This window comes from Moschus berezovskii, chromosome 8 (genome assembly GCF_049115385.1).
Source record: "Moschus berezovskii isolate FMDL1 chromosome 8, NW_MosBer_1.0, whole genome shotgun sequence".
Lineage (NCBI taxonomy): Eukaryota > Metazoa > Chordata > Mammalia > Artiodactyla > Moschidae > Moschus > Moschus berezovskii.
The window spans coordinates 77,746,683-77,868,578 of NC_142467.1; the positions used below are offsets into that span (position 1 = coordinate 77,746,683).

The 121,896-nt window shown below is 38.1% G+C and overlaps 2 protein-coding genes across 5 annotated transcripts; one reads left to right on the forward strand and one right to left on the reverse strand.

The window, feature by feature from the left end:
* Positions 1 to 22,685: 22,685 nt before the first annotated feature.
* DTWD2 (DTW motif tRNA-uridine aminocarboxypropyltransferase 2) lies at positions 22,686 to 110,177 on the reverse strand. Of its 2 annotated transcripts, XM_055429955.2 has the most exons (6): positions 109,960 to 110,177; positions 73,180 to 73,270; positions 67,236 to 67,330; positions 63,338 to 63,530; positions 33,554 to 33,682; positions 22,687 to 25,970 (listed from the first exon to the last, which is right to left on the reverse strand). In XM_055429955.2, the coding sequence occupies exons 1-6, from the start codon at positions 110,175 to 110,177 to the stop codon at positions 25,800 to 25,802; spliced, it is 897 nt and encodes a 298-aa protein (XP_055285930.2). In that variant the 3' UTR covers positions 22,687 to 25,799. The 2 variants fall into 2 exon arrangements, with proteins under 2 accessions (XP_088694911.1, XP_055285930.2); XM_088838785.1 differs by lacking the exon at positions 33,554 to 33,682 and having other exon boundaries at positions 22,686 to 25,970.
* Positions 110,176 to 119,269, forward strand: LOC148777101 (uncharacterized). Of its 3 annotated transcripts, XM_088838787.1 has the most exons (4): positions 110,176 to 110,581; positions 111,311 to 112,099; positions 112,429 to 112,649; positions 117,871 to 119,269. In XM_088838787.1, the coding sequence occupies exons 1-2, from the start codon at positions 110,176 to 110,178 to the stop codon at positions 111,337 to 111,339; spliced, it is 435 nt and encodes a 144-aa protein (XP_088694913.1). In that variant the 3' UTR covers positions 111,340 to 112,099; positions 112,429 to 112,649; positions 117,871 to 119,269. The 3 variants fall into 3 exon arrangements, 2 of the variants coding, with proteins under 2 accessions (XP_088694913.1, XP_088694912.1); XM_088838786.1 differs by lacking the exon at positions 112,429 to 112,649 and having other exon boundaries at positions 117,871 to 119,268; XR_016038057.1 differs by lacking the exon at positions 112,429 to 112,649 and having other exon boundaries at positions 110,237 to 110,703; positions 117,871 to 119,267.
* The last annotated feature ends 2,627 nt before the right edge of the window (positions 119,270 to 121,896 follow it).

Here is a 121,896-nt window from a genome sequence, read left to right on the forward strand (position 1 = left end):
AGGAGCTGTGCAGAAGCCCTATTGAGGAACACCTTCTGTAAGTCATACCATTCAGATAAAACTTTAGCCACAAATATTAATAGCAAAGATGAAGTTATAACTACAAAACACCCTACACATGTTAAGTAGTACTCTGCATTCTGTTTTGCTTATTTAAACTGACCCTAATATAGTGTTTTACAACTTTAGATCTGATTTTCATAAATAATAGTTCAGACCTAGGAGGAACTTTAAAACTTTTCTAGCCTAGTAAATCACCAAAAAGCAAAACCTCTTGTACAATAGCTCTGGAAACTTGGCATAAATGTGCATGATGAAAGAAAAGAGGGGGAAAACACAGATTATTAAGGTAAAAATAAAATCTTAAAGTAGCAAATTTCATTTTTGAATAGTTCTAATTATAAGAAAATTCTCTCATAAACTGGGGCTAAATATGATTCTTAAAATTTCCACCCAATGATATCTTCTAGAAAGTTATGTAATTAATCTAGCATACTTGCTTTTATGTGTATACAAAGCAATACAACCAAACTTTATTATGTTTTTCTCTTGTAAATTTAGTATTTCTGATTTAAGAAATCCTCAGTTTGACTTGTATCTTAATATTCAAATATTTTTCAAAAATTTAACTATATATCTTTAAAATTAGTAGTTTCTAATGTGTTTCTTATCTAATACATTCTATTGGTTAATATTTCGAGCACACCTTCAAATATGTGTGTATAAATTACATGCATGTGTTTCTTTACTACTAAATTATTAAAATACATACATCAATATGAATTTTTAATTAGATAATTTAGAAAAATAAAGAATTCTGCATGACCCATTAAACACAGTATATTACATACACACATTTATAACTACTTTGTCCCAACCCCACAAAAGTGACAGTAAAAGATTAGAGATAACAGAAAATTGCAATCTTGCAAATAATGGGGACAGGGGCAGGGGTCTAAGAGAAGCAAAGTGACTAGAAAGCTCAACTCACAATACAGATTTCTCCCAGAAGGACTTAGAAACTAGAGGCACTGTCTAGAAGTTCTGAGGATTGGCTGGAAGATCCCATCTCTGTTCTATGCAGCTGAATGAATCCTCTTACCCCTCACTCCAACCTACACATTCTGGCAAAAGACAGTAAGTTTACTTTCTAGAAAGCTTTTCATGGTTGAGTGAGGCACTGTACTGAGAATGATCAAGTTAAATTCTGCATACAGAAAGATGAGACCTCCAGCTGCCCTTGTGTTGCTCAGCTACCAGCATGCTAGAAGTCACGTTTATTCCATCCATGCATGAAACTAAAGATTCCTCTGAAGAAATGGAACTGCTAAGTGAATAGTTACATTATTTGGCTATACCAAAGTGAAAAAACCTGCTCATTGCCTTTCTATCCTATTATGAAGCTCCCCAATAGATAAACCTCAATTGTACATACAGAATTTTTTTTAATTTCATCATTAAGCTTTTTATGTCTCATTTGTTAATATGAAAAAAGGGCCAAAGATCATCAGAAACTTGAGGAAGGTCTCTGACATGAAAAACAGAGATCAAAACTAACAGAGGAGAAAAAAAAAAAACTCAGAAGAAATAGAGCACAGATTAAAACAACAATGGCAAACTAACTAGAGCTCTACTAGAAGATACTCTAACTGTGAAACAAGAATAATGTGTTATTAATATAATCAAAGAATAACACAGAGAAAGACCGCTTGGAAACAAAAATGTTAGCCAAAAAAATAGTTTAATATATGGATTGGGAGATAAGGGTGATAAAATATACCAGAAAGTAGGACTAAAAAGCAGCAATTCTTCAGCACTCAGCCTTCACAGCAATACGTGATTACTAGAGAAACCATAGCTTTGATTACAGGGATTTTTGTCAGCATAGCAAAGTCTCTGCTTTTTAATACACTGTCTAGGTTTGTCATAGCTTTTCTTCTAAGTAACAAGCGTCTTTTAATTTTGTGGCTGCAGTCACCATCTTCAGTGATTTGGGAGTCCAACAAAATAAAATCTGTCACTGTTTCTACTTTTTCCCCATCTATTTGCCATAAAGTGATGAGATGGGATGTCATCATCTTAGTTTTTTTAATGTTGAATTGATGCTTTTGAACTGTGGTGTTGCAGAAGACCCTTGAGAGTCCTTTGGACAGAAAGGAAATCAGACTAAAGGAAATTAACCCTGACTATTCATTGCAAGGACTGATGCTTGAGCTGAAGCTCCAATACTTTGGTCATCTGATGCGAAGAGTTGACTCACTGGAAAAGACCCTGATTCTGGGAAAGATTGAGGGCAAGAGGTGAAGGGGACGTCAGAGGATGAGATGTTGGATGGCATCACTGACTCGATGGATATGAGTTCGAGCAAACTGGGAGATAGTGAAGGACAGGGAAGCCTGGCGTGCTGTAGTTCATGAGGTCACAAAGAGTCAGACATGACTGAACAACAGGACTGCAAAATAGATGGAAAACAAGAGAGAAATGAGAAAACTAAAATAAATATGGAAGTTCCCATATCTAATTAATAAGAATTCTAGAAAGAGAGAATAGAGAAAAAAGAGAGAACTAAAACAAAAATAATACAGGAAAAAAGTTTTCAGAACTGAAGGATATAAGTGCCTAGATTGAAAGGAACCAAGAACTCCACACAATAAAAGAACAAAGATCTACAATAAGACATATAATTGTGAAACTTCAGATCACTGGATGAAAAAGAAACCTTTATAAAAGTTCCCAGAAAACAATAAAGCATCAGGAATCAACATGACGTTGAATTTCTTGATGGCAATCTTGGAAACTGGAAGTAGAGGAAATAATGTGTTATGAAGAAAAACAATGTCTAAACTCCAATACTATCTTCATCAAAATTATCAATCAAGGTATTTCAGACAAGCAAATTATTGAAAAGTTTATCTCCCACATACCTTCTATCAGGAAGCCACTGGAGAATGGGATTCACCAAAATGAGGAGAAAAGCAATAAAAAACATGTGAATAAAGTAAGAAATCGACAAAGAAAAGAGACAAAGGAATTCCAAGATGGTGAAGAAAAGTCAAATGACAATAGCTATGCAGTAGATCCAGGAAACAATCGATCCATTACCATAATAATATAACCACTGTTAAACACACTGAGGCAACGGCAGTAAGGCAAGAACATGAATAAGCAGAATATGGAACAAAAGCCTCATCTTTCATAACAGAAAACAACAGGTAATGTCTACAATAGAAAAATCAAAAAATAGTAATATGGCCATACTACTTAGAAATATAAGGGGCAAAGAAAATAGCCTCTGGGGAAAAGGAATGAGGGTAGCAATGAGTGTAACTGGGAAACACCATTTTTCTGTTATAAACTTTCAAATGGTTAAGTTTTATACATTATTTCATTCACAAAGAAAATAAGTTACAAAGGAAAATTAACAATTTTAATATTTTATTCCTGGAAGTGACAGGATTACAGACACTGAGTATACACATTCCACTCTGCAGACTATCACTTTATACAGGAAGACAAATAAGACCTTATTTCAATAACAAGGCTTCCTAGGAGCTCTGCAAATGAGAAGAGGTCACAGAAAAAAGTAGAATTCCGAGAGAACGCTCCAGCCTATCTTAGATAATCTATGAACATGTCATGTAAAACCAGGTAGCCTATATAGCCTGTGTCAGTTCTAGGCATCCAGAAGCTCAGTTCCCTTTACCTATACAATGGAAAGATTCTGGTTCCATACTGGTTGGAAAAACTACCTGAAGGAGCACGAGTTAAAAATGCAAACTCCACAGGCTACTTGGCTCCATGAGTTTCTATTTAGTAGAAGGTGTCATTGGAATCCAGGAATCTGCATTTTTAAAATTGTCACAGGTGATTTTATGTCACTGATGCCCAAATCTTGAGAAGAACATCATGGTGTTCTTCCTGAATTCCATGCTTTAAGGCAGGGATTGGCCAACTTCAGTAAGGAACCAGATAGTTAATATTTTAGGCTTAACCAACCATTCAGTCTCTACAGCAAGTATTCATTCCCACTGATGTGTGATAGCAGCCATAGATAATATGTAAATAAATGAATACAGCTATGTGCCAATAAAAATGCAGTTGTGGACACTGAAATTTACACTTCATACAATTTTGACCTGTTACTAAAAATTATTCTTCGATTTTTTTTTCAACCATTTAAAATATAAAAGCCATTCTTAATTTCAGAGACTTTCAAAAACAAGTGGGAGACCTGATTTGGCCCTCAAAGAGTAGTCACCTGACCCCAGCTCCAGGGCACTCCACCAAATGAGCAGTAACACCAAGATGAGTCCATGGAAAGAAGGAAGCTCCAGAAACCAGTTAGAAAAGATCTGCCATTTTACATAAACCCTCTACAAATCAAACAGTGAAACTGGTGCTTCCTCCCTTCCACACACATCCTCCTAGAGAGAATGATTTATGACTTCCTCTCACTCCATGTAGTCTTATCCCAATCTTCCAGAAGTTTCTTTGATGGTTATATTAATCTGATCTCACACAAATAAAAATACTAGGTGGGAAAAATGAGCACAAAGAGTGATTTCCCCAAAGTCCTTTTTTTCTTCTATGATTAGGAATCCCTCCAGAAATCAGGCTTTCAGAAGGACTTCACACTGTCTTCTTAGTTTAACCATATGAATTTTTAGGTTATCTAATAAACAAGTCAGAGTCATGGGTATCCAATAATATGCTTACATTTTAAACTTTGAATTACAAGCTACCATAACACCGAACCAGAATCTTAGCATCTAAATAAATCATTCATCTTCTTGTCATTAACCTAGTATTTACCATGTGACAACATAAGATGCACAAGTTAGTAAGATTATATCATTACACTAGAAGGTAGCTTACAGAAACTGGCCCCTAAAATTGATTATTGGTTCATAACCCTGATGAATTCTGCATCAGCTTATAGGGTTTTAGAAGCACGTTTTTGACCAGAATGTTAGATAATTCTTCTCTAAGGTTTCAAGCTTCCATTAAGATGATCTGGTACCTATGAGGTTCTCCTTGTCTTTTTTCCTCTCAAGCACCCACATTTAGATTAATAACCATGTCAATTAAAGATTACCTTTCAAACATTTGAATTAAGGTTCTCCCTTTACTACTAAAATATACAAACCACATGGACATATATTGTATTACACCATTTACCATTAATGTGTTGTTATTTTATATTGTTTTAACTAACTGAATAAGCTTACATTATATTTTTATATCTTCAAGTTATAAACTGGAGTGTTTTGCAGAAATATAATCATTTAAATTTTTCATAAAATCTTCACATTAAAATATCAATTTATATATCTTTGATTTGAACGTGAAAGGCAACTGATGATTCCAAATGTACAATTTTTTTGCTTTGTTGTGAGCTGAAAATAAAAAGGAAATGGATACTTCCACACAGTGTTTGCAGACTTGGGTCAATACTGAAATAACTTCATGGCCTTGGAAATGAACCATCTACAATCTGCTAACAGCTCTGCCCCATTTGCCTCTTAGATGTCACTTCACATTTAGATCAACAGTTTCCCAAAGTCAGTGCAATTGTGATTTTGCCTCATCTTTCAAGTAATACTTACAGACCTGATCAGTTACTTCACCTTAAAATTTCTTAAAAGACTCAAAAAGTGCAAATGTCAGTAGCAGCCAGGAGAACAGATGTGTAGAAAAGCAAGCAAAAGAAGGCTTTGGCATTTCAACTCTATAGTCAGTTGCATCTCACAGATGCCCAGAATTGATCCCAATTCAGTGTTAATTCTTCCCTAAAATCCTTCAATACTGCATACTACATGCACACATGGGCATTCTCTCCCCATTTCTCTCTTTCCCTCCCTCCAAGCCATTTTTTCTCTGCCTCATTTACTGCTCCACACGCACCCTACTCTTGATGCTCTCCAGAAAAGCTAGCCACTTCAACAGTTTTACATTCATTTACCAAATTTAGAACACTTCCTCAGATCCTCATTCTATAACATATGCTTTTAGCACCTTGTCTCAACTTAGGAGGAAAAGTAAGCATGAAATAAAGTGTCAAGATTTCGCATAAAAGCTCTTCAGATTTACCAGAAAGCAACAGAAACATAACCACTTTTGCTTTAGTCTCTGGCATGCATCTTCAATATGCCCTACTTCCTCCAGATACAAACATTCTAGGAAGGTGTGAAGAACAGTGGAAGGTGAGCAGTCTCTGAATCTGGGATAAGTTATATTCAGTGCTTTAAGAAGTGAGTAAAATCGCTCAGTCGTGTCCAACTCTTTGCAACCCCATGGACTGTATAACCCACAGGCTGTTCTGTTCATAGAATTTTCCACACAAGAATACTAGAGTGGGTTACATTGCCCTTCTTCACAGGATCTTCCCAATCCAGCAGTCAATCCCAGGCTTCCCGCATTGGAGGCATATTCTTTACCATTTGAGCTACCCAGGAAGCCCAGTGCTTCATAAGGCTCCACTAACCTGCTGTCTCATGCTACTATCAGTTATGTTCAAGACAAACACTATTCCTTTAAAACAATTTGTGCATCATCCCTATACAATAAAATTTTTACTCAAGTGCTCCAGCTGGAATCAAAATTGTGTAAAAGGTTTTAAGTGCAGACAGCAGCAGCAGGAAATGCCCTCCCTAACCTTGCTTCCACCCCAAAGGAACAAAGATTTTGAATGAGCAATTCAGTTCATATAGAAATACAATTGTTCTCTACTAAAAACTTACACTAACACTTTCAGAAAATTGCCAAGTCCAAAGTAAAAACTGAAAACATCTTCGAAACAACATTTTTATGACTGCTAATCTGGTCCATTTTTGTATCTTTAGATTCAGTTCAGTTCAGTCGCTCAGTCGTGTCCAACTCTCCATGACCCCATGAATCACAGCACGCCAGGCCTCCCTGTCCATCACCAAATCCTGGAGTTCACTCAAACTCATGTCCACAGAGTCAGTGATGCCATCCAGCCATCTCATTCTCTGTCGTCCCCTTCTCCTCCCACCCCCAAACTTTCCCAGCATCAGAGTCTTTTCCAGTGAGTCAACTCGTCTCATGAGGTGGCCAAAGTATTGCAGTTTCAGTTTTAGCATCAGTCCTTCCAATGAACACCCAGGATTGACCTCCTTTAGAATGGACTGGTTGGATCTCCTTGCAGTACAAGGGACTCTCAAGAGTCTTCTCCAACACCACAGTTCAAAAGCATCAATTCTTTGGCGATCAGCTTTCTTCACAGTCCAACTCTCACATCCATACATGACCACGGGAAAAACCATAGCCTTGACTAGACGGACCTTGGTTGGCAAAGTAATGTCTCTGCTTTTTAATATACTATCAAGGTTGGTCATAACTTTCCTTCCAAGGAGTAAGCGTCTTTTAATTTCATGGCTGCAATCAGCATCTGCAGTGATTTTGGAGCCCAAAAAAATAATGTCTGACACTGTCTCCACTGTTTTTCCATCTATTTCCCATGAAGTGATGGGACCAGATGCCATGATCTGATTAGACAGACACAATAGGAGAAATACGTCAGCAGTCACACATTCAGTGAGATTCTAAAACAAAAGGTTCAGACTCAAATGAACACAGGAGCCAGGCAATAATACAAGTGACTGTGCTCTGGGCCAGGGAAAAATGGACACAGAAGAATGCACGTCCAAAGGGGACAGGCAACACTGATCTCCATTTGTCGCCATGAAGGAATATAGGCTCAAGGAGGCAAAATTTTTTCAATTTTTTAAAAGAAAAGAGAAATCTTAAATTTCAAGTGAGATTCCCAATATGAAATGCTAGCAACTGGCATTTTTTAAATTAAACACTGTGCAGGTTGTTAAAGAAAAAAAAAAGTTAGTGCTCAGGCCGCCAATGTCATATCCACCTATCTAAAACAAGTTGTTTCACCACAGCCTCTCTACCATGAGGGAGCAACTCTCTTAAGTGAGCCTGTGACAAAACTGAGGCAAGAAGTAACCCAGATTGATGTCACACTCAACAGCTTCCCTAGGACTAATGACTGGATGCTTTGGTAAGAGGAACACAGGGTCATGATGAGAAGTGGATTAAGGCAATATTTGCTCTCATCTATCAGTGGCCACCTTACTGTGTGGGAGAGAATGGTGAACAAGGTTGAGAATGCAGAGAGGTTCCACAGAAAGGTGGCTAGCCTCTGTAGAGAGATGATTTAGCAAATACCAAGGGGATGGAACAAGTGTAGATGCTACTGTGTTATACAACTGTAACCCTAAGGCTTGGATACCAGCTGATATATCCTCCAATAATTAATCTTCAAAATTCTACATCCCAAGGGCCAGGGCCTTCACTCAGCACTGTTAAAAATATTTCTGTGCTCTGCTTCAGCAGGTGAACGTCAGTGAGAAACCCAATTCTCCTATTGCTTCTCCCCACTCTATGTTTTCTTCAATAGATGCTATTACAGGCCTGAGTGTACTTACTGTCCAATCACTCTTTTGAAGCCTTATTTAAATGGACCTTGATAAGGCTTTGAGATTCCCAGGTGACACAGTGGTAAAGAATCTGCCTGTCAACGTAGGAGATGCAAGAGACATTGGTTCAATCCCTGAGTAGGGAAGATCTCCTGGAGTAGGAAATGGCAACCCACCCCAGTATTCTTGCCTGGAAAACCCCATGGACAGAGGAACCTGGTGGGTTATGGTCCATGGGGTTACAAAGAGTAGGATACAACTGAGCACACATGCACACACGGCAAGATGAGCTTTTAGGGAAAAAGGAAGATCTAGGCTTTAAAGTGAGAAAAGATGAAAAGAGAGTCACTGAGGTTTAAATATGATCAAGCTCAAACCCCCGGGGTTGAAAGTAAAACGGGGGTTTAAGCAGGATGGAAATCTAGCCAAAAATGCATTTACTAGCAACTCCCCTTCATCAGGACTCTCAGTAATCAGTAACAAAACAGGGTACAGTGAAAGCAAGTCAGATGCAATTCACAACCAGAAGCTGTGTTTTTTTTTTTTGTTATAGGAAAAAACTGTAAGCACTGTACTGTGCTCAGTCATAATAAAAAAGAAGACTGACTAAAACAGAAAATACTGCAACATTACAACTTGCAGTTACCCGTTCAAGAACAACCAAAATCAGCTAGTAAAGTCTTGATATCATTCTTGCATATTTTTGGTGCTTCATGTCAGGTGACTGGTTATGATACTGATCAAAAAACTGGTTTTTTGAAAGGTATCCTGACCTGCTAAAAGCTCATACAGTTGAAGTTATATTAAGGTAGAGCAGTTTGGGCTCTTTGGAAGTTTTAATAATTCACAATTATATAAGGAATGGTAAGTTATCTAATTATCTATAAGATCTATGAAAATTTCAACATGTAAATGTTGAAAAGCTAAAACTTAGTTCATTAAGATAGATTTAATTATTAAGGAGTCAAATATAGATGAAAGAAAAGATGACTGTAAAATAATATTAACATGAACAAACTTTAGCAATTATTTTGTCAGAGACTGAGCAAACACATTAAGATGATTTTGGGAGGCCAAAAATTTAATATAATAAATATTAATCAGTAATTAAAACAAATCAGAAGAAATCCATAATACTTAGAAGCCTTAAATGTCTAAATATCTAATGCAAAAGTAATGCAAATACAGACTTTTTCTTTCACATCAACAGATTCCTTCATGAAGAATTTATACTACATGAGAAATCAGGCTTGATGTACAGAAATGGTGAAGTCCCTGGGTTTTCTTTTTAACTCAAAATAAACTATAATTTCTTCACCATATTTTTGCAGTAAAACTAGGTTGATTTCCACTTTCCTATTTTGAGCTAAGGTATTTGAGTAATAAATAAACAATCAAGAGATAACTTTCTTACCTTTAAGAATATGAAAAAATTGACCTGTATTCTGGATGCAAGTCAGGAAGATTCCTAAAACATTGTGGAGAATGTGTGTAACATCTTGACCTGACTATTCTGATGGGGACATTGCTCCTCGGGATATATATAGGCAGGTATATTTTTAAGAAATCACTTTAATGATTTTATAAAAATTCTCTACCATGAGTATTTCATAAAGGAATCTTTGTGATCTGGGGAGGGGCTTAATATTCTCAAGACTGATAGCTGCAGGTGCAGCATTTCGGGGGCTTGAACTCCCTGCTTCTCTGAACCACCTTCATGCCCCTCTTCTCTTTGCTATCTCTAGTTTATGAGGGTCTTTGTAGATCAGCAAACATTTACTTTTTCTTTCTTAATCACATGTGTCTGGCGCTTTTGAGAGAACACATCTGTTTTTCATCAGGAGCTCTAGAGATACAGTAACGAAAACACCACATCTAGAAAGGCAACCCTGAAAGAGATCACAGGATGTTAAGGATCCTGGGCAGCAGCATCTCCACAATCCAGCACTCTTTCTGCACAAGGACGATCAGCATACGTCAACCTGGTCCAGGCTCCACAAGGTTTTCTCTTTATGGCATAACTGCTAATGGAACTGTCAAATGCCCTTAAGGGCTTTTCTTCTGCTGGGCCTGAGAGTTTCACTTTCTTAACAGTTCGCCTCAGGTACAGCTGACTCTCTGCCCTCTAATGCAGTGACCAACCATAGCTGGCCCATCTCCAGCACTCAGCTGGAGATAACCACAATATGAAGCCAAGGGAGAGTTACTGGGGAGTAGATAATAAAGCTTTTAGCCAAAAACCTTTAAACAACAATTTAGCTTTTCCTTCAAAAGGTAACATACACATTTTAAAATTTCACATACTGCAGGGACCAATGTTTCTCTTTGCTCTTCCTGACTTTTGAGCAAGTCAGGCAGTTTGAGAGCAGAACACCTGATATTACAGTACAGATTTTATCATTCATTTTCTACTTAAATGGAGTGGGGAGATTCACCCCAACATTATGTTTGAGATGCTGCTACAGAATTTGTCACAAAATTTCTATCATAATTTTAAAATCTTACAATCAGGAACCTGGCTTACAATAACATCAGGTTAAGTCACTATAAGAATGCAGAGAGGGAGGGAGAGAAAGGGAGAGAATTTTTCTAGACTGTTTTAAATATATGGGCAAATAAGGTGAAAGAGGAACAAAAAGTTGATGCAAAAACTGTATCTATACCCAATCTAAATGCAGGAACTATATCTATATCTAAATTATGCAATTCTGTATGGCTGATTGCTGGATTCTCAGCAATGCAGAATGAGAATTTTATTTGTGAATTAGGAAACATTTCAGACTTTGATCATTTAAAAATATGTTTTGCAAAAGAAAAGACTAGGAATTGATGAGCTATTTATTACCTTACTTCACTTACTCTATGCAGTCCTAAGATAATAAATTAAACGCAGTTCTCTCAGATGTATGATGTCCTTTATGAATAACTATTTTAGGATTCTCCATATATTGCCCTATTTCCTTTTCCATATTATAACAACATATTTGAGGCTCTTTGTTCCATAAGCAAATTTCAGAAATGTTTACCTACATGTTTCTTCATAAATTTTTTTGGCTATGCCTGCTTTTTCATACATATGTCTAAATAATTAAAAGATCTCACAACAGCCTTGAAAAATACACTGCTTCCTTTGATGCATGTTATGGGTAGTGCTGTACTTAGAGCCAGAAAGTAATTTTTAACCTCACCTTTTGTGCAAATCCTGTATTCACATCAAGTAATGTTAGTACAACTTCAGACAACAAGCACTCAATCTCTTTCTGGTTCTATTTTAAAAAGACTGTTTTGACAGCTCTAATTGTGGCATGCAAAAATATCAGTCAGGTAGCTGAACTTGCATTTCAAAGACTATCCTTCAGGGCTGGATTTATTAAATATTAAATAAGAACATTAAGAAAATCATACATTTTACATGAAATATTTTGGTTTGAACATGATTTCCTCACTGAAATCATGGTCAGTGCAGTCCCTTGCTACTATCATACCTAAATTATGCACTAGGCAAGGAATTTTCCTGTAGAAATCAGCAAGTCAACTGAAACAACCTCTCTGCAGGAAAGCCCTGTCAACATATATTAGCAATCCTTTTTCTGATTATATTTTGATAATAAAGTGAAGTAGGTTAAGAAAAGAAAATTCATTTTCTTTATAAGAAACATCTAATGAAGCTTTATTCATTTCTGACAGGGATTCACCACATGTTGAGAACAACATCCTGTACTGAAGAGGAAAAATCAGATTCCATTCCCCATTCAGAAAGGAAGTAAATGTGACATGGTTTCTAAAGTAATACATTAAAGAATTAATGACCAGATCACAAGGATTGAGACAACTATTTTAATCAAACAAATACATATAAAATATTACTGTTGTTATATCCTTCCTTATAAAGATCCAAACAGGATTAAAGGATTTACTAAAGACTACTGATGCCTACCACTGTGACTAAAAGTATTCTTTTTTTCTGGTAGACATTTATAACCACAAAAAAGAATTAACTGGAGAGTCAGGCTGTGCAAATTGGCTTTTTTCCTTTAAGAATAAGACTTTTTTTAGGAACAAACATTTATGTGAAAATCTCCTACCATTCTCAACTTTTCAAATAACTAGATTTTTTTTAAACATACAACATTGTACTTTAGATAGTACCTGACAGCTACTAGGTGTTAAATATATATATGCTGGATGAAGGATAAAATAACATGGATTAGAAAATTTAAAAAGTCAAAATCTGCATGGTGTATCTCTTTCCAACTTTTTACTTTTAACCTTGTCTTGACTTTTAAAGTGTCTGGAGCATCTTATGGAATGTATACAGTTGGGTCTTTTTCCACTATCATTAGAGAAACGAAAATCAAAACCATAATTATGCAGCCACTATGGAGAACAGTGGGCTTCCCTAGTGGCTCAGAGGTTAAAGCGTCTGCCTCTAATGCGGGAGACCCTGGTTCGATCCCTGGGTCGGGAAGATCCCCTGGAGAAGGAAACGGTAACCCACTCCAGTATTCTTGCCTGGAGAATCCCATGGATGGAGAAGCCTGGTAGGCTACAGTCCACGGGGTCGCATAGAGTCGGACACGACTGAGCGACGGAATGGAACGGATGGAGAACAGTATGGAAGTTCCTTAAAAAATTAAAAAGAGAGTTAACATATGATCCTGCAATCCCACCCCTGGGCATATATCCAGAGAAAACTATAATTCAAAAAGATACATGCACCCCAATGTTCACTGCATCACTATTTACAACAGCCAAGACATGGAAGCAATTTAAATGTCCACTGACAGATGAATGGAAATAGAAGAAGTGGGGTGTGTGTGCGCCTGTATAATGGAATTATTACTCAGTCACTAAAAAAAGAACACAATAACACCATCTGTAGCAACATGGATGGACTTAAGAGTTTATCATGCTAAGTGAAGTCAGAGAAAAACAAGTATCCTGACATGGCTTATATGTGGAATAAAAAATACAAATGAACTTATTTACAAAGCAGAAACAGGCTCACAGACACAGGAAACAAACTTACGGTTACCAAAGCGGAAAGAGGAGGAGGGGCAATTTATCCCTTCTAATTTAGGAGGCTGGAATTAACATATGCACACTACTATATATAAAATAGATCACCAACAAAGACCTACTGTATAGCACAGGGAAGTATATTCAATATTCTGTAGTAACCTATAATGGAAAAGATATACACACACAGAAACATATATATACACACAGATACATATATGTAACTGAATCACTGTGTGGTACACCTGAAATTAATATGATAGTGTTAGTCGCTCAGTCATGTCCTACTCTTTGCGACCCCATGTAGCCTGCCAGGCTCCTCTGACCATAGAATTTGCCAGGCAAGAATACTGCAGAATATGATAACTGTAAACCAACTATACTTCAATAAAGAAATAAAAAAGTTTAAAACTACAATGAGTTATCATCTCATACCTGTTAAAAGAGCTAGCATCAAGAACACAAGAGAGAACAAAAATGTTGAGAAAAGGGAACCCCTAAACACTGTAGATAGAAATGTAAAAGTGGTACAGCCACTATGGAAAACAGTAAGACAGTTCCTCAAAAAATAAAAAAAAATAGAACCACCATATAGTCCAGCAATCACACTTCTAGGTATATATATGAAGGAATTAAAATCAGAATCTTTCAGACAAACCTGCACCCTCATGTTACAGCATTTTTCACAACAGCCAAAACATGAACACAATCTAAATGTACTTCAATGGGTCAACAGATTAAGAGAAAATATTACACATGTGTGCGCACACACACACACACACGAACATTCAGTTCAGTTCAGTTCAGTCGCTCAGTCGTGTCCGACTCTCCGCGACCCCATGAATCACAGCACGCCAGGCCTCCTTGTCCATCACCGACTCCCGGAGTTCACTCAAACTCATGTCCACAGAGTCAGTGATACCAAAAAAAGAAGTAAATCCTGCCATGTGCAACAACATGGACGTACAGTGGAGGGCACTATGCTAAGTAAAATAAAGAAAGACAAATACCAAATGGTATCACTTATATGTGAAATCTTAAAAAAAAATGCTAATTTCATTGGAAAAGTAAATAGAACGGTAGTTACCAGGGGCTGAGGTAGGGGGGAATAGGGTGATACAGGGCAATGGACACAAATTTTCAGTTACAAGAAGAATAAGTTCTGAGGATCTAATATATAGCATGGGGACTATACTTAATAATATTTGTACATTTGAAAGTTGCTATGAAAGTAAATCTTGAAAGTTCTCATAGCAAACAAAAAAAATTGCAATTCTGTATGGTTACGGATATTAACTAGACTTACTGAGATGATCATTTTGCAGTATACACAAGTATCAAGTTACTTTGTGCATTAGATCCTAAGCAGTCTCACCAGATACACAAAAGAGTTGCCAGTGTCAACTATGTGAGGTGATGGATGTGTTAATTATCTTGATCTTGGTAATCATTTTATAATGCATATATATATCATCACATTTATAAATATATGCAATCATATTTTCCAATTATTCCTTTGTAACAACAAAAAAACATTCTTGGGATTTAAAGATTTACTGAGTGTTCTGACCTTAAGATGAGTCCCATCATAATTTACATGTCCAGTCATTTCAAAAAGAAATGCAAATTTCCAAGATTATCTGTCATCTTATAAACTCACCACTAGACTTCTCTAAAAATGCATTTCCTACTCTTTCTATCCTTACAAACTGTGATACTGTGATTTATAACAAGAAATATGTATTTCATCTTCTTTCTCATTTCTGACAGAGCTCCTAAAATCTTTGGAATTTCCTAAGTGATAAAAGCAATAAAGGGGTCCTAATCCTGGATGTTCATTGGAGGGACTGATGCTAAAGCTGAAACTGCAATACTTTGGCCACCTCATGCGACGAGTTGACTCACTGGAAAAGACTCTGATGCTGGGAAAGGCTGGGGGCGGGAGGAGAAGGGGACGACGGAGAATGAGATGGCTGGATGGCATCACCGACTCTGTGGACATGAGTTTGAGTGTACTCCGGGAGTTGGTGATGGACAGGGGGCGCCTGGCGTGCTGTGATTCATGGGGTCGCGGAGAGTCGGACATGACTGAGCGACTGAACTGAACTGAACAAAACCCCTTTCTACCAACCCTGAGTTTATGTTAACAAGGTGACTTTTAAGCACTTAATGATGGGGGCCTGCTGCCAAGAGTACCAGCCACAGGATTGGAGGGTTGAAACTTTCAGTACCCCCATGTTACTACAGGATTATTCACAACAGCCAAAATGTGGAAGTAAACTAAGTATCCTTCAATGGATAAATAAAATGTGGTGGTGTGTGTGTGTTTAATGATTTTTAAAAAGGAAATTCTGCCATTTTCAACAACATGGCTGATTCTGGAGGTTATAACTCTAAGTAAAATAAGCCATAATTAGAAAGACCATGAAGAGGAGAGCGGTTGGAGGCTGAATCAATCTCCAATGGTCATTGATTTAATCACTCATATAACGAAGATTCTGTAAAAATCCAAAAGGGAAAGTGTTCAGAGAGCTTCCAGGTTGGTGAAAATATGGAGATTCAGGAAGACTGATGAGCCTAGAGAGGGCACGGAAGCTCCAAGCCCCATCCCATATACCTTGTCCTATGTAATTCTTCCATCTGGCTCTTCTTGAGTTATATCCTTCAATAATAAACTGCCAATCTTTTAAGTAAAATGTTTCTCCAAGTTCTGTGAGCCACTCCAGCAAACTAATCCAACCCAAGGCAAGGATTGTTGGACCTTTCAGTCTACAGCCAGCTGGTCAGAAGGCATAGGTGACAACCTGGACCTGAGGCAGGGGAGTGACTTGGGAGGTTGAACTTGTAGTCTGTGGAATCCACCACTGTCTCTCAGCAGTATCAGAACTGAGTTAAATTTGTAGAACACTAACTTTGGCCACCTCATGTGACAAGTTGACTCACTGGAAACGAGTCTGATGCTGGGAGGGATTGGGGGTGGAAGGAGACGGGGACAACAGAGAATGAGATGGCTGGATGGCATCACCGACTCAATGGACATGAGTTTGAGTGAACTCCAAGAGTTGGTGATGGACAGGGAGGCCTGGCGTGCTGTGGTTCATGGGGGTCGCAAAGAGTCAGACACGACTGAGCGACTGAACTGAACTGAAGTCAGTGTCCTCAGAAACTGCTTTAATTCCTTGGTAGTATGGGAAAAAATACACACAATGAACAAATCTTTCCACTGCACCTTTTAGAATTCACGGTCAGTTATCAATAGGGTGACTATGTATTACCATTTGAACATTCCTGTATCACTTTACTGTTTGTACGGTGTCACACCCAATAGATAAAATTTCCCTCATTTATATAATAAATTAGATGTTCAACCTAATTACCAGTAAGCTCTCTGAATGTTTCCCTGAATGTTTCCCTCACCGTAAGTGCAACTGGCTGTTCCCTTAGGACGTTGCTTCTCCTGTGGTCCTCTCAAGTGGAAGCTGCTTTTCCTCTCACATCCCTTGTACCTCAAAGCCTGGAGACAGAGTAGTCCTCCTTGATGGCCCTTGTTACTTTCCATCAAACTCACTTGTTCTTTCCTTTTTCTTCATTAAAAACTTATAGCACCTTTGAAAGGCATTACCAGACTATTACCCCTTTCCCTCCTTGTTGACATTACCTATTAATACTTACCCTCACTCATTGATGAATTCAGCACCTACTTTCCACCACTACTCCTGTTATTCTTGGGGACTTCCAGACCCCAAAACTTGACCATCCAATTCCACAGCCTCTTGATTCATTCTTTACTTGGCTTCCCAGGTGGCACTAGTGGTAAAGAACCCACCTGCCAATGCAGGAGACATAAGGGACATGGGTTCGATCCCTGGGTTGGGAAGATCCCCTGGAGAAGGAAATGGCACCCAGTACCCTTGCCTGGAAAATCTCATGGATAGAAGAGCCTAGTGGGCTATAACCCATAGGGTCACAGAGTCAGACATGACCGAAAAGGCTTTGCACACACACGGTCTAGATGTCCTTCTCTCCTCAACCATCCTAGAGTCTGCGGTCTAGTTTATAACACAGCATCCCTGACTCCCTTACCCTCTCCCCTTCTCTTGTGCTCATCTAACAACAACCCAATCCAATCATCTGCTTCCTCTAGGACTAGGCACCACAGCAGAACGTAGAATACACACATACACACTCACATACACAGATCTACTTCAAATATACTCATGTATCTGAAAGGGGTACACAACAATGTCAAACAGTCCAACTCCTTGCCCCAGTAAACCCACTCTCCATATAAATACCTAATTCTCTCTCTTGATAAACACATCTTAATATCCTTCTTCATACTTGGTTAATAACTTTACCACTTTCTTCACTGAAAAAAATATAATCAGATTCAAAAATCTGTCATTTTTTTTCTTCAGCAAGTCTACCAATCTACCAGACAGCTATCCTTAATATCGCATATCTCTAAAAAAAGATTCCTGTCCTTTGATCCCTCTGAATTATTACTTCCCTGAAAAATTTCTTATGATTATTTATATGCTATATCCTTCTCATCATTTAGCAAAAAAACGGAAAAGTCACCTCATCCAACAAGGCCTTTACCAACTGCTCTGGCTGAACTCTCAGACTCTACTACTAGACTCTCTTCTGCAACAGCTATCAATACCTGAAATTATTTTATTACATCTGTTTCCAACCACCAAACTTCAGCTTCTTGGACACAAGGATTCTGTCTTCAACATCACTATATTCTTTAGCACTTAAAATAGTGCCTGATACATACTAAGTGCTACATAAAAATATTTACTAAATAAATGGCTTATTGGACTGATTACTGAGAAACACTAAGTATACTAACTAAGATCTATCTACTAACAGACATAAAAGACAGACCTTAAGACACTTTTACTATATACTGACCTTGAATTTTTATAAATACTAAAGCCTATTTCACTACGAAAGCATCACGTTCAATCATCCAAAATAATGGTAGATGCATGGAGAGATATAGTGCCTAACATTTTGTTCTGTGATGCAAAAAACTAGGAATGATTCATACATTAATATTTCAAATTAATCAGTCAAGATATTTTAATAATAATGCTATTGATAATCACCATAAAAATAAAAAATAATAATTTTAATTTTTAAAATAATTCTAATAACTTATCAACAAAAATTAGTAGAAGCATTAAGTCATTAGTCATTTAATGATTTCTTTTAAAATGGAAACTAATTTTATTCTTTAATCTACTGAATATTAGATATTACAAATGTTTAGTTCTAAATAAAAACTATTATTATACTCTGTAAGAATAAACATTAATAAACATTAAGCAAAAATGAAGACCAATACTCTGAAAAGTAATGAAATCAATTAGCACAAATTAAAAAAATCAAGAAGTAACATCATAATCCATTTTTCCCACTTTAACTTACTGAATGAACCCTTTATAAATTAAATAAATTAAATTTGTTAATATATTTTGCCTGAAAGATACTGTTTCTACTCATTTTTATTTTTACTTTACTCACTAAATGGATATTTTTCTTTTATAAAAGACTACCCATCATGGGTGAAAGTATCTGTCATTGTCTGCCCCACAGAATTTGAATTTGCAAGAGTTCTAAGAGTTACTAAACAATACTATTAAAGTATGTTAAAATACTGGTTTCATTTCTATAATTACAGATAATCCAGAGACATGAAAAGGCAAGCTTACATTTTAGATTCAAAATCACTGTTTTTCATGTATATTTTTAACTGCTTCTTCACTGATTATATTAAGACGCAATTTTAGAAATAAAATTATTAAATAAAGCTTTAAAATTATGCAATTATATTTATAAAATCTGATATTTTTCACATTGTAAGTTATAGCCTTTTTCATATCAATTATGTTTCCCATAAAATTAAATATATGCAAAAAATGTATTAAGAGATTTTTCACCTTGCAAATAGCATATCTGGAGACAGAAATGGATAAATACTTTTAGCATACAAAATTAATGAAGAATTCATCTGTGATGAAAATAAACCTGAGGCAGATGTACTTTTAAAAATGTCTGAATTCCTCAGTATATTCTTAAGTAACAGTAAATTATAATCTCTTATTCAAAGAATATCTATTTCAGTGTTTTTAATCCCTTCAATTATAAAATTTATTTAAAAAATAATTCTTATGTTGTCAGTTCAAGTGAACAATTATTAAAGACTAATAAACAATTATTTGTTTCTCTAATATGCTTTTTTAATAAACTAAAGGAGTCAAGTCATCAGCATAGAGGAAGTCAGGGAGCACTGATTTCCTGCACAAATTTTAATCTATTATAATCTACTAAAACTGCTACAGGAATTAAGAGGCAATGGTTTATTCTATGCTATAAACAATTAGATTCAAAGTTTCATACATCTAAAACACATTATTACTAAAGAAAAAAAGCACAGTATTACAAATCTATAAAAACATCTAATTATCTATGAAAATTTATCTATTAAAAACTCATATTAAGGAATAACTCTACATAGTAAAAATCCAGTTATATAAAACTTAAGTTTACTAAGTCAAAACTAATGGTTTACTTTCAGAATCAATAATATTTACTTCTACACCAATGAAGTTGTATCCATGATCAACAATTTACCTTCCGAAATTCAACATCATTCAATGGAAAGGATTCTCTATTAACAGGATCACATTTTTAAACAGCCAATTTAGGGCATTAAATGGGGTTATGTGATGAAGAAAGCCATATGGAAGTGCTCTTCTACATAATTCACTAACAACGGTGGTGGTGAAGAGCTTCCTCCTTCCAAAATTTTAAGAAAAAGACCCTAAGATTGTAACGGTTACAACTAAGGAAAGTTGGTTTTGAGTCTTAAAGTGGGGGGAAATAATTGTTCTTAATAAAACTCTCATGTTCCATATAATAAATTTTATAACCTAAGCTACAGAAAGCTGCTAAGCACTGTGACTTGTTTTGTATACTGTACTCCTCAACACTTTATGTACATAAAATTCTCAAAATACACAGCGATTTTTTAACCCACCACAAAAAGGCTGATGAAACACACACTCACCTTTATATAAACGAATACTCTCTGAGTTAACTACATGGCTTAAATAACAATTCACAAAATAATCTACCCTATATCAAAGTGTAGAGTTTACATGTAAAGTCTTCTATCAGCTACAAATACACAAAATCTGGAACTAGTCCAGGCAACTCAACCAAATACAAAGCATCTGAAGTTAAAAGTCAACTAATATAACAAAAAAAGTAACAAATTTTAAGTCAGATTGTTAAATCCTCACATAATACTACACATTTTGAAAAATTTTAGTAACTAAAAATATTAATAATGATAGTTTTTAAAATGTATTTAAAACTGCTTAATGATAACAAGTGACTTAAAAAAGCTCTGTATGCTAGAAAAATTAAATATGTGTGTGTGCGCATATAAAACTTACTCTTAAATCTAATGTTTAGTTTTTCTTTACAACTCCAAACTATATACAGGAAACTCTAAAAGTAGTAAAGAAAAAAACCAGAGTTTCCTCTTCTTGCCTAAATGTGTACATAACTGGAGTAAAAGTGAGTTAGAAATACATATACACTACATATACATCTCTTATTCTATACAAAAATCCCCATATTTTCCCAAGCGGACAGGAAAATTTATTTTCTCAAATTGAAAGCTTTTGCCCACTAAAAATATTTAAATTTGTTCTCAAAATTATAGTAGTCTTATATTCTACACTTCAATATCAGTAGGGTATCACAGTCAACAAATATGTTCAGTGAATACTGAGAAATCTAAAATTTTCCAGATTGCATAAAAATGAAAATGTTTGCTATTTCAAAATTACACACACCTGGTTAAAAATTAGGGCTCTGTCCAAGACAATCTACATATTCCGAGCTTCATCTATCAAACTTCCAGTGGCATTTTTACGGAAATAGAACAAATAATCCTAAAATGTGTATGAAACCAAAAAAGACTCTAAATAGTCAAAGCAATCTTGAGAAAGAAAACAAAGCTACTCCATTGTGTATATGTACCAAAGCTTTCTTATCCATTCATCTGCAGATGGACATCCACGTTGCTTATATGTCCTGGCTATTATAAACAGTGCTGCAATGAACATTGGAGTACATGTGTCTCTTTCAATTCTGGTTTCCTCGGTGTGTATGCCCAGGAGTGCGATTGCTTGATCATATGGCAGTTCTATTTCCAGTTTTTTGAGGAATCTCCACACTGTTCTCCATAGTGGCTGTACTAGTTTGCCACCAACAGTGTAAGAGGGTTCCCTTCTCTCCACATCCTCTCCAGCATTTATCGCATGTAGACTTTTGGATAGCAGCCATTCTGACTGCTGTGAAATGGTATCTCATTGTGGTTTTGATTTGCATCTCTCTGATTATGAGGGATGTTGAGCATTTTTTCATGTGTTTGTTAGCCATGTTTATGTCTTCTTTGGAGAAATGTCTGTTTAGTTCTTTGGCCCATTTTTTGATTGGGTCATTTATTTTTCTGGAATTGAGCTGCAGGAGCTGCTTGTATATTTTGGAGATTAATCCTTTATCAGTTGCTTCATTTGCTATTATTTTCTCCCATTCTGAAGGCTGTCTTTTCACCTTACTTATAGTTTCCTTTGCTGCGCAGAAGCTTTTGATTTTAATTAGGTCCCATTTGTTTATTTTTGCTTTTATTTCCAGTATTCTGGGAGGTGGGTCATGGAGGATCCTGCTTTGATTTATGTCGGAGAGTGTTTTGCCTACGTTCTCCTCTAGGAGTTTTATAGTTTCTGGTCTTACATTTAGCTCTCTAATCCATTTTGAGTTTACTTTTGTGTATGGTGTTAGGAAGTGTTCTAGTTTCATTCATTTACAAGTGGCTGACCAGTTTTCCCAGCACCACTTGTTAAAGAGACTGTCTTTTCTCCATTTTATATTCTTGCCTCCTTTGTCAAAGATAAGGTGTCCATAGGTGCGTGGATTTATCTCTGGGCTTTCTATTTTGTTCCATTGATCTATATTTCTGTCTTTATGCCAGTACCATACTGTCTTGATGACTGTGGCTTTGTAGTAGAGCCTGAAGTCCGACAGGTTAATTCCCCCAGTTCCATTCTTCTTTCTCAAGACTGCTTTGGCTATTCGAGGTTTTTTGTATTTCCATTCAAATTGTGAGATTATTTGTTCTAGTTCTGTGAAAAATATCGTTGGTAGCTTGATAGGGATTGCATTGAATGTATAAATTACTTTGGGTAGTATACTCATTTTTACAATATTTATTCTTCCAATCCATGAACATGGTATATTTCTCCATCTATTAGTGTCTTCTTTGATTACTTTCACTAGTGTTTTATAGTTTTCTACGTACAAGTCTTTTGTTTCCTTAGGTAGATATATTCATAAGTATTTAATTCTTTTCATTGCAACAGTGAATGGAACAGTTTCCTTAATTTCTCTATTTTCTCATTATTAGTGTATAGGAATGCAAGCAACCTAGATGTCCATCTGCAGACGAATGGATAAGAAAGCTTTGGTACATATACACAATGGAGTATTATTCAGCCATTAAAAAGAATAGATTTGAATCAGTTCTAATGAGGTGGATGAAACTGGAGCCTATTATACAGAGTGAAGTAAGCCAGAAAGAAAAACACCAATACAGTATACTAACGCATATATATGGAATTTAGAAAGATGCAAATGATAACCCTGTATACGAGACAGCAAAAGAGACACAGATGTATAGAACAGTCTTTGGGACTCTGTGGGAGAGGGTGAGGGTGGGATGATTTGGGAGAATGGCACTGAAACACGTATGCTGTCATATGTGAAACAAATCACTAGTTCAGGGTCGATGCATGTTATAGGATGCTCGGAGCTGGCGTGTGGGGATGACCCAGAGGGAGGATAAAGAGAGGAGGGAGGTGGGAGGGGGGTTCAGGAGGGGGAACTTATGTAAACCCGGGGTGAATTCATGTCAATGTATGGCAAAACCAACCAATATAATATTGTAAAATAATTTGCCTCCAATAAAAAATAAATTAATTACCAAAAAAAAAATAAAAGAAAGCTAGAGGTATCATGATCCCTGATTTCAAAATATATTATAAAGCTATAGTAATAAAAAAAAAAGCATGATACAGGCACAAAACAAATGAAACAAAATAGAGAACCCAGAAATAAATCCATACTTATATGGTCAATTCGTCTACCATAAAGGATGGAAATTTTCTTAAATAAATGCTGTTGGGAAAACTAAACAGCCACATACAGTAACATGCAACAGAAAGGAAACTGAACCACTATCTCACACTATACACAAAGATCAAAATGTATTATGACCTAAAATGTAAGACCAGAAATCATAAAACTCCTAGAAGAAAACCAATAAGCTCTATGACATAGGTTTTAGGTTTTTGGCAATGATTTTTTTAAATCTGACACCAAAAGCAAAGGCAGGCAATAAAAGAAAAAAATAAACAAGCAGGACTACATTAAACTGAATAACTTTTACACAGCAAAGGAAATCATCAACAAAATGAAAAAGCATCCTACTTAAACAGGGAAAAATATCTGCTAGTCACATATCTAATAATGGATTAATACCTAAAATATATAAACAATTAATAAAATTAAATATTAAAAAATCCAATTTAAAAATGGGCATATGATCTGAACAGACATTTTTTCAAAGAAGACATATAGATTTACAGGTACATGAGAAGAAGCTCAACATCACTAACAATTAGGGAAATGCGAATAAAAACCACAAAGAGCTACCACCTCACACCTGTGAGAATGGCCATATCAACAAAAAGACAATAAATAATAAATGCTAGTAAGGATGGAGAGAAAAGGGAAACCTTGTGTACTGTTGGTGGGAATATAAATTGATACAGCCACTATGGAAAACAGCATGGAGGCTCCTCAAAAATTGAAAATAGAATTACCATATGACCCAGAGACTCCACTTCTGGGTATTTATCTGAAGAAAACACTAACTTGAAAAGATATATGCACCTCCATGATCATTATAGCATTATTTACAATAGCCGAGATAAGGAAAAAAATCTAAGCATCCATCAGTGGATGAAGAAAATGTGATGCACACACGTGTGTGCATGTGGGTGTGTTTGTATGTGTGTGTATATATACATGTATGTATACATATATATATGTGTATATGTGTAGATCTATAAAGGAATAGTATTTAGCCATAAAAAATTATGAAATCTTGCCATCTCTAACAACATGGATAGACTTCTGGGCATTATGCAAAGTGAAGTTAAGAAAAAGAAATGATATCACTTATATGTGTAATCTGGGGAAGTGGGGACGCTTATATAAAGACAAGCTCTAAGATAAATAGAACATGACTGGTGTTTTCCCGAGGCAGAAGTGGAAGTGAGGGTGGAATGAAATGAATGAAGAAGGTCAAAAAGGTCCATTTTTAAGTCATGGGGATATAATACATAGCATGGTGACTATACTTAGTAATACTATACTGCATAGTTTAAAGTTGCTTAATGGAGTAAATCTTAAAACTTCTCATCACAAGAAAAAAATTTGTTATAACTATGTATGGTGACAGATGTTAACCAGACTTACTGTAGTGATCATTCTGCAATGTATATAAATACCAAATCATTATTGTATATAAATACCAATAATAATATATATTACTATATATATAATAACATAATGTTATATGTCAAATATACTTTTTCTAATTATACTTTAATTTTTAAAATTAGGGCAATTAATAGCACACTTATATCACATTAGCTGAATTCAAGTTTAGTTCCTAAATACTTATTTACGAAATAAAATTTCAACCTAAATTACTTGATTATCATTTTCTTTTGCTACTTATTTCAAGCTATAAAGCTCATGTACAAGACTGTAACTTGATATAGGTATCCTCTATTATAGGTCTCTACGTAATTATCTATAAACACCCACAGAAACAATACTGAACCAATCAGGCAAACAATTTTCCTTTCATTCCATTTTATAAATAAGAACTTCTAACCCAGCTCAACAACTAATAACATTTCAAATTACTGATTTGAAAAAAAAAAAAAATTAGAGGTACATTTTTAAAACAATATAGTATGAAATAAATCTTGCTTTTCATTGAGTAAGTGAAATTTTTTTTTATGGCTTTTTGGATTATTTTCTTCTTCTAGGTAAGTCTAGTATGTAACTCTTATCCTTTAGACAAAAACCCACAGGCTTAAAATGTATAAAAAAGTTAACCTGGTATTGTCAGCTGCAGATATCATAATTAGCACCATAAGAATAATTGTACTAAATTTTAATGCTGTTCATTAATAGTTCCATTTTCCTGAGTTTGCGTTTGTTCTTTGGCATTGGCTTAGGATATAATCCATTTTTCAGAAGATGTTCCTTGCTGAGGCGAATTTGAGCACCATGCTGAAGTTGGAAAGAGCATAAAGCCTGAAGAGGGCGAAGCAAAGTCTGTTAAGACAAAAAAAAAAAAAAAAGGAAACATACGCAAGTGTGACAAGTCATGAATTTTTTCTCTGGAAACAGAAATTATTATATTTTTATTATCAGCTGTTAACTATGAAAAGCAATAGATACTCTAATAAATATATGATAATTTCTAAATGAATAATTCATATAAATTCATACCTTACATACCACTAAGGAATTTCAGTAAGAAGATACAAATACTAATTTTCTAAACAGGTGATAAAGTCTAAACTTAGTTTTATACTTTAATATATTCAAACAGTACAAAAATTGCTGCCATTATAATAACTGATTTGTAACAAGCAGACTAAAAGAGACATTTCAGTACAAACTAGCTAATTCAGTTTCAATCACAGACTAACATAAGCTTCCGGCTACTTGATAACAATCAGATGATGGCAGCAATGGCTAAGTTTACTAATTCTCTCACACCACTCCATGGCCTACGTGCATGCTCAGTTGCTTCAGTCGTGTCCAACTCTTTGCGACCCCATGGACTGCAGCCTTCCAGGCTCCTCTGTCCACGGGATTCTGCAGGGAAGTATACTGGAATGGGTTGCCATATCCTCCTCCAGGGGATCTTCCCGACCCAGGGATCAAACCTGCATTTCTGTGTCTCCTGCATTGCAGGTGGATTCTTTCCCGCTGAGCCACAGGGGAAGCCCACCCAAGGCCCACATACCAGTTAGATATTCAGGTTTGGGTGCATGTGAAATAACTGTAACTGTATACATAGCTGTCTAAACTCAAATACCTATAGAGTCAGACATAAAACACAAACATTGACCTAGATAAACCCATAAGATAACACAAGAATAGTGAAGGTTGTAAAACAACTGGAGCATAATGTCCTTGAAGTTATTCAAATTCAAAAGTTTAAATAAAAAGATTAAGCCAGCATTTTAAACATATTTGAGTCAGATTCTTTCCTTGGGCCTGAGATACCTGATCTAACACTTTGAAATAACAAACCTGACTGTGCAGGTTGTTTTGAAAAAATAAAAAGATAAACAGATCTTTTTAAATCTATCTTTAGATTTAACTACAAAAATTTCACCATGTCTAAGTAAAAATGTATTCCCTCCCATGTACAACATAAGTGGTAGCAAAGGGCTTTTAAGTTTTAATTTACAATGAATTCTTACAAATATGTGGCACTCACTGTTAGTTGCTTTTCCACATCCATTCTTTCCTTATTTCAAAAAAATCCAAAACTTTATTCAAGGTGGCAATGTGTCCAACTAGCAATACTACACTAACTAGTGACAGTTTATCCAACAAGATAAGTGGAAGGCTTTGGATTAGGACAGACTTAGCAGGAATAGCAGGCTTTTGCCTTTTCTTCATATCTGGAACATGATTGTTAGATGTGAGATAACCATTATGTGACTACAGGGCAATAAAAATTAAGATTAAAGCCAAAAACATACAACGATGAACAGAAAACGAAGAAATCTGGGTCTCTGATGTCCTTTTCAGCTGCATCCCCAGCCCTGGACTACTCACTTCAGCATTTCTTATTCACAGGAGAAAAATAAGCCCATATATAGCTCAACCACTGCAGTAAAGGCTCTGTTACATGCAACCAAATGAAACTCCCAACTGATACCAATAAGAAAAAGACAAACATATTGGAAAAAGCTCTGATATTGCTGTAGAAAGTCTCTGGTATGTTCTTATAATTTTAGTATTTTCAATTATTCAAACAAGAGAAGAAATACAGAAATGACTATATATTACTTTCAGGGTCAACATAGGAAGTGACTGAATCCTGAAACATCACATCAGAGACACACATCCAGGACCATATGCAGACTAAGACAACTGAAATTTCTATCGCTATGCTATGACATTTATTAGATTCTTCATAATAGAAGAGTAACGCTCCTATAATATTCCTATAACTCCTGTAACGGCTTCGAACTTTTACTTCCCAAAGATAAGATTCTACCAATTCTCTGAAGCAATTAAGAGAACGAATTTTGGAGATAGACAGATTTGTGATAGTCACTAGGGCTGCTTATAAATATACCAGTCCTCTTTCAGGATACATGATCAGACTGCATTTTTCTAGTTCCCGCTGAAGGTAGGTACGGCCATATAACTTGACATGGTTAACAAAATATGAGCATGAATAGTGTGCATCATCTCTGGATAGAAGCTTTAAAAGTGGTTAATGATTCCCCACATCCTCTCACTCCTTCCTTTATAAAAGTAGAATGATGTGTCTAGATGATGTATCCATCAGCCTGTATCCCTAAGTATTATTAGTAGAGGTCCCACTGGCAACCCCACTGTACAGACAGTGTGTTATGCCATTCTGATTCTGGAGTTTTAAGTACTGATGCAATCACCAGCTATGTGTTTGCAGATAAATTAGGTAATCTCTATTTGCCTCACTTTCCTTAATCTGTAAAGTGAGGAATGTGTAAGATGTAAAGTCCATCTTCAGTTCAGTTCAGTTCAGTTCAGTCGCTCAGTCATGTCCGACTCTCCGCGACCCCATGAATCACAGCACGCCAGGCCTCCCTGTCCATCACCAACTCCCAGAGTCCACTCAAACTCATGTCCATCGAGTCAGTGATGCCATCCAGCCATCTCATTCTGTCATCCCCTTCTCCTCCTCTCCCCAATCCCACCCAGCATCAGGGTCTTTTCAAATGAGTCAGCTCTTCGCATCAGGTGGCCAAAGTACTGGAGTTTCAGCTTCAACATCAGTCCTTCCAGTGAACACCCAGGACTGATCTCCTTTAAAATGGACTGGTTGGATCTCCTTGCAGTCCAAGGGACTCTCAAGAGTCTTCTCCAGCACCACAGTTCAAAAGCATCAATTCTCCAGTGATCAGCTTTCTCCACAGTCCAACTCTCACATCCATACATGACCACTGGAGAAACCATAGCCTTGACTAGACGGCCCTTGGTTGGCAAAGTAATGTCTCTGCTTTTTAATATGCTATCTAGGTTGGTCATAACTTTCCTTCCAAGGAGTAAGCGTCTTTCAATTTCATGGCTGCAATCAGCATCTGTAGTGATTTTGGAGCCGAAAAAAATAGTCTGACACTGTTTCCACTGTTTCCCCATCTATTTCCCATGAAGTGATGGGACCAGATGCCATGATCTTTGTTTTCTGAATGTTGAGCTTCAAGCCAACTTTTTCACTCTCCTCCTTCACTTTCAAGAGGCTTTTGAGTTCCTCTTCACTTTCTGCCATAAGGGTGGTATTATCTGCATATCTGAGGTTATTGATAATTCTCCCGGTAATCTTGGTTCCAGCTTGTGCTTCTTCCAGCCCAGTGTTCCTCATGATGTACTCTGCATATAAGTTAAATAAGCAGGGTGACAATATACAACCTCGACGTACTCCTTTTCCTATTTGGAACCAGTCTGTTTCATGTCCAGTTCTTACTGTTGCTTCCTGACCTGCATATAGGTTTCTCAAAAGTCCATCTTACACGGTTATAATTATGGTGGGCTATAATGATACATTTGAAGTGCTTAGCATACAACTTGATATAAAAGATTATTTTTCTCTATACGTTCATAAGATTATATCTGATGCAATGTGAAGCTATATGAGAGGTTTACTTGTTCAGAAGAACAAAGAAAATCCTCTAGTTACAAAATTAGCTAATTTCTAAAAGTTTATTTGGGGGAAAATCAGGGTTCTGTAAATCCCTTGTCTATAGATGCAAAGTGACAGTTTCAAAAGACCATTATTACCAACTTCTGATGATGGAGTAGAACTAAGGCATTTCAGCTACAGCACAAAGCCTTGCCCCATCTAGTTATAAAAGTTCATAAGGCTTCCAAGGTATGAAAAACCCTGGTACATATTACAATAGCAGAATGAAAGTCACCAACTTTCAGTTCAATTGTTCTATCAGTCTACAGACAAGAACATGAGAGGCAGGGAAAGGCAAAACAATGAAATCTTCTTGAAGAGTCTGGTGTCAGGCATTTAACATAAAGTATCCCTGTGTTATGCTTCTCATAACAATATTATGTTCAGAGAAGGTAATGGCAAGCCACTCCAGTACTCTTGCCTAGAAAATCCCATGGATGGAGCAGCCTGGTAGGCTGCAGTCTGTGGGGTCGCTAAGGGTCGGACACGACTGAGCGACTTCACTTTCACACATTGGAGAAGAAAATGGCAACCCACTCCGGTGTTCTTGCCTGGAGAATCCCAGGGTCGGGGGAGCCAGGTGGGCTTCCGTCTATGGGGTCGCACAGAGTCAGACACGACTGAAGTGACTTAGCAGCAGCAACAATATTATGTAATTATTTCTTGTATATTACATATAAGAAAGCAGCCACAAAGAGATTACATGAATTGCCTTCTGGTAAAAACTGATGATGACAAGTGACAAAGTTCTAATTCAAACTTGCTTCAAAACTCGTATCATGCTATTTCCCAGTGTTTGAAACTGCTCAAGAATAAAGGAAAAGAATGAGTCAACAGACTAAGAAGGCCATTCTATGCCAAGTGCTTTATTTTGAGAAGCCCCACTTCCACAGAATGAAGCCAGCTGAAAAATAGTAATTTTTCTCCCCTCATCATCTTAAGGTTGTATTAGGCTATATCTAATAAAAGATTATTGGGGGGAAAAGGCATGTTATAGCTTTCCTTCCCAGGAAAGAAAGAAAACAACTATTTCCGAGCAGATGTTAGTTGTGTTTCTCAGAAGAATGCACCACTTTTTTTTTTTTTTTTTTTACTGCAGCTAGATTTAAACAGGCTGACTTGGAGTTCTCCCACTAAGAAAGCTATCAGCCAGATGCAATAATAAGCAACTTGGAATGTCTCATTATGCTTTTTTTCTGCTCATGTTCCTGCTATTCATCTTATCAGAACCTCCCAAATAACATAGTTGACTATCAAACATCCTTTTTCTACTCCTGGTCACCACCACTACCCCAAGTGATCAAAGCAAAAAGAATGAGAACTTAATGACCTCACTATTGCTCTAGGACCTTATGTTCAGCTTGACCCATTCTGTGAGGTGGGGCTTCTTAAAGAGATGAGAATACCAGACCACCTTACCTGCCTCCTGAGAAATCTGTATGCAGGTCAAGAAGCAACAGTTAGAACTGGACATGAAACAACAGACTGGTTCCAAATAGGAAAAAGAGTATGTCAAGGCTGTATATTGTCACCCTGCTTATTTAACTTATATGCAGAGTACATCATGAGGAATGCTGGGCTGGAAGAAGCACAAGCTGGAATCAAGATTGCCAGGAAAAATATCAATAACCTCAGATACGCAGATGACACCACCCCTATAGCAGAAAGTGAAGAGGAACTAAAAAGCCTCTTGAGGAGAGTGAAAAGGTTGGCTTGAAGCTCAACATTCAGAAAACAAAGATCATGGCATCTGGTTCCATCACTTCATGGCAAAGAGATGCGGAAACAGTGGAAACAGTGGCTGACTATTTTTCTGGGCTCAAAAATCACTGCAGATGGTGATTGCAGCAATGAAATTAAAAGATACTTACTCCTTGGAAGGAAAGTTATGACCAACCTAGACAGCATGTTAAAAAGCAGAGACATTACCTTGTCAACAAAGGTCCATCTAGTCAAGACTAGACTACTACTAGTCAAGGTTTTTCCAGTAGTCATGTATGGAAATGAGAGTTGGACTGTGAAGAAAGCTGATTGCCGAAGAATTGATGCTTTTGAACTGTGGTGTTGGAGAAGACTCTTGAGAGTCTCTTGGACTGTAGGGAGATCCAACCAGTCCATCCTAAAGGAGATCAGTCCTGGGTGTTCGTTGGAAGTACGGATGTTGAAGCTGAAACTCCAATACTTTGGCCACCTGATTGCAAAGAGCTGACTCATTTGAAATAACCCTGATACTGGGAAAGATAGAGGGCAGGAGGAGAAGGGGACGACAGAGGATGAGATGGTTGGATGGCATCACTGACTCAATGTACATGCGTTTGGGTGAACTCCGGGAGCTGGTGATGGACAGGGAGGCCTGGCGTGCTGTGGGTCATGGGGTCACAAAGAGTAGGACACGACTGAGTGACTGAAGTGATGTCTGATGTTGGCTGATCCTAGGGTTTTACATCAACAAAAAAGAAAATACAGAGACTACAAAAAGCAGGCTTAAACAACAGTCTTGACTTTCATCTCTCCTTTAAGATATCTAAGTATAGTGTTATTTTCTTCTCAAGAATAGATAGAGATGATGGTTAATAAACAAAGCTGACAGATAAGGATAGGGGAATATTAAGTGTTTTTGCTGATGCAAGGTACATTGGTGTAGGTGATAAAGTTAAGGGAGAGGGAAAAAATCTGAGAATACTCCCTGGTCAACCGGAGAGAGGATTTAGGATCCCTCATGAATTTTTTTCCTCAAAGGAGAGGAAGAGAAATTGTCAAGACCCCAAATTAACTCTACTCACACAGATTCACACAAAATAGTCTATTCACGATAGCCTACTTCTTCCAAAAGAAGAAAGTCTCCAATCCTGACACAGGACATGGCTTAGGGTAGGGGAAAGGAAAAGGGCAATTCAATGCTTCTTCTTTAACTCTCCTCGGCCTGCAGATCATTCTTTTTTCTTTTTCAGTAACTAATCCAGTAATTCTGACCTGAGCTTTTATCCATTATTGGAATTTCCTTCATGGCTAAGGCATACTTTTATAATAGAAACCATGATGTATGAGAGAGAGAGGAAAAAGGCAGAAGAGAGTATTTTCTCTGTGTGTGTGTGTGTATGTGTGAGAAGAGGGAGTTACAAAACTTTATTTAGTTATGCTCATTATCCTCTGACTTTTCTTCTTGAGCTGAATTTATGAAAAATTTTCACTAATTAAAAAAAAATCTAACAATTCAGTTTTATTTTGTATTTTTTCAGTATTTTCAGTATATTTTCAGAATATTTCAGTAAAAAATATTCAGTATTTTTTTTCTTGTCTTAAGTGTAAAGTTTCTTACATGTTCTAAAAGAATGAGATAGAGTTTACTAAAATGTTATTATTTACTAATGATTATGAATTATATATGAAATCATCAGGCTTTCATGGAAATTAAATAAAATGTTGATTGCAGGTTACAACCTTTTCATATTCAGTAGGCTTTTTTCTCAAAAAAGATTGTATCTTTTTATACTCTAAGCAACATTAATAAGATAAACATAAAGTTGATATTTCTCCTCAAATAAAAGCACCAATGGAAAAAACGTTGCTGTAAAATGTTCTTTTAATTAAAAAAAAAAAGGAGAGTACAAGAGAACACAAATACTAAGAAATACAGAATGCTGAAATATCTAGCCAAGAAAAAACTGTATTTAATGTTATGCGACTTAAAAACAATTTATCATATTACAAATGCTGTTTGCACAGCCTAGAATGAATATTTAAATAATGCAATCTGGAATGCTAAACAGAAAAACACCAGAGGAGAAAGGAAGGTTTTAAAAGTACACACATTTCTATCACAGATATAGTCTACTTGTCACTGGAGCTACAAACTTAACAAGTTATGCATTTTTAGATTTTCCAGACAAAAATCTAACCAAACACCTACTTTCAAAAATTATGTAACTTTCCAAAGACATACCTCTTGTATGTAGTTATTTTTCTCCAAGATAGAAAGAGCAACAGCTGCACACTCCAGTGTAGAAAGGCACCTATTAGTTGGTTGCGCCCGAATTACATACTGACTAGAAATGCTAGTTTTTAATTGCACCTGAAACCAAAAACAGAATAGAATGCAATTTTCGTTTTAGATTTAAAACATAAGGTCTGTATTTTAAATACTAATTACTCTAATTTCCTTCCAAAATCACCAGTTTATAAATATTAAATCTATCAATATCTTCTGTATATAAATCTGTTCATTATTGTTTTGTTAAAAAGAAGCAAGAAGATAGTTGCTGCTGCTGCTGCTAAATCACTTCAGTCGTGTCCGACTCTGTGCGACCCCATAGACGGCAGCCCACCAGGCTCCCCCGTCCCTGGGATTCTCCAGGCAAGAACACTGGAGTGGGTTGCCATTTCCTTCTCCAATGTGTGAAAGTGAAAAGTGAAAGTGAAGTCGCTTAGTCGCGTCCGACTTTTCGAGGCCCCATGGACTGCAGCCTACCAGGCTCCTCTGTCCATGGGATTTTCTAGGCAACAGTACTGGAGTGGCTTGCCATTGCCTTCTCCAAAGAAGATAGTTACGCATCTAATAAAGAAGATACATTCAAAATATACATGAATTTCTACAAATCAAAAATAATAAGACTAATAACCCCCTCCCAGTGGGCAAAAGAGTAAATAGACACATCACAAGAGAATATATACAAGTACAAATAGGTACATGTAAAGGGGCTCAACATGATTTAATATAAACTAAAATCACAATAAGATAACAGTTCATACTCGTTACTGTTATTGTTGCTTTTAGTCATTAAATTGTGTCCAACTCTTTTGCGACCACATGGACTGTAGCCCGCCAGGATCCTCTGTCCACTGGATTTCCAAGGCAAGAATACTGGGGTGCATTGCCATTTCCTCCTCCAGGGGATCTTCCCAACCCAGGGACTGAACCTGTGTCTCCTGCATTAGCAGGCAGATTCTCTTCCACTGAACCACCAGAGAAGCCCGCTTTCACACACTTTAAAACAGTTAAAATAAAAAAGACTAACACCACCAAATCGGGATGCAGCAAATGAAACTCTCATACATTGAATTAGGAATGAAAATGGTTTAATCACTTCGGAGAACTGACAATTGGGATATTTTATTTTATGGTATATTCTTCCATTATTTTTTTAAATGGCTTTGAAGTCTCCTATTGTATCTTTTCGAAACAATTATTTTTTTAATTTATTTTTTATTGTGCTGGGTCTGTTGTTACCTACAGGTTTTCTCTAGCTGCAGAGAGTGGGGCCTATTCTCTAATTTCACTGCAAAGGCTTCTCATTGTGCTGGCTTCTCTTGTTGCAGAGCACATGCTCTAGGCACACAGGCTTCAGTAGTTGTGACACATGGGCTCAGTAGCTGTGGCTCAAGGCCCGGCTTGGTTGATCCTTCCCAGACAAGGAGCTGAACCCACGTCCTCTGCATTGGCAGGTAAATTCCCAGCCACTATAACACCAGGGAAGTCCCTTCCATTATTTTTTAAACTGGTAAGTGTACGTCTGTGTGGATGTAAATGCATATAAACACACAGACATATACATACATATCCTCTTTTTAGATAAAAGTAGCAGCATACTACAAATACTTTTCTCCATCAAGATAATATTCTAGCTGAGACAGAGTCACACATGACAAAAGCCATCGAAAAATGAATGTCAGAATTTTGGCTCTTTGATTCCTACTTTAATTACATGAAACTCAAGCATTATCCTATACTCATAAAGCTATATCCCAAGCCCATACCCTGACCAAAATCATATTTAAGAAAACGTGATGAGAAATATGGTTCTTTCACTCTTCTTTTTGTAAAGAATTCTCTACAACTTGTTTCCTTTCCTTCCTCAAAAAGAGATAAATGAGAGAGGGGGGAGGGACAGAAGGAGGGAAATAAAGTGGGTAGAGATTCACTACAGAAAGTACATGATTTTGAAATACATATTTGACTAATTATGTTTTAGATATGATCATATTAAAATTACTTCACATTTTAACCAAAGGAAAAGATAAAAAATAGATGCAGGGAGGGAAAGAAATAGAAGAAAATGGTTGAGAAACATCTATAATTATAAAAGAAAGCCTATGATTAAATAGCTGTAAGAAAAATTCATAATGTTGATTAACTGTAATTACTAACAGCTTTGATTATTTCATCAGGTCAATGTAGTAAAACACAGTAAAGCCAACTACTGCGTTCAATACTCATTTCCAAGTCATCAGTGGAGGAGTTTATAACACACAGCTGATTAAAACAAACCCTATGGGACACGTGCAAAATTCACAGTGAATTTTGTTTATTGGAATTAATTTTATCTTTGAAAGAAAATAGGGGGGAGTTTTATTTCTTACTATGGCTATATGAAAACAGAATTTGAAATCTGTCATTTGTTAAAAGATTTCAGAATATCCTTCACAAATCATCTCTCTGCGGATTATCCAGTAACTGGATATATTAAGAGTATACATAACTACTATCTGTTATATTAGTAGCATATATGTTATTAAAATATGTTAATATGATCTCTCAGCTCTTTTTATACTTATGTGCTAGTCACCTAAAACAAACGCTTAATTTAATGAGTAAATGAGCAAAACCAAAAAGAAAACCTGTTGACCCATCTTCTTGAGAAATCACAAGCATCATAATAATTTTTAGAAACTGCCTCATCTGCATGAATAAGAGGTCAAGAAAATCCATGGCAAAATTAGCTATTGTAAGAAAGAAAAAAATTAACATACAATAAAAGTATGTTACGTAGAAAGAGGAACTACTAAAGGGATCAAGATTACTCTATCAAAGTTGACAATAATTAATTTCAGTCATTTAGTTTTTCAGTTCCTGTTCACCTGATAAAAAATCAGATAACCAGACACGATGGTACTAAAACCTATGATTAGTGATGAATCCCAAGATCATATAATATATATACAATTATAATTCTATATTAATTATATGTAATTATGATTAATGTGTATATTATATATCATATATTATGTGTAATTATTATATATAATCTTCATTTTCAATTTTTGGAAGCCATGTTTATGTAAAGTATTGGAGTTTCAGCTTCAACTTCAGTCCTTCCAATGAACACTCAGGACTGATCTCCTTTAGGATGGACTGGTTGGATCTCCTTGCAGTCCAAGGGACTCTCAAGAGTCTTCTCTAACACCACCATTCAAAAGCATCAGTTCTTCAGCACTCAGCTTTCTTTGCCAACAAAGGTTGATCTAGTCAAGGCTATGGTTTTTCCAGCAGTCATGTATGGATGTGAGAGTTGGATGATAAAAAAGCTGAGCACAGAAGAATTGATGCTTTTGAACTGTGGTGCTGGAGAAGACTCTTGAGAGTCTCTTGGACTGAAAGGAGATCCAGCCAGTCCATCCTAAAGGAGATCAGTCCTGGGTGTTCACTGGAAGGACTGATGTTGAAGCTGAAACTCCAATACTTTGGCCACCTGATGCGAAGAACTGACTCATTTGAAAAGACCCTGATGCTGGGAAAGATTGAGGGCAGGAAGAGAAGGGGACGACATAGTATGAGATGGTTGGATGGCATCACCACTCAATGGAGATGAGTTTGGGTGAACTCCTGGAGTTGGTGATGGACAGGGAGGCCTGGCGTGCTGTAGGCCATGGGGTCGCAGAGTCGGACACGACTGAGTGACTGAACTGAACTGAACAGCTTTCTTAAAACCATAGCCTTGACTAGACGGACATTTGTTGGCAAAGTAATGTCTCTGCTTTTTAATATGCTGTCTAGGTTGGTCATAACTTTCCTTCCAAGGAGTAAGCATCTTTTAATTTCATGGCTGCAGTCACCATCTGCAGTGATTTTGGAGCCCAAAACAATAAAGTCTAACACTGTTTCCACTGTTTCCCCAGCTATCTGCAATGAAGTGGTGGGACCAGATGCTATGATCTGTTTTCTGAATGTTGAGCTTTAAGCCAACTTTTTTCACTCTCCTTTTTCACTTTCATCAAGAGGCTTTTGAGTTCCTCTTCACTTTCTGCCATAAGGGTGGTGTCATCTGCATATCTGAGATTATTGATATTTCTCCCAGCAATCTTGATTCCAGCTTGTGCCTCTTCCAGCCCAGCATTCCTCATGATGTACTCTGCACAGAAGTTTTAAATATACAGTGCCTTGACATACTCCTTTTCCTATTTGGAACCAGTCTGTTGTTCCATGTCCAGTTCTAACTGTTGCTTCCTGACCTGCATACAGGTTTCTCAAGAGGCAGGTCAGGTGGTCTGTATTCCCATCTCTTTCAAATTTTCCACAGTTTATTGTGATACACAGTCAAAGGCTTTGGCATAGTCAATAAAGCAGAAATAGATGTTTTTCTGGAACTCTCTTGCTTTTTGGATGATCCAGCGGATGTTGGCAATTTGATCTCTGGTTCCTCTGCCTTTTCTAAAACCAGCTTGAACATCTGGATGTTCATGGTTCACATATTGCTGAAGCCTGACTTGGAGAGTTTTGAGCATGACTTTACTAGCATGTGAGATGAGTGCAATTGTGTCGTAGCTTGAGGATTCTTTGGCATTGCCTTTCTTTGGGATTGGAATGACAACTGACCTTTTCAAGTCCTGTGGCCACTGCTGAGTTTTCCAAATTTGCTGACATACTGAGGGCAGCACTTTCACAGCGGCACTCTAAATCTGCACTTCTAAAGGTTTCTAGAAAAATAAATCTATTTTGTAGGCTTTCTGAAACAACCCTAGTCTAGAACAAGCTGAAATAAACTTTTTAGTGATATTCTGAATTCCTTACAAGTGGAAGACACACATAAAAACCCTCCTTTCTGAAGCAACCTTTCTTTTTTGATCTTTCATAAACAGCATTGATTATCTGAGCTTAGGACCTGCCCTTTGAAGGCAAGGTACTATATGTTTTCTTCTGGTCCCAATCCTTCAATTCACTTCAATCCTTTCATTTCCTCAGTTTGGTTCAACATTGTGATCTAATAGTGATAAGGGTCCAGCTTTGATATCAGAGTTGCCAGTCTGAACACAGACTTAGCCACTTACATGCACAGTGTCATGCACTTGGACAATAACTGGTTTTCTAGAAAATGTACATGTATTGTCTCACTCAATTTTCACAAAGACCTTAAGAAGTACAATCATTATCTCAATTTTACAGATGAGGAAAATAAAGTACACTGAGGTGAAGTAACTTACCCAAGGTTCCAAAATCAATCATGGTAAAACAGATGAATGAATTTATAAAGTCTTATTCAAGACTCTGAGCTCTTTATAACTAGGTTAATAATTAAATGGATGAATTCTTCAGCAAATCCCAACAAACAAAACAAAGCTATTCTGATGGAAAACAAGACTGAGGCACTCCTGAGGAATTTTAGGGTTCTTATGAACAATTAACAATGGTATGGGGGAGGAGTCTTCTCAACAATGAAAGTTTCTCAATAAATATCAATATCTATGGTCTTGCCCCAACCTCATTACACTATGAAGTCTGTACACTTTTTCTAAAACTTAAGATTCCAAGCATATTAAAAAGACATATATAAAAGACAATATTAAAAAGCAGAGACATTACTTTGCCAACAAAGACCCATCTAGTCAAAGCTATGGTTTTTCCAGTAGTGATGTATGGATGTGAGAGCTGAACTATAAAGAAAGCTGAGCACCGAAGAATTGATGCTTTTGAACTGTGGTGTATGAGAAGACTCTTGAGAGTCCCCTGGACTGCAAGGAGATCCAACCAGTTACCCTAAAGGAGATCAGTCCCAAACACTCTTTGGAAGGACTGATGCTGAAGCTGAAACCTCAATACTTTGGCAACCTGATGCAAAGAACTGAACTATCTGAAAAGACCCTGATGCTGGGAAAGATCAAGGGCAGGAGGAGAAGGGAACGACAGAGGATGAGATGGCTGGATGGCATCACCGACTCAATGGACATGAGTTTGCGTAAACTCCAGGAGTTGGTGATGGAAAAGGAGGCCTGGCATGTTGCAGTCCATGGGGTAGGAAAAAAGTAGGACATGACAGAGCGATTGAACTAAACTGAATTGAAAGATTCCAAGGTTAATGATGAAATTCAGAAAACTTGATAAAAATTAATTTAAAGGGAGCATTAGTTATAGATATTAGTGCTACTAATAATATTAGTAATATTAGTGCTACTTCTAAAACACATTATTTAATTTTTTTTCTGAGTTGACCAGAGAAAATTCACTTCTTAAGTTTCCATGGTAAAGCACAATTCCAAAATTACTAAAGAACTTGTAGAACACATTGGGTTTAAAATTTAGTGCTTTCTTTTACATTAAAGTGATAACAAAGTTACACCACGCTTCTTCAACATACAAAAAATTTGATGTTAAAATGCAAGCATACAATTCAGAAGTATAAAATTAAGCACTTAAAAATTTCAAATTTAAGCAAATCCAAATAATGATGCAAATTTAAAATTTTATTCAGTGACATATTTAGCCATATATACGTCATTTACATATTTCATTTATATTATATATAAATATAATATATATATTATATATTTAGTCATTTAGATGTATCTTGACTAGTGCTTTTTCCTAATGATACAAATATTTAATCTACCATTGTTTTTCACATAACTCCAAGTAATGCATATCCGAAGTCACTGAGAACTATAGGTATGAAACATCTATAGAAAAAAAGTAAAAACACATAGATTCATGAGATCACAGAATAGGAAGTTATCGTTATTAGTCAAATAGTCTATCTCCTTATTCTAAGATATAATTATTCTTTTAAAACATTAGACTGACAGAATATAAACTTTAAAATAATACTGAAATATAATTTATCTTAAATAAAGTTTTATCTGAGTTTCAAAGCCTCCTTTAAAAAAAAAAAGAATTAATAGAGACACAAAAACACTTTTCTACAACCTTGAATTAAAATTGATGGTTACAGTCTAGGATATGAAAGCAACCTAGATGTCCATCAAGGTGAATGCATAAGGAATCTGTCGTACACATATACAATGCAACATTCAGTTCAGTTCAGTTCAGTTGCTCAGTCATGTCCGACTCTTTGCAACCCCATGAATCACAGCACGCCAGACCTCCCTGTCCATCACCAACTCCTGGAGTTCACTCAAACTCATGTCCATTGAGTTGGTGATGCAATCCAGCCATCTCATTCTCTGTCGTCCCATTCTCCTCCTGCCCCCAATCCCTCAGCCATAAAAAGGAACAAATGCGAATCAGCTGAACTGAGGCAGATGAACCTAGAGCCTGTCATACAGAGTGAAATAAGTCAGAAAGAGAAAAACAAATTTTGCATATTAATGCATATATATTGAATCTAGAAAAACAGTACTGATTAACTTATTTGCAGGCAAGAATAGAGATGCAGACGTACAGAATGGACTTGTGGACATGGTGGGGGAAGGAGAGGGTGGGGCGAATTGAGAAAGTAGCATTGACATATATACACTACCATGGGTACAACAAATAGCTAGTGGGAAGCAGCTGTATAGCACAGGGAGCCCTGCCTGGTGCTCTGTGACAACCTAAAGGGGTGGGATGGGGAAGGAGAGGAAGAGTCAAGAGGGAGGGGATATACACATAGTTATGACTGATTCATAACTATGTGTATATCCCCTCCCTCTTGACTCTTCACGGAGAAGGCAATGGCAAGCCACTCCAGTACTCTTGCCTAGAAAATCCCATGGACGGAGGAGCCTGGTAGGCTGCAGTCCATGGGGTCGCTAAGGGTCGGATACGACTGAGCGACTTCACTTTCACTTTCACACATTGGAGAAGGAAATGGCAACCCACTGCAGTGTTCTTGCCTGGAGAATCCCAGGGACGGGGGAGCCTGGTGGGCTGCCGTCTATGGGGTCACACAGAGTCGGACACGGCTGAAGTGACTTAGCAGCAGCAGCAGCAGCATGACTGATTCATGCTGTTGTACAGCAGAAACCAACACAACATTGTAAAGAATTATCTACCAATTAAAAATAAACTTTTAAAAACTATAAAAAGAAATGATTAGTTACAATAACTCTTTAGAAGTCTACAGTAAATTAACAAAATATTATACCATTAAAAAGGCCAGAGAGAAGGATATCACTACAGATTACAAGCTTTAGTATTAAATTCTGCTGCCCAAATACATATTTTTTCCAGCAATACTTAATGGAGACAAGTCTCTGTTGAGCAATGCTATAGAAACTAACTTTCGGAACATCTCCTAAACAGGAAATTGTCCAACCTAAGCATATCTACACGTGTGCATTTATTCATACTGGGCTTACATCAATTTATATCATTTATTAGGAAACAGAACAGAAACTGATTTAGGATATTAGAAATTGATTTCCTAATCTCACCAAAGTAATAACCAATTTTATAATGTCTTGCAAGGGAAACATTTTATCACCAAAGATAAATTTCATTTAACAAAGCTGTCATGGCTTCATAAACAGCTACTGGAAAATGAATCATAAATTAGCCTAGGTGTGAAATAAAGCACATATTATGCAATTACCTCATAAGTTCAATCGGTCACATAAAACTTTTATTTTAAAATTTACTGAGTTACTATATATTTTTTCATTTTATTAAAAACACTTTTCTATAATCTTGAATTAAAATAATGTGCATGAATGGAGAGGTAGAAAAACACTGCACTAAAAGCACAAGACAGGAAATTAGACTTATTTAATTTAACTCTACATAATAGTATGACTTCAAACAAGTAAACTCTAAAACTTAACAATCTTAAAGAATAATTGTGCTTTATGGGGAAGGAAATGGCAACCCACTCCAGTGTTCTTGCCTGGAGAATCCCAGGGACCGGGGAGCCTGGTGGGCTGCCGTCTATGGGGTCGCACAGAGTCAGACACGACTGAAGTGACTTAGCAGCAGTAGCAGCAGCATGGCACTAATACATGTGAAGCGTTCAGCAGTGCCTGCCATACAGTAAGCACTTGATTACAGACAAAGATGTTATGAGGCTGGTACTGACGCTACTGATGTTATCAAGGGTAGTGCTAGTGATGATTCACAATGCTTTCCTCACAATTTAATGAGTAAGTGTGAAACAACTCAGCTTTACTGCAATAAAGCCAGATGAGTAGTTTGATCAACAGGGTAGGATAAGATAAAACTGATTAGCAGAATGTCAACTTTTACAAGATGGAAGAAGAAAAGGTAATGAAGAGGCAGAGAAAAAGCAGTCTCAGAAGCAAAAGAAAGAACCAGAAGAGACCTTCACTGAATAACAGAGAAGAACAAGTTATTGACAAAGAATTAATTATCAAGAGATAACCCAATCAAAAAGTGGATAGAAGCACTGAATAGATGGTTTCCTAAACAAGACAAACAGATGGCTAACAGGTACATGAAAAGATGTTCAACACTGTTAATTATTCAGTTCAGTTCAGTTCAGTCGCTCAGTCGTGTCCGACTCTCCACGACCCCATGAATCACAGCACGCCATTAGAGAAATGCAAATAAAAACCACAATGAGATTTCACCTCACACTTGTCAGGATGGCTATCATTAAAAAGTCTACAAATAAATATTGGTCAGGATGGGAAGAAAAGGAAACACTTGTGCACTGTCAGTGAGAATGTAAATTGGTGCAATCACCGTGCAAAACAGTATGGAAAATCCTCAATAAACTAAAAAACAGAACTATCATACGATCCAGAAATTCCATTCCTGAGTATACATATCCAAAGAAAATAAAAACACTAATTTGAAAAAATACTTGCACTGCACCTCAATATTCACAGCAGCATTATTTACAATAGCCAAGATATGTAAACAACCTAAGTAACCAGTATTCAACAACATATGAATGGATAAAGAAGATGCTATAGACAGATAGATAGATGGAGATATATATACACACACACATATGCTCACACACAATAGAATATTACTCAGCCATAAAAAAGAATTCTGCTACTTACAACAATGTGGACCTACAAAGTATTATTCTTTTTAAAAAAAACTTTATATAAATTAATGTATTTATTTTAATTAGAGGCTAATTACTTTACAATATTGTGGTGGTTTTCACCATACATTCACATGAATCAGCCATGGGTGTACATGTGTTCCCCATCCTGAACCCTCCTCCCACCTCCCCCCCATCCCATCCCTCTGGGTTGTCCCAGTGCACTGGCTTTGAATGCCCTGTTTCATGCATAGAACTTAGACTGGTCATCTTTTTCATATATGGCAATATACATGTTTCAATGCTATTCTCTTAAATCATACCACCCTCGCCTTCTCCCACAAAATCCAAAAGTATGTTCTGTATAACTGTATCTCTTTTGCTGTCATGCATATAGAGTTGTCGTTACCATCTTTCTAAATTCCATATATATGCGTTAATATACTGTATTGGTGATTTTCTTTCTGACTTACTTCACTGTGTATAACAGGCTCCAGTTTCACCCACCTCATTAGAACTTATTCAAATGCGTTCTTTCGAATAGCTGAATAATATTCCATTGTGTATATGTACCACAGCTTTCTTATCCATTCATCTGCCGATTGACATCTAGGTTGCTTCCATATCGTAGCAATTGTAAACAGTTATGGGCTTTCCAAATTGAGTGCAGCACTTTCACAGCATCATCTTTCAGGATTTGAAATAGCTCCACTGGAATTCCATCACCTCCACTAGCTTTGTTCATAGTGATGCTTTCTAAGGCCCACTTGACTTTGCATTCCAAGATGTCTGGCTCTAGGTCAGTGATCACACCATCATGATTATCTTGGTCCTGAAGGTCTTTTTTGTACAGTTCTGTGTATTCTTGCCACTTCTTCTTAATATCTTCTGCTTCTATTAGTTCCATACCATTTCTATCCTTTATCGAGCCCATCTTTGCATGAAACGTTCCCTTGGTATCTCTAATTTTCTTGAAAAGATCTCTTATCTTTCCTATTCTGTTGTTTTCTTCTATTTCCTTGCATTGATTGCTCAAGAAGGCTTTCTTATCTCTCCTTGCAGTTCTTTGGAACTCTGCATTCAGATGCTTATCTCTTTCCTTTTCTCCTTTGTTTTTCACTTCTCTTCTTTTCACAGCTATTTGTAAGCCCTCCTCAGACAGCCATTTTGCTTTTTTGCATTTCTTTTCCATGGGGATGGTCTTGGTCCCTGTCTCCTGTACAATGTCACGAACCTCCGTCCATAGTTCATCAGGCACTCTATCTATCAGATCTAGTCCCTTAAATCTATGTCTCACTTCCACTATATAATCATAAGGGATTTGGTTTAGGTTGTACCTGAATGGTCTAGTGGTTTCCCCCACTTTCATTTGCATAAGTATACACAATTTGCATAAATCTACACAATTAGCATAAATATACACAATTATTTTTTATAATTGCATCCATGACACTTCTTAGAGAGACTGCTTTAGAAAACCAAGGTACAAATATTTTCAATGCATATGCTATGATGAAATAAAGCAATAAAAGAAGCAACACTTTTACTCAAAAAATCCAGTAAGTCTGAATTTTTGACCTACCATAGCTGGTGCACTATCTACATGATATAAACTAAATTTTTCATACTTAGATGAAATTCTTGGACAGATTTGAAAGATTCAAACAGCATCTAAGTCTTGAGTTCAATTTTTTTTAATTACAAATTGACAACCTTTCGTCCTACATTTGAGCTTATCCAAAGTATTTTTCAGCCAAAATATTAACTGGACTGTGTCTCTTTTATCACATGACTCATCTAAAGTTAAATAAAAGTACCTTCAAATTTTAAATCAACTGATCTTTGACACTGCAGGAAAGATCCATCTAGGTGGAAACATACATACCCCTGGGTAAAAGCAAGAGAAAAGAAAGCATACATCCATACAAAGACTGGTAATTAATGCTTATAGCACTTTGTTTGTAATAGCCAAGACCTGAAAACAACAAGCAAAGTAATGTCTCTTTTTTTAAAATGCTGTCTAGATTGGTCACAGCTTTTCTTCCCAGGAGCAAGCATCTTTTAATTTCATGGCTGTAGTCACTGTCCACAGTGTCTTTGGAGTCCCAAAAAATAAAGTCTGTCACTGTTTTCCATTGTTTCCCCATCTATTTGCCATGAAGTGATGGGACCAGATGCCATGATCTTAGTTTTCTGAATGTTGAGCTTTAAGCCAACTCTTTCATCAAGAGGCTCTTTAATTCTTCTATGCTTTCTGCCATAAGGGTGGTGCCATCTGCACATTTGAGGTTTATGATATTTTTCCCGGCAATCTTGATTCCAGTTTGGGCTCCATCCAGCCCGGCATTTCACATAATGTACTCTACTTATAAGTTAAATAAGCAGGGTTCAGGTAACCCCCAGCAATGATGTTTTTTAAAACAAAACTATAATCTTCAATTAAACATTTTAAATAAAAAGTTTTCTAAATTAGACATACTTTTAAGGGGTATTTGTTTCTTCTAATGACTTTTTATCCTATATTAAATACCATACCTTATATGTTAAGATATCCAAACTATGAGGTAAATTATCTTCAATGTAACAGTATTTTATACAGAAAGGGAATAACCCTGCTTCCTCTTTCTACCTAATTCCCAAAGCTATAAGCCAAGTTATAAGACAATGCTCCCAGGTAAACTGAGGTTCTGTTTTCACCATGTTTGTTTAAAGAATAGGCCCTGATAGGATGCCCATATCCCAAGCAAAGTTAGCTTTAAAAAAAAATATAGCCCAAAACCAATGCAGTAAACCCGACAGCCAAAAATTTTTAAAAAGAGAGGCTATACAGGTGTAAGGGGCCCAGGAAGACAACTGCCATTAACTGTTTGTGATTTTCTAATAAATTATTATAACTATCTCTGAACTGTAAGTTCCATAAAGACAGAGATCAGGTCTGCTCTAGTTCACTATAAAACAGAGCTGAATCAGATGAGATCATCAAATACAGTAAGCATCTAATAGATTTTTTGTTGCATGAATGATTTACTGAGAAAATGAATAAGTATACAAATAAACAAACATTAAAAAAATTGATTAATCAGCACACTAGACAATTTAACCCACAATAGAAAATTTAGACCACAACTACTCTCTTTTCAAGATTAAACATTAAATTTAGGAAATAATATATAAGATAAAAGGAAAAACACAAGAGAGGAGGAATAATACTAAAAATAAAACAAGATAGAAGTAAAAATACTAACACTATTACAAAAAAAAGGAAGAAATATACCATCGTACTCTAAGAAGCAGAACAGACACTAAAGAAAAAAATCCAAAAAAAAAAAAAAAAAAGACTGAGAAGAATCATTTAAATATAAGACGACAATGAGATAAAGGTGATTAGGAAAATGAAGAATAGATAGTTTCTTCAATAAATGGTGTTGGAAAAACTGGATGTCCACATGCAAAAAAATAAAATTAGATATTATCTTACAAAATACACAAAAATTAGATCAAAATGGATTAAAGACCTAAACATAAGATCTGAAATTAAAAACCTCCTAGAAGAAAATATGGAGAAAAGCTTAATGACATTAGATTTGGCAACTGTTTGTTGGGAATGACACCAAAAAGCAAAGAATATAAAAGAGAAATAAATAGGACCACAATGAACTTCTAAACTTCTGTGCATCAAAGGACACAATCAACAAAGTGAAGAGGCAACCTACAGTTCCTCTTCCTGTTTCAAGTTCTCAATATAACGAGCCTGGAAGTTACCACTCCATCGTAACAATGAGTAAGAAACTGAAATAGCTTTATTGGATGACAATGTAAGATACATTACATTCTCATTTTTTGCTTTTCATAGGGGAATTTCTCCAAGTTACTTCACTGCCATCTGTCTTGGTCAGTTCACGCTGCTACAACAAAATGCCACAGGCTGCCTGACTATTTCTTCCGGGAATACCCTTGTTATAAAACTTATATATGAAACTTAAAGCTCAGAATTTAAATCTTCAGGATTGGGAGACAATGCCCTATGAATATATTCATGTTTCTGCACACTCAGGGCTTTTTGAGCACAGAGCCCTGGCACCAAGGTTAAAGGATGTTTGAATAATGCACACGCCATGGAAGTAATGACATGCTGTTGTATTATATACAAGCACAGGAAAAAAAAAAAAAAGGGAAGCAAATACAACATACTCTCCATTCTAAATACCTGAAGATGTGAGGAGGGAACTGCAGTTATAGAGTGACCTAGAAGAAAGGCAAAGGAGATCATTAACTCTTGCTTTAAACACTGATTTGTTTCAGCAGCTAATAGGCCCCATGCTTACCACACAAATGGAGAAGGAAATGGCAACCCACTCCAGTATTCTTGCCTGGAGAATCCCAAAGACAGAGGAACCTTGCAGACTACAGCCCATGGGGTTGCAAGAGTCAGACACGACTGATTGACTTTCACTTCACTTACCACACAAATAAGCAACCATCACTTCCCTGGTGATCCAGTGGTTAAGAATCCACCTTGCAATGCAGGGAACACAGGTTCAGTCCCTGTCAGGACACTAAGATCCCACATGCCACAGAGCAATTAAGCCAATGAACCGCACCGAGAAAGAGCACCACAACAAATGATCTCACATGTCACAACAAAGACTTGATGCAGTCAAATAAATAAGTAAATATTTCAAAAACAAAGAAACAAAAAACTCCACAGTGAGATACCAACCATGGTGGCCAAAACTCAAAAAGGGAGGGAGGGCATAACTAGTGGCAGGCAGGAGATGCAGAAATTGAATTGGATAGAGGAAATGTAAAGCAGTGTAGCTGTTTTGAAAAACAGTATGGCAGTTCCTCTAAAAAATAAAAACAAGAGTTACTAAATGACCCAAAAATGTCACTTTTAGGTATATAACCAAAAGAACACACAACAGGTATTCACACACAAAACTTGCACATAACAGCATTATTCACAACAGCCAAAAAGTAGAAATAAAAGTCCATCAATGGATGAATGATAAATAAAATGCATATGCATTCAGTGGTATATTATTTAGCCATAAAAAAGAATTAAGAGATGACACATGCTACGACATCAGTTCAGTTCAGTCGTTCAGTCGTGCCAGAATACAGAAAGGCCACCCCAAACACAGCAGTATAAACAAGATGAAAAGGCAGAGAAATACCCAGCAGGGAAAGGAAAAGAATAAATGTCCACCAACCCAAACAGAAGAGGAAGAGAGAGGGAATCTACCTGATAAAGAATTCCAAATAATGATAGTGAAAATGATCCAATATCTTGAAAACAAATTGGAGTTACAGATAAATAGCCTGGAGACAAGATTGAGAAGATGCAAGAAAGGTTTAACAAGGACCTAGAAGAAATAAAAAAGAGTCAATATATAATGAATAATGCAATAAATGAGATCAAAAACACTATGAAGGGAACCAACAGTACAATAACAGAGGCAGAAGATAAGAAAATGAGGTAGAAGATGGAATTGTGGAAATAAATGAAGCAGAGAGGAAAAATTAAAAAATTATTAAAAGAAATGAAACAACCTCAGAGACCTCTGGGACAATGTTAAACACCCCAACGTTCAAATCATAGGAGTCCTAGAAGAAGACAGAAAGACCATGAGAAAATACTTGAGGAGATAATACTTGAAAACTTCCCTAAAATGGGGAAGGAAATAATCACTCAAGTCCAAGAAACCCAGAGAGTCCCAAACAGGATAAACCCAAGGCAAAACACCCCAAGACACACATTAATCAAATTAACAAAAATCAAACACAAAGAACAAATATTAAAAGCAGCAAGGGAAAAACAACAAATAACACACAAGGGGATTCCCATAAGGATAACAGCTGATCTTTCAACAGAAACTCTTCAGGCCAGGAGGGAATGGCAAGACATACTTAAAGTGATGAAAGCAGATAAACTACAGCCCAAATTACTGTACCCAGCAAGGATCTCATTCAAATATGAAGGAGAAATCAACAGCTTTACAGACAAGAAAAAGCTGAGAGAATTCAGCATCAACAAACCAGCTCTCCAAAAAATGCTAAAGGATCTTCTCTAGACAGGAAACACAGAAAGGGTATATAAACTCGAACCAAAACAATAAACTAAATGGCAATGGGATCATACTTATCAATAATTACCTTAAATGTAAATGGGTTGAATGCCCCAACCAAAAGACAAAGGCTGGCTGAATGGATACAGAAACAAGACCCCATACATGTTGTCTACAAGAGACCCACCTAGAAACAAGGGACACATACAGACTGAAAGTGAAGGGCTAGAAAAAGATATTCCACGCAAATAGAGACCAAAAGAAAGCAGGAGTAGCAATACTCATACCAGAAAAGATAGACTTTAAAACAAAGGTTGTGTAAAGAGACAAAGATGGACACTACATAATGATCAAAGGATCAATCCAAGAAGAAGATATAACAATTATAAATATATATGCACCAAACATAGAAGCACCGCAATATGTAAAGCTAATGCTAACAAGTATGAAAGGGGAAATTAACAATAACACAATAACAGGGGGAGACTTTAATCCCCATTCACACCTAAGGATAGATCAACTAAACAGAAAATTAACAAGGAAATACAAACTTTAAATGATACAATAGACCAGTTAGACCTAATAGATATCTATAGGACATTTCACCCCAAAACAATGAATTTCACCTTTTTCTCAAGTGCACACGGAACCTTTTCCAGGATAGATCACATCCTGGGCCATAAATCTAGACTTGGTAAATTCAAAAAAACTGAAATCATTCCAAGTATCTTTTCGGACCACAATGCAGTAAGATTAGATGTCAATTACAGGAGAAAAACTATTAAAAATTACAACATATGGAGGCTGAACAACACGCTGCTGAATAATGAACAAATCATAGAGGAAATAAAAAAGAAATCAAAATATGCATAGAAATGAATGAAAATGAAAACACAACAACCCAAAACCTATGGGACACTGTAAAAGCAGTGCTAAGGGGAAGGTTCATAGCAAAACAGGCTTACCTCAAGAAACAAGAAAAAAGTCAAATAAATAATCTAACTCTAAACCTAAAGCAACTAGAAAAGGAAGAAATGAAGAACCCCAGGGTTAGTAGAAGGAAAGAAATCGTAAAAATTAGGGCAGAAATAAATGCAAAAGAAACAAAAGAGACCACAGCAAAAATCAACAAAGCCAAAATCTGGTTCTTTGAGAGGTTAAATAAAATTGATAAAAAAAATATATAAAAAAAAATAAAATAAATAAAATAAAATTGATAAACCACTAGCCAGACTCACCAAGAAACAAAGGGAGAAGAACCAAATCAATAAAATTAGAAATGAAAATGGAGAGATCACAACCGACAACACAGAAATACAAAGGATTATTAGAGAATACTATCAGCAATTATATGGCAATAAAATGAATAACCTGGAAGAAATGGACAAATTCCTAGAAAAGTACAACTTTCCAAAACTGAACCAGGAAGAAATAGAAAATCTGCACAGACCCATCACAAGCACAGAACTAGAGGCTGTAATCAAAAATCTTCCAGCAAACAAAAGCCCAGGTCCAGACGGCTTCACAGCTGAATTCTACCAAAAATTTAGAGAAGAGCTAACACCTATTCTACTCAAACTCTTCCAAAAAATTGCTGAGGAAGGGAAACTTCCAAACTCATTCTATGAGGCCACCATCACCCTAATCCCAAAACCTGATAAAGATGCCACAAAAAAAGAAAACTACAGGCCAATATCACTGATGAAAATAGATGCAAAAATCCTTAACAAAATTCTAGCAAGCAGAATCCAACAACACATTAAGAAGATCATACATCATGACCAAGTGGGCTTTATCCCAGGAATGCAAGGATTCTTCAGTATCCGCAAATCAATCAACGTAATACACCACATTAACAAACTGAAAAATAAAAATCATATGATTATCTCAACAGATGCAGAGAAAGCCTTCGATAAAATTCAACATCCATTTATGATAAAAACCCTCCAGAATGTGGGAATAGAAGGGATATACCTCAACATAATAAAAGCTATATATGACAAACCCACAGCAAACATTATCCTCAATGGTGAAAAACTGAAAGCATTTCCCCTAAAGTCAGGAACAAGACAAGGGTGCCCACTCTCACCACTACTATTCAACATAGTTCTGGAAGTTTTGGCTACAGCAATCAGAGCAGAAAAAGACATAAAAGGAATACAAATTGGAAAAGAAGAAGTAAAACTTCCACTGTTCGCTGATGACATGATCCTCTACACAGAAAATCCTAAAGACTCTACCATAAAACTACTAGAGCTAATCAATGAATATAGTAAAGTTGCAGGATATAAAATCAACTCACAGAAATCCCTTGCATTCCTATACACTAATAATGAGAAAATAGAGAAATTAAGGAAACTATTCCATTCACTGTTGCAACGAAAAGAATTAAATACTTAGGAATATATCTACCTAAGGAAACAAAAAACTTGTACATAGAAAGTAATCAAAGAGGACACTAATAGATGGATAAATACACCATGCTCATGAATTGGAAGAATAAATGTTGTAAAAATGCGTATACTACCCAAAGTAATTTATATATTCAATGCAATGCCTATCAAGCTACCAATGATATTTTTCACAGAGCTAGAACAAATAATCTCACAATTTGTATGGAAATACAAAAAACCTCGAATAGCCAAAAAGCAATCTTGAGGAAGAAGAATGGAACTGGGGGAATCAACCTGCCGGACTTCAGGCTCTACTACAAAGCCACAGTCATCAAGACAGTTATGGTACTGGCATAAAGACAGAAATATAGATCAATGGAAAAAAATCGAAAGCCCAGAGATAAATCCATGCACTTAGGGACACCTTATCTTTGACAAAGGAGGCAAGAATATAAAATGGAGAAAAGACAGTCTCTTTAACAAGTGGTGCTGGGAAAACTGGTCAGCCACTTGTAAATGAATGAAACTAGAACACTTCCTAACACCATACACCAAAATAAACTCAAAATGGATTAGAGAGCTAAATGTAAGACCAGATTCTATAAAACTCCTAGAGAAGAACATAGGCAAACACTCTCCGACATAAATCACAGCAGGATCCTCCAAGACCCACCTCCCAGAATACTGGAAATAAAAGCAAAAATAAACAAATGGGACCTAATTAAAATTAAAAGCTTCTGCGCAGCAAAGGAAACTATAAGCAAGGTGAAAAGACAGCCTTCAGAGTGGGAGAAAATAATATCAAACAAAGCAACGGACAATGAATTTATCTCAAACATATACAAGCAACTCCTGCAGCTCAATTCCAGAAAAATAAACAACCCAATCAAAAAGTGGGCCAAAGAACTAAACAAACATTTCTCCAAAGAAGACATACAGATGGCTAACAAACACATGAAAAGATGCTCAACATCACTCATAATCAGAGAAATGCAAATCAAAACCACAATGAGGTACCATTTCACACCAGTCAGAATGGCTGCTATCCAAAAGTCTACAAGCAATAAATGCTGGAGAGGGTGTGGAGAAAAGGGAACCCTCTTACACTATCTGTGGGAATGCAAACTAGTACAGCCACTATGGAGAATAGTGTGGAGATTCCTTAAAAAACTGGAAATAGAACTCCCATATGACCCAGCAATCCCACTGCTAGGCATACACATCTAGGAAACGAGAATTGAAAGAGACACACATACTCCAATGTTCATCGCAGCACTGTTTATAATAGCCAGGACATGGAAGCAACCTAGATGTCCATCAGCAGACAAATGGATAAGAAAGCTGTGGTACATATACACAATGGAATATTACTGAGCCATTAAAAAGAACACATTTGAATCAGTTCTAACGAGGTAGATTAAACTGGAGCCTATTATACAGAGTGAAGTAAGCCAGAAAGAAAAACACCAATACACTATGCTAACGCATATATATGGAATTTAGAAAGATGGTAATGATAACCCTGTATGTGAGACAGCAAAAGAAACACAGATGTATAGAATAGTCTTTTGGACTCTGTGGGAGAGGGCGAGGGCAGGATGATATGGGAGAATGGCATTGAAACATGTAAATTACCATATGTGAAACAAATCCCCTGGACGGTTCGATGCATGATACAGGGTGCTGGGGCTGGTGCACTGGGATGACCCAGAGGGATGGGTTCGGGAGGGAGGTGGGAGTGGGGTTCAGGATGGGTAACACATGTATACCCATGACAGATTCATGTCAATGTATGGCAAAACCAATACAATATTGTTAAGAAAAATAAATAAATAAAATAAAATAAAGTTGCTAAGAGAGTAGATCTTAAGAATTCTAATCACAAGGAAAAAATCCTCTGTGTAGAGGAATGGATATTAACGAGACTTACTGTGGACAGCACTTTGAAATATATACAAATATTGAATCATTATGCTATACACCTGAAACTAACATAACACGTCACTTACACCTCAAAAAAAAACATTTTAAGGATAATAATGAATTTTAATTGGGCAACAGGTTAGATGTAACATAAGCCAGTCCTTAACAGCTCTATATAGACACAAGACAAAGTTTTTATGAAAATGTCTTAGCCATGAGTGCTCCCAACAGTTCTCTGATTATCAAGTGAGAAATCAAGCTTTAGTGAAAGTTTTAAAGGCAATAAAGCAAGAATATGCAAACAGTCCCTGAAAATAAGTTTATGAAGAAAGCCAGAAGCCTCTACAAACATTTCCATATTCACCTTAGATTTATTCCTAGCAAATGTCAAGTGTCTCCTGTGTAAAATTCTTCTGAGGGAAGAGATATACATTCATTGCCAAATGGCCTGGATATATTAGAAATTCAGATTAAAAGGAGGCCAAGTAATGTTTGCATTGGGCTTCCCAGGTGGCTCAGTGGTAAAGAAACACAGTAGACGCAGGAGACACAGGATCAATCTCTGGGTCGGGAAGAGCCCCTGGAGGAGGAAATAGCGACCCAATACAGTATTCTTGTCTGTAAAATCCCAAGGCAGAGGAACCTGGCATGCTACAGTCCATGGGGTCACAAAAGAATCAGACATGACTGAGCACAGCATGTTAGTATCTGATTTACAATTCTTTCATTCCACAATTAGGTAAGTATGAAGTCCACCTATGTATTTGGGAAAAGACCAATACTTTGGATGTTAAATCTGACTTCTGTTTTCTGTCATTTTTTTCTTTCTTGTATTTAAAGCAAAAAAATTATACTACTACAGAAACTAAGGAGATCAACTAAACTAATAGCCAAGACAAACTGATGCAAAAAGCAGGTATGTGGGTATATGTATATTGCTGCTGCTGCTGCTGCTGCTGTTGCTAAGTCGCTTCAGTCGTGTCTGACTCTGTGCGACCCCAGAGACGGCAGCCCACCAGGCTCCCCCGTCCCTGGGATTCTCCAGGCAAGAACACTGGAGTGGGTTGCCATTTCCTTCTCCAATGCATGAAAGTGAAAAGTGAAAGTAAAGCTCAGTTGTGTCCGACTCTTAGCAACCCCATGGACTGCAGCCTACCAGGTTCCTCCACCCATAAGATTTTCCAGGCAAGAGTACTGGAGTGGGTTGCCATTGCCTTCTCCAATATGTATATTGAGGTGGTGGTAAAAGAAATGACAAACAAATCACATTTAGAAATAAAGCCTAATTAACTTAAACTACATTATTTAGAGATTATTTTAAACTACATCTCTTACTGGCAAGAGATGATGTACGTTTTCCTTTTTCATTTTTACTTTTCACTTGGTGAACTAGACTGTAAGAAAGAATTATTAAACTATTTATATAGAGCAGTAGGTTTGAATGAACCAAGAAATGTATAAATAAGCATACTTTTATAAGTAAGCAACCGGTATATAGTAGACTGTAGTTATCTTAAGGGCTTTTGGCCTGCCCATTCATGATTTTAAATCATCCTGCTGATAGCAACACCCCAATTTCCCTAAGGAATTTATTCCTAATTCCTGTGGTACTTCTGTCAATAATGGTACCACCATCCACAGCAACTCAAATGAAAGAACAACCCAGGATTCTACTCTGGTTAGGATAATTTATCTTTCTATTATAATAAATAAAACCAGGGGATACTGCTCCCCACACACATCTTCCAGTGGCAGGGAGGAAGTTAATTCATAACAAGAGAAAAATCAGAACACAGAGGCAAGCAAACTCTCAAAAGATGCTTGAAAACCAGAGTCAGCAAAGTCAGAAGCCATCCCCATCTCTTCGGAGTTTCCCAGTAACATGACTTATATACTTTCTTTTGTTTAGCTTGAGTTGCATTTCTGTCATCCATGAGAAAGACATGTTACATACAATTTACTTGTATCATAAAGCAAGGCCCCTAGGAAAGTCTACTATATAATAAAATAAATTTTCTTTCAGAAAACCTGAGGTACAAAGTTAATAATTAAGTAAAAATCATATATACAGGAAATGTTTTCAAGAAATGGGAAAAATACTAAAAACAAGCAAAATTTTTAGTGTTACAGAAGACAGTTCAGACCTTACTATATAATCACTGTAATTACCAATTTTATAACTTAGATATGTGTCTAAGGAGATGTGTATAGTAACCTTTAAAAATCAATCCACTTTTCAAAAAAATAAAAATCAATCCACTTTTCAATTCATCTCACCTATTTCTGTTTGAATATATTTATACCTACATACATACATCACTTCATGGCAAATAGATGGGGAAACAGTGGCTGACTTTATTTTTCTGGGCTCCAAAATCACTGCAGATGGTGACTGCAGCCATGAAATTAAAAGACGCTTACTCCTTGGAAGGAAAATTATGACCAACCTAGACAGCATATTAAAAAGCAGAGACATTACTTTGTCAACAAAGGTACGTCTAGTCAAGGCTATGGTTTTTCCAGTGGTCATGTATGGATGTGAGAGTTGGACTGTGAAGAAAGCTGAGTGCTGAAGAATTTGAACTGTGGTGTTGGAGAAGACTCTTGAGAGTCCCTTGGACTGCAAGGAGATCCAATCGGTCCATCCTAAAGATCAGTCCTGGCTGTTCGTTGGAAGGACTGATGCTGACACTGAAACTCCAATACTTTTGCCACCTCATGCAAAGAGCTGACTCAATTGAAAAGACCCTGATGCTGGGAGGGATTGGGGGCAGGAAGAGAAGGGGACGACAGGGGACGAGATGGCTGGATGGCATCACCGACTCAATGGACATGAGTTTGGGTGAACTCCGGGAGTTGGTGGTGGACAGGGAGGCCTGGTGTGCTGTGGTTCATGGAGTCTCAAAGAGTCGGACACGACTGAGTGACTGAACTGAACACATACAAAGTATATACTTATATACTATATATATACCATACATAATTTATGTACAAAATATAATATGCTTTTTTTTAGAAAGAGTAAATATACAGATTTCATTGGTTTTTTTTGCAACAACTTCTAGAAACGTATCTTTTCTAAGTCATACTCGTATATTGGGGCTCAATACTATGATACTCTAAAAATCAATGCATATTATTATTTTTACAATGATTCATATTTCCAAAATACATTAAGATGAAACTGTATCAAGATATATAAAATGAGTTTTTATAAATTATGTCATGTTTTAAATTACTATTTTTTATTTCAAGCAAAAATATTTAGGAAAAAAATCATCTTTCTGGTCTAGAGCTAGCAAAATTTCAATTCCCTAAAGTAAAAATTTAATATCAATTCCTTACTCTCAAAAAGTTTAGAGAAACATAATTATATAGAGACAGAGTCATATATGGCATAAAGTTAACAGCTGAGGGTATTTCAGGGAACTCTGTACTATTTGTGGAATTTTTCTGTAAGTTTGAAGTTATTTCAGCATCAAAGTTCACAACTTTATATCTTGTCTATCATATGATTACTAGAGTAAGTGGTAATGTCATTAAAAGTACATTCTATTTTATAAACTTTGTTTTTACATTGATGACCCATTTTTGAGATTTCTGCCTTTACCTTATTAATGTCTAAGAACTCCAAGACTATGAAGTCTTTGCTGATTCATACTCTTCTCAAGAGCCATTTGGCTTTTCACTTTAGTTTATGATGATATTTTTCCCCATGATCAACCTATCTGATGTTTCTTTTAGGCATTTTCTCCTATGTTCTGGTTGTGAAATACCCATTTACCTACATTTGCTTCTAGTTTGGAAAAACAAGAAGAGAAAAAGATGATAGAAAAGTATGGCATAGTAGGGCTGGGAAAATTAATTAACCTATTTCCTTATCTGCTAATAAATTTAAAAGAGAAAAACAGTTTTGTTGAATTTTCATTTTTAAAATAGCTTTTAATTTTTTTAATGTGACTCAGTTCAGTTCAGTTGCTCAGTCGTGTCCGACTCTTTTCATTTCTATGGTAGTCATGTAGTTACCACAAAATGAAAGCTTAGAGTTGTAGACATAACTGTGCAAAAAAGAAAAAAAAATCAAATATTTGCACAAATATTTTACAAATGTAACATTTTCATCAAACTTTTTTCTTTATACTAAGAAATATCTAAATGTAATGCAAACACACACTTCCCTGGTGGCTGAACAGTAAAGAATCTGCCTGCAATGCCAGAGACTTAGGTATGATCCCTGAGTTGGGAAGATCTCCTGGAAAAGGGAATGTAAACATAAAATTTTACTTGAAATGTGCCACATTCTAACAGTATCTATGCCTTAAATGAGTTGGTTCTTGTGAACACAGGGACTACTTCAGAAGTTAAATAAACCTACAGAAGCCATTATATATATATAAATATTCCAGATGAAAGTTTTCCACTTCAGAAGTGGTACAGTACTTTAAGACCATAGGCTGTGGCTCTAAACTAGATGAATTCAAATCACAGTTCTGTTATAAAGTAGTTATATGATCTAAAGTGAAGTTAATGAATACAATTAACAATACTTATATCATGGAATCTGGGGAAAGATTAAACAGATTAATATATATAAAGTACTTGGAAACAGTACTGGCCCATTCAAAGCATTCAACATGTTATCTGAGTTTCATCTAGAAACTATGCCCACATTTCAGTTAAAAGGAATGAAAACTATAAAGATAAAATGAAAACTATAAAACTATCAAAAATCTCAGAATCAGGGTTTCACAGCTATTTTTCATGAAGTGTATGGCTTGTATAAACCCAAAAAGAGCATAGAAAAGTATGTAAAAACTATTGAAAATATAGGATTAATTTCATTAAAAATATACAAATAGAAGTTTTTCATATACCTGTTTAAATATAAAATAGCCTAAGTATGCCAAAAATAAAAGTTTAAAGAAAAAACTGCAAATAACCAACCTTAAAAAGATGTAAACACTTTCATTGGTAAATACAGAACATAAATTTTTTATACTCATAGAACATGCATAAACATTTTCCATGTACTTGCCCTCATAAATATCATAAAATTATTCAAAATATCGTTGGCAATATTATCATGATCCAACAAAATAAGAAATAAAATACTGACAAAATGTTAGAGCACTTGAGAATTAAGAACTCATTGTAGTTCATGAATAGAAAGAAATTAAAACAAATAACAAATTACATCAATGCTATAGATACAAAAAGCACATCAATCCAAAGCCACAGAAAACAATGACAATTACACTAAGAAGAAATATTACAGTCTTCCTTTATAATTAAAGAAGAAACTGACTAATCTTGGTAAAGAAACATAGCACTAGTAAGCACAAAAATTACAAAATCAAAAAGAAAAATATTTGAAAATGTGAAATAAACAGATCAAGGGAAAAGCTCGAATTAACGAAGAAAGAATAAAGTTTATTACTCATTAAAACAATCTAAAGGTTCAGTTCAGTTCAGTTCAGTTGCTCAGTCGTGTTCGAGTCTTTGCGACCCCATGAATCACAGCACGCCAGGCCTCCCTGTCCATCACGAACTCATGGAGTTCACTCAAACTCATGTCCAGAGAGTCGGTGATGCCATCCAGCCATCTCATTCTCTGTTGTCCCCTTCTCCTCCCGCCCCCAATCCTTCCCAGCATCAGAGTCTTTTCCAGTGAGACAACTCGTTGCATGAGGTGGTCAAAGTATTGGAGTTTCAGCTTTAGCATCAGTCCTTCCAATGAACACCCAGGATTGATCTCCTCCAGAATGGGCTGGTTGGATCTCCTTGCAGTCCAAGGGACTCTCAAGAGTCTTCTCCAACACCACAGTTCAGAAGCATCAATTCTTCAAAGATCAGCTTTCTTCACAGTTCAACTCTCACATCCATACATGACCATGTGAAAAACCATAGCCTTGACTAGACGGACCTTGGTTGGCAAAGTAATGTCTCTACTTTTTAATATACTATCTAGGTTGGTCATAAATTTCCTTCCAAGGAGTAAGCATCTTTTAATTTCATGGCTGCAATCAGCATCCGTAGCAATTTTGGAGCCCAAAAATTAAAGTCTGACACTGTTTCCACTGTTCCCCATCTATTTCCCATGAAGTGATGGGACTAGATGCCATGATCTTTGTTTTCTGAATGTTGAGCTTCAACTTTTTCACTCTCCTCTTTCACCCTCATCAAGAGGCTTTTTAGTTCCTCTTCACTTTCTGCCATAAGGGTGGTGTCATCTGAATATCTGAGGTTATTGATATTTCTCCCGGCAATCTTGATTCCAGCTTGTGCTTCTTCCAGCCCAGCGATCCTCATGATGTACTCTGCATATAAGTTAAATAAGCAAGGTGACAATATACAGCCTTGACGTACTCCTTTTCCTATTTGGAACCAGTCTGTTGTTCCATGTACAGTTCTGACTGTTGCTTCCTGACCTGCATACAGGTTTCTCAAGAGGCAGGTCAGGTGGTCTGGTATTCCCATCTCTTTCAGAATTTTCCACAGTTTATTGTGATCCACACAGTCAAAGGCTTTGGCATAGTCAATGAAGCAGAAATAGATGTTTTTCTGGAACTCTCTTGCTTTCTCCATGATCCAGCAGATGTTGACAATTTGATCTCTGGTGCTTCTGCCTTTTCTAAAACCTGCTTGAACATCTGGGAGTTCATGGTTCACATATTGCTGAAGCCTGGCTTGGAGAATTTTGAGCATGACTTTACTAGCATGTGAGATGAGTGCAATTGTGCGGTAGTTTGAGCATTCTTTGGCATTGCCTTTCTTTGGGATTGGAATGAAGACTGACCTTTTCCAGTCCTGTGGTCACTGCTGAGTTTTCCAAATTTACTGGCATATTGAGTGCAGCACTTTCACAGCATCATCTTTCAGGATTTGAAATAGCTCAACTGGAATTCCATCACCTCCACTAGCTTTGTTAGTAGTGATGCTTTCTAAGGCCCACTTGACTTCACATTCCAAGATGTCTGGCTCTAGGTCAGTGATCACGTTATCGTGATTATCTTGGTCGTGAAGATCTTTTTTGTACAGTTCTTCTGTGTATTCTTGCACCTCTTCTTAATATCTTCTGCTTCTGTTAGGTCCATACCATTTCTGTCCTTTATTGAGCCCATCTTTGCATGAAATATTCCCTTGGAATCTCTAATTTTCTTGAAAAGATCTCTTGTTTTGCCTATTCTGTTGTTTTCCTCTATTTCTTTGCATTGATCGCTGAGGAAGGCTTTCTTATCTCTCCTTGCTATTCTTTGGAACTCTGCATTCAGATGCTTATATCTTTCCTTTTCTCCTTTGTTTTTCGCTTCTCTTCTTTTCACACTTATTTGTAAGGCCTCCTCAGACAGCCATTTTTCTTTTTTGCATTACCCAGTTGTGGATGTGACTGGTGATAGAAGCAAGGTCCAATGCTGTAAAGAGCAATATTGCACAGGAACCTGGAATGTTAGATCCATGAATCAAGGCAAATTGGAAGTGGTCAAACAGGAGATGGCAAGAGTGAACGTAGACATTCTAGGAATCAGTGAACTAAAATGGACTGGAATGGGTGAATTTAACTCAGATGACCATGGTATCTACTACTGTGGGCAGGAATCCCTTAGAAGAAATGGAGTAGCCATCATGGTCAACAAAAGAGTCCGAAATGCGGTACTTGGATGCAATCTTAAAAACAACAGAATGATTTCTGTTTGTTTCCAATGCAAACCATTCAATATTACAGTAATCCAGGCCTACGCTCCAACCAGTAACACTGAAGAAGCCGAAGTTGAACGGTTCTATGAAGACCTACAAGACCTTTTAGAACTAACACCCAAAAAAAATGTCCTTTGCATTATAGGCGACTGGAAAGCAAAAGTAGGAAGTCAAGAAACACCTGGAGTAACAGGCAAATTTGGCCTTGGAGCATGGAATGAAGCAGGGCAAAGGCTAATAGAGTTTTTCCAAGAGAACGCACTGATCATAGCAAACACCCTCTTCCAACAACACAAGAGAAGACTCTACACATGGACATCACCAGATGGTCAACACCGACATCAGACTGATTATATTCTTTGCAGCCAAAGATGGAGAAGCTCTATACAGTTAGCAAAAACAAGACCAGGAGCTGACTGTGGCTCAGATCATGAACTCCTTATCGCCAAATTCAGACTTCAATTGAAGAAAGTAGGGAAAACCACTAGACCATTCAGGTATGACCTAAATCAAATCCCTTATGATTATACAGTGGAAGTGAGACATAGATTTAAGGGTCTAGATCTGATAGATAGAGTGCCTGATGAACTCTGGATAAAGGTTCGTGACACTGTACAGGAGACAGGGACCAAGACCATCCCCATGGAAAAGAAATGCAAAAAAGCAATCTAAAGCTTAATACTTCTGAAAGCTCAATAAACAGGGAAACCCTTTTCGAGTATGTTCATGGGAAAAAGTGTGAGTGTGTGAGAGAGAGAGAGAGATTACAAAAAAGTAAACATTCAGAAGAAATTCAAGTACTTAAGAATATATAGGTATAGACAACCAATTTGTTAACCCAGGAGAAAGGAACAGTTCCCTTAAAAAGATAAGCTATTAAAAACCAAACTGAATACAAGTAGAAAGCTTAAATAATTTTGATAAAAGAGTTTGAAAGAAGTATTTCAAGTTATTTTAAAGTGACCAGGATCAGGTGGTTTTACCAGTGAGTTCCATGTAACTTTTAAAAAGCAAAACTTTTAAACTATTCTAAGCCATAGAAAAATACTAAAATTTCTACTTGGTGAAGTGAACATTATATTAGTTCTCAACTATTGTAATAAAAGTACAAAAAATATATAAATTATAATTTAATGCCATTAACTAAAATATAAACTTTGGCAATATATCAAAAGAATACTGTAAGTGTTCATTCAAGTAACACAAGAACAGTTCAACAGTTAGGAAATTTATCATCATAAATTACATCAACAACTCAACTTTGATTTCATTATATGATTATAATGACTATATGCTTATAATCATGAATGACCAAAAAAGCCCTTCATAAAAACTCAGTCATTTCCAATAAGAAAAACTCAATTTAGTATCCCAAAAATATTTAAACATAACATTTCTTAACAAAAACATTAATACATATTAAATAGTCCTTAGACTGTCCTGATTAAATGTTTCAGAGACTTTTAATACATCTAAATACCTAAACTATGGCAAAATTTGATGGTAGGAATTAAGAAATAAGGACAAATCTGAAATGTTCTACATATATATAAAACATACACAAGAGCATATTCATACCTATTTACAGACATGTTTATATATAAATACCATCAAATTCATATATAACAATATACACGTGTCCTCTCAGAAAATACATACTACACATAGAACTATACATTTGTATTTTCTCTAGGTCAAAATACTAGTGTACCTGTTTGGGCAGTCGGAACAAGGAATTCTTGTAGAAAATGTCCTTAGCCTGGCTCCATGTGCCATCGATGATGATTATTGTGGAAGGATAAACAGGAGAATCTAATATAAATTCTTCCAAATTAGCAGCTTCAGCCCCTGGATATAATATTAATGTATCAGACTTCCGACAAATAGTTGAAAGTTCAGGATCTCTAAAAGTTTAAAATAAAAAGTCTTTATTAGTCTGTCAGGACAACGGAAGCTTATAAAGCTTATTCTTGTTGAACTTATCCAAAAATGCATGTTAAAGCATTTTAGCACAAGAGATATAATAATGAATAAGACAGCCTGTCTGCAAGCAATGAAACAAACTTCAGGGAGAAAGAGACAAGTTAAAGAATCAATTAAAGATAATACATGGTATCATCTCTGAACTAATAAATGGCATCTACAAAAATATACAGTTAATATCAGCTTTAACAATGTACCTCAAGATTAGGATCGGGGTAAAAATAGGGGCTTTTGCCACTCATAATACACATTGTACATATTGAAAGTCCCAGTTACTGCAATAAGGCAAGAAAAAGAAATAAAAGCCATAAGCAACAGAAAGGAAAACATATAAATGACAGAAAATGCTACTTACATATAAAGTTCTAGAGAATCTACAAAACAATTTCTATGACTAACAAGTAAACTGAGACAATCATAGTATACAGGGCTAATATATAAAGCCCAGCTCTTTTCTTATATACTAATGGCTAAAAACTAATAAGTACTTTTAAATTCTATTTACAAAGGATACCAAAAGTAATACTCCTCTTATCCCCGAATGGTAATATCACAAACTCTATAACAGAAAACTAAATCAATCATTTAATTACTAGACATATTAAAACAATATTCTTAATCAGCTTTAGTTAAAAATACAAGAATGAAAAATAATTCGCTGGATAAGCACTATGTCAGGCACCCTCAAAAAAAACTGAATAACATAGGCTCAAAATGAGCTAGACTATTTAGAAAAGTATCAAGTTTCTCATCGCCAAGCACATTTGTGGAAGGGTTAGATAACCAAGAGGACTTTGAGTTCCTCTTCACTTTCTGCCATATTTTTTTGCCGATTCTGTTGTTTTCCTCTATTTCTTTGCATTGATCGCTGAGGAAGGCTTTCTTATCTCTCCTTGCTATTCTTTGGAACTCTGCATTCAGATGCTTATCTCTTTCCTTTTCTCCTTTACTTTTCGCTTCTCTTCTTTTCACAGCTATTTGTAAGGCCTCCTTAGACAGCCATTTTGCTTTTTTGCATTTCTTTTCCATGGGGATGGTCTTGATCCCTGTCTCCTGTACAATGTCACGAACCTCTGTCCAGAGTTCATCAGGCACTCTATCTATCAGATCTAGACCCTTAAATCTATGTCTCACTTCCACTGTATAATCATAAGGGATTTGATTTAGGTCATACCTGAATGGTCTAGTGGTTTTCCCTACTTTCTTCAATTGAAGTCTGAATTTGGCGATAAGGAGTTCATGATCTGAGCCACAGTCAGCTCCTGGTCTTGTTTTTGCTAACTGTATAGAGCTTCTCCATCTTTGGCTGCAAAGAATATAATCAGTCTGATGTCGGTGTTGACCATCTGGTGATGTCCATGTGTAGAGTCTTCTCTTGTGTTGTTGGAAGAGGGTGTTTGCTATGACCAGTGCGTTCTCTTGGAAAAACTCTATTAGCTTTTGCCCTGCTTCATTCCATGCTCCAAGGCCAAATTTGCCTGCTACTCCAGGTGTTTCTTGACTTCCTACTTTTGCATTCCAGTCCCCTATAATGAAAAGGACATCTTTTTTGGGTGTTAGTTCCAAAAACATCTTGTAGACCTTTTGATGAAAGTGAAAGAGGAGAGTGAAAAGGTTGGCTTGAAGCTCAATATTCAGAAAACGAAGATCATGGCATCTGGTCCCATCACTTCTTGGGAAATAGATGTGGAAACAGTGGAAACCGTGTCAGACTTTATTTTTTGGGGCTCCAAAATCACTGTGGATGCTGATTCCAGCCATGAAATTAAAAGGCACTTACTCCTTGGAAGGAATGTTATGACCAGCCTAGATAGCATATTAGAAAGCAGAGACGTTACTTTGCCAACCAAGGTCCGTATACTCAAGGCTATGGTTTTTCCCGTGGTCATGTATGGATGTGAGAGTTGGACTGTGAAGAAAGCTGATCGCTGAAGAATTGATGCTTTTGAACTGTGGTGCTGGAGAAGACTCTTGAGAGTCCCTTGGACTGCAAGGAGATCCATCCAGTCCATTCTAAAGGACATCAATCCTGGGTGTTCATTGGAAGGACTGATGCTAAAGCTGAAACTCCAATACTTTGGCCACCTCATGCAACGAGTTGAATCACTGGAAAAGACTCTGATGCTGGGAGCGATTGAGGGTAGGAGGAGACGGGGATGACAGAGAATGAGATGGCTGGATGGCATCACCGACTCAATGGACATGAGTTTGAGTAAACTCCGGGAGTTGGTGATGGACAGGGAGGCCTGACGTGCTGTGGTTCATGGGGTCGCTAAGAGTCGGACACGACTGAGTGACTGAAATGAACTAGATAGCCAAATGTCAGGGATGACTTAGATAGTTTCCACTTCTACCACCACAGACACTCACCATTTTTGCAATAAAAAAACAAGGTCCAAGTTGACAGATTATATATCCACATCTATCCAAGAATTCTAGAGAAGCTATCATTATAAAGAGCCTCTGTGTGTGAAAGAAGTGTCACAGTGTAAATTATTTGGCTGCTCCCCCTGGGAAGAGCCCTGGATTGTGCTTCCATTCCCAACAAAGCAGCAAAATGCAAACAGCAGCACCAAGCCCAGACCAAAGCTCACTTCTGCAGGGCAAGGCAATGCAAAATGCAAAAAAAAAAATATATATATATATATAAAAAGAATGCCTAAACAATAATTTCAGAAAAAGGAAAAAAGTTATTTTATAAACTTCTAATATGATGTTATTTTCATAATACAAAGCTAAAATAATAAAGGAAGAAAAAGGTTTGGTCCATTAGGCTTGGTGCTGGCAAGCATTTAAAAGCAAAATACTTAGCATTTTCATAAGTGAACTGAAAAAGAAATCTCCATATTTTCAAGAAAAATTAAATTTTTCATCTAAAATATATTTATATAGATAGGATAAAAGTAATTGTGAAGACTGTGAATAGGCAGAAAAGCAATAAATATGCTTCAAAGGTAAGAAACAGCTTGTAGAAAAATTTAAATAATATATATTTATATCAGTGGGTTCTATAATACAGAACAAAATAAGATCCAAGAGTACTGTAGAATTGTCTGTGAAGATATCAACAACAAACATACTGAAGTGAAGTGAAGTGAAGTCGCTCAGTTGTGTCCGACTCTGCGACCCCATGGACTGTAGTCTACCAGCTCCTTGGCCCATGGGATTTTCCAGGCAAGAGTACAGGAGTGGATTGCCATTTCCTTCTGGACCTCATCAAAAAAATATTTTACAACAGGAGAAGGCATTCTATCATTTTTTTAAAATATGACGTGCCTATAACTAGAATACTAAACATAGTTCCCGTCACTGTACCTTAGGAAAGTCTTAATGGACTAGAAATGGAATATATGTCTTTATATAAATGGATATCATATATAATTAAAAGAAAAAGGAAAGAAAAATAGGAACTGAATGTAATACAAGTACTAACATCTTGAAATAAACCATCTTATTAACAAAAATGAAATAAACAGTAAATATTCATGTCTTTTGAGGGAGAAGGCAGAAATTCTACTTTTTAACCACTTCCAGTGTACTATGTTCCAGGTCTGATAGATAACCTGAAGGAAATCATTTTTAAAGTAAAAAAGAATTTGATTAAATTGCCCTAAAAATTAACTTACCTTTCCTCACTGAAGCGACGACCAATCTTGATTTTACACTTATCTTTGGGGAGACATGCTGCTAGAAGAGGAACTGTCCGCAACACCTTGTTTTCCTGTAATTAAAAAATTAATTAAAATGCAAATTTTACTTAGATAAACACATTTTTAAGACATTTTCTTTTGGCCACACTGTACAGCATGCCGCATCTTAGTTCCCCACCCAGAGATCATTGAACACAGGCCCTCAGCAGTGAAAGTGCCGAGTCCTAACCACTGAACTGTCAGGGAATTCTCCACTTTAAAATTTTTCTGATAAACATTTGATTCACAACATTATATACAACTTTCACAAGTTGTTTACTACAGACCACAATTTAATAAAAGAGAGCTAGAGTTTCTCCAACTTATCAGTACTAAACATAATTGTATATTTTTATTCTATTTGGGTGTGTTTACATGTTTACTGATCAAAAAAGATAACATTAATCTAAATAATAGTTAAGATTATAAAAAATGTAAATGTTTTTAAATTGAATCACAAAGTTTGATTCAGTTCAACTCAAAAAACTTTTTTTCTCTACTACATTTTGTAGTATGTCAACTTGAAGCTAATTATCTAGATATTGATGCCTCAAAAGCAAACGTGTTCAAAAAACAAAAGAATTGGGCATATTGTTTTGGAACAATGAAGAAAAACAGAAGCCAATCTTAAAAGCACCCAATGGAACAACTTGAGATATAAAATAATAAACACAGTATTTGGATTATAACCCAAAATATAAAATAGAGTCCAGTCAGTCAGTCAGTTCAGCCGCTCAGTCGTGTCCAACTCTTTGCGACCCCACGAATCGCAGCACACCAGGCCTCCCTGTCCATCGCCAACTCTAAGAGTTCACCCAAACTCATGTTCATCGAGTCGGTGATGCCATCCAGCCATCTCATCCTCTGTTGTCCTCTTCTCCTCCTGCCCCCAATCCCTCCCAGCATCAGAGTCTTTTCCAGTGAGTCAACTCGTCGCATGAGGTGGCCAAAGTACTGGAGTTTCAGCTTCAGCATCAGTCCTTCCAATGAATATTCAGGACTGATTTTCTTTAGGATGGACTGGTTGGACCTTCTTGCAGTCCAAGGGACTCTCAAGAGTCTTCTCCAGTACCACAGTTCAAAAGCATCAATTCTTCAAAGATCAGCTTTCTTCACAGTCCAACTCTCACATCCATACATGACCACTGGAAAAACCATAGCTTTGACCAGACGGACCTTTGTTGGCAAAGTAATGTCTCTGCTTTCTAATATGCTATCTAGGTTGGTCATAACTTTCCTTCCAAGGAGTAAGTGTCTTTTAATTTCACGGCTGCAATCAGCATCCGCAGTGATTTTGGAGCCCAAAAAAATAAAGTCTGACACTGATTCCACTGTTTCTCCATCTATTTCCCATGAAGTGATGGGACCAGATGCCATGCTCTTTGTTTCCTGAATGTTGAGCTTTAAGCCAACTTTTTCACTCTCCTCTTTCACGTTCATCAAGAGGCTCCTTAGTTCATCTTCACTTTCTGCCACAAGGGTGGTGTCATCTGCATATTTGAAGTTATTGATATTTCTCCCAGCAATCTTGATTCCAGCTTGTGCTTCTTCCAGCCCAGCATTCCTCATGATGTACTCTGCATATAAGTTAAATAAGCAGGGTGACAATATACAGCCTTGACATACTCCTTTTCCTATTTGGAACCAGTCTGTTGTTCTATGTCCAGTTCTAACTATTGCTTCCTGACCTGCGTACAGGTTTCTCACGAGGCAGGTCAGGTGGTCCGGTATTCCCATCTCTTTCAGAATTTTCCACAGTTTATTGTGATCCACACAGTCAAAGGCTTTGGCATAGTCAATAAAGCAGAAATAGATGTTTTTCTGGAACTCTCTTGCTTTTTGGATGATCCAGCAGATGTTGGCAATTAGATCTCTGGTTCCTCTGCCTTTTCTAAAACCAGCTTGAACATATGGAAGTTCATGGTTCATGCATTGCTGAAGCCTGGCTTGGAGAATTCTGAGCAAGAGTCCAGACTAATATAAATAAATATTAAATAAATAGGAGAGAAGAGACAAATCCTCCTCATAGAAGCATTCCAAGTAATAAACATAATCTCTCCCCACTCCAGGAGGTGATGTTTAATCTCTCCTTCCTACTTGAGTGTGGGCTGCATTTATTTCCTTCCATCCAAAGAATAAAGTATGGAAAGAGAAATAAAATATAATCTTCATGTGGAAAAAGTTGGTGACAATTTCTGTAAATTGCATTAACTATCATCACAGTTAATGTTCACCATAAATCATTGGTTTTTTCTCCCAATGTCCTAACTTCCAAGACAAAAAAACCACCTTTCTGGTTGTCACAAGAATTCCATTTGTAAGCCTAGTAGAGTCAGGTGATTAGCTATTCTATCTTTGCCTCATACTTATCTTGGTTATTCTGGCCTATAGTGCTCACTAACTCCCTGGCTCTTTTTCACTGCAAATGTCATGCTTAATCAAATAGGTGACAGAGCCCTAGAAAATCCCATGGACTGGCAAGCTACAGTCCCTGGGATCGCAAAAGAGTCAGACACGATTAAAGCAACTGAGCATGCACATACATAGAATCCAATGTTATCTTTACCAATTTACTTAATCCTGTGTGTATATAAATCCTCACAGTGAATAATTTGACTACTTTTGTGTCTGTTAAAAAGTAACAATGTACTAAAGGATTATCAAATATTACTTACCTTCCTTTAGGAATGTCAGTTATTTAGCAAATTAATACATAAAACAAAATTATACATGAATTTATTAAAGTAATTAAAAATAAATTTATAATTACATTATTTATTTTTGCACAGAAACAAACAGTATTGTAGTAATGGTATTCAACAAGCACACACACAGTTACTCTCTCAGGAACATTCTGTGTTTACTTCTTTAACCTCTGAATATGTAAAAGGTAAATTTAAACAAGCTGAGAGTAGTTACACTGATCTACCTAATAAAAAATTCAAAAAGAAATAGGAGAGTCAGAATTTGCTGGGATTTTAACTAAAAAGAACATGCAGCAATCGAGCTCTAAAGAAGCCTGAAAACAGAAATTTGGAGCAGCTCCTATGGTGAATGGGACTAGCAGGAGGCAGATGAGAGGGGACTTTCAGGACATTTTCCAGTGTCTCACACTGTTTTCTTCCCTCCTTACCATCACTTTTGAGACTCTGATACATAATTAAATTACCTTCCAAACTTTTGTCAAAGTAACACATGTATAAAAGTCAAACAATGCCAAAAGATTTAAAATGTTCCCAGATACAATCCCCAATACTACTTCCCAGAGGCAATTGCTTTAACTTTTCCAGCTATTTCTTCCAGTAGTTATGTCCATATTTCTATACATGCCTTGCTATTTCTTATTAATTTTAGATATTACATACAAACTATCAATTATTACCATCATATTAGGTAATTGTAATGTATGTAATTCTAAGTGCATTTTATGTATTATTCATTTACTATTCACCATAAGACTCCTTCCTCATACCTTCCCTCTATCCTCTTACTTCCCTCACACCCTCAGCTGGTAAAGAATCCACCTGCAATGCAGGAGACCTGGGTTCAATCCCTGGGTTGGGAAGATCCCCTGGAGAAGGGAAAGGCTTCCCATTCCAGTATTCTTGCCTATAGAATCCCTATGGACAGTGGAGCCTGGAGGGCTGCAGTCCATGTGGTTGCAAAGAGACACGACTGAGTGACTAAACACCAAACCATTCACCATAAACCAGTAACACAGTATATTTTTATTACATCCATTTCATTAATGACAAAACTGAGGCACAGAGAGGTTCTCTTTCCCAGGGTTACAGAGTTCACAGAGCGTGAAGAATTTAAACTCCTGAGCCTTACTCATTCTATAACTATAGCCTCTCATAATAAATGAAGATTTAGCTTTCTTACATCACTCCTTACCCTTCCATCTTCTAGTATTTTTAGTGAAATCAATATACAGTATTTACATCATTAATGGCTATATGTATATATATATTGTTCACAAAAAGCCACGCTATTTAATATAACATTTCTTTTCTGTAAAGTTATTTTTATTATTTTTGAGGTAACTCTTCTCTTTCTATCCTTAAGTAATTTTCTATATACATGTCCATACTCTTTGAAATGCTCCACCATAATAAATACTATTTCATCCATTCCATCAAGTCTTCTTTCCTCAAAGCCCCTTCCTATAGCCTATACAACAGGTTTTCAATCAGTTGGGGAAGTCATCAAACTGACCTGTTCTGTGACTGAAAACTGTATGCTGAGATTAAGCACAAGGCAGCCCAGTATGACTGAGTTAGATTAAGATCGTAAAGTTCCTTGGGTGATAAAGAAAAGCAATACAGATGGACTTGTACATATGTGAAACACATTTGCAGCACATACAATTATGGATGGATCATCTAAACTATGGATTTAACCATGAAAGAAGGAAGGAAGTGAATAGAGAGAGGGAAGAAGAAAAGGAAGCGGGGGAAGGCAAGAATGAAGAAAACAAGGAATAAGATATGAAAACATTAAAATTGCCACAAATCAATGAAAAACCTCCAGTTTAAAATCCATCTTATGTCTGGAACCAAGTAACAATTGAAATGCCCCATACAATGTGCATTATCAAATGAAAACAACACTTGTCATCAAAAGTCAAGCTTTAGTCAAAACTGTTATGGCCAATAAACTATCATTTTATGTAAATTTGAGCTACACTGGGTAGTAAGTTTAAATGTAGTAATATAATGCTAGTGATAAAAGTGTCATAATCCTGACAAAAGCATGCTGTTAACACTGCTGCTGCTGCTGCTGCTGCTAAGTCGCTTCAGTCGTGTCCGACTCTGTGCAACCCCATAGACGGCAACCCACCAGGCTACGTCGTCCCTGGGATTCTCCAGGCAAGAACACTGGAGTGGGTTTCCATTTCCTTCTCCAATGCATGAAAGTGGAAAGTGAAAGTGAACTCGCTCAATCATGCAGCCTACCAGGCTCCTCCATCCATGGGATTTTCCAGGCAAGAGTACTGGAGTGGGTTGCCACTGCCTTCTCCGCTGTTAACACTGAAGGAGGGGAAAAAAAGGTTGCCCAGCAAATGAAACACCTAACAATTCACAATAGAAGTAATTATTTTATCATTTGGAAAAGGAAAGTGATAGATTAATATCCTTTAATGTCTTTGTTAAAATCTTCAAGTGCTGTATATTAATACTTCAGAAATACAAGAAAAAATTATTCCTCCTTCAAAGCCTGGAAGAGTTTTAACTTCAGTTTACACTAAACTCATTTTTGTACCTGTATCACACATAAAAGATTTTGGTACTGATGTCAATTTCTGATTACCTATGATATCCTTCCCTCTTCTCTTCATTACTGCATTTGAGTTACTAACACACATACACACTACCACATGCATAATCCTCCCCGATATAAGAAACCATTAACTAAAAACTTTTTACATACAACATATATACATATTTTATATATTTTTATTTCATAGATACATGTTAAATATACACATTTGTTCTATTCACTTAAAGAAGTAAAAAACTTACACTTTCATTTTATAACACTAAAGTGCTGAGAGTAACTTCTATCTTAACAAGGAAAGACATCAAAGAACAAAAGCTAAGATCAAAATTTAAAAAGCAATAATTTCTTGACTCAACTCACAAAATTTCATTTTTTTCTCCATATAAAATCACTGGAATTCTAAATTCCTACCATTCAGTAACACAGTTTTTATGAAATAACACCATTTTATGAAATACATTTTATCTGTCTATAAAGCATATCAATTTATTTTTTAAAATGCTGAAAAGCTGAAAGGGATGAGTATGTTCACCTGCATGCATCCTCTTGTGTACTAATATCCTACCTAACATTGTGTATTTCACAATACCTTACTCACCTCTGCTGGATGCTGAATTATATACAAGTAGGTAGAGATGTGTAGAGGATGCGATGGTAGAAATGGACACAAACACACTTTCTGAGGCCGGCTAAAGGACAAAAGAAAAAAGAAAATCTGTAGTATGTTTAAAACAAAATTCTATAACAATAACATAAAATTTGAACATAATCACACTTAATTATATAGATTTGCTAAAGCTGCATTCTTTTAAAGTGATATTAAGAAAGAATTTAATCAATCTTATTTTCAATATGAGAATTTGAAAAATAAGACTCAGGTAAATTTTTTACCATCCATAGTAGATCAAAGTATCTCAAAAAATCTTGCCTTAATTATCTTCACTGGAAGAAGAGTCATAAGTCACCACCATGGTCTTTTCATTCATGAAGCAATACTTCTACTAACTTGCATTCCAAATCAAGAACAGATCTCATGTCAAACAGAAACCTGGCAACTAACCTGAATCATCTGAAGTTGGAAGGAACAAAGTGATAATAAAATACTGGAATATAATCAGCACCTAGAAGACAGTGCTAAGTGAACTTCGCCATCAGTCAACATGGAGAACTTACCAATTGTGAGAAGAAACCCAAACAGGGGTCACCAAAAAGTATTTGGCTAGAATTATATCCTCAGAGCATGCATCATACCCATTTATTTTTTCTTTTGTCATTGTTTACTCTGTTGCTTTCATTTTCCTTACTTTTTAGCGCTTTACTTGTTTCAGTAGCACTTATTACAAAATTCAGATGGAATAAAAGGGTGCACTTCCCATCTCAGTTCTCCAGCCTAGTGCATTCTCTTCCCTAATGGCAAACTGTCATTAGTTTCTTGTGCGTCCTTCCAAAGGTACTAAAGGAATATACATGGATATAATGAATATCATTCCATTCCATTCCATTCAGTCGCTCAGTCGTGTCCGACTCTTTGCGACCCCATGGACTGTAGCCTACCAGGCTTCTCCGTCCACGGGATTCTCCAGGCAAGAATACTGGAGTGGGTTACCATTTCCTTCTCCAGGGGATCTTCCCGACCCAGGGATCGAACCCGGGTCTCCCGCATTGGAGGCAGACATCCTGTATTAAATATGTGTGTTTATAACATGAAATTAATCAAGCAGTCAGATCAATATGATGGAAGCAAATGCTCACAATAAATCAATATTACGGGCAGATGTCACATGGCATTGTAACAGTATACAAGTGAATGCTTTATTTTAAAGAGAATTCCCAACAGCATACTAACTACTCGAAAACTGACTGCTACCTACTGTTTCCTCAGTTTTACTTATGTTGAGTTATAGCCTGAGGTAAAAATTAAGTATATTAATAAAACACACAGTGGAGTAAATTGGTTCGACTGTATCTACCACCTCACTTTGCAACAAACTATTAAAACTTTGCACCTACTGAAGAAGTTATCTAAATAATATTTGAGGCAGAGGTATAAATGTATTGTACAATGTGACCCCACTTCCCCTCTTCACTATTGAACCAAGAGTGAATGATTAACACAAGGAAATCAATACACTTGTTTTCCAATGACATCTGAAATGATTTGGTGTGACTATTCAGTCCAACCAAGGATTCCCTCTTAGGCATATGAGCAAATTTATAGGAACAGAGAGTCTCTCAGTGGTCACAAGAAGAGTAAACATAAGCAAACACAGGAGGAGTGACTTATGGGACTATATAGTGACAAATATGGGATTCCCTGGTGGCTCAGACGGTAGAGTCTGCCTGCAATGCGGGAGACCAGAGTTCGACCCCTGGGTCAGGAAGATCCCTTGGAGAAGAGAACAGAAACCCACTCCAGTATTCTGGCCTGGAAAATCCCATGGATGGAGGTGCCTGGTGGGCTACAGTCCATAGGGTCACAAAGAGTTGGACACAACTGAGCAACTTCATTTTCACTTTCAGTGACAAACAAATCATGGGCTACAATTAGAAAGGATTTCCCATTCAATGGAAGGAGGCAGCAGATGAGATATATTTGAGTTTTAGAAGTTTAAGTTTCTGAAGTCTAGCCCATCAGGATGTTTGCATAAGCCTCTTAGCCTCGTCCACAGGGGTCAGACAGAAGAAGCAAGAAGAACTACAATCCCATAGCCTCCAGAACAAAAGACACAATCACAGAAAGCTAATCAAAATAAAAATGCATAGGATTATGACCCAGATAAAGGAACAAGATAAATTCCCAGAAAATCAACTAAATTATATGGAGACAGGCAACCTTCCAGAAAAAGAATTCAGAATAATGACAGTGAAGATGATCCAAGATGTTGGAAAAAGAATGGAGAAGATGCAAGTAATGTTCACCAAAGACCAAGAACTAAAGAACAAACAAACAGAGATGAACAATACACTAGAAGGAATCAATAGCAGAATACCTGAGGCAGAAGAACGGATAAGTGATCTGGAAGAAGAATGGTGGAAATCACTGCTGCAAAACAGAACACAGAAAAAAGAAGGAAAGGAAGTGAAGACAGCATAAGAGACCTCTGGGACAACATTAAACACACCAATATTCATATTATAGGGGTCCCAAAAGGAGAAGAGAGAGAGAAAGGACCTAAGAAAATATATGAAGAGATAAAAGTTTAAGTTTCTGAATTTTTTTTTGCATTAAACTGAATATGACTGCAATGCATAACCAAATGTCAACAACATTATTTTATAAAATGTAATTTAAGATCAGATGAAAGGACTTCCGCAGTGGTATGGCAGATAGGACTCTGCCTGCCAATGCAGGGGACATGGGTTCAATCTCTAGTCTGTGAATATTCCACATGCTGAGGAGCAACTAAAGCCCACACGCTACACCTACTGAGCCTGCACACACTAGGGTCCACCAGCTGCAACTACGGAAGCCCGTGCACCCTAGAGCCTGTGCTCTAGGAACAAAAGAAGCCACCAAAATGAAAAGCCCATGCACCACAACAAAGCGTAGCCGTCACTCTCTGTAAATAAAAAAAGTCCAAGCACAGCAACAAAGACTCAGTACAGCCAAAAATAAGAAAAAGATCAGATAAAGCCATTTTTTAAAAATCAGAATTTCACTGCAAATCAACTGACATTTATAAACTATATGGTTCTAAGAATATAAAAGAATGCAAAAAAAAAAAAAACCTGCCATATATCCTATGCAGGAAAATCCATGTAACAGTAGAGCCAAAGAACTTAAAAATCCAATCAAGAAAACAAGCTGAGTGAAAGCCATAGACTTCTGTGGGTAGCAGAAAACTGGCAAAATAAACTCTTGTTAATAACACCTTTCCAGGTTGTGATTCATCACAAGCTGGAATCAGGATTGCCAAGAGAAATATCAAAAACCTCAGATATGCACCCTCTGCAGAAAGTAAAGAGGAATTAAAGAGCCTCTTGAAGGTGAAAGAGGAAAGTGAAAAAGCTGGCTTAAAATTCAACATTCAAAAACCTAAGATCATGGCATCCGCTCCCACAACTTCATGGCAAATAGATGGAGGAGAAAAGGAAACAGTGACAGACTTTATTTTCTTGGACTCCAAAAACACTGCAGATGGTGACTGCACACATGAAATTAAAAGACGCCTGCTCCTTGGAAGGAAAGCTACAACCAACCTCCTCCTAAGTCACTTCAGTTGTGTCCGACTCTGTGTGACCCCATAGACGGAAGCCCACCAGGCTCCCCCGTCCCTGGGATTCTCCAGGCAAGAACACTGGAGTGGGTTGCCATTTCCTTCTCCAACCAACCTAGACACATATTAAAAAGGAACGACATTACCTCACCAACAAAGGTCCTTCTAGTCAAAGCTATGGTTTTTCCAGTAGTTATGTATGGATGTGAGAGTTGGAAAATAAAGAAAGCTGAGCATTGAAGAATTGATGCTTTTGAATTATCACCACTTTTCCATGGTGTTGGAGAAGACTCTTGAGAGTCCCTTGAACTGCAAGGAGAGCCAACCAGTCAATCCTAAAGGAAATCAGTCCTGAATATTCATTGGAAGAGTTGACCGATGCTGAAGCTGCAACTCCAATACTTTGGACACCTGATGTGAAGAACTGATTCACTGGAAAAGACCCTGATGCTGGGAAAGACTGAAGGCAGGAAGAGAAGGGGACACAGCTTGATTCCAGCTTGTGCTTCACTCAGCCCAGCATTTCGCATGATATACTCTGCATGTAAGTTAAATAAGCAGGGTGACAATCTATAGCCTTGATGTACTGTTTTCCCAATTTGGAACCAGTCCGTCATTCCATGCCCAGTTCTAAATTGTTGCTTCTTGACCTGCATACAGATTTCTCAGGAGGCAGGTAAAGTGGTGTGGTATTCCCATCTCTTTAAAAATTTTCCATAGTTTGTTGTGATCCACACAGTCAAAAGGTTTGACATAGTCAATAAAGCAGAAGCAGATGTTTTTCTGGAACTCTCTTGCTTTTTCGATTATCCAACCGATGCTGGCAATTTGATCTCTGGTTCCTCTGCCTTTTCTAAATCCAGCTTGAACATCTGTAAGTTCTTGGTTTACATACTATTGAAGCCTGGCTTGGAGAATTTTGAGCATAACTTTGCTAGTGTGTGAGATGAGTGCAATTGTGTGGTAATGTGGCAAACCTAGACACAATATTAAAAAGTAGAGATATCACTTTACCAACAAAGATCCATATAGTCAAAGCTATGGTTTTTTCTGTAGTCATGTATAGATGTTAGAGTTGGACCATAACAAAGACTGAGCACCAAAGAACTGATGCTTTCAAATTGTGGTGTTGAAGATTCTCGATAGTCCCTTGGGCTGCAAGGAGATCAAACCAGTCAATCCTAAAGGAAATCAACCCTGAATATTCACTAGAAGGACTGGCCACCTGATGAGAAGAGTCTACCCATTAGAAAAGACCCTCATGCTACCAAAGACTGAGGGCAGGAGAAGGGGGCGACAGAGGATGAGGCGGTTGGACGGCATCATCAACTCAATGGACATGAGTTTGAGCAAACCCAGGAAATAGTGAAGGCCTGGGAGCCTGGCGTACTGCAGACCCCCAGTCCTGGTGTGCTGGGGTCACAAAGAGTCTGATTCGACTGAACAATAACATCTTTAACTCACAACGTACATACATACATATATACATACATGTGTATATATATATACAAACATACATATATACATATATATATATATAATTATAAAAATCCTTAGTATGACAGGATAGTGAAAAGAACTGCTCTGGTTATTGATAGCTCTGGATTTCATGTCTGATCAAAACCTCCGTTCATGGGGGCAGCAGCAAACTGGGATAGTAATTTCTTTACTAGGAAGATATGCTTGGTCTTTAGGAAGATTTAGAATTAAGTAGTTTGGAGAGTTGCACTCCCAGGATAACAAGGAAAGTTGCATCAGGCACCCACTCTCCAGGGAAACAGGCAAAACTGACTAATACTATTTTTAAAAACAACCACTTAAAGACTCTAGAAATTATCCTAAGGGTATATTTGAATAAAAAAACATTACTCAAGAAAATTTACAGGAAAATTTGGTGTTGGGATAGTCTGTGGCATTTGACTTATAACCCATTTACTACCTTGCCCTGGTTCAGGTTGATAGAAAGTCCTCTCCAGGTAAGTGTGGCCAAGAGAGCAGAGCTTCCTCTCAGCTTTCAGTCAAGACTTAACATATGTCATCCCCTTCAACTCCAAATTGAAGAAAATAAATTCCTGGTGAGTGTGGCCAAGAACAGCAGAGGCTCCCTTCCTCCACCCAGCCTTCACTTTAAAACACAGAAGCTTTACTACAGTGCAGGAGGCTGAAAATGTTGGGACCCCAACTGCTCTCACCCCAAATCACTTGTAGGATAGAAGTACAAGAAAATGCTACACCAGAAGCAGCAAGTCAATGGCTACTGCCCAGACCTGTGCCCAGGAACTGCCCTGGAGGAGGGTCAGGCTATATAAGAAAAAAGAGCTCTAAAGCTCTCCCTAAAGTAAATGACTTTATTTGAAATGGAGTACGAGAAATTCAAGCCCAAGAGTGCTCTCAAAACAAAAACTCTTCTTAGTTAAGAGCAACAAGATAAATAATAAGCCAGCTAGTCATCAGAAAGAACCAGAGAAACAGCTCAGAAGAGCACATCTGCAGTCAAAACCTCAAAAACTACCCCTCCCCAAATTTAACTGGACTGCTGAGCAATTCTCCAGAATGATCAGCTGATAATTAGTGGAGGCTAATGGGAAGGATGCAATATAAAAAGAAGGAAGCTATAAGAGAAAGATGCTGAAGAGACATTCAACAAAAACCTGCTAAAATCACTGTAATACTAGTGGTGTCTACACAACTTTGCTAATATAACAACAACAAAAACAACTCTAAACTATACAATTTAATATGATAAATTTCATAGTCTGTGAAAAATACCTAAATAAAGTTGTTAAATGCTTGTTGCTTCAAATGCTTGTTGCATTTGAAGTGCTAGTTATAAGAAAATCAAATACCTTCAATGTATAAATGCTATTAAGTTTTTAAAGGACTCTGGCGTATAAGTAAGTTTGTTTAAAGAAATTTAGTCTGTTCAACTTGAAAAAAATAAATCAATAAAATTGGAAAAAAAATTAAAAAAATATATAAAAATTCAATGAAAAAAGAATGTTTGATGTAATTAGTAAGAAAGAGGCTGGGCCACGTGCTTAGTTGCTCAGTTGTGTCCAACTCTTTGCAACACCATGGACTACAGCCCACCAGGCTCCTCTGTCCATGGGGATTCTCCAGGCAAGAATATTGGAATGAGTTCCCATACCTTCCTCCAGGGTATCTTCCCAACCCAGGGTTTAAACCCAGGTCTCCCACATTGTAGCCAAATTCTTTATCATCTGAACCACCAGGGAAGACCAAGAAAGAGGCATTTTACCACTATTTGACATCATGTTTTGTTAAGGTGGGTTTCCTTCTCCACAAAGTAAGCTACCTAAGGGCAAGGACTTGACTTGACCTACTTTTTTCACTTTTATATCCCAGCACCTAGTATAGTAAGCTTTCAATAAATACTGTTGCATACATAAGCGAATACCTTTGCATTCCCTCTTACCTCGACCTTGGAATGCCCTTCTCCTCCTACACAATTTCTTATCCTATCCCTTCATTTTCTTACATATCAAATACTAATCTCTCATTCACTTCCTCTCTAGTACTAAGACAATTAGTTTGCATTATAAACGAAATTCAGAGTCTCAGATCTTCCTTTGACATTTCTGTGGTTTTATTTTGGGCACAATGCGCAACTTGTGAGATCTTAGCTCCTCTTGGTGTTGACAGTGAAACCACCAAGTTCTAGCCACTGGACAGCCAAGAATCTCCTCAGATCTTCCTTTGTTATCGTTTGTGATCTTTCTTGTAAGCAATAGCATGCTGCTGCTGCTGCTAAGTCACTTCAGTAGTGTCCGACTCTGTGCGACCCCATAGACAGCAGCCGACCAGGCTCTGCCGTCCCTGGGATTCTCCAGGCAAGAACACTGGAGTGGGTTGCCATTTCCTTCTCCAATGCGTGAAAGTGAAAAGAGAAAGTGAAGTCGCTCAGTCGTGTCCAACCCTGAGCGACCCCACAGACTGCAGCCTACCAGGCTCCTCCGTCCATGGGATTTTCTAGGCAAGAGTACTGGAGTGGCTTGCCATTGCCTTCTCTGAAGCAATAGCATACAGGAGGCAAAAATATTTACTGAAGAAAATATTTACTAAACAACAGCAACAACAACAAAAAACAGTTCAGCACTTTATATATAAACCCTGTAACTGTGATTTAAGCTAAGCCTAATTGTTCCGGCTTATGCTTTAACATGCTCATAAAATATTATTACCTGTTTATTTTAAAGCATGCCCCCTTTATTAACCTAATTCTAATTACCTCAAGCTAATAAAACTATTGGAGAAGGAAATGGCAACCCACTCCAGTGTTCTTGCCTGGAGAGTCCCAGGGACGGCGGAGCCTGGTGGGCTTCCATCTATGGGGTCACACAGAGTCGGACACGACTGAAGTGACTTAGCAGCAGCAATAAAACTATAGTTCTCTAAAACACTTTGTATTTCAGTTGATTAAGTTTATATTTAGCAAGTTACTTTACAATAAGAATGTGTGCTCATTTATTATTAACAGTGATTTTTCTCACACTTTCCTACTCTACAATTGTCTGCATGTACTACGCTGGTGACTAGCTATCCAAATGTTAAACCGTTTTTTACCAAACTAGTGGTAAGTGCAGAGTAACTTCTCTCCTAATTTTAAAATCCTTTACCAAAAGAATAAAATGCCTAGGAATAAACTTAACCAAGGAGGTTAAAGACCTGTATGTTGAAAGCTGCTGCTGCTGCTGCTGCTGCTGAGTCACTTCAGTCGTGTACGACTCTGTGTGACCCCATAGACGGAAGCCCACCAGCTCCTCCGTCCCTGGGATTCTCCAGGCAAGAACACTGGAGTGGGTTGCCATTTCCTTCTCCAATGCGTGAAAATGAAAAGTGAAAGTGAAGTCGCTCAGTCGTGTCCGACCCTTAGCGACCCCACGGACTGCAGCCTACCAGGCTCCTCCATCCATGGGATTTTCTAGGCAATAGTACTGGAGTGGCTTGCCATTGCCTTCTCCGATGTTGAAAGCTACAAGACATTAATTAATGAAAGGAAATGTAGAACACACAAATAAATGGAAAGATATTCCATACTCATGGATTGGAACAATTAATATTTTTTAAACGTCCATACTACAGATCACTGCCTTGTCACGGCGAAGGGGCCTGCATAATTCAATGAAGCTATGAGCCATACTGGAAAAGGTCAGTCTTCATTCCAATCCCAAAGAAAGGCAATGCCAAAGAATGCTCAAACTACCGCACAATTGCACTCATCTCACACGCTAGTAAGGTCATGCTCAAAATTTTCCAAGCCAGGCTTCAGCAATATGTGAATCATGAACTTCCAGATGTTCAAGCAGGTTTTAGAAAAGGCAGAGGAACCAGAGATCAAATTGCCAACATCTGCTGGATCATGGAGAAAGCAAGAGAGTTCCAGAAAAACATCTACTTCTGCTTCATTAACTATGCCAAAGCTTTTGACTGTGTGGATCACAATAAACTGTGGAACATTCTGAAAGAGATGGGAATACCAGACCACCTGACCTGACTCTTGAGAAACCTGTATGCAGGTCAGGAAGCAACAGTTAGAACTGCACATGGAACAACAGACTGGTTCCAAATAGGAAAAGGAGTATGTCAAGGCTGTATATTGTCACCCTGCTTATTTAACTTATATGCAGAGTACATCATGAGGATCGCTGGGCTGGAAGAAGCACAAGCTGGAATCAAGATTGGCAGGAGAAATATCAATAACCTCAGATATGCAGATGACACCACCCTTATGGCAGAAAGTGAAGAGGAACTCAAAGGCCTCTTGATGGAAGTGAAAGAGGAGAGTGAAAAGGTTGGCTTGAAGCTCAACATTCAGAAAACAAAGATCATGGCATCTGGTCCCATCACTTCATGGGAAATAGATGGAAAAACAGTGGAAACAGTGTCAGACTTTATTTTTTGGGGCTCCAAAATCACTGCAGATGCTGATTGCAGCCATGAAATTAAAAGACGCTTACTCCTTGGAAGGAAAGTTATGATCAACCTAGATAGCATCTTAAAAAGCAGAGACATTACTTTGCCAACCAAGGTCCGTCTACTCAAGGCTATGGTTTTTCCCGTGGTCATGTATGGATGTGAGAGTTGGACTGTGAAGAAAGCTGATCGCCGAAGAATTGATGCTTTTGAACTGTGGTGCTGGAGAAGACTCGAGAGTCCCTTGGACTGCAAGGAGATCCAACCAGTCCATTCTAAAGGAGATCAATCCTGGGTGTTCATTGGAAGGACTGATGCTAAAACTGAAACTCCAATACTCTGGCCACCTCATGCAACTAGTTGACTCACTGGAAAAGACTCTGATGCTGGGAGGGATTAGGGGCAGGAGGAGACGGGGACGATAGAGAATGAGATGGCTGGATGGCATCACCAGCTCAATGGACATGAGTTTGAGTGAACTCCGGGAGTTGGTGATGGACAGGGAGGCCTGGTGTGCTGTGATTCATGGGGTCGCGGAGAGTCGGACACGACTGAGCAACTGAACTGAACTGAACTGATGAGCCATATACCGGAGAATTGATGCTTTTGAACTGTGGTGTTGGAGAAAACACTTGAGAGTCCCTTGGACAGCAAGGAGATCAAACCAGTCAATCCTAAAGAAAATCAACCCTGAATATTCATTGTTAGGACTGATACTGAAACTGAAGCTCCAATACTTTGGCCACCTTATGAGAAGAGTCGACTCATTAGAAAAGACCCTGATACTGGGAAGGATTAAAGGCAGGAGAGGGACGACAGAGGATAAGATGGTTGGATGGCATCACTGACTCAATGGACATGAGCTTTAGTAAGCTCCAGGAGATGGTGAAGGAGAGGGAACCCTGGTGTGCTGCAGTTTATGGGGCCGTAAAGAGTCGGACACAACAGAACAACTGAACAATAATGTAGGGCCACCCAAGACAGAAGGGTTATAGTAGAGTTCTGACAAAACCTGATCCACTGGAGGAAGGAACAGCAAACCACCCCAGTATACTTGCCATGAGAATCTTATGAACTGTATAAAAAAACAGATATAACACTGAAGGTGAGTCCCCCAGGTTGGAAGGTGTCCAACATGCTACTAGGGAAGAACGGAGGACAACTAACAGCCCCAGAAAGAATGAAGTGGCTCGGCCAAAGAGGAAATGAAGCTCAGCTGTGGATGTGTCTGGTGATGAAAGCAAAATCTGATGCTGCAAAGAACAGTATTGCATAGGCATCCAGAATGTTAGGTCCAAAAATCAAGGTAAATTGGACTTGGTCAAGCAGGAGGTGATAAGAACAAACATCAACATCTTAGGAATCAGTGAACTAAAATGGATGGGAATAGGAGAATTTAATTTAGATGACCATTATATCTACCACTGTGGACAAGAATCCCATACAAGAAATGGAGTAGCCCTCATAATCAGCAAAAGAGTCTGAAATGCAGTACTTGGATACAATCTCAAAAATGACAGAATGATCTCGGTTCACTTCCAAGGCAAGCAATTCAACATTACAGTAATTCAAGTCTATGCCCCTCCCACCAATTCCAAAGAAGCTGAATTGATCGATTCTGTGAAGACCTATAAGACCTCCAAGAACTAACACCAAAAAAAGATGTTTTACTCATCACTGGGGACTGGAATGCAAAAGTGGAAAGTCAAGAGACACCTGGAGTAACAGGCAAGTTTGGTCTTGGAGTATAAAATAAAGCAGGGCAAAGGCTAAAGGCAAACTGAATTCTGCTAAGAGAATGGACTAGTCATAGCAAACACCCTTTTTTCAACAACACAAGAGACAACTTTGCACATGGACATCACCAAATGATCAATACTGAAATCAAGTTGATTCCATTCTTTGTAGCTAAAGGTGGAGAAGCTGTATACAGTTAGCAAAAACAAGACTTGGAGCTGACTGTGGCTCAGATCATCAGCTTCTCATAGCAAAATTCAGACTTAAAACTAAAGAAATTGGGGAAAACCACTAGGCTAGCCAGGTACAACTTAAATCCCTTATGAATATGCAGTGGAGGTGACAAATAGATTCAAGAGATTAGACATAGTAAACAGTATGCCTGAAGAACTATGGACAGAGGTCCATAATATTGTACAAGAGGCAGCAAACAAAATCATCCCAAAGAAAAAGAAAAGCAAGAAGGCAAAGTGGTTATCTGAGGAGTCTTGACAAATAGCTGAAGAACAAAGAGAAGTGAAAAGCAAGGAAGAAAGGGAAAGGTACACCCAACTAAATGCAGAGTTCCAAAGAATAGCAAGGAGAGACAAGAAGGTCTTCTTCAATGAACAATGCATAAAAACAGAGGAAAACAACAGAAGGGGAAATACTAGAGCCTGTTTTAGGAAAATATGAAATATCAACGGAACATTTCACCCAAAGATGGGCACAATAAAGAACAGAAACAGTAGAGACCTAGTAGAAGGACAAGAGATAAAGAAGAGATGGAAAGAATATATGGAAAAACTGTACAAAAAAAGATCTTAATGAACTGGATAAGAATGATGGTATGGTCAGTCACCCAGACCCAGACATTCTGGAGTGTGAGGTCAATTGAGCTTTAGGAAGCACTGCTGTCAATGAAGCTAGTAGATGTGATGGAATTCCATCACATCATAGCTCTTAGAGCTATTCAAAACTCTAAAAGATGATGCAATCAAAGTGTTGCACTCAAAATGTCAGCACATCTGGAAGACCCAGCAGTGGCCCCAGGACTGGAAAAGGTCAATCCTCATCCCAATTCCCAAGAAGAGCAGCACTAAGGAATGTTCAAAACATCAGACAACTACACTCATCTCCCATGCTAGTAAAGTCATGTTTAAAATCTTGCATGCTAGGCTTCAGTGGAAACAGTGTCAGACTTTATTTTTTGGGGCTCCAAAATCACTGTGGATGCTACTGCAGCCATGAAATTAAAAAACGCTTACTCCTTGGAAGGAAAGTTATGACCAACCTAGATAGCATATTAAAAAGCAGAGACATTACTTTGCCAACCAAGGTCCGTCTACTCAAGGCTATGGTTTTTCCCGTGGTCATGTATGGATGTGAGAGTTGGACTGTGAAGAAAGCTGATCGCCAAAGAATTGATGCTTTTGAACTGTGGTGCTGGAGAAGACTCTTGAGAGTCCCTTGGACTGCAAGGAGATCCAACCAGTCCATTCTAAAGGAGATCGATCCTGGGTGTTCATTGGAAGGACTGATGCTAAAGCTGAAACTCCAATACTTTGGCCACCTGATGTGAAGAGCTGACTCATTTGAAAAGACTCTGATGCTGGGAGGGATTGGGGGCGGGAGGAGAAGGGGAGACAGAGAATGAGATGGCTGGATGGCATCACCGACTCGATGGACATGAGTTTGAGTAAACTCCGGGAGTTGGTGATGGACAGGGAGGCCTGGCATGCTGTGATTCATGGGGTCGCAAAGAGTCGGACATGACTGAGCGACTGAACTGAACTGAACTGAGGCTTCAGCATTATGCAAACCAAGAACTTCCAGACATCAAGCTGGATTTAGAAAATGCAGAGGAACGAGAGGTCAATTGTCAACATTCACTGGATCCCAGAGAAAGCAAGGGAATCCCAGAAAAACATCTACTTCTGTTTCATCAAGCTATGCTAAAGTCTTTGACTGTGTGGATCATAATAAATTGTGGAAAGCTCTTAAAGAGATAGTCCATCTTCGCTGTCTCCTGAGAAACCTGTATGTGGGTCAAGAAGCAACAATTAGAACACTGTATGGAACAACTGGATTGAGAAAGGCGTACAACAGGGCTGTCTGTTGTCATCCTGTTTATTTAACCTGTACACTCAGCACATCATGAGAAATGCTAGGCTGGGTGAGTTACAAGCTGGAATCGAGACAGACGGGAGAAACATCAACAACCTCGGATATACAGATACCATTCTAATGGCAGAAAGAGAGGAAGAACCAAAGAACCTCTTGATGAGGGTGAAGGAGAAGAGTGAAAAAGCCGGCTTAAAACTAAATATTGAAAAAACAAAGATTATGGCATCTTGCCCCATTACTTCATGGCAATCAAAAGAGGAAAATGTGGAAGTAGTGACAGGTTTCCTCTTCTTGAGTTTGAAAGTCACTGTGGATGGTGACTGCAACCATGAAATCAGAAGACAACTGCTTCTCATCAGGAAAGCTATGACAAACCTAGACAGTGTTGAAAAGCAGAGACATCACTCTGCCAGCAAAGGTCCATATACAAGGTTACCATCTTCCCAGTGGTCACGCACAGTTGTGAGAGCTGTCCTATAAAGAAGACAGCATGCCAAAGAATTGATGCCTTTGAACTGTGGTGATTGAGAAGACTCCTGAGAGTCCCTTGCACAGCAAGGAGATCAAATCAGTCAATCTTAATGAAAATCATCCCTGAATATTCACTGGAAAGATTGATGCTGAAGCTCCAGTATTTTGGTCACCTGATGCAAACAGCCAACTCATTGGAAAAGTCTCTGATGCTGGGAAAGATTGAGGGCATAAGGATGAAAGATTGAGGGCATAAGGCATGAGGGTGTCAGAGGATGAGATGGCTGGATGGCATCACAAATGCAATGGACATGAACTTGGGCAAACTTCAGGAGATGATGAGGGATAGGGAGGCCTGGCTTGCTACAGTCCATGGGATCACAAACAGTCAGACACGAGTAGGCAACTGAATATCAACAACTACAGATTCAATGTAACCCTATCAAACTTCCAATGACAGTTTTTACAAGAATAGGACAAAAACTCCTAAAATTTGTGGAACCATTAAACCAAATAGCCAAAGAATCTTGAGAATGATGAATAAAGCTTGAGGCATCATGATCCCTGATTTCAAACTACACTAACAAAGCACTAGTATTTAAACAGTATTGTACTGGCATAAAACCACATGTAGAACAAAAAAAACAGAACACAGAAATAAACCCATGCATATATGGTGAATTAATTAACAACAAAAATGCCAAGAATATACACTGCAGAAATGACAGTCTGTTCTAAATGGTGTTATGAAAGTTGGACATAAAATAAATGAAACTGAACCATACACAGAAATCAACTCAAAATGAACTAAAATCTGAATGTAAGGCTGAAAACCATAAAACCGCTAGAAGAAAAATATAGACAGTAAGCTCTTTGACTTACATCTTGGTAATGATTTTTTAACCTGACACCAAAAGCAAAAACAAAAATAAACAAGTGGGACTATATTAAACAAAAAGTTTCTGCCCAGCAACAGAAACTATCAATAAGATGAAATGACAACCAACACATGAGAAGAAAATATTTGCAAATCATATCTCTCATAGGGGGCTAATATGCAAAATATGTAAAGCATTCATACAACTCAAGAACAGAAACACACAATCCAATTGAAAAATGGATAGAAGATCTGAATTGACATTTTTCTAAAGACATACAGATGGCCAACAGGTACATGAAAAAATGCTTTACATCATTAGTCATTAGTGAAATGCAAGCCAAAACCACAATGAGATATCACCTCACACCTGTTAGAATGGCTACTGTCAAAAAGAATAGAAATAAATGCTGAAGAAGGTGTGGAGAAATAAAAAATCAAGCATACTTCTAGAATTTACATAGATCTCAGAAAGAAAAATCAATGTCTGATAAATATACTGGTAGATTGGGTATAGGTTTGGAAGCTATTAAGATATCTCACTGACAATATCACTGTCTTGCTACCTGATCTTGTCTGTGTCAGAGGTTTTCAATTTCCTTTTTCAAGAACTGGCAATGAAACATCAAGAAAGTTCTGGGAAATAACCACTGAATCACAGGCAAATGTAATAAAATGTAGTCACTTATGACTATTTTAAACCAATTTATAACAGAATGACCGATGTAACAGCTGAGATTTTCAACTCTTCTACATTTACAATGCACTGCAAATGTATTGTAAATACTGTTTTCTGTCACTGGGTGTTATCTACAAAACCCAATAGACATTTATTGGTTATCTATACAACCCAGTGTTTATCAACTCTTAATACATAAATGAGGTTTTCAAATAATTTCCTTAAAGAAATTTTATGAAACATGCTTTTTCTTCATTTTCTCATTAAGGCTGTGTGAATAAATACAGACACTTTCTGTCAGACGGGCTGACTAGCTTCTGAAGTGAATGATGTAACACAAGGATAAGCTGTCACTCTCATATGCTAGCTTTGACAGCCTGTAGGCAAATAAATACCCACTCCAGTGTTCTTGCTGGAGAATCCCAGGGATGGGGGAGCCTGGTGGGCTTCCGTCTATGGGGTCACACAGAGTCAGACACAACTGAAGTGACTTAGCAGCAGCAGCAGCAGGCAAATAAATATGGCTACAGATGCTAACACCTACAAAAACAACTTTCAAAAGCTTAAATATTAATCAATGTATGGCAAAACCAACCAATATAATATTGTAAAATAATTAGCCTCCAATAAAAAATTAATTAATTAATTAATTAAAAAAGAAAAGACAAAAAACAAAAAAAAGCTTAAATATTAATTAATATTTAAAAGTTTAATTAAATCTCTAACAATATTTACCAAAAGCTACTTTTTTCATAGTAATAATTTTAATCAAGAAAATCTCACAGAGGCAAAGTTTAAAGATTAGTGAACAGACTGACAAAAATCATTAATTTCAAAAGAATTTCTTTTACCCACTAATGTAAAGCAAATGCAGAACCCAGAAAGATACCGCACCTCAAATTTCCCAATACTCAACAAAAATTTTATAGTTCCACAGAGTGAAAAAGCAAAGAACAAAGAGTTTTATCACTCTTCAGTAGATCAGTTGAACAGATACACTGCATCACACATTAAAAACAGCAACAACTTTCTAATTTTAAAACAGACTGTGAAGAAACTAAATGCCACAGTGCCCTCTATTGTCATTTTAAAGAAACAAATAACTTGTAAAATAAACTCTAGGTTTTACATTTCTGAAATTATACTTAATATAACCAGCAAAAGAAGAAAAAACTTTTCATTATTAATATCACAATAAAATTTCATCTTATAAAGAGAAGCAATCTCAACCATGCCTAACAGCTTCAAGTATAGTAAACCATGGTATTTTCATAACCCCCCAAAACCATTTCTATTACTACGTTATTTTATTTTATAAATGCCTTCTGAAGTAAAGGAACAACAGGCTCAGAAAAATAAATCACTGTTTCAGGAGAGAAAGTAACTCTCTAAAGAGAATAAATCTCTCTAGATGAGACATACTGACCTAAGCATGCCTACAGCAGTGATTTCCAAAGTGAGTTAAGTAAATTATCCCAAGCAGGTGCAAAAAGGTAATATTATCACTTCTATTTATAATTAAGCATTACTAATATTCAGTATGGGCTTCCCTGGTGGCTCAGAGGTTAAAGCATCTGCCTCCAATGCAGGAGACCCGGGTTCGACCCCTGGGTCGGGAAGATCCCCTGGAGAAGGAAACGGTAACCCACTCCAGTATTCTTGCCTGAAGAATCCCATGGATGGAGAAGCCTGGTAGGCTACAGTCCACGGGGTTGCAAAGAGTCGGACACGACTGAGCGACGGAACGGAACAGAAGGGAATATTCAGTATATAGAATCACATGCCCTCTGTGGGATGGTATATCACATGGTAATGTGTCAGGATATGCAGTATCCTAATAGAAAAGGAGTTTCATAACATGAAGTGCTAACAACAGCATCCACAAGGAAACTACATACATTACAAAGAGACTATACTGAAGAAATTCTAACTACATAATCACAAACAAACAGTAAGTATATGGCAGAGGTGTTTCTTCCTTACTGCTATTTCAAACTGTTCATTAGAGTTAATAAATCTCAGATATGACAATAACTTTACAGAGTAGAAATTACAAAGATACTTGAACTGTGAAATCACATCTTACTACCAGTAACTTATTATCATGAACCTTACTATAAGTATATATTATGTCCCAAAAGTACTAAATAGTAAGAATAGGGCTCTATCACAATCAGCAGGACATTTTAAAACAGTTTATATCATCATAATTTCTTCCTTTTATCTATGTTTTTCTATGTTTTATGATGTAAGTCATACATTAGTATATGATCAACATGTTTATTACCACAGATAAATATGTATACCTATTAGAATTACATCTTAAGTGTTTTAATCAACTGTGGTATATATTCAAAATAATTTAGGGATCACTAGCCTAGAGATATGGAGAAGGCAATGGCACCCCACTCCAGTACTCTTGCCTGGAAAATCCCATGGACGGAGGAGCCCGGTAGGCTGCAGTCCATGGGGTCGCTATGAGTCGGACACGACTGAGCGACTTCACTTTCACTTTTCACTTTCATGCACTGGAGAAGGAAATGGCACCCCACTCCAGTGTTCTTGCCTGGAGAATCCCAGAGATGGGGGATCCTGGTGGTCTGCCGTCTATGGGGTCGCAGAGTTGGACACGACTGAAGCGACTTAGCAGCAGCAGCAGCCTAGAGATAAGCTTGTTCCTACTACAGGATCTATAAAAAAAATGTTAGTGTTATTATAATTAAAGAAGCCTTCAAATGAGCCAGATGCTTGGAAAACAAAAGCCTATGTCCAGAGATATAATTATATATAACAGCTATATAAAGCCTCGACTAGAGCTTCAATGACAAAATGTCAGATTAACACTGAGAATCTTATCATAAAGTAAACATCTATAGTCAGTTATCTTATTATATTTACTCTGTCTTCTTATATAGAAATAAAACAAATTTAAAAATCTTAATAAGTAAATCACTCTTTGCAAATTCTTATTTTATACTTTCATGATTTGTCTTAAATATTAAACACATAGACATGTTTTCTCATACTCAATTCACTATGAATTCTAGAGGAACAAACTTCTTACTCATTTTTCTATGTCCCTTTACTGGATACTGTCTTAATAATAACTGAATGAACAAAGACTACCCCCATGATTAATCAAAGCAAGCCTCCAGGTCCATGAGTAGCATAATTCCATGTTCCTTAGCCACTGGCCAACAAAAAGGAACAGCATGAATGACCATCCTGACAAGCAAGGAGTCAGAGCTCATCTGTGCAGCTATTCAGGGATTTCACTGAAACAGCTATTTAGCTATTTCACTATAAATGAAATAAAAAATTTTAAGAAAAAAGAAAAGATGAAAGAAACTAAGACCGGTTCTTAGGAAAGATAAACAAAACTGGGGCTTTCCTGATGGCTCAGGAAGGAATCCACCTGTCAGTGCAGGAGACACAGGTTCAGTCCCTGATCCAGGAAGATAGCACACGCCATGGAGTAACAAAGACCACGCACCACAAGTACTGAGCCTGTGCTCTAGAGACTGGAAACCACAACTCCTGAGTCCACATGCCCTAGAGCCTGTGCTCCTCAACAAGACAGGCCACCGCCCTGGAAAGCCTGCACGCCACAACTGGAGAGTAGCCCCTGCTTGCAACAACTAAAGCCCTCACAGCAATGAAGACGCAGCACAGCCAAAAATAAATAAATAAAATTATTTTTCAAAAAGGAATGATGAACAAAATTGATAAACCTTCAGCCAGCCTCACCAAAAAATCATAATAAGCAGATCCAAATAAATAAAATCAGGGACTTCCCTGGTGGCCTAGTGGCTAGGATTCCCGGCTTTCAATGCAGTGGCCTGGGTCCAATCCCTGACCAGGGAAGATTCCACAAACTGCATGGCGCAGCCAAAAAGAAAAAAAAGAAAATCAGAAATGAAAGAGAAGTAACAACCAACACTATAGAAATACAAAGGCTCATAAGACATGACTATAAACACCAATACAATACTATACACACCAATAACATGGTCAACCTAGAAGAAATGGAAAGATTTCTAGAAATGCACAATCTCCCAAGACTGAATCCGGAAGAAATAAAAGACATCAACGGGCTAATTAATTAATAATATCAAAATACAATCAGTAATAAAATTTCCCTCAAACAAAAGTCAAGGACCAAACAACTTGACAGGTAAATTCTACCAAATAGTTAGACTTAACACCAATGCTTCTCAAATTATTTCAAAGATTTGAAGCAAGAGGAATGTTTCCAAACTTACTATATGAGGCCAGATTTACCCTGATACCAAAACCAGACAAAGACACAATAAGTAAAAAAATTACAGATCGATATTACTAATGAACATAGATGCAAAAATCCTCAACAAAATATTAACCAACAAAATTCTGCTTTACATTAAAAGAAACATACACCATGATCAAGTAGAACTCAGCTCAGGAACAAAAGATGGTTCAATACCCACAAATCAATCAGTGTGACAGACTACATTAACAAATTTAAGAATAAAAATCATATGATCATCTCAGATCCAGAAAAAGCTTTTGACAAAATTCATCATCAATTTATGATAAAAACTCTCAAGAAAGCAGATATACAGGGAATGTATATCAACCTAATAAAGGTCATATCAAAACACCTACAGCCAGCATCATATTCAGCAGTAAAAAATATTTTGTCAAATATCAGTAACAAGACAAGGATGCCCATTCCCACCACTTATATTCAGGAGAGTATTGAAGGTCCTAGCCATAGCAACCGAACAATAAGAAGAAATAAAAGGCATGCAAATCAAAAAGGAAAAAGTTAAACTGTCCCTGTTTACAGATGACCTGACACTATATATGAAATCCTAAAGACACCAGCACAAAACCTATCAGAATAAATGAAATCATTATGTTGCAGGATATAAAATTAATACAAAGAAATCTGTTGCATTTCTATACACTATCAATGAACCATTAGAAACCATTAGAAAAAATTCAGAAAAAAAAATTCCATTCACAATTGCATCAAAAAGAATAAAATGCCAAGGACTAAATCTAACCAAGTAAGTGAAAGATCCATACACTGAAAACTATAGGACACTGATGAAAGAAACTGAAGATGACACAAACGAATGGAAAAATATACTACAGATTGGAAGAATCAGTACTGTTAAAATGACTATACTACCCAAGGTAATTTACAGATTTAATGCAATCCCTATCAAAATACCGTCATATTTTTCACAGAACTAGAACAAATAATTCTATAATTTTGTGTATAGCAGCACAAAAGACTCTGAAAATCAAACAATCTTGAGGGAGAAAAAAAAATCCTGGAGGTATCATGCTCCCTGATTTCAAAGTACACTACAAAGCTACAGTCATCAAAATTGTATGGTACCAGGACAAAAACAGACACACATCAATGGAACAGAATAGAGAGCCCAGAAATAAATCAATATTTATATGTTAGCCTATGACAAGAAGGCAATAATATACAGTTGGGGAAAGATAGCCTCTTCAATAATGGTACTGAGAAACCTAGACAGCTACATGTAAAAGAATCAAACTGAACTACTTTCTCACACTATATACAAAAATGAATTCAAATTCAAACCCTTAAATTTACATTTAAAGGCTTAAATGTAAAACCTGAAATCATAAAAACCCTAGAAGAAAACATAGCCTGTATGCTTTGACATTGATCTTCAGTCAGTTCAGTTCAGTCGCTCAGTCGTGTCCGACTCTTTGAACCCCATGAACCACAGTACGCCAGGCCTCCCTGTCCATCACCAACTCCAAGTCCACCCAATCCCATGTCCATTGAGTCGGTGATGCCATCCAACCATCTCATCCTCTGTCGTTCCCTTCTCCTCCTGCCCTCAATCTTTCCCAGCATCAGGGTCTTTTCAAATGAGTCAGCTCTTCGCATCAGGTGGCCAAAGTATTGGAGTTTCACCTTCAAAATCAGTCCCTCCAATGAACACCAAAGGACTGATCTCCTTTAAGATGGACTGGTTGGATCTGCTTGCAGTCCAAGGGACTCTCAAGAGTCTTCTCCAACACCACAGTTCAAAAGCATCAATTCTTTTGCGCTCAGCTTTCTTTATAGTCCAACTCTCATATCCATACATGACCACTGGAAAAACCATAGCCTTGACTAGACAGACCTTTGTTGGCAAAGTAATGCCTCTGCTTTTTAATATGCTGTCTAAACTTAGCTAGACTTAAACTGCAGAGTCTCTCCTCTTGTAGTGTGCAGTCACTGATATGTCTGTTCAGCTTTTTCTTTTCATAATTTTAATTTTTTCCTAGGGGTCTCACCTGTGAGATCAGACACGTTTCTATCAGGTCAATCTCTCTAACTCTTTGCAAGGCCAGGAGGCTCATTCCATAACTTTCCTTTTCTTTTTTATTTCCCCTGGAGTAATCTTGGAACACTTCTTTTTTTCCCTTGAGTAATCCGGGAACATTACTGTGTTTCATAATATTGGAACATAATATTGTTTTGATTAGGCTTCCAGTAGAAGAAAAATGAGAAACAAGAAAGCTAAAAACTCATCAGAAGAGCTTCTCTGGTGGTCTAGTGGTTGGGAATCCACCTATCAATGCAGGGGACATGGGTTCAACCCCTGGTCCAGGAGGATCCCACATCCCATGGAGCAACTAAGCCTTTGTGCCACAACTACTAAGCCTGTGTGTGCCTAGAGCACATGCTCCACAAGAGAAACGACCGCAACTAAAGTAGTCTCCACTCACTGCAACTAGAGAAAGCCCGTGTGAAGCAATGAAGATCCAGAACAGTCATAAATAAATTTAAAAATCTTTTAAAAGGTCACCAAAGAGAAAAAGAAAAAGTGAACGTGTCAGTCGCTCAGTCATGTCCGACTCATTGCAACCCAATGGACTGTAGCCTACCAGACTCCTCTGTCCATGGGATTTCCCAGGTAAGAACACTGGAGTTGGTCACCATTCCCTTCTCCAGGGGTTCTTCCCCAGCCAGAGATTGAACTCAGGTTTCCTGCATTGCAGGCAGATTCTTTACCATCTGAGTTACCAGAGAAGAGAAAAAAATCAATCAATAGTACCTTCAAATTTGCCTTTCTGATTGATGAATAGTCACCAAGAGAAAAGCTGACCACAAACAGATAAAGGATTCAGGAGGTAAAGGGGGACATTAAAAAAGACAATAAAACTGCCCCTCTCAAAATAATTAAAAATCACCATGGACAAAGGAAAAGAATCTATGGGTTAGAAGAAGGGAAAGGAACACCTCACTGGAAGTATTTGTCACATGTAATAGGAAAATAAAGACTGTAATATTGTTCATTTCAGTATAATTCATTATTACGTGATGCAGAAATATAAATATGAACCGTAATGGAGCTCACTGCAGATGGTGATTGCAGCCATGAAATTAAAAGACGCTTACTCCTTGGAAGGAAAGTTATGACCAACCTAGACAGCATATTAAAAAGCAGAGACATTACTTTGTCAACAAAAGTCTGTCTGGTCAAGGCTATGGTTTTTCCAGTAGTCGTGTATGGATGTGAGAGTTGGATTGTGAAGAAAGCTGATTGCCGAAGAATTGATGCTTTTGAACTGTGGTGCTGGAGAAGACTCTTGAGAGTCCCTTGGACTGCAAGGAGATCCAACCAGTCCATCCTAAAGGAGATCAGTCCTGGGTGTTCATTTGAAGGACTGATGTTGAAGATAAAACCCCAATACTTTGGCCACCTGATGCGAAGAGCTGATTCATTTGAAAAGACCCTGATGCTGGGAAAGATTGAGGGCAGGAGAAGGGGACGACAGAGGATGAGATGGTTAGATGGCATCACCGACTCAATGGACATGGGTTTGGGTAGACTCCAGCAGTTGGTGATGGACAGGGAGGCCTGGCGTGCTGCAGTTCATGGGGTCGCAAAGAGTCAGACACGACTGAGTGACTGAACTGAACTGAATGGAGCTCTACCCTATTACTCACCTGACCTTAAAAATATATAAATGAAAATAACTATTTAAATCACTAAGTTGTTTTATGTGGTAAATAAAAACGAATATGAAAAAAGCACTCTGTAACCAGTGAACTCTTTTAAAATAATGCCAAATTTACTCAAAGAGAATAAACAAGTGGTTGCCAGAGGAGAGGAGAGGGGTGGGAAGATAAGCGAAAAAGGTGAAGGAAATAAAGAGGTACAAATTTCCAGTTACAAAATAAATGTCTTACCTGTATGAAATGTACAGTGTGAGGAATATAGCCAATAATTATGTAATATCTCTGTCTAGTGACACCTGATGCAAACACCTGACTCATTGGAAAAGACCCTGATGCTCGGAAAGATTGAGGACAAGAGGAGAAGGGAGCAACAGAGCATGAGATGGTTGGATGGCATCACCGACTCAATGGACATGAGTCTGGGCAAACTCTGGAAGGTGGCGAAGGACAGGGAAGCCTGAACTACTGCAGTCCATGCGGTCACAAAGAGTCAGACATGACTTTGCGACTAAACAACAACAATAGTAACTGGTAACACTGGTAACTAGACTTACTGTGGTGATTGTTTTCTAATGCATCAGATCAGATCAGATCAGATCGGTCGCTCAGTCGTGTCCGACTCTCCGCGACCCCATGAATCACAGCACGCCAGACCTCCCTGTCCATCACCAACTCCCGGAGCTCACTCAAACTCATGTCCACAGAGTCGGTGATGCCATCCAGCCATCTCATTCTCTGTCGTCCCCTTCTCCTCCCGCCCCCAACCTTTCCCAGCATCAGAGTCTTTTCCAGTGAGTCAACTCGTCGCATGAGGTGGCCAAAGTATTGCAGCTTCAGCTTTAGCATCAGTCCCTCCAATCTAATGCATAGAAGTATCAAATCACTATTTGGACACCAGGAACTAACACAGTGTTGAAGGTCGATTATAGTTCAACCAACAAAGAAAAAGATAAGGTTTTTGGTTACCAGAGGTGAGGAGTAGTGAGAGGGGGAACTGGATGAAGGTGGTCAAAAGGTACAAACTTCCAGTTATAAGATAAATTTAAGTATCAGGGATGTAATGTGCGATATAATGTAATTAGAACTGCTGTGTATTATAGATGAAAGTTGTTAACAAAGTAAATCCTGGCAGTTTCCTGATGGCCTGGTAGTTAGTAGGATCCCAAGCTTTCACTGCTATGGCCCATATTCAATTCCTGGTCAGGGAACTGAGATTCCATAAGCCTCAACACAACATAAATAAATTAATAAATAAATAAAACTTAAAGAGTTCTCATCATAAGGAAAAGAATTTTTCTTTTTTAATCTATATGAGATGACATATGTTCTACAAATTTATTGGAATAATCATTTCATGGTATATGTAAGTCAAATCATTATGTTGTACTTAAATGTATACAGTGCTGTATGTCAATTATATTTCAATAAAACTGGAAAAAATTAAAGTACATTACATATTTTAAAAAATAAATGAAAAAAACCTAATGTTATACTAGACTATCTCAGAATATATTCTCTCAGTACATAAGCACTAACAGAACTATAAATTTTTAATTCGGGACAAATGTAAACAGTTAAAAAATTAATGTGCTTTGATGTTCTTTGAAGAAAACATCTATCAGAGGGTAATGATAACATTCTTGTTTTTCTTGTGGAAAATAAATCAAACATTTAGAAAGCTCTAATGTGGTTTTTTTTAATTGGTCACTCATCTTTGGAGGCATAATTAAGATTAAGAAAAAACTCCCTCTTGAGATATATCATTTTTGCTCAACTTTGAACATATGATTAGCTTGCACAGTAATCTGTAAATCAGTTAGTGTCCCACATATCTTAGGACTGAACTACTTCAAAGAATAAACAGATTTTCTAGATTAACAAGAAAGAAAAAATTAACTTAGTGTCTTAAAAATATGATACTTTTGATATGCACAAGGAATTAAATTTGAAGACTTTCTAAATTTTTATCCTAAAAATGATCAATAATCTAGCTTATTTTAAATTTACCAAAACAGTTTTCTAAGTGTCAATACCAACTCAACAATTTCAATTATTATAAAGTAATTGCTTTGGGAATTACCATTTTTCACTTTTACCTACAAAACATGCAGGCTGATTTACCCTGCTGCTGAGGCAGGAAAAGTCACACAGTCGTGTCCGACTCTTTGTGACTCCATGGACTGTCCATGGAATTCTCTAGGCCAGAATACTGGAGTAGGTAGCCTTTCCCTTCTCCAGGGGATCTTCCCAACCCAGGGATCGAACCCAGGTCTCCCGCATTGCAGGCGGATTCTTTACCAGCTGAGCCACAACCAGACCACAGTGAGGTACATGAGACCCAGATGAAAAAGCAAGTCTCTATGAGGGGCAGGCAATCAGAGATGAGTGAAGCAGGATGGACTGGGAACAGTGATGAACTGGACAGATCACACCCAATCTAAAGGTACAACCAATACTCAGGATGGTGGCCCCAAAGCTGCTAGATCTCCCCATTCTTAAAGAAACCAGAAGTCTGGATTCTGATATAAAACATCTTCATTTTTAACTATTGGCAACTGATTTCAAACTGGTAAAAATATAGTTTTAAACAAAACATCTGTGGGCTGCCAGTTTGTGGCTCCTGTGTTCTTAAACACCTACAGTCTTCCCTGCTTCACTTTCTCATCCCATTTTCATTCCCATCACCTTTTTCTCCTGAATATTCAAGCCTAAAGAATACAGAAAAGGTTAAGACATGGAATAAAGAAATAAGATGTTATTAAAGGGTACAAACTTGGAAGCAGAAGATGAATAAATGCTGGAGATCTAATGCATAGCACTGTGATAAAGTCAACAATACTATATTACATACTTCAAACTTTCTAACAGACTACATCTTAAAACTTCTCAGCACAAAAAAGGAAATGACGATTAGGTGACAATAGCTAACCACTACCAGGGATAATCATATTGATTATATAAATGTATCAAATCAACAGGCTGTATACCTTAAACTTACATAATATTGCACACCGACCAAATGTATCTCAATTTATGTAAAAAATGAGCTGTGTGCATGCTAAGTCACTTCAGTTGGGCATGACTGACTCTTTGAGACGCTATGGATCCTACCAGTCTCCTCTGTTCCTGAGATTCTCCAGGCAAGAATACTGGAATGGGTTGCCATGCCCTTCTCCAAAGAATCATCCCAACCCAGAGATCGAACCCTTGTCTCTTATGTCTCCTGCATTGGCAGGTGGGCTCTTCACCACTAGTGCCACCTGGGAACCCCAAAAAAGGAGCTAGAAAATACTAATGCTCAGGCATCCTGTTACTAAGCTTGAAGTAAACATACTTCTTTACGGTCCAACTCTCACATCCATATGTGACTACTGGAAAAACCATAGCTTTGACTAGATGGACCGTTATCAGACAAGTAATGTCTCTGCTTTTTAACATGGTGCCTAGGTTGGTCATTGCTTTTCTTCCAAGGAGCAAGTGTTTTTTAATTTCATGGCGGTAGTCACAATATGCAGTGATTTTGGAGCCCAAGAAAGGAAAGTTTGTCACTGTTTCCCCTATTTCCCCATCTATTTGCCATGAAGTGATGGCACCAGATGCCACGATCTTAGTTTTCTCAATGTTGAGCTTTAAGCCAATTTTTTCACTCGCCTCTTCCACTTTCATCAAGAGGCTCTTAAGTTCCTCTTCTCTTTCTGCCATAAGGGTGGTGTCATCTGCATATCTGAGGTTATTGATATTTGTCCCAGCAATACGATTCCACCTTGTGCTTCTTCCAGCCCTGTGTTTCTCATGATGTACTCTGCATATAAGTTAAAAAAGCAGGGTGACAATAAACAGCCTTAATGTACTCCCTTCCCAATTTGGAACCGGTCCATTATTCCATGTCCAGTTCCAACTGTTGCTTCTTGACCTGCATACAGATTTCTCAGGAGGCAGGGCAGGTGGTCTGGTATTCCCATCTCTTTAAGAATTTTCCAGCTTGTTGTGATCCAAACAGTCAAAGGCTTTGGCGTAGTCAATAAGGCAGAAGTAGATGTTTTTCTGGAACTCTCTTGCTTTTTTGATGATCCATTGGATCTTGGCAATTTGATCTCTGGTTCCTCTGCCTTTTCTAAAATCAGCTTGAACATCTAGAAGTTCTCAGTTCACGTTCTGTTGAATCCTGGTTTCGAGAATTTTGAGCATAATTTTGCTAGCCTGTGAGATGAGTGCAGTTGTGCGGTAGTTTGAACACTCTTTGGCATTGCCTATCTTTGGGATTGGAATGAAAACTGACCTTTTCCAGTCCTCTGGCCACTGTTGAGTTGTCCAAATTTGCTGGCATACTGAGTGCAGCACTTTCACAGCATCACCTTTAAGGATTTGAAACAGCTCAACTGGAATTCCATCATTTTCACTAGCTTTGTTCGTAGTGATGCTTCCTAAGGCCCACTTGACCGCATTCCAGGATGTCTGGCTCTAGCCGAGTGATCATACCATCATGATTATCTGAATCATTAAGATCTTTTTTGTATAGTTCTTCTGTTCATTCTGGCCACCTCTTCTTCATATCTTCTGCTTCTGTTAGGTCCATACCATCTCTGTCCTTTATTGTGCCCATCTTTGCATGAAATGTTCCCTTGGTATCTAATTTTCTTTTCTGTCAGAGTTGGACCATAAAGAAAGCTGAGCACCAAAGAATTGATGCTTTTGAACCGTGGTGTTGGAGAAGACTCTTGAGAGTCACTTGGACTGCAAGGAGATCAAGCCAGTCAATCCTAAAGGGAATCAGTCCTGAATATTCACTGGAAGGACTGATGCTAAAGCTGACACTCTAATACTTTGGCCACCTGATGCAAAGAACTGACTCACTGGTAAAGACCCTGATGCTGGGAAAGACTGAGGGCAGGAGGAGAAGCGGACGACAGAGGATGAGATGGTTGGATGGCATCATCATGGACATGAGTTTGAGCAAGCTTCCAGAATTTGTAATGGACAGGGAAGCCTGGGGTGCTGCAGTCCAAGGGGTCGCAAATGGTCAGACATGACTAGGCGACTGAACTGAATTGAAACATACTTCAGCTTAAAAAGTAGGAAAACAGAGCTACTCCTGCAGCTTTAATAGCTCCGCTTCAACTAGTGACTACATCCACTCCGCAATCAAAATAATAAGGCTTCTTCAGCAAGTGTGGAGCATACAGGAAAGAGTCAAGCCCTTGCAGGAGCTTGGGAGCCAAGCCAACTGGAGCCAGAGACCCAGCTTTGCTACGCCAGAGACCCAGCTTTGCTACCTGATTGTTACCTCCACTTTTTCATCCTTTAAAAGCTAATGATATCAACTCCAAAAGGCTGTTATGGGACATAAATAAAATAACAAATATAAAACACCTCATCTCAGTGGATAACCTGCTAATGACCAGTATCTAATAAACGGGTGCTATTTATATTGATGTGGTTTCACATAACCCTTACAACTTTGTACTTTTGAAAGAAAGAAGCACTGGAGAGAGAAAAATTATGTCTCGGCCTATCTGTGTCAGTTTATGTATATGTTGTCCCTGCTGTCTTCCTCCCTCAGACACATTAAAAAATTCTCTGTACTTATTTTTATGACCAATGATTTGCAAGTGGTTTCCAACTCTTGTCCTCAGGCAGGAATATCCACAGAAGACATAAAAATATAATTAAGATGTTTGGCATCTTTACTATAATGAGGCTCTAACTCTTCCCAGTCAAGCCTTTACCACTGTATCACTATTCGGTTTGCATTCTTCTTAATAAAACAGAGTATAAATTTTGATAGCTAAAAGCCACCCACAGAAGTCAAATTGACACCTCCATTCAAAAAAAAAAAAGAACCTTCAGTGGCTATTTTATCCAGCTCTAGTGCTTCAGGCTCAAACTTCCTGCTACTGCTTAGTCTCTCAGTCATGTCCGACTCTTCAATCCCATGGACTACAGTCCACTAAGTTCCTCTCTCCATGGGATTTTTCAGGCAAGAATACTGGAACAGGCTGCCATTTTCTTTTCCAGCAGATCTTCGTGACCCAGGGATCCAACTCATATCTCCTGGATTGCAGGCAGATTCTTTACATGCTAAGCCAAAGAGGAAGATTAGAAAAGTCGTTAGACGCTCAATCACGTCCGACTCTCTGCAACCCGATGGACTGTAGTCCGCCAGGAATTCTAACTTTCTAACACAGCTTATTTGGCCCTTCCCAAAAGAACTACCATCAACCTCTGCAGCCTCACCTCTCCTTGCATTCTTCCAAGTTCTCCAAATACACTGTATAGATACAGTGTACTCCTGTACATGCTATTCCTTTTAACAGGGACATACTTTTTATAAAATCTGTAACTGCAATACCAAACTAGAATGGATCTTTTAAAGGATGTTTCATTCATATTTTGTTGTGGAATCCAGAGTTGCAAAACACACCTCAGAAGACACTCAAGACAGTGGAGTAGCTTATTATGCCAGCGGGTCCAAGAGGAATCAGTTCCCAACAAGAAGTCTGATGTTTCTGAGAGGCCCAGTTTTATACCCCACCCCCATGTGACAGGTTACACGTTAGCCTCTTTGTTGTATATGACTGAGTTTTACAGTAAGTAGGTGCTAGGAGAACAACCAGTCCATTATAAAGGAGATCAGTCCTGGGAGGGATTGGGGGCAGGAGGAGAAGGGGATGACAGAGAATGAGATGGCTGGATGGCATCACTGACTCAATGGACATGAGGCTGAGTGAACTCCGGGAGTTGGTGATGGACAGGGAGGACTGGCGTGCTGTGATTCATGGGGTCACAAAGAGTCGGACAGGACTGAGCGACTGAACTGAACTGAACAGAACAAATTCAGACTTAAACTGAAGAAAGTAGGGAAAACCACTAGACCATTCAGATATCATCTAAATCAAATCCCTTATGATTATACAGTGGAAGTGAGAAATAGATTAAAGGGACTACATCTGATAGAGTGCCTGATGAACTATGGACGGAGGTTCGTGACATTGTACAGGAGGCAGGGATCAAGACCATCCCCATGGAAAAGAAATGGAAAAAAGCAAAATGGCTGTCTGAGGAGGCCTTACATATAGCTGTGAAAAGAAGCAAAGCGAAAAGCAAAGGAGAAAAGGAAAGATATAAGTATCAGAATGCACGGATCCAAAGAACTGCAAGGAGAGATAAGAAAGCCTTCCTCAGCAATCAATGCAAAGAAATAGAGGAAAACAACAGAATAGAAGACAAGAGATCTCTTCAAGAAAATTAGAGATTCCAAGGGAACATTTCATGCAAAGATGGGCTCGATAAAGGACAGAAATGGTATGGACCTAACAGAAGCAGAAGATATTAAGAAGAGGTGGCAGGAATACACAGAAGAACTGTACAAAAAAGATCTTCATGACCAAGATAATCATGATGGTGTGATCACTCACCTAGAGCCAGACATCTTGGAATGAGAAGTCAAGTGGGCCTTAGAAAGCATCACTGCGAACAAAGCTAGTGGAGGTGATGGAATTCCAGTTGAGCTATTTCAAATCCTGAAAGATGATGCTGTGAAAGTGCTGCACTCAATATGCCAGCAAATTTGGAAAACCCAGCAGTGGCCACAGGACTGGAAAAGGTCAGTCTTCATTTCAATCCCTAAGAAAGGGAATGCCAAAGAATGCTCAAACTACGGCATATTTGCACTCATCTCACACGCTAGTAAAGTCATGCTCAAAATTCTTCAGCAATACGTGAACCGTGAAATTCCAGATGTTCAAGCTGGTTTTTGAAAAGGCAGAGGAACCAGAGATAAAATTGCCAACATCCGCTGGATCATGGAAAAATCAAGAGAGTTCCAAAAAAACATCTATTTCTGCTTCATTGACTATCCCAAAGCCTTTGACTGTGTGGATCACAATAAACGGTGGAAAATTCTTAAAGAGATGGGAATACCAGACCATCTGACCACCCTCTTGAGAAACCTGTATGCAGGTCAGGAAGCAACAGTTAGAACTGCACATGGAACAACAGACTGGTTCCAAATAGGAAATGGAGTACGTCAAGGCTGTATATTGTCACGCTGCTTATTTAACTTATATGCAGAGTACATCATGAGGAATGCTGAGCTGGAAGAGGCAGAAGCTGGAATCAAGATTGCTGGGAGAAATATCAATAACCTCAGAAATGCAGATGACACCACACTTATGGCAGAAAGTGAAGAGGAACTCAAAAGCCTCTAGATGAAAGTGAAAGAGGAGAGTGTAAAGGTTGGCTTGAAGCTCAACATTCAGAAAACAAAGATCATGGCCTCTGGTCAAATCACTTCATGCGAAATAGATGGAGAAACAGTGGAAACAGTGTCAAACTTTATTTTTTGGGGCTCCAAAATCACTGCAGATGCTGATTGTAGCCATGAAATTCAAAGACACTTACTCCTTGGAAGGAAATTTACGACCAACCTAGATAGCATATTAAAAAGCAGAGACATTACTTTGCCAACCAAGGTCCGTCTAGTCAAGGCTATGGTTTTTCCAGTGGTCATGTATGGATGTGAGAGTTGGACTGTGAAGAAAACTGATCGTCGAAGAATTGATGCGAAGAAAGCTGATCGTCGAAGAATTGATGCTTTTGAACTGTGTTGTTGGAGAAGACTCTTGAGAGTCCCTTTGACTCCAAGGAGATCCAACCTGTCCATTCTATAGGAGATCAGTCCTTGGTGTTCATTGGAAGGACTGATGCTAAAGCTGAAACTCCAATATTTTGTCCACCTCATGCAAAGAGTTGACTCACTGGAAAAGACTCTGATGCTAGGAGGGATTGGGGGCAGGAGGAGAAGGGGACGACGGAGAATGAGATGGCTGGATGGCATCACCGACTCGATGGACATGAGTTTGAGTGAACTCCAGGAGTTGGTGATGGACAGGGAGGCCTGGCATGCTGCGATTCATAGGGTCGCAAAGAGTCGGACACGACTGAGCGACTGAACTGAACTGAAGGAGTACAAACAATTAAAGCTTAGGGGAAGGGGGGACAGTGGTTATACATCAAGGGGGGATGTCTCCGGGGTTAATCTAACAGGGGCAGCCTGACCTCAACTAAAATCTCCATTTGCCATCTGTAGGGAGGGAAGTCTCCAGGAGACCTGGTTTCCATTAGCAATGGTTTCCTCACTCGTGGGCAGGATTCAGGCCCAGTTTACATCCTATCTTTAAGACAGATGACAGGCTTCAAGATGGAGTCTCTCCTGGTTTCCTCACAGTGGTCCCAACATTTAAGATATGCTGTATTTCTAACGAGCAAGATTCTGCTTAGAATTTAAATTCAGTTTACACTTCCCGGCAAAACCAATCTCTAGAACTCTTTACTGCTGCTGCTAAATTGCTTCAGTTGTGGCCGACTCTGTGCGACTCCATAGACGGCTGACCACCAGGCTCCTCTGTCCCTGGGATTCTCCAGGCAAGAGTACTGGAGTGGGTTGCCATTTCCTTCTCCAATGTGTGAAAGTGAAAAGTGAAAGTGAAGTCGCTCAATCCTGTCCAACTCTTAGCGACCCCATGGACTATAGCCCACCAAGCTCCTCCATCCATGGGATTTTCCAGGCAAGAGTACTGGAGTGGGGTGCCACTGCCTTCTCCACTAGAACTCTTTAGGCAATGACAATTATAGTAATGTATTTAGAGAAACTAATAGTGTTTTAAGTATTAAAAAAGGGCCAAATAATTGTGACATACTGATCACTCAAACCTAAAAATGCATTTCAATTTTGAAAACTATTATAAGCATAACAGTAAAGAAGTTCACTCAGGCAACTAGTTTAGACCCTAACAGCCTAATGAAATAAAATATAAAGAGCTATAAATTAGTTTATATTTTATTGGTAACACCTAAATATTCTATTTCTAGAACTGTATGCTAACCAATTAAAACAAATAAAATGCATAACATGCCAAGGGAAAGAAGAGTCTTTAAATGGTAGAAAATTTCACCAGCAAAAGTAAAACACAGAAATGTCAGAGTGAATTATAATTCTAAAATATTAACTAAATAAAACTGAAAACAAGCTAAAATCCAGTAAATTTTTTAAACAGTAGATCAGGTTAGAGGGTAGAAGGAATGAACAGGCAGGGCCAAGAGGATTTTTAAGGCAGTGAAAACACTCTGCGTGAAACTATAATAGCAGATGAATGTCATTACAAATTTGTCCAAACTTAAAATATGTACAACACCAACAGTGAACCCTAATGTAAACTATGGACTTTTAAGTGATAATGATGTGTCACTCAAGTCCATCAATTGTAACAAATGTACCACTCTGGTAGGGGATGCTGATAACTGAGAAGCTATGCATGAGGTGGGGGGATGGAGGGGGAAGAGGCCGTATGAGAAATCTCTGTACCTTCCTCTAAATTTTGTTATCAATCTAAAAGTGTTTTAAAACACAAAGTCTATTATAATGGGGCAAGGTGAAACAGATCAGAACATTATAAAATTTTGCTAACCACAGAAGACTAATTTTTAAACTATTTCAACTAGCAGTTCTGAGTAGACTAAAAGCTATATGATAAAGCTAGCATAATTTAGCTCTGGATTTATATTTGAAACATTTTTCTTCCAGCGTTCTAGTAGACCTCTTTGCCACATTTTTAAGTGTTATCATCTAACAACTTTACACAACTTATTTAAATAAATTGTATTCACATATCCCTCTCTTCCAAAAAGTCTCTTCTAGATACAAACTACTCACCTTTGTCAATATCTACTAGACATAGTACAGTCAGAAAATATAAAAAGATCCTTACACTCAAGATTCTGACTCTGAGGTCTTTTGATTCAGCCCTGGGAAAAGGTCAAATGATAAAGAAAAGCAACCAATCTGTCCTTCTGCTCCCCTTCTTGAAACACTGTTCTCATGGTTGAATCATTCTTATCTTTCAAGTCTCAATATAAGTGCTATCTTTTCAGAAATCTTTCCTGACACCATCCTGCTATTTTCTATTACAGCATCCCACTTCCCTCCTTCATTGCTGTTCTTTTGGGTTTTTTTTTTTCAATCTGTAATTACATATTTGGTTGCTTTTTTACTGGTTTATCATCTGTAACCAACAACAAACTAAACAGTCTATATGGATAAGCCTCCAATGGTATTAACAGTAATTAGCAAAGTACTCCATCAGTTCAGTTCAGTTCAGTTGCTCAGTCCTGTCCGACTCTTTGCGACCCCATTACAATGATTAAATGAAGACATACACCTCTTCCTCCAGAGAAGAGTCTGATGTAGAGAGACCAATGTAGAGGTGAAAACCATGAAAACCGGTAAGAACATCTGTGGGAAGTGTATGGGATTAAAACAAGAAAATCTATAACAAAGACCTTAAGGTGGCCCAACATTGACAGTTTGAATAGAACAGGCAAAGAAGACTAGGATAGAAAAGTCAGATAAATCACAGAGAAACCATGAAAGAATGCTTCAAGGAATATTTCAATTGCAGAATTCTCCCAAGAGGTCCAGTAAAAATTGAAAGGCTCCATTAGCTTTCATTCCAATAAGGTTAATGGTGGGACTTCCCTGGTGGTCCAGTGGCTAAGATTACACAATCACAATGCAGGGAGCCCAGGTTCGATCCCTCGTCAGGGAACTAGATTCCACATGTCACAACTAAGAGTTTGCATGCCACAACTAAAGATCACATATGCCACAACAAAGATCAAAGATTCCTCGTGCTGCAACTAAGACCCCGAACAGCCAAATATAATAACTATAAATCCACATTTTTTTAAAGCCTATGTTAATATTACAACAGAAAAGAAAGCTATTTTTAAAAATAGTACATCTGTATAACATGAGATTCAAACAAGCAGGGAGAACAGTTCTCACAATCATGAAAGTACATTCAGTTCAGTTCAGTCGCTCAGTCGTGTCGGACTCTTTGGGACCCCATGAACTGCAGCATGCCAGGCCTCCCTATCTATCACCAACTCCCGGAGTTCACTCAAACTCACATCCATCGAGTCGGTGATGCCATCCAGCCATCTCATTCTCTGTCGTCCCCTCCTCCTCCTCCTGCCCTCAATGCTTCCCAGCATCAGAGTTTTTTCCAGTGAGTCAACTCTTAGCATGAGGTGGCCAAAGTATTGGAGTTTCAGCTTTAGTATCAGTCCTTCCAATGAACACCCAGGACTGATTCCCTTTAGTATGGACAGGTTGGATCTCCTTGCAGTCCAAGGGACTCTCAAGAGTCTTCTCCAACGCCACAATTCAAAAGCATCAATTCTTCAAGCATAACTAAACCGGGCAGACAATGCTAATTGCTGGTTACTAGTTTAATAAACAGTCTCCTCATTAGACTGTAAGTGGCCCAGTCAGCTCAGAGACATGTTCTATCCATGCCTGTTGCTGCTAAGTCAGTTCAGTCGTGTCGGACTCTGTGAGACCCCATAGACGGCAGACCACCAGGCTCCCCCATCCCTGGGATTCTTCAGGCAAGAACACTGGAGTGAGTTGCCATTTCCTTCTCCAATGCATGAAAGTGAAAAGTGAAAGTGAAGTCGCTCAGTCCTGTCGGACTCTTACCGACCCCATGGACTACAGCCCAGCAGGTTCCTCCGTCCATGGGATTTTCCAGGCAAGAGTACTGGAGTGGGGTGCCATTGACGTCTCTGCTAACCATGCCTAGGTTCCCAGAAACCTAGCACAGTGCCTGGCACACAGTAGGTGCTCAATAAATGTTTCTAAGTGAATTCAGTACTCTCAATCCAATCTCAACTACTGTAATAGCCACCTTGATTGTCTCTCTCCTATAATCCGTTTTATGTTTTTGTTTTGTTTTGACCGTGAGATGGCTGTGTCACATAAGCATAAAAGTGTTATTACTGTTATTACGCCTTACTTCCTCCATCAGACACTTGTTTCTTGACAGCGGAACTTCTGTCCGCTCATCCCATGACGTGCCAGTGTCTTGCGTGAATTAAGGGTAAGTAAGGATTGGGGGCGGGAGGAGAAGGGGACGACAGAGAATGAGATGGCTGGATGGCATCACCGACTCAATGCACATGAGTTTGAGTGAACTCCGGGAGTTGGTGATGGACAGGGAGGCCTGGCGTGCTGTGATTCATGGGGTCGCAAAGAGTCGGACACGACTGAGCGACTGAACTGAACTGAACTGAATCCTGAACCTGGAGAAAAGGCTTCTTACTGAAAGAGCTGTGGCTATTTCACAGTGATTTCAACGTCAACCAGTAGACCCTGCTGCTCCAAGCGCGGAGATGGAGACAACGTTCCCCTGGTCCGCAGTCGCAGCAGCCGCCTCCCCGGCAGGGGGCGCTGCAGCGCGCCCCCTCCACCCCGCCCCCCAAGTCCGCCGCCGGCCTCAGTCCCCGCCCTCGCCCTCGCCCCCCCTCGGCGTCACCTGCAGCGGCTGCACTCGGGCCTCCGCTCCGCCGGCTCCACTGGCAGTTCCCACAGCCCGTCCGCACTGGCCCCGGACGCCTCCGCGTCCAAGACAGACGGAGCTGGCGCTGACCCGCCCACCCGCGGCTCCTCCTCCTCGGGCGTCTGAGACCTCAAGGTCCCAGGCAGCCACGCGACGGGGTCCCCGGGTGTTCGCGCCTCGTTGTGCTGCTCCATGGCAGGCGCTCAGGGCCGGCCCTCACATCGCTTCACCGCTGCCGCCGGGGGGCGCCACAAGCTGAGGAAACCGTCCCGCGCCGCACGGCGCCACGCACGCACGCCACGTACGGAGGGCGGGTCTCCGAAGTCCAGGCGGAAGACCCCGCCCCGCCGCGGAGAAGGAATGAGCCCATTGGTTTGTGCCCAGTGGATCAGTTCGCCTAGAACCCGGAAGGGAAGTGTGGGTTGTCCTGGGGAGCTAGTGAGGTTAGGGAAGTGTCTCGGGGCAAGTAAAGGAATCTCTTCTGAAAACGTCTCGGAAAGTTGTGCTTTCCTTATTTTTAACCCCTTGAACAGTGAAAATAAAGTGGAATTCTGCATATCCGCCTTAGGATGGCAGTTTAAGAATTACTATCAGCTGGGTGAGTGCGCATAATCGCAGCCGCTGATGTACTTGATAGTTTCAGGCCAGCATGGGAAAGTTTGCACCGACTGTAAATAGGATTCACTGCTGGTCTCTTCAGAGGATTTCCTACTCTGGAAGGTCAGGAACCTGTGCCCTGTGACTTGTACTTGGTATTTCCAATAGCAAACATGCATTTTACGCTAGACACTAAATATTTCTTTAAATGAGGTTTTTTTTGTTTTTTTCGTTGTCCGAGGACCCTAAGTTCAAGAGGTAATAAGAGAGCTGAGATTTCATGGAGAGGAAAGAAACGCCACAGAAACTTCGCCTAAGGTTTTACAGCTCTGAAAAACAGCAATATAGCCCGCAGATTTTTTAAAACTATCATTAACTTTACTTTAGAAATGAGACTACTTCTTGCCTTATATGGGTGCTGATTCTTCTCACTTACTAATAATTTGTTACTTCTTCCAGCATTCAACGTTTTAAACAAAAAGTTTTCACCAGTGAAAACTTTAATTCATAAGAATTAAGTTTTGCAATGACAATTATCTTGATTCTTGAGCTACGAAATAGTAAATATAAAATAAAGTAGATTTATCACTGATAGTAATAGAACAGTACTGTATTTCTTAAAATGTTGAGTTATCTTAAAATCAAGCTTGTGTATAGAATACAGGGCTATTATTTTCAACTTTCCTGTATTCTTTTCCCCTGAAAATGATACCTGTCATTTATTTTGCAGTACTCAAAGGGAGGATAGAAAAAAGCTGAAAAACCTCCCAGGTGATGAATGTGGGATGGGAGAAAAAACTGGGACTTAATGCCAATTGGAGTTGGGAGATAATGAAATCCTAGAGACGGTACAAAAGGAGGTGAATCAGAAAACAAAAGAAATATGGATGCAATTTAGATTGGAGAACCAACTGTTTAACTACTAAAAGTGTCCTGTGACAACCCTTAAACTCTGATCTTCGGACTAAAGATGTGAAATGTTCTGGCAAGTCATTTAAGGTCCCTCCAGGCTCCCAACTATGAATTATGTGCAGGACGTTAAGTTCTAACAAGCCTATTTATATTTGGTTTTCTCTTTTAACACCCAACATAAGATCACTGGTTGTACCCATCAAAGAATTCAAAATCCAACCATTTATTTCTACTACCTCTGCCCTGATTCAAGCCTATGTCATCCCTTGCCTAGAATATCACCATAAACACATTTAAGTGGGCCCCTGCTCCATCCTTGCTTCTCTACAGTTCATTCTCCTAGAGGTTGACCAGAATCAAAGAAAACTCTCATGCAGGTGGGATAGAGCCAGAGTTGAGTGAAAAGAGAGTCATTTTTCCCCTCTGAAAAGCAAGAAATTCGCTGTGTCCAGTTTATGAACCCTGACCTTAAGAAGCCTGAAAAAAATGTATCACACACCCAGCCAGCTGCTGTTTTATGTGAGTTTACCAGCCTGGGACAGACTTCAGTACCAAAATAAAAACCATCGGTCACCAAACCTCTGAGAAATACCAAGGCACTGGGAAGGTAAGCAAAAGTTCCTTTAAGAGATAAAACCAACTTAACAGTGCATCAGTGTTAACAAAATAATCTAAGATGTTAACTTTTATTTTAATTTATATTTTATTTATCTCCCGACTCCTAGTAACCAGATTATTATGCTCTTTGTTTCAAGGGAGTCTGAGAGGTTAAAACAAATTAGAGACCTCAGTATCAGGCCTGATGTGTATGCGCATGTGTGCAAGGGATGAGGTGGATGTGTCCTTGGGTTAAAAGCAAAGATTGTTAGACTGTTAGAGGGAAGATGTCCCTGAGAAGGGACAGAGGGTCACCAAAATCCCATTCCTAACCCCCAGCGCTCCCAGGTAATGATACCACACCCAGATGGGAGGAGTGAGGGGATGACTTCCTGGATGCCTAGAGGAGATGAACCCTAGATTCCAAATTCCCCAGCCTTGTGAAGATTTCTGCTGCTGCCATCAAGTTACATGTGACCAAGAACCAGGGACTACAGTGTTTCATTGATAGCAAATGATTACAGAAGTTCCAAGGGGCCTCCTTGGTATTTTGGCTCATGGTAAGATCCTTGACACCCTTGGGACCTTGAGTGTCACTGGTATGACAAAGGGCCTCAATAATGTCTAGCAGTAAACATTCTGGAAGCCCAGAAGAATAAGGATTCAATATTGCATAAACAGGCCTTCCCCGGTGGCTCAGCAGTAAAGAATCCACCTGCTAATTCAGGAGACATGGGTTTGATCCTTGGGTTGGGAGGAGCCCCTGGAAAAAGAAATGGCAACCCACTCCAGTATTCTTGCCTGGAAAATGCCCTGGAAAGAGGAGCCTGTCTGGCTACAGTCCTTTGGGTCAAAAAGAGTTGGACACACCTTAGCAACTACACGACAGCAGCAACAATGGATAAACTTTTATTTAAATGAGGTAAAGACAATGGAATTTCCCTGGAGGTACAGTGGCTAAGACTGTGCTCGCAGTGCAGACACCCTAGGTTCTATCTTTGGTCAGGGAACTAGACCTCACATGCCACAGCTAAGAGTTCATAGGCCACAACTAAAAGCTCCTGCAAACCAAGATAGAAGATCCCACGTGCCCCAACTAAGACTTGGCACAGCCAAATAAATAAAAATGTATTTTTTAAATGAAGTAAAAATAAAACATTTTTTGCTGTATTCGTTTTCTATTGCTGCTGTAACAAATTACCAAAGTCACTCAGTCATGTCCAATTCTTTGTGACCCCATGGACTGTATAATCCATGGAATTCTCCAGGCCAGAATACTGAAGTGGGTAGCCTTTCCCTTCTCCAGGGGATCTTCCCAACTCAGGGATCGAACCCAGGTCTCCCACATGGCAGGCAGATTCTTTACCAGCTGAGCCACAAGGGAAGCCCAAGAATACTGGAGTGGGTAGCCTATCCCTTCTCCAGCAGATCTTTCCAATCCTGGAATCGAACTGGGGTCTCCTTAATTGCAGGCAGATTCTTTACCAACTGAGCTATGAGGGAAGCCCGGCTTAGTGACTCAATATGTATTTATTAACTTGTAGTTTTGTATGTCAGAAATCTGACACAGTCTCACGGGTAAAATCTCGGTAGTGGCAGGTAGCATTCCTTTGGAGGTTTTAACGCAGAATCTGTTACCTTGGTCATCATTCAGCTTATTGGCAAAATTCAGTTCTTAGTGGTTATCACTCAACCCTGGCTGAATATCAGCTGAGGACTGTTCCCAGCTTCTAGAGGTCACCCATATTGACTTGTAGGGGAAACTGTTACATTTACTAAACTTTTTAAGGTTTGTGGGGGCCCACAGCAGACCACCCAAAAGTGTGCCTCAATGGCATATCGATTATTTTGAAGTGAACTTCAGTTACTTAAGGCATGGGCAGTGCAAGAGGGACACCCTAACCCTCCCTTCTGTTCCCCTGAAAGCAGAATATGTACCTCTCGTGTGACAGGTACACTCCCCACATCAAAAGGTAAAAGGACATACTTCTCACCAAAAATTGAGAATTCAGGCCTAGAAGTCTATGTAAACAAACCCTGTTACTTGCTTAATATAATACCCCAAGCCCAAATTCTGTTTCGATTCCTTACTAATTGGGCACCTAAAATCTAAGTTTTCTTTCTCCAGTCAATTCCTCACAGAAACATTGTTTCTTTGTAAAAAAAAAAAAAAAAAAATTTAAAAACTGCCTGCTTTGGCCACTTTTTAAGTTCCATTTCTGTGGAACCTCCATGCAAATGAATTAAAGTTTGTTCCTTTTTCTCCTGTTAATCATTCTGTGTCAAATTTATCATTAGCCCAGCCACAAGAACTCAAGAGGAGGAGAGGAGGAAATTTTCCCCTCCCCAAAAGCTGGTAGTCCCCCTAAAAGGAAGTTCCTTTGCCAACCTGAATGGTAAGGAAGGAAATGGACTCTGACTTAGAAACTATTTTTAAAATTTTTAATAATCTAAATTTACCTATGTAATCTTTAATTCTTATTTTGGTTAAATGGATAACTGACTATTGTTTCACAGAGACCTATTTGGGCAAGCATTTTAAGACATTTTTGATATTTTGACAAACTTCCCGGGTGACTCAGATGGTAAAGAATCTGCTTGCAATGCAGAAAACACACGTGCAATCCTAGGGTTGTAAAGATCCCCTGGAGAAACGAATGGTGACCCAGTGCAGTATTCTTACATGGAGAATTCCATGGACAGAGGAGCTTGGTGGGCTACAGTCCGTGGAGTTGCAAAGAGTCAGACACAACCGAGTGAGTTTCACTTTCACTTTTTCACTTTCCCAAAAATCAAATTCCAAATGAAGTCTTTTTGACTTTAACTTTGGAATATGAAATATTTAAAGGCCCATGAAATATCTCGAAAATGTGTTCTCTCTCCTTATAAAAAGAGAAATTAAGCTAATTAGGTATACTTGATATGTTAAATTACATGGGAAGGGTTGTCAAATAAAAAGTAACATTAAGCCTTCTTTATATTGTGTCCATATAGATATGAATTATTAGTGTTCCAAAAACTACGTGAAATTCCTGGAAGTTGTATATGTTCTGACGTGAAGTGTTGTCTGTCATCAAAACTGAGGCTCATACTAAAGGGACTGAACCCCAATATCAGGGAAACGACCTGACTGTCACTCAGAAGCATGAACACCAGAATCTGTGTAGATTTTGACACATGTGAATGAATTCAGTTCTGCTTCTGGAAAAAAAAAATTGACTGCTTATTTCAAGACTTCTGTCATGTTAATATCCTTGGACCATAGCAAAGGTCTGCTCCTAAATCAGAGAAAGTAAGATGGGTAAGCAACAGCTATTAAAAAAAAAAAGAGTTTGGTTATGGGAAACCCAAGACAGCCAGTTAATTTTTCCCAGCTCCCTGGCAAACCTCATTTTTCTTTTTCTTGCATTCCTCACTCACAATTCACTTAATATGACTCAAATTGTAAATAGACATTGGTAGGAAGATTTCTATCAAACTGCAAAAACAGGGGACTTCCCTGGAATCCAGTGGTTAAGACTGCACTTACACTGCAGGGGGCACAAGTTCAGTCTCTGGTTGGGGAACTAAGATCCTGCATGCTGCAGCTGGCCCCCCCTCCAAAAAAATTAATAAATAATAATGATAAAGTTTTACACATAGTGTGTGATAACTTACAAAAATCATTTTTTTTAAAAAATACGAATAAAACTGCAAAACAGTACCAGCAATGTCTGTCAGGTCAGGTCCATAACCCCGGGAAAAAACTATTCTTGTCCCCAGAGACCTCAGACCTCCTTTCTCTGGACCCTTGGAACACCTAAAACTGGACTTCATTCAACTGCCACTTAGTATGGGTTATAAATATGTTCTTGTTATTATCAGTATATGTATGTTTTCCCCATGGGTTGAGGCCTTCCCTTACCACAAGGCTGATGCTCTGATATTGGCAAAGAGACAGTTTACAAAAATGTGTTTTCCTCTTGGGTTTTTCTGCAATCTCCAGTGATCAAGATACCAAGTTCACTGGGCAAATCATACAAGCCTTAACAAAAACCTTGACAACTTCTTGGAATTATCACTGTCCCTGTCACTCTCAATTATCAGGCAAGGACAACAGAACTAGTGGAAAACCTGAACTCAAAGAAGAACAAGAATTAATTATATGGGATTGAATGAACTAATGAATATGGTTACAGTTTTTAATGACTTTTTGTCTAAAATATTCATACTCGTGTTCAGTCGTGGCCAACTATTTGTGACTCTATGGACTATAGCCTGCCAGGCTCCTCTGTCCACAGGATTTTTCCGACAAGAATACTGGAATGGGTTGCCATTTCCTACACCAGGGGATCTTCCTGACCCAGGGAATAAACCCACATCTCTGTGTCTCCTGCATTAGCAGGTAGAGTCTTTGCCACTGTGCCACTTGGCAAGGTGGTCTAAAATATGACTAATTTTTAAACCTGTTGTTTTCCAGATACAAGAAAGTTTTATACAAATTTGGTAAATTATATCTTTGTAAGCAGAATTGAAACACTTACCTTTTTTCTTTACCTGATCCCTCCAGAATTCAGAAACTCTCAGTGAGTATCCTTATTTTTTGGCAATATAGTTATTTACGTAAGTTCAATAAGAAACATTGATTACATTACCAAGGCTTTGACTAGAATGGTCTTTTCTTTTTCGGCTGCACCTTGAGGCATGCAGGATCTCAGTTCCCCAACTTGGGATCAAACCCCAGAGTCTGGCGATGAGAGCTTGGAGTCCTAACCACTGGACCACCAGGGGATTCCCAAGAATGGTCATTTGTGAGACAGACCCTTGTAGACTCAGACATGACCAGACAGCTTAAAGGAACTAAGATTGACTTTATGAAACCAATAAAGCTCCTTGTAAAAACAGCCTAATTAATACCTTGCTTACAGCTATCCCAGTAACCTTACCAGGTGAGTAAGGAAGGTCACATCCTGGCAGGTACAGAAAATGCAGGATATTGAGGGGACCTCAAGAAGGGAGGAATTCACCCAAATCTATAGGTATTACAGGAAAGTCTGATAAGCAAGTCTTTGGTGTGGCTTCCTGGCCTCAAAAGGTGTTAAAAGTTCAATCTGGAGATTCCTTGTAAAAGATCAAGCAAAATAGGTTTAAAGGATCCTACATGGTTAGTCACTATTGCTAGACATATAAACACTCAGTTCAAGTTTATTAACTCTAGACATAATTGCAAATTCATCTTAATTTGGCTACCTTAGTAGAAATTAGGGTGATTTTAGAGAGAAAATTGTGTCTCAATAATAATTCATAGCTATAGGTATCAGATTTTATTGCTATTAACTTTCCTTGAGGTTTTGTAATTTACCTAAAAACTAGACTGAATTTTTAGAGTTTTCTCTAGTATTTGACTCAGTTCAGTTCAGTTCAGTCGCTCAGTCGTGTCCGACTCTGACTACAACTCTCTAAATTAACTTTTCCAATTTTCTCCCATCCTTTGGACTTGGAATCACTGAAACCTAAAACTATTCCTGGAGCCCCACAAACCAAAGCTAAACAACTTGACATAAAGTTCAGAGAAATTGCCACAACAGCTTATACTTAAATAATCCTTGTGCCTGTTGCTATATGAGTCACTCAGAAAGTTTACCTGAACACCCAATGACATCATCAGAGATGTTTCAAACTGCAAAAGATGCTTGGACAATGATAATCTAGAAGTCCTCTTGACTGACTGCCCTCTGGGCTCAAAAACTGGTTTATAATCTGCTCCAATTTTTAACCTTTATTTTTCTCTTATTTCCATAGAAATGCCATTTATTAAATACCTGACTCTTTGCACCATAGACCTGGTGCTGGGAGCCCATCTGCCTGACTGCCTCCTGAAATGAGATATATGCATGCATGCATGCTAAGTCGCTTCAGTCATGTCTGAGTCTGTGTGACCCCGTGGACAGCAGCCCACTAGGCTCCTCTGCCCATGGGATTCTCCAGGCAGGAATACTGGAGTGGATTGCCGTGTCTTTCTGCAGAAATGAGATACAATTATTGAAAAAGACCTGTCCTTTTCTCAGGACTAAGAAACTGGTTCAGTGAAATGGAAGACTCTGCGAACCTGCTCTCTCTCTCCATGGTTCAGCTTTGAGTATGTGAAACTTCCAGGCAAGTTTCAGAGGAGGGAATTGTTGGGGCCCAGAGAAAACTGCCCAAATTGTGTCTCAATGGCGTATTGTTTATAATTAAAGTTACTTAAGAAACAGCCAACACAAGAGGACACTCTGACCCTCCTTCATGTCTCTGTGGAAGCGGGAAATCCATCACTCAAGTGAAAGGTGTACTCCCTGCATCTGGAGGGAGAAGGACACCTTGTTGCCAGAAATAGTGAATTTCAGCGTCTAAGCCTATGTAAACAAACATCCTTGCTTCTTTAATTCACTACCTCAAGCTGAAACTCCATTTAAATTTTTCACTAACTGGATACCCCAAACCTGAGTTTCATTGTCCTATGAATTCCTCACAAATTTATTGTTCCTTCATTTATCAAATATAAAATACCACCTGCTTTGGCCACTTACCATATCTCATTTCTGTGGGACCTCTATGCACATGAATTAAAATGATTTCTTTTTCTCTGTTAATCTTTCTTTTGTCAATTTTATTGTTAGTCCAGACACAAAAATTCAAGAAAGGTAAAGGGGGAAATATATACAAATATACAATGGAATATTACTCAGCCATTAAAAAGAATGAAATTATGCCATTTGCAGCAGCATGGGTGGATATTGAGTGTCATACTGAGTGAAATAAGTCAGACAAAGAAGGAGAAATATCGTATGACATCCCTTATATGGGGAATCTAAAAAGAAATGATACAAACAAACTTACAAAACAGAGACTCATAGACTTAGAGAATGAACTTATGGTTTCCAGGGGGAAGGGATAGTTAGGGAGTTTGGGAAGGTCATATACATGTTGCTGTATTCAAAATGGATAACCAACAGGGATCTACTGTATAGCAAGCCCATGGAACTCTACTCAATGTTACGTGCCAGGCTGGATGGGAGTGGGGTTTGGGGGAGAATAGATACATGTATATGTATGACTGAGTCCCTTCGCTGTTCACCTGAAACCACCACAACATTGTGAACCATCTAAACCCTAATACAGAATGAAAAGTTTTTAAAAAATCACCAGGGCCCAAAAGATTAAAGACTCAGGAAGAAACTTTGACCTTCCCCTTAAGTGCCTAAAAGAATGTAGGTGGTAGATGACCTTTACTAGTTACATATAACTATGGAGTAAACTAGATGCAGTAGACAGAGCAGATCCCAGTAAAGTCTGTTAAAATTTCTCTGGGTCCCATTGCTCTGCATGGCCCAGCAAACATTTGTTTATCAAACATTTGCTTTGTTGATGTTGTTGTTTAGTCTCTCAGTCCAGTATGACTTTTTGTGACCCCATGACTGCACCACCACACCACACCAGGCATCCATGTCCTGGGATCCCATCTCCTGGACTTTATTCAAACTCATGTCCATCAAATCAGTGATGACATCCAACGATCTCATCCTCTGGCTTCTCCTCCTTCCCTCAATCTATCCCAGCATCAGGGTCTTTCCCATCAGCTCTTTGCATCAGGTGGCCAAAATATTGGAGCTTCAGCTTCAGCATCGGTCCTTCCAATGATATTCACGGTTGATTTCCTTTAGGGTTGACTTTATGTTCAAGGAACTCTCAAGTCTTCTCTACCACCACAATTCAAAAGCATCAGTTCTTCAGTGCTCAGCCTTCATTATGGTCCAGCTCTCACATACATGACTACTGGAAAAACCATACCTTTGACTATATGGACTTCTGCTTTTCTACCTAGAAGGTGATTGCCCTCCTCCCCTTTGAAATCCTAAACCACTACTTCAGCATCCTCCATTGTGTTTAGCTGAAAATGGTACTTAAGGTTGGAGTTTCAGCCATTTTGGCGAGTTACTCAGTTTTCCTGAGTATCTCTCATGTGTACATGTTATTAAAGTGTTATTTGATTTTCTCCTGTCAATGTGCTGATGCCAATTCTTATATCAGCCAGAAGAACATAGAAGAAAAGAGGAAACCCACTTCCTCTCAGGGCTTCCCAGGTGGCTCAGTGGTAAAGAATCCGAAGTGAAAGAGAAGAGTGAAAAAGCTAGCTTAAAACATTCAAAACACTAAGATCATGGCATCTGGTCCCATCATTTCATGACAAATAGATGGGGAAACAATGGAAACAGTGACAGACTTTATTTTCTTGGGCTCCTAAATCACTGCAGATGGTGAGTTCAACCATGAAATTGAAAAATGCTTGCTCCTTGGAAGAAAAGCTATGACCAACCTAGACAGCTTATTAAAAAGCAGAGACATTACTTTGCTGACAAAGGTCCATCTAGTCAAAGTTATGGTTTTTCCAGTAGTCATGTAGGGATGTGAGAGTTGGACCATAACGAAGACTGATCACCAAAGAATTGATGATTTTGAACTGTGGTATTGGAGAAAACTCTTGAGAGTCCCTTGGACTGCAAGGAGATCAAACCAGTCAATCCTAAAGGAAATCAACCCTGAATATTCATTGGAAGGAGTGATGCTGAAGTTGAAACTCCAATATTTTGGCCACTGATGCAGAGAGACAATTCATTGGAAAAGACCCTGATGCTGGGAAAGACAAAGGCAGGAGGAGAAGGGGGTGACAGAGGATGAGACGGTTGGATGACATCACTGACTCAATGGACATGAGTTTGAACAAGCTCCAGGAGATGATGAAGGACAGGGAAGCCCAGTGTGCTGCAGTCCACGGGGTTGCAAAGAGTTCAACACAACTGAGCAACTGAACAACAACAACAATGCAGGAGACACGGGTTCAATCCCTGAGTCAGGGACATCCACTACAGGAGGAAATGCCAACCCACTCCAGTATTCTTGCCTGGAAAATCCCATGGACAGAGGAGCCAGGAGGGCTTCAGTCCATGAGGTCACAGAGTCGGACACAACTTAGTGAATGGACAACAACAGGAATAATTAGAATCCTCTTTGACTGTGTGGGTCACAAAAAATTTTGGAAAATTCTGAAAGAGATGGGAATACCAGACCACCTGACCTGCCTCCTGAGAAATCTATATGCAGGTCAAGAAGCAACAGTTAGAACTGGACATGAAACAACAGTTCAGTCAGTTCAGTCGCTCAATCATGTCAAACTCTTCACGACCCCATGAACCGCAGCACACCAGACCTCCCTGTCCATCACCAACTCCCAGAGTCCACCCAAACCCATGTCCATCGAGTCGATGATGCCATCCAACCATCTTATCCTCTGTCGTCCCCTTCTCCTCCTGCCCTCAATCTTTCCCAGCATCAGGGTCTTTTCCAGTGAGTCAGCTCTTCCCATCAGGTGGCCAAAGCAGTGGAGTTTCAGCTTCAACATCAGTCCTTCCAATGGATACCCAGGACTGATCTCCTTTAGGATGGACTGGGTGGATCTCCTTACAATCCAAGGGACTCTCAAGAGTCTTTTCCAACACCACAGTTCAAAAGCATCAATTCTTCGGTGCTCAGCTTACTTTATAGTCCAACACTCACATCCATACATGACCACTGGAAAAACCATAACCTTGACTAGACAGACCTTTGTTGGCAAAGTAATGTCTCTGCTTTTTAATATGCTATCTAGGTTGGTCATAACTTTCCTTCCAAGGAGTAAGCATCTTTTAATCTCATGGCTGCAATCACCATCTGCAGTGATTTTGGAGCCCAGATAAAGTCAGCCACTGTTTCCACTGTTTACCCATCTATCTGACATGAAGTGATGGTACT

Excerpts from the sequence above, each read along its gene's own strand:
- LOC148777101 (XM_088838787.1), top strand. The coding sequence starts at position 110,176 with ATGGCAGGCGCTCAGGGCCGGCCCTCACATCGCTTCACCGCTGCCGCC. Across the intron at positions 110,582-111,310 it reads TAAGAATTACTATCAGCTGG|TACTCAAAGGGAGGATAGAA; the intron begins GTGAGTGCGCAT and ends TTTATTTTGCAG.
- DTWD2 (XM_055429955.2), bottom strand. The coding sequence starts at position 110,177 with ATGGAGCAGCACAACGAGGCGCGAACACCCGGGGACCCCGTCGCGTGG. Across the intron at positions 73,271-109,959 it reads CCCGAGTGCAGCCGCTGCAG|CCGGCCTCAGAAAGTGTGTT; the intron begins GTGACGCCGAGG and ends TTTGTCCTTTAG. Across the intron at positions 67,331-73,179 it reads TAATTCAGCATCCAGCAGAG|GAAAACAAGGTGTTGCGGAC; the intron begins GTGAGTAAGGTA and ends TTTTAATTACAG.